We start from the raw sequence: 144179 nt of genomic DNA, 5'->3' as shown, positions 1-144179 counted from the left end.
AGAAGTACTACAAGGTTTTGTACAAGCTATCAAACGATCGCATGGGGAAGTGAAAAAGCCATAAATATAATTTTTAAAGTCGTGTTCCTTTTAACATATAAAAAATAGTACAATGTACAGTGCTCTGCAATTTCTGGCAGCCCCATAGAGAATGACTTGAGTGGCAGGATGCATGCCTGACCTGTCGTTTCATCAGATTGGCTGAACGGGACCCATGTTCTCAGGATTGATGGGGTCCCAGTGGTCGCCCCCCACCCCCCAGCAATCAGTTAGTTATCACCTATCCTGTGGATGGGGATAACTTCTAAACTTGACACAACCCCTTTACCATGATTGAGCATAACGTAGCAGACTGATCAGCCATGATCAACTGTGGCATTACTTGATATACAGATGTATATAGCGTTATTTCGGCACCAGCTGCACCAGGATGGTCACTTTAACACAATTTGTTATAAAACTGTAATGAGTATTTCTTGTGTTAACACGTTAAGCTAATTAATAAACTCATCAGGTTCTAATGTTTTGCCTGTCTAACTAATACTGACGCTATAAAGCTATGTACTGGGGTAAGAGGTAAGACTTAAAAACATTGCCCTGATTAGGAAGAACTGTACTTCATCACTGTCTATAAGTGACGGTGCCACAAGATGACTCTAACATGGACACATAGAAGTATGTACATGAGAAGCTACATTTCATGGTGTGCCCTATGGTAAGCTGCAGTATATCATTATTTACCTAAGCCCCTGGAGTTCCCCTCTTCTTTCTTGATTGAAGACTTTTCTCTTCTCCTCTTGGCTCCATTTCTTCTGTCAAGGACCTCCTTTTCCTCTTCCTGTTCTTCTCTCTGGCCTTGGTGATCTGTCTTTTGGGAGACGATCCCCTCCTCAGAGCCAGTTCTCTTCTCTCCCTGGCTCTTCTTGCTGGACGATTCCTCATCCTCCAAAAATGCGATTCTCCTCTTCTTTCCTCTCCTCCTGAAGACCTCCTCTTCGCTATCCATTTTCTTGCTTTGCTGAAGGCAGCTCCGCTCCATCCACATCCAACGCCAACTGTCACTCTCTAACTGCCAAGTGCCAAGGTTCTATTTACCCACATACCACTGGTCATGTGACTGGTACCTGACTGATGGCATTCAGATATATGTCTATATAGATACATGTAGGATTTCTTTTTTTTTTTTAGCCAGTGATTATTTTATTTTTATAAAATGCCACTAGGTCAAGGTTACATTTGGAGTTTCACTAAAGTGGTTTTGCATTGGGGCAATTGAAGCATCCAGATGTCTCATGAGGTTAAAAATAGATGTAATATAAATCATATCTGCACTTTGCAATTAAAAATGATGCATTTTAGCATTTTTCAAAGTCCCATCTTTATCTATTGTAGTTTTGCTGTGTTTATCCCCATTTTGAAATGCACATGTACCACCTGATAGCGGTATTTACAGGGACTATTGAAGGCAATTCTTGGGCAATTTCCATAACTAGTCCTTTAATAAAAATCCAGCAGCATCTAAAACCCCATGTTTAGTGATTGGCAGCTCTTTATTTTCCACCATTTTCACTCTGCATTGTGACGTCGCTTTTTGCACTGAAACATTGTCTGAAGCTGTTTTTTTTTTTTTTTTGGTGTACAATGATGACATTTCAGTTTAACAGGCTATACATTTTGGCTTGACATTTATCAATCATTGCAGAGGATCTATTGTAATACAAATACAAAGAAAAAGGGAAAAAAGCAGACACCCATAGATATAAATATTCGAGTACTTTAGTGTCTAGAAGACAGAGCGACAGAAAGAGATTGCACTGGATATTGCATGTGTGGAGAGGAAAACCATGATCCCCAGATCTTGTTGAATTTGGAATCGCATCCCCTATGTTTATATACAACGTCCTCATGGGAAATGATGGCGTTTACCAGCGCCTTCCACTGAGTGATACATGGGCATCTATCCCCCATCCATCGTAAAGCAATTGTCTTAAGTGCCAAAAATAACGACTCACGCAAAAATATTCTGATGTAGTGAGAATATATGGATTCATCTAGTATACCAAAAAGGCATACATTTGGGTGGGCAGTGAGTGGGAGATTTACCAAGTTAGCGAGAAATTGAGTAATCTCTTCCCAAAATTATCGAATATGATGACAAGCCAATATCAAGTGTCAAAAGTCCGCACCATCCCTGGCACAACGGTGACATCTGCTATGGGGAAGTCAACCTATCTTGTGTAATCGGGATGGCGATAGGTAATTCTGATGTATAATACATAATTAAATAAACCTATTGTTAATTGCGGGAGACACACTTAAAGGTGATTCCAGCAAATCAGATATATCATCATCTGAAAGATCAGGGACCATGGCCTTCCATTTATCCAGAACCGTCAACTGTGTAAGTTGTATTGAACAAATAAGTATACAGGGAGTGCAGAATTATTAGGCAAGTTGTATTTTTGAGGATTAATTTTATTATTGAACAACAACCATGTTCTCAATGAACCCAAAAAACTCATTAATATCAAAGCTGAATATTTTTGGAAGTAGTTTTTAGTTTGTTTTTAGTTTTAGCTATTTTAGGGGGATATCTGTGTGTGCAGGTGACTATTACTGTGCATAATTATTAGGCAACTTAACAAAAAACAAATATATACCCATTTCAATTATTTATTTTTACCAGTGAAACCAATATAACATCTCAACATTCACAGATATACATTTCTGACATTCAAAAACAAAACAAAAACAAATCAGTGACCAATATAGCCACCTTTCTTTGCAAGGACACTCAAAAGCCTGCCATCCATGGATTCTGTCAGTGTTTTGATCTGTTCACCATCAACATTTCGTGCAGCAGCAACCACAGCCTCCCAGACACTGTTCAGAGAGGTGTACTGTTTTCCCTCCTTGTAAATCTCACATTTGATGATGGACCACAGGTTCTCAATGGGGTTCAGATCAGGTGAACAAGGAGGCCATGTCATTAGATTTTCTTCTTTTATACCCTTTCTTGCCAGCCACGCTGTGGAGTACTTGGACGCGTGTGATGGAGCATTGTCCTGCATGAAAATCATGTTTTTCTTGAAGGATGCAGACTTCTTCCTGTACCACTGCTTGAAGAAGATGTCTTCCAGAAACTGGCAGTAGGACTGGGAGTTGAGCTTGACTCCATCCTCAACCCGAAAAGGCCCCACAAGCTCATCTTTGATGATACCAGCCCAAACCAGAACTCCACCTCCACCTTGCTGGCGTCTGAGTCGGACTGGAGCTCTCTGCCCTTTACCAATCCAGCCACGGGCCCATCCATCTGGCCCATGAAGACTCACTCTCATTTCATCAGTCCATAAAACCTTAGAAAAATCAGTCTTGAGATATTTCTTGGCCCAGTCTTGACGTTTTAGCTTGTGTGTCTTGTTCAGTGGTGGTCGTCTTTCAGCCTTTCTTACCTTGGCCATGTCTCTGAGTATTGCACACCATGTGCTTTTGGGCACTCCAGTGATGTTGCAGCTCTGAAATATGGCCAAACTGGTGGCAAGTGGCATCTTGGCAGCTGCACGCTTGACTTTTCTCAGTTCATGGGCAGTTATTTTGCGCCTTGGTTTTTCCACACGCTTCTTGCGACCCTGTTGACTATTTTGAATGAAACGCTTGATTGTTCGATGATCACGCTTCAGAAGCTTTGCAATTTTAAGAGTGCTGCATCCCTCTGCAAGATATCTCACTATTTTTGACTTTTCTGAGCCTGTCAAGTCCTTCTTTTGACCCATTTTGCCAAAGGAAAGGAAGTTGCCTAATAAATATGCACACCTGATATAGGGTGTTGATGTCATTAGACCACACCCCTTCTCATTACAGAGATGCACATCACCTAATATGCTTAATTGGTAGTAGGCTTTCGAGCCTATACAGCTTGGAGTAAGACAACATGCATAAAGAGGATGATGTGGTCAAAATACTCATTTGCCTAATAATTCTGCACGTAGTGTATATGGTAGATATAACACCTCGGGGTCCCTGAGATCAAAGAACTCCAATAAGAGGATAATTGGAGATAGGTACTAATGTCCCAGGGAATTGTACGTTAAGTGCATGTGTAACCTGTAAGTATCGATAAAACGCAGTACGGGGCAGCTGGCACTGCTTCTGAAAGTAACTAAATGGCCGAACCACATTATATTGATATTCATCCTTAAGGTAGCATACATTATGTGATTTCTAATATTGGGAACCAGGGCTGGGAACATGGGATTATCCCACAGAGGTAGATCTATAATCACATCATTGAAGTCATGTAATTCCTTTGTGGCTGTCCATACCTGTATGGCAGTCCTGTGGATAGGAAGTAATACCCTGGGAAATAGTTGTGGCTTTTCCAAGACTGGCCAGAGGGACTTCAGATTTAGATAAAATGCCAGATGAGCCTCTGAATTTGGCAGCTGCGCATATGGTGTGCACCAAGCTTTCAAATAGCAAAGCTGAACCCCCAAATAATAAAAGTAAAAATCAAGTAAAGACTTACCACCGCTTGATCTTGGGCGACACAGGATTGAAATAGAGAGCTTAGGTCTAGTAGACCCCCATATAAAAGGTGATAGGAGGGAGTTGAGCTGTCGGAAAAAGCTTTTAGGGATGATGTAGGGTGAGTCCTCCAGTATATATAAACATTTGGGGAGTACATAATTTTGATCAGTTTTATGCGACCTACAACCGATAATGGGAGCAAGCCCCAAATCCGGAACTTATCTTTAAAGTAAGTCAGGATGGGATGCACATTCAGAGAGTGAAAGGTGTTGGAGTCTTTGGTTATGACAATACCTAAATACTTAAAGTGAGAAACTATTGGCAACTCTTGAATACAGTCAGACCAGTCTGCAGCAAATAATGGTAGAAAAGAGCACTTGGTCCAATAAATACATAACCCAGAGAATCAGCCAAAATCATTAATGATTTCCATGGCTCGGGGGAGTGTATCTTCAACACAGGACATGAACAGGATCAAGTCGCCAGCATATAATCCAAGCCTATCCTCTCTATCTCCCAGAGCTATGCCCTGGTACGTATATGTGATCTTGTCGCAGGCGAATTGTGAGAGGTTCTATGACCAAGGCAAACAGTAGGGGGAACAAAGGGCACCCCTGCCCAGGTTAAAGTAAGTGAAATTAATGCCATTAATTGACACGTTGGATCTAGGGCTCCTATAAAGAATACATACCCACTTAATGAAGGCTGGCCCAAAACCGAAACGACTGAATCAAAGGCCTTAGCCACGTCAAAAGATGCCAAGGCCCATCGTTGTTGCTGTCCAATCCCTATCTGAGTGACCACCTGTACCCTACTGATATTTTCTGTTGTGGACTTACCTGGCATAAATCTGTATTGGTCTGGATGGATAATACTGAGGATGCATTTATTTAAGCTAATCGACAATATCTTAGCAAGATTCTTATAATCTAGATTCAGCAAAGAAATCGGGCGATATGACCCACAATTAATTGGATTCTTGTCAGGTTTGAGAATGACCACAATTATGGCATCCCATAAAGATGGCGGTAATGCACCAATTGAAAAGGCCGCTGCATACATTTTCCCTAAGGAATCTAAGAGCATTTCTGAGTATTTAGTATATATGTACTTCCAATGGGATGCCATCGGGGCCTGGGGACTTCCCATTAGCTAAGGAAGCAATAACGGTAGCTATCTCCTCATTAGAGATAGGGGAATCCAGTAGGGTTGAGTCATCTGGGGATAGTTTGGGAATCTTCAGGCCATGAAGATAAAGGTTTATATCCTCGGGAGTAGTAGTCACCTGGGATTGATATAGTTCCTGATAGAAATTCCTCTCTTGGAAGCGGTGGGCAATTGCTGTCGCCTTGTCCTTAGACAATATACACAAGACTACTGGGCACTTTTAATTCAGGTGGGCCAGCAATTTACTAGATCTATTGCCCAGCTCAAAATATGTCTGTTTGGTAAAGAATAGTTTACGCTGTGCTTTCTCATTCAAGAAGGCAAGCTATTGATGACCCTTAAGGAGCCACGCCAGCCTCAGAGAATCTATTGCCCAACATCGAGAAATTATATCCAAACTTTTGTTTCAAGCAAGGAAATGCATTGTTCGGCATTGGGGAGGTAGTGTTGTGCCCACGGTCAGGGAATGGGAGAGGTCCATTAGAATCTCACTTGCCATAGAGGAGTTCCTGACCCCTGGTTTAAATAATGTCGTGACGCCAGCACCTTCATGGTGCAAGAGATTGAGAGTAATAGTGGTGTGGAGTTGGAAGAATGAGGCAGCTTTGAATCCAACGGTAAACTTTACTTAACCAGGTTCTTGATAACAGTTTACATCCAGCAATAAAACAGTCTATGATACACATGCAAGTAGGATGTGATAAATCCTAGTAACAGGCTGTGCTGATGACACTGTGTCAGGCTAGGGTGATAAGTTATGTACTCACTGGAAAAACAGCTCTTGACCTTGCTTCAGTCTTAGTTGAGGTAGTCCCAATCTTGAGCTTCTACACAAGTGATCTGACAGAATCCTTATCTGTCTTTAGAATAACGGTGAGGCTGCCTGAAGCTATTAAGTCCTTCACCAAATTACAAAGGTGCCTAGAGCCTATAACAATGTCTTTGTCCTTCCTTTGTCTTGATCCACTAAATATCAGAAATCCACTTGTTGCTCCTGAAGAATAAAGATAGACTTCCCTCCGCCTGTCTTCCTGGCTTAGATCCTAAGGTGTAGGATGGCTTATATGGGCCGTGAAGCTCCAGAGAGCTGGGAGGAGAGGGAACCTCTCCTTGCCCCTGTAGCTCCTCACTCCATCTCCTTAGAGAGAACCCACAATCTCCCCTAACTAGGCCTGAACTGCACTATTTATATTGTGGTGCTACTCCCATCTAGTGGTGGATGTATGTAGTGCACCTGACAGCCTGGTAAATAGGAATATCACAGGATAACACAATACAGCATGATATACAGATGATAACAAAAAGCTTTTGCAGTTACCACACAAGCTAGTGGGACGCTGCACCTTTATGTTCAGCTGCTTTCCTCTGGTGGAGTAGAGAAGTCAGGGGCAATCCATGCCTTGTTCATTTTGATAAGAGTCAACCTGTCAGCATTTTCAGTTGACAGTCGGATGCGCTTATCAGTTATTATGCCCCCAGCAGCACTAAATACCCACTCTGAGAAAACGCTGGCGGCAGGGCAGGCCAGCACCTCCAAGGTGTAGAGTGCCAGTTCGTGCCACGTGTCCACCTTGGACACTCAATAGTTGTAAGGCACAGAGGGATCATTGAGGACACTGACACGGTCTGCTACATACTCCTTCACCATCTTCCAAAACTTTTCTCTCCTTGTGACACTAGGCCGCGCACCAGGGTGAGGTTGCTGGCTGGGTGTCATGAAACTGTCCCAGGCCTTGGAGAGTGTTGACTTGCCTCTGTTGGAACTGCTGTGTGTTCCCCTTGTCTTCCCTCCTCGGTTGCCCAAGGAACTACGTGTTCTGCTGCCAGAGTTGTCAGCTGGAAATTTTTGTAGCAATTTTTCCACAAGGACCTTCTGGTATTGCACCATTTTGCTAGTCCTCTCTACCACAGGAATGAGAGATAAGAAGTTCTCTTTGTAGCGGGGGTTCGAGAAGGGTGAACAACCAGTAATCGGTGTTGGCCAAAATGCGTATAACACAAGGGTCACAGGAAAGGCAGCCTAACATAAAGTCAGCCATGTGTGCCAGAGTCCCAACAGACAAGACTTCGCTGTCCTCATCAGGAGGATGACTCTCAATCTCCTCATCCTCTTCCTCCTCTTTGGCCTATCCACGCTGAACAGATGGAATAAACCTGCTGTGGGTACTACCCTCTGTAGAGGGGGCAACCGTCTACTGCTCCTCCTCCTTCTCATCATCCAATTCACGCTGAGAAGACGAACGGAGGGTGGTCTGGCTATCACCCTGTGTACTGTCTTCCCCCATTTCCACCTCTTCCACATGCAAAGCGTCCTCCTTCATTGTGAGCAGAGAGCGTTTCAGTAGACACAGAAGTAGGATGGTTACGCTGATAATAGCGGCATCGCCGCTCACCATCTGTGTTGATTCCTCAAAGTTGCGTAAAACCTCACAGAGGTCAGAAATCCTTGTCCACTCGTCACTTGTGAAGAGTGGAACCTGACTGGAAAGGTGACGACCATGTTGCAGCTGGTATTCCACTACTGCCCTCTGATGCTCACAAAGCCTGGCCAACATGTTGAACGTGGAGTTCCAGTGTGTGCTCATGTCGCACAACAGTTGGTGACCTGGCAATTGCAAGCGCTGCTGCAGCGCTGCCAGACTGGCGGCAGCTGTAGATGACTTTCAGAAATGGGCACACACGCGGCGCACCTTCAACAGTAGCTCAGGCAAATTAGGGTAGGTTTTGAGAAACCGCTGAACCACTAAGTTGAAAACGTGGGCTAGGCATGGTATGTGTGTGAGATTGCTGAGCTCCAAAGCCGCCACCAAGTTACAGCCATTATCAGACACAACCATGCCTGGTTCTAGGTTGAGTGGCGAGTGCCACAGCTCAGTCTGGTCTCTTATACCCTGCCACAGTTCTGCGGCAGTGTGCTGTTTGTCACCTAAACATATTCGTTTCAGCACGGCCTGTTGCCGCTTCCCCACTGCAGTGCTACACTGCTTCCAGCTACTGACTGATGGCTGACTAGTGCTACAAGATGATAATTCAGTGGTGGAAGTTGAGGAGGAGGAGAAGGTGGGGTTGCAGCCACTAATGTAGGTGGTGGCAGAAATCCTGATGGAAGTAGGGCCCACAATCCTTGGCGTTGGTAGCACGTGTGCCATCCCAGGGTATGACTCGCTCCTGGCCTCCACAACGTTCACCCAGTGTGCCGTCAGGGAAATGTAGCATCCCTGGCCACAAGCACTTGTCCATGCATCTGTCGTTAAGTGGACCTTCCCAATAACTGCTTTGGTCAGGGCACGGGTGATGTCACAAGACACATGCTGGTGTAAGGCGGGGACGGCGCACCAGGAAAAATAGTGGCAGCTGGGGACTGAGTAACCAGGGACTGCTGCCTCCATCAGGTTGCGAAAAGCCTCAATGTCCACAAGCCTAATTGGCAACATTTCCAGGGCCAGCAATTTGGAAAGATGTGGGTGGGTGGGTGGCTGGGTATTTGCGCTTTAGTTCTAAGGCCTGGGGTATAGACATCTGTACGCTGCGCTGGGAGACAGAAGTGGATGTGCTAGCTGATGGTGCTCGCGAAGGTCCAGGTGCAGGGTGGGAGGCATCCGGGCCTGCGTCTTGGACAGGGGATTGGTCAGCACGTAACACAGGGGAATAGGAGGCAATGGTGTGACCCGCAGACACTGATTGTGGACCCAGGCGTTCGGCCAACCTATTAGGGTGCTTTGATGCCATGTGGCGGATCATGCTGGTGGTGGTGATGTTGCTAGTGTTCACGCCCCTGCTCATTTTATTACGGCACAGGTTGCAAATGACAATTATTTTATCGTCCGCACTTTCCTCAAAAAAGAGCCAGACTGTGGAATACCTACCCCTTCGCAAGGGATATTGCCGCAAAGGGGTGCTCTGGGGAACAGTTATGGGCCTGTTTGGTGTGGCCTGCCTTCTCCTATTTGCCACCCCACTGCCTCTTCCAGCCTGTTGTGGTGCTGCGGATCCCACCCCCGCTGTACTGCTGTCCTCGCTCGGCTTGCTACCTTCCCAGGTGCAAAGTTTAATAAAAGTAAAAAATGATAAAGATAAAATGAAATAATAATCAAGATCCAAATAAAAGAAAGTACATATAAAAGTATGTAAAAACACACTCTGGGCTCATGCCCACGACTGTAAGGGTGCTGTGCCTGTGCTGCGGACAGCAAATAGCGGTCCGCAATGCACGGACACAGACCGTGGGGCAGCTGCATGAGGATCCCGGACCCATTCACTTAAATGGGGTTCGCGATCCGCATCCGACTGCCCGCACCGCACCGCAAAAAAGTAGCGCATGCACTACTTTTTTACGGTACGGAGGCACAGCCAGAAGCACCACGGAAGCACTCTGTAGCACTCATATCCCGTATCCTGGACCCATTTAAGTGAATGGGTCCATGATGCGGGCTGCACACGGCCAGTGCCCGTGTATTGCGGACCTGCCCTATGCGGTCCGCAATACGGCAACGGCGGGCACACGGTCGTGTGCATGAGCCCTAATAGTCCTCACTGGTATGAGTGCTACAGAGTGCTTCCGTGGTGCTTCTGGCTGTGCCACCGCACCACAAAAAAGTAGTGCATGCGCTACTTTTTTGCAGTCGGATGCGGATCGCGAACCCTATTCAAGTGAATGGGTCCGCGATTCTCATGCAGCTGCCCGGCGGTCTGTGTCTGTGCATTGCGGACCGCTATTTGCGGTCCGCAGCACAGGCACGGCGCCCTTACATTCGTGGGCATGAGCCCAGAGTGTGTTTTTACATACTTTTATATGTACTTTCTTTTATTTGGATCTTGATTATTATTTTGTTTTATCTTTATAATTTTTTACTTTTATTAAACTTGTCTGCATACATTACTTTTGCTGTTTAAACACATGCCAAGTAAATGCTGACACCAGATAATTGAGTCACCTGTAGAGGGAGGTACACTGACTCTGACTTGTAGTCGCGTTCAAAGAAAGCGCCTGCACTGCAGCGGTGTTCTGGCTCTGGCAGATTTCACTGCCCGGGAACTTTTCACTACCCCTCGTCACTTCCTCCTGTGAAGCAGCACGTTCCGACGTCTGGAAGGAGGTGCGTACAGCGTACCGTACTACAAGTGAAGGCACTTATTGTCATGTTGCGCGTGCGCTAATACTAGTTAGCGAACACGCCCTCTCTTGCTTTGTGGAACGCAAATGCGTCCCACAGGCAAGAACTCTGTAGTTTCGCCGTGGGAGCCCGCACCAAAGAGCCGCATTGAAGGGTTTAAAGAGCCGCTTGTGGCTCGTGAGCCGCGCTTTGCCGACCACTGGCCTAGAGCATAGTGGCAAAGTGACTGATGGTTGATGGAGTGGCAAGAGTAGATGGCAGCAGTGATGGTCAGTTCGTAGTGTTCGCCAGCGAACACATGCGGGCTGCCATCTTTAGCAAGGTAATCCCTTTAATACTTCTCACATCCCCACTCCACTTGCTAACCTGCTGCAGGTGGTTGGGTGGGTGGATATATCACGAGATAGACACCCTAGTGCTGCCGTCCAGTGATGGTCAGTTCGCATTGTTCGCCATCTTTAGTAAGGTAGACTCACTAGATGCACAGGTAAGCCCGTACCTGAGCCGGTCTGAAATCAAATGCAGTCACTGGGAGCAGGCAGTTCCGAGAAGAGCCCGATGAAGGGCCCCGGCAGCTGATCTCTGAACTGCCTGCTCCTGGTGACTGCATTTGATTTCAGACCGGCTCCCGACACAGGCACAGGTAAGGGTTTACCTGTGCATCGCCGGACGGGTGAGTCTACCTTACTAAAGATGGCGAACACTGCGAACTGACCATCACTGGACGGCAGCACTAGGGTGTCTATGTCGTGATATATCCACCCACCCAACCACCTGCAGCAGGTTAGCAAGTGGAGTGGGGATGTGATAAGTATCAAAGGGATTACCCATTGGGCAGAATTTAACTGCTAAAGGGTCTAATAGCATATTACAGTCACCCATACATAAAATCATAGCCTGGAGAAAGGCATCGGCAAAAGCCACAGCTTGATGCAATACAGTCCATGGAAGCGGGAAAGGGAGGGGGAGACATAGACACTAGTGTTGATCGAGCATGCTTGGCCAAACACCAGTTCAGCTCGAGCATTGTGATGCTCGGCACATAGCGGTGTTCGGCTGAATACCGCGTGTGCTCGAGTGTGATGCTTGGGTCTACGCAGCCAATAAATGTGCAGATAAGTAGTGCCACTCACTGTAATGCCGTAGCCATTTTTTTGTTAGGCAGGGTTGGTGTTAGAAACCCAAAAGTCCTTTTAAGGAGAAATGTTGTGTGTGGCAGCGATATATATTATTAGCGCAACCTGCGCTAAATAGCGTGCAATTGTTAGAGACCCAAAAGTACTTTTAAGGACTATTGTTGTATCTGGCAGCAATATACTGTATATTTTTAGCGCAACCTGCGCTAAATAGCTTGCAATTGTTTAGTGACATTATCTGCGCTACATCTCCTGTGTAACGTGTGCGCAGCCTAAAAACATCTGTGACAGCCAGTGTACTTTTTCCGTAGATGGTGTCTGCTGCGGACAGTGACATTACCTGCGCTACATCTCCTGTATAACGTTTGCGCATCCTATAAATATCTGTGACATCCAGTGTACTTTTTACATAGACGCTGTGGACAGTGACATTACCTGCGCTACATCTCCTGTATAACGTTTGCGCATCCTCAAAATATCTGTGATATCCAGTGTACTTTTTCCGTAGACGCTGCGGACAGCGACATTATCTGCGCAACATCTTCTGTATAACGTTTGCGCATCATAAATATCAGTGATATTCCCTGTAATTTTTTATTAGCCGCTGGTGACAGCAGCGACATTACCTGCGCTACATCTCCTGTATAATGTTTGCGCATCATAAATATCAGTGATATTCCCTTTAATTTTTTATTAGCTGCTGGTGACAGCAGCGACATTACCTGCACTACATCTTCTCTATAACGTTTGCAGATCCCAAATAGCTGTGACATTCCCTGTAATTTTTTATTAGCCGCTGGTCACAATGACATTACCTGCGCTACATCTACAGTATAACGTTTGCGCATCCTAAATATCAGGGACATTCAGTCTAATTTTTTCGCTGCTGGTGGCAGCGACATTACCTGCGCTACATCTCCTATATAACGTTTGCACATCCTAAATATCAGGGACATTCAGTTTAATTTATTTGCTCATACACTTACAAAACCTGCGCTAGTGTACGTGTGACATACTTGCAAGCATATATACCATTTAATATGCAGAAGGCGAGCAGTAAGGGACAGGAAAGTGGCCGTGCTGCTGACGGTGCACACAGAGGCCGTGGCCCTGGGCGCGGTAAATCTGCGCCTGCTGCAAAAGCACAAGAAACACACTTATCCACGATACCTAGCTTTATGTCCCAGTTAGCAGGGTGGCGCAGGACACCACTATCGAAGTCACACCAGTGTGACCAGGTGGTCGGTTGGATTGCAGCCGATAAGGCGTCCAGTCGGTTAAGCACCACCCTGTCATCCACAAAGTCCAGTCTCAGTAGCCAAGAGTCTGGTCAACAGAATCCTCACCCTGATCCTCCTTCCTCCCACCATAGAGAGTCTTGCCAAACAAGTGATTCCACACTTGGATATTCCGAAGAGCTCTTTTCATCGCCATTCCTTGATTTGGGCCTCTCGCCAAGCGCGCTTGAAGAGGGACATGAAGAGATTGTGTGCACCGATGCCCAAACTCTTGAGCATCCACAGTCACAAGAAGATGACGGTGGGGAACGGCAATTAGTGTTTCAAGAGGTGGAAGATGATGAGGAGACACAGTTGCCATTAAGTCAACGGCAATTAGTCTCTCAAGAGGTTGATGATGAGGATGAGACACTGTTGTCAATAAGTGAGGTTGCTGTTAGGCCAACAAGTCAGGAGGATGACCAGAGTGAGGACGTGGAAGAGGAGGTGGTGGACGATGAAATCACTCACCCAACCTGGGAAGGTGCAAAGCAAGGACAGCAGTACAGTGGGGGATTGATCCGCAGCACCACAACAGGCTGGAAGAGGCAGGCCACACCAAACAGGCCCAAAACTGTTCCCCGGAGCACCCCCTTGCGGCAATCTCCCTTGCCAAGGAGTAGGTGTTCCGCAGTCTGGCGCTTTTTTGAGGAAAGTGCGGACGATAAAATAACTGTCATTTGCAACCTGTGCCGTACCAAAATGAGCAGGGGCGTGAACACTAGCAAAATCACCACCACCAGCATGATCCGCCACATGGCATCAAAGAAACCTAATAGGTTGGCCGAACGCCTGGGTCCACAATCAGTGTCTGCGGGTCACACCATTGCCTCCTCTTCCCCTGTGTTATGTGCTGGCCAATTCCCTGTCCAAGACGCAGGCACGTATGCCTCCCACCCTGCACCTGGACCTTCGCGAGCACCATCAGCTAGCACATCCACTTCTGTGTCCCAGCGCAGCGTACAGATGTCTATGCCCCAGGCCTTAGAACGAAAGCGCAAATACCCAGCCACCCACCCACACTGATGACCAGCAATTATGGGTGAAATTTCTTCCATTGGCTGAATTTGCTTTGAATAACCGTCAATTCTTCTGCTGGGGTTTCACCTTTGTAACCATGGTTTCCATCCCCGTTTTCATTCTGGGTCATCCGTCTCCTCCTCTAACCCTGAGGCGGATAGGTTCTCCTCTGAACTGTGCACAGTTTGGGCCTGGGTTCAATCGAACTTAGAAAAGGCTCAAAGTTCTCAGAAACTCAAGGCCGATAAGAGACGTTCAAGGGGGGTGAATTTTCAGGTTGGGGATAAGGTATGGTTGTCCTCCAAGAATCTCTCTCTTAAGGTAGATTCTAAAAAGTTTGCTCCTCGTTTTGTTGGACCATATAAGATCACGGAGGTGATTAACCCGGTATCATTTAGGTTGGAGCTGCCCGAATCATTCCACATTCATAATGTGTTCCATAAATCTCTACTTAAAAAATATTTTGAACCGGTAGTACCATCACAAAAGCCTCGCCTCCGCCGGTTCTTGTTAATGATGCTGCCGAGTATGTGGTGCCTAAAATAGTGGATGTCAGGAAGGTGGTAATTCCTTGCAGTACCTGATTCACTGGAAGGGGTATGGACCTGAAGAGAGATCTTGGGTACCTGCCAGGGAGGTTCATGCTCCTAGACTTGTTCGAAAATTTCTTTTAGAACACCCTGAAAGGCCATCACCTGAAGTCTTGGGTCCGATGGCCCCTCATAAAAGGGGGGGTACTGTACAGGGGTTCCGAAGGTGCACTCGGTCCCCCATTAGCCGCAGACCTGCTGCTTAGCTTCGGGAACGAGGATCTGTGTTTTACCTCGTTCCCAGGGCGGCTTTACTAGCTTGGTGGCTCCCTGCTCCTAAGTCTGCCTTGAGCGCTGAGCTGATCACTCGGTGCTCGACTAGTTGGTCTGTCGGTCATGTGACGCTGGCCACGTCACATGACCCTCACTCGCCACTATAAATACAGGCAGCCTGCTGGCCACAGGTTGCCTGTTAATTTAGGTTCCACCTGTGATTTGGTCTTTCCTGGCGTACTTACCTCCTGCTGAATTCCTGACGATCCTCTGCCTGCTCCTTGTGTACTTTGCTGCTCTCCTGGTATTCTGACCCGGCCTCCTCCTGACAATCCTCTGCTGACTCCTTTGATACTTCATGTCTCTCCTGGTATTTATGACCCCGGCTTCTCCTGACAATTCTCTGCTTGCTCCATTTGTACTTTGTAGCTTTCCTGGTATTGACTCGGTCCGTTCACGTCCTGTTGTTTGTCTGTCTGTCATCCCTGCACTTATTCCAAATTAGGGATTGCCGTCCAGTTGTCCCCTGTCATTAGGACTCGCGAGTCAAGTAGGCAGGGCCAGGGGTAAGGGTGGAGCGCAGTGGTCACTTCCCTCCCCCCTGTGTGTGTGTGTACGCGACCGTTATACTGGGTTCCGGGGCCTAAAAATATCTCAACAGTGGCCTGTTCCAGTGGTGGGTGACATGAAGCCTGATTCTCTGCTATGACATGAAGCCTGATTCTCTACTATGGGACCTCTCTCCTCTGTCTGGGTGCCGGGGCCTAAAAATATCTGACAATGGCCTGTTCCAGTGGTGGGTGACATGAAGCCTGAATCTCTGCTATGGGACCTCTCTCCTCTGTCTGGGTGCCGGGGCCTAAATATCTCACAGTGGCCTGTTCCAGTGGTGGGTGACATGAAGCCTGATTCTCTGCTTTGACATGAAGCCTGAATCTCTGCTATGGGGCCTCTCTCCTCTGTCTGGGTGCCGGGGCTTAAAAATATCTGACAATGGCCTGTTCCAGTGGTGGGTGACATGAAGCCTGATTCTCTGCTATAACATGAAGCCTGAATCTCTGCTATGGGGCCTTTCTCCTCTGTCTGGGTGCCGGGGCCTAAAAATATCTGACAGTGGCCTGTTCCAGTGGTGGGTGACATGAAGCCTGATTCTCTGCTATGACATGAAGCCTGATTCTCTGCTATGGGACCTGTCTCCAATTGATATTGGTTAATTATATATTTTTTTTTTTAAATTCATTTCCCTATCCACATTTGTTTGCAGGGAATTTACCTACATTTTGCTGCCTTTTGCAGCCCTCTAGCCATTTCCTGGTCTATTTTACAGCCTTTTTAGTGGTGAAAAGTTCGGGTCCCTATTGACTTCAATGAGGTTCAGGTTCGGGTCGAGTTCGGATCCCGAACCCGAACATTTTCGGGAAGTTCGGCCGAACTTCTCGAACCCGAACATCCAGGTGTTCGCTCAACTCTAGTCACTAGCACTGGAAGTTGGAGACCAGAGCTCCTGGAGTTCCGATATAGCAATCAAGTCATTAAACACAAAGGAGGCCGACAGGTTAATCCGGTTCAAAGGGTGAACCTGCATCAGCATCAAACTTCCTGTTGGTGACTGTTCAGACGGCGAAACAACCTCCTGTGCGTTATCGATATTTTGAAAATGTATTTTTAAGGTCAAATTACTTGCTATATTATTGACATCAATGATGGTCTCATAGGGATTCAAGTGACAAGTTGAAGAAAAAGACAGGCCTTTAGCAAGAACATGGAGTTGCCTTTAGGACAAGATATTCGAAGAAATGTCAATGACTTGTAAATTATTTATAGTTTCTTGTTTCTCAAAGGGTCTTGCGGTGCTTAGTATGGATGGTGTTATCGCGAGAATCAGCAGCTGCAAGGTCAGATGATTCCGGCTCAGTAGAGCTGAAGTTAACCTTTGCATTGCGGTTTTTCATCCCCTGATAAAAAGCCTGCCATTCTCGTAGGCAAATATATAGAGAGACCAAATCATGGTAAATACCTAAATCCAGGACAGACATAGGGGGGCCAATACGCATTATCTCCACATTTGATGCTGCCCATCAGGAGGTTCGTAACATTTTAACACAGTATTGGGGCATTCTTCAAGCGGATCCCGACGTCGGACACTTGGTGAGCAAGTCCCCCTCGATTACTTTTAGACGTGGACGCAATCTGCAGGACCGCTTGGTGCATAGTCACTTTGAGACCCCTGTACCTCGCACCTGGCTTTCACACAATCTGGTGGGTACTTTCAGGTGTGGGAACTGCGTTGCATGAGAGTTCATATGTATTGACAAAACCTTCTCCGGCATGGTGGAAGGTAAATATTATGATATGCGATTCTTTATCAATTGCAAAACCACCTGTGTGATCTATCTTATCGCCTGTTCTTGTGGCACCAAATACAGTACAGACCAAAAGTTTGGACACACCTTCTCATTCAAAGAGTTTTCTTTATTTTTATGAATCTGAAGGCATCAAAACTATGAATTAACACATGTGAAATTATATACATAACAAACAAGTGTGAAGCAACTGAAAATATGTCATATTCTAGGTTCTTCAAAATAGACACCTTTTGCTTTGATTACTGCTTTGCACACTCTTGGCATTATCTTGATGAGCTTCAAGAGGTAGTCCCCTGAAATGGTCTTCCAATAGTCTTGAAGGAGTTCCCAGAGATGCTTAGCACTTGTTGGCCCTTTTGCCTTCACTCTGCGGTCCAGCTCACCCCAAACCATCTCGATTGGGTTCAGGTCCGGTGACTGTGGAGGCAAGGTCATCGGGCGCAGCACCCCATCACTCTCCTTCATGGTCAAATAGCCCTTACTTTCAAAGTTTTCCCAATTTTTCGGCTGACTGACTGACCTTCATTTCTTAAAGTAATGATGGACACTCGTTTTTCTTTACTTAGCTGCTTTTTTCTTGCCATAATACAAATTCTAACAGTCTATTCAGTAGGACTATCAGCTGTGTATCCACCTGACTTCTCCTCAACGCAACTGATGGTCCCAACCCCATTTATAAGGCAAGGAATCCCACTTATTAAACCTGACAGGGCACACCTGTGAAGTGAAAACCATTTAAGGGGACTACCTCTTGAAGCTCATCAAGCGAATGCCAAGAGTGTGCAAAGCAGTAATCAAAGCAAAAGGTGGCTACATTGAAGAACCTACAATATGACATATTTTCAGTTGTTTCACACTTGTTTGTTATGTATATAATTCCACATGTGTTAATTCATAGTTTTGATGCCTTCAGTGTGAATCTACAATTTTCATAGTCATGAAAATAAAGAAAGCTCTTTGAATGAGAAGGTGTGTCCAAACTTTTGGTCTGTACTGTACATTAGCAAAACTGTCTGCGAATTTAGGTGGTGTATTGACGAACACCTTGGGGATGTCCGCAATGATGGGGACACCCCGATTGCCAGACACACCAGAGTTTGCCACAATGGAGAACCCAATGTCTTACGCTTCCAGAGGATTGAAGAAGTCCACCTATCACCTAGGGGAGTTGATTTTGACAGACTCCTACTCCAAAAGGAAGCCCAGTGGATCTTTCGGCTTCATACCATACAACCTCTGGGGCTCAATGAGCAGATTAGTTTTACTTGCTTTCTATAAACCTATGTGTCCCCCATAGCATCTACAAAAATATAAACGCAACACTTTCGGTTTTGCTCACATTTTCTACATACACAAAAGAATTATTACTCACAAATATTGTTCACAAATCTATCTAAATCTGTGTTAGTGAGCACTTCTCCTTTGCCGAGATAATCCATCCCACCTCACAGGTGTGGCATATCAAGGTGCTGATTAGACAGCATGAATATTGCACAGGTGTGCCTTAGACCCACTTTTTATTGATTAATAAAGATTTATTGTTTTACTTTTAGCGTCTACTAGTGTTGATCGAGCACCGTAGTGTTATCGCAATTCATGCGACTCTCCTTCTTCTTTGTGTGGTGCCAAATCAATTAGAAGAATAAGTATGTGTACAGCATACTGCTTTATAATGAAACCAGACACTAGGTGGTTTCATGAAAGCATCTTCTCATCCTCCTTTAGCCATGGTAGAAGAGGGCAGGCGAGAGAGCCCCTTTTATTCACAGTACATTCACTTAAATAGCAGACATGACATCACAAAAGGGGTGTTCCTTAAGAAGAGGCTATTGGCTCCTTAACCTGATAGGAGTGGTTTCAGAATCCCCTCTTCCCCCTCCCTCATTGACCTTCTCATACATATGGTTTGCAGCCATCTAGTGGACAGAAATGTGTACTACAGAATATTCTCATTATATATTCATAAAATCATAAATCCTTCTCTCACAAATCCCTCCTTTTGCGGGAAATAGACCAGAGGTGAACAGGCAAAGTGAGGTACTCTCCCAACGCCCTAAACAGCGAAGAGCTGGACTTTCCTTATTGCTTCACCAGGTCCCCTCAACTCCCTTTCGGGTTTGCCTTCACCTTGTCCTATTACCCCGCAACCATCAACAAGGTTTTATTTACTTAAGGATGGAATAATCTTTGTCTTTGACAGGGGCACAGCACACACACATAGTGTGGGCATGGATGTATTATACATTTTCAAAACAATTTTCCTAAAATGTAGAACTATATGACAGCCCATTAAAACCAAATTCTAATAACATTGTAGTCGCTGAACCAGTTCCCAAAACATTATTCTGGCCATGATATTAATTTCAGAATTTTTCCCGTCAGTTCATTTGATAAAGTTCATCAGTTTCTTCAGATCCTTGGTGATCCTTCCATCAGTTTCTTCAGATCCTTGGTGATCCTTCCATCAGGGGCAGTGTTGTCCAGGATGTAGATGCAGCCGTTCTTGTAGACCCCTCCTTTTTCTGCTGTCAAGGACCAGTCGGTTCTGTAGAGTCATCACTGGAAAAGAGCTCAGTTGTTCCACCATTCCCTTAACAGCATCACAGATATAATTCACAAATCTCTGTTGATGACAATAGATATGTTAATCCAATCAAAAAAATTATTATTATTATTTTTACTAATCATGGGAGTTAATGACTCAAATCCTGCAACTATCTGACTTTTTGCTTTAAATTAATCAGAAACTCTACTACAGACTCCTATGGCATCCATGTATCCATGTATAAACGTGAGTCAAAAGATGTAGGCAGTGACCTCCTTAGTCGTGACCGGACAATGTTTTCTGATTTGATCCCACTCAGGAGGTGAGAATAGAACAAATGGCATCAGTACCCGATCAGGACTTGATCAGGGTACATTGGCCACTTCATTCTACCTGCATCCTGGGTCGGAGTTTCAAATCTCCACACAATCACCAGATATCTGCGTTTTGATAATTTTGGTTGATAAACCAACTGTCAGAGTAAACGTTAGAGTCACTACTTGTCATCTTCAGCTGAATTATGTAAGAACAATATCCTGGAGGGAAAACACCAAAGGGCTTTCCTGTATAAATCCTGTCTCTAAGGTCAGTTTGTCATTATATTTTAAATTTGGCCAAATATTTAATGTCAATTATAGGTAAGGATGTAGGAGCCACAGAAGCAACTGAACTTTGAGATTTCTCCCTTACCAACATTCTAAATTTGCCTAGGGGATCTTGGTCACTTACACATGCTCCTAACACATATATCCCCAAATCCTGTTGTATAGGATTTCTAATGGACAGGAACAGAGGATTACATTCATCATGTTTACAACTGTTTGGTGGTGTTCCCTTCAGGATAGTCATCCTTTGCAACAAACCTTCGCCTTTACTGACTCTAGAGGTAGTTTCCACTAGATTATATTCCCAACACTTCAGATTAGTACTCCATTCTTGTTAATTTCCAATATCCACAGTTGGTATGGTCATATTTAAATACAATTACCATAGACTGGGTCAGTCCCCGTCACACAGATGTACTTATCAGACCAAAACCAAGTGTCCTATCTGTCATCTGTCTTACAGTCCACTATACTGCAAAAGTCAACTTAGTTGTTCCTGACTCATCTTGATAATATAACACCGTTGGAATTTGATTTGACTGTGATTTCCCCTTTGCACAATATGGAACAAACAATAAGGCATGAAACAACATTATGGCTCTTATAGTCCTGACACTTGATTGCAATACGATCAGTTTCTCCTTGCAATACGACAGCAGTGGCGGCGGTTATCAGGACTTGATGTAGGTCTTCAAACTGTAGCTCTAGGACTTTCCACCCGTCTCTCGTTTCACCACTATCCAATCTCCTGATTGTGAAGAATGAATCGCTTCTATACAGTCTGGATTCTAGGAAACAACTAAAACTTGGAAATACACATTAGACAATAACTTGTGCAACAGACAACATCATTTTGGAAAACTACTATGCTGCATCTGGAACTATTGGGGAAATAGCCACCTAATCCAGGAGCATTCCCAAAGAGTACTTCATAAGGACTTAGGCCTATCTTCCGGTTAGATGTATATCGGATGGAGAAAAACCCCAGGGATAGGTACTCTCACCTCAGTCAGTATCTTTTAGCTGTAGCCTTTGCTACAGGCCAAATCTCCGAATATCCTGGAAAGAGATCAATATAGACACAGACATATTCACACTGTTCCACCTTTGTTCTGAATGTAGTCAATCCGCAGTCTCTGAAATGGGTAAGATGACCTTGGCATATGGCTTCCTGGAACTCCCATAGTTCTCCCATCATTATTACAGCATTCACCTAGCGGCAGCATTGTTGAACCCAGGAGCCATCCACCACAGAACCCAATCACACCTTCTCTCTCTGGATTTGCCCATGTTCTAAATCCATCCTCTTTAGGTAGAGTGCCCTCTGAAGGAAGAGTTTATTACCAACTCTCCAGAGTCCTATTATCACTTCTACCTTTATCCTTTGATGTTTCCTTTCAGCCTCTGTAACCTGTATCTGAAAAAAGGCAAACTTTTTGGAAGTCCACTGGCCTTAAGCCATCCTGTATCACACAGATTTCCACTTAGGGTAGACTTCAGGTAATAGTTTAGCCTCTACCTCCTCAGGCAGTATCAGGGCATCAAACATCTTTCATACACTCAGCATTCATTATTGATGGGCTTAGCCATGGATCCAACAAAATCTCTGCTTCACTAGATTACACCATAATAATGAATGATACCAAAGGCATACCTGGATGTTAGTAGTCTTACCCTCAGCCATCTTACCAACCTCAGCGAGTGTCTTCAGCTCTCTCTCCTGCACTAACATTGCTGGACGGAGTGGTTCTTTCTTGACAACATCAGATTAAGTAGAAACAGCATATCCTGTCCGAGGTGATCCATGTTCCAGGAACCTGAAATGATCTACCAGAAACTCAAAAATGTGGTTATTAATTGGATGGAGACATTAAATTTGAATTTTTATATTTTCTACTCCCAGCCTCCCCCCTTCCAGATGCAGCAGAGTGATCGGATCTAATTTTTCACACCCTTAAGACGGTGATTAATTGGTGAGAGGAGTAGGAATTGCATTACTAGATGCTCCTACACATGTGATACTACCCTTAGCCATGAGAGATCATGGAACATGTTTGCTATGAGGCAATGTAATTAGATCCTAAGGACTGTATAGATAACAGGGATCCAGTATTTGATTCTGGGTTGTTAATTTCCTATGGGTGTTTCATTTGAAGGGCTGAACATTTGTCTTCCTCCCACAGGTGAGGAAGTGGGCAAGTACATACAAAGTCTTCCTCGCCCCCTTGTGGGAAGGACTGATATGCAGCCACGCCCACCTTAGGTCTTTGTTTGATTTAACTTTAACAATATGACAAAATAGGGACAAAATGAACTTCACTCAAGCCTAGCCAACACTAGACCTTTCTAGATGATTCTCAAGATCATACACAAAGGCAGTATTTAGGATTTTCTCATGCATAGCTAAGGTAATCTCAAAAATCCAAATCCACCCAGCTTTCCTGGAGTTTAATGAAAACTTTCTCCACACTCTCTGTCCTGAGGACAATGTGACTGACTGATGATCTAAACACTTCATCACAGACTCACTGATCTTCACTATGCATTAAATCCCCAGCTCTACATTGGACTCAATTTTCCAAATCTCATAAATAATATGAGAAAACTCTCCATATTTTAACTAATTTTCTATAAAGCAGCATAAGTAAGTCCTCTGAATTGGGAATGCTATTCATCATGGCAAAATTGATGATACTACTGGGTATAGTATATGTCATATATCATATAATGATGCAGATATCCTTACACTTTCACTCATACCTGAATAAGGACTTAGAATGGGTGCAATCTAGATTGAGTAGACTGGACACTTCCAACTAGCATCATGGGAATAATTACTGCAGGTACATTTTTAACTGATGGGACATACAATTGGGAAGGGTTATTTTCAGCCTAAGGAAAGAGTTTTTGGGGGGTGGGGAAAAGCTAGAGAGAGCTGAAAACACAGTGGGTGGTGCTGATTAGCACATTCCAGCACCTGGTGTAGAGGAGGAGCTGACAGAAAAAGCAATAGGTAGTCTTTGATGGACCACAAGACCCAGGATTACTTAGTTACAACACATGTGGTGGGGGGGAAGGGAATGCCGCATGGCCAACTCTCTTTGTTCCCTTACCACATCCAAATCCTCCATTTTACTATAGCCATATTGTCCATTCTTCTCAATTACTTTCAACTTTCCCTCTACACTTTTCCACAACTTTAATTTAATCTATCTCCTACTGCATTTGCAACATCTAGTGGGAACTTTTACACAAAACTGCATATTTACGGATAATACCGGAAATCACTGCTACTTAGTATGACAGAATGCTTTCAACTTTTATTTCTAACTGAAACTTTTCCTTTCTTTTCCTCGCATCAACTGAGCCGCCGTTAATATCTCTTTACTCTGTCCTGTAACATTCGAATTTCCCATTATTGTAGTTGCACAAAGCTCTAACAATTGCTATTTATCAAACCCGCAAACTTAAGCGTAGTTGCACAAAGATCAAACGGAATCCGATTACTTAAAGTAATCGCCACCGAACCCACTAACTCAAGCGCAGTTGCACAAAGATCAAATGATATAATAGTATTGAGCCCACAATCTCTCAAAGTGAAGACCCCTCGTCAATTCACCGGGATACAAAATCTTAATAACTTCCAATTGCCTATGAGACAATTAGTATTAACCCTTTTCCCAAGTTCTCGTCAGAATATTGGGCTGGGATCCAATTCTACGTCACAGGATATCCGGCTCAGCTGTCTAACAATTTCCGTTTAGTTTCAGCATGTTCTACCACACAAAGAAGGAATATTTCAACAGGTTCTTTCTAACAGACAGATCAGCTATAACTTGAACCCTTTTATCGCGATAACACCAATTCAACTCTTGAGAAAACACTTGGGCAAAAGACTCAGAGGAGGTTGTAAGAATAAAAGCTTCTTACCTTACTGCAGTTTATGCCTCGTCTGATGGTTTTACGCAAGTCCTCTCCTGGCGTTTGAATCGGAAGTTATGCAAGCTGTCTGCCCCACGTTGGGCGCCATTTGTTATCGCAATTCATGCGACTCTCCTTCTTCTTTGTGTGGTGCCAAATCAATTAGAAGAATAAGTATGTGTACAGCATACTGCTTTATAATGAGACCAGACACTAGGTGGTTTCATGAAAGCATCTTCTCATCCTCCTTTAGCCATGGTAGAAGAGGGCAGGCGAGAGAGCCCCTTTTATTCACAGTACATTCACTTAAATAGCAGACATGACATCACAAAAGGGGTGTTCCTTAAGAAGAGGCTATTGGCTCCTTAACCTGATAGGAGTGGTTTCAGAATCCCCTCTTCCCCCTCCCTCATTGACCTTCTCATACATATGGTTTGCAGCCATCTAGTGGACAGAAATGTGTACTACAGAATATTCTCATTATATATTCATAAAATCATAAATCCTTCTCTCACAGTAGTGCTTGGGTGCTCGGGCCGAACACATCGGGATGTTTGGGTGCTCGACCGAGCACCCTTGTATAATGGAAGTCAATGGGAGAACCTGATTATTAAACCAGCTACCCCTGCTCTGAAGAGGGGAGGGTGCCTGGTTCATAGGAAAATATCAGAAATTGCAGGTCGCTGCAATGTTGTCCGAATAGTACACCACTTTTACAGACTGACAATAATACACACAAAATCAAAAAAAAAAAAATCTATTTTAGAGGAAAAAATTATAGGAAACATTGTACAGTAGACCATGGGTAACGGAGGAATCATGGTTCGATTCCGGAGAGGGAGCCTGAGAAACAGCTACCACATCCAAGCAAGACAGCATGCTCGCAAATTACCTATTAGGTATAATTAGGTGAGGGCCTGCAGGTGAGCTGACCCTGTAAAAGATTTTAGGGGTGGGCCTGCAGGTAAGCTGACCCTGTAAAAGATTTTAGGTGTGGGCCTGCCAGTGAGATGACCCTGTAAAAGATTGTAGGTGAAGACCTGCTGGTGCGCTGACCCTGTAAAAAATTTTTGGTACAGGCCTGCTGGTGAGTTGACCCTGTAAAATATTTTAGGTGCGGGCCTGCTGGTGAGCTGACCCTCTAATACATTATATGCGAGGGCCTTCAGGTGAGCTGACCCTTTAAAACATTATATGCGAGGGCATGCAGATGAGCTGACCCTCTAAAAAATTTTATGCAAGGGCCTTCAAGTGAGCTGACCCTGTAAAAGATTTGAGGTGCGGGCCTGCTGGTGAGCTGACCCTGTAAAAGATTGTAAGTGAAGGCCTGCTGGTGAGCTGACCCTCTAAAAAATGATATGCGAGGGCATGAAGGTGAGCTGACCCTGTAAAAGATTGTAGGTGAGGGCCTGATGGTGAGCAGACCCTCAAAAAAATTATATGCGAAGGCCTTGCAGCTGAGCTGACCCTCTAAAAAATTATATGCGAGGGCCTGCAGCTAAGCTGACCCTCTAAAAAATTATATGCGAGGGCCTGCATGTTAGCTGACCCTGTAAAACATTGTATGCGAAGGGCATTATATGTGACGAATAAGCACGTTGATATGATGGAAGAGGAGGAGAAGGAGGATGAGATTAGGACGTTTCCACCATATACCCTTGTTTGTGGTGAAAGAGGTGCATGGGAATACAGTGTATTCAATACATTATAAACAACACATTTAAAGTGCCTTTATGTTCAGCTGCTTTCCTCCGGTGGAGTCGAGAAGTCATGGTCAATCCAGGCCTTGTTAATTTTTATAAGAGTCAACCTGTCAGCATTTTCAGTTGACAGGCAGATATGCTTATCTGTTATAATGCCACCAGCAGCACTAAATGCCCGCTCAGACAAAACGCTGGCAGCAGGGAAGGCCAGCACCTCCAAGGCGTAGAGCGCCAGTTCGTGCCACGTGTTCAGCTTGGACACCCAGTAGTTGTAAGGCACTGAGGGATCATTGAGGACGCTGACACGGTCTGCTATGTACTCCTTCACCATCTTCCAAAAATTTTCCCTCCTTGTGACAGTAGGCCGCGCATCAGGGTGAGGGTGCTGGCGGGGTGTAATGACACTCTCCCAGGCTTTGCAGAGTGCTGCCCTGCCTCTGTTGGAACTGCTGTCTGTTCCCCTTAATTCCTCTCCTTGGTTGGCCAAGGAACTACAGACTCTGCCGTCAGCGTTGTCAGATGGAAATTTTTGGAGCAATTTTTCAACAAGGATCTTCTGGTATTGCACCTTTTGCACATCCTCTCCACCAGAGGAATGAGAGATGAGAAGTTCTCTTTGTAGCGGGGGTCGAGAAGGGTGAACAACCAGTAAGGGCCCTTTCACACTTGCGTTCTTTTCTTCCGGCATAGAGTTCCGTCGTCGGGGCTCTATGCCGGAAGAATCCTGATCAGTTTTATCCTAATGCATTCTGAATGGAGAGAAATCCGTTCAGGATGCATCAGGATGTCTTCAGTTCCGGAACGGAACGTTTTTTGGCCGGAGAAAATACCTGTCACGGCCATGGCTATGACCGTGACTCCTGAACCGCATGCGGTTGTCAGCGGTTTTCATTGGTGTTCAATCACAGGTGAGGGCTGTGGTATTGGCCTCACCTGTGGTTGCCGCTGGCAACAGTATGTATGTGGCAGCGTAGCAGGCTGAGCTGTGCCATGCAGCTCGCTACCCTGCGCATGCGGTTTTGTGTGTGATGTGTGGATGTGTGCACTGTGTTTTATGTTATTGTGTGCACGTTCCCTTTAAGTGGTGTTTTCCCTTCCCTGGTGTTGGAAGGGTTAATCCCCTTCCTAGTGTGTGTGATCACTGGGTGTGTCCGACTGTGGGGTGTGGTTTCTTGGCCTATAAAGCCTCACTGCTTTTGCAGGCCTTCAGGTTGCTTCAGCCATGCTTAGCTGAGAGCAGCCTCATGTATTTATTACCTGCCAGTAAGAGCCACCCCTGTGGTCATAAACCTTAATGTCATAACCATATTGTGCTTTAGTTATTTCCAGTTATGTGTGATGTCCGTGTGATGTTTTATATGTGATTTTGTGCAGCTATGGATCTGGGTCCCTGTGTAGGGATGCGCTTGTGATCTGCACCCTGCTAACACAGGGATCCAGTCAGCAAGGCTGTGGCAGGTAGGTGGAACTCCTTGTTCACCTGCCATATCCATAGAGCTGTTTATGTCTCCCCTTTTCCTGCAGCTTGGCCGTTGAGACTCCTGCTCCTTCGTGTCTAGGAGGAGTGGGCTTGTCTTACTCAGCTCCTAGGTGAGGGTCATCTTGAGGGCTAGCAGGGACTTTTAGGTTCCGGAGCATGAGCCCTCCTACCATCAAGGTTGGCTCATGTAGCTAGGAGCCAGGGTCAGGTTAGGGATGCGTTTAGGAGGTGACCTGCTCCCTAATCCTGTCTTCATGGCCAAGCAGCCGAAACATCATCGGGCTCCACACGGCTGAGGATTTCCCCCATCCTCAGCCGTGACAGTATGACCACAGTCGCTTCTTACGTGGCGATCCCTCGAAAGAGGGTAAAGCATGCACCGCTATCTGCGGATGGGGTGCATGCGCGTTCTCCGGAGGGAGAGCGTTATGGGGCTCACCATTTACGGCGCGGTGAGTGGCATTCCCCGCCATTCCCAGCTCACCGTTGTCCGTGTTGGTGTCCCCTTTTTGTTTGTCTTTCCCCTCCCCCCCTCCCATTGTTTCTTATGCCTCACCAACTTTCCCCTTTTGTTGTTGGGAGGGGCTTTGAGGGGTGGGAGTATGCATCCCTCGAAAGAGGGTGAAGCATGTACCGCCCTCTGCGGAAGGGTTACATGCGCGCTCTTCGGAGGGAGAGCGTTCTGGGGGTTTCGCCTCTGACGGCGCGGTGAGTGGCGTTTCCCCGCCTTCCCTTCACCGTTGCCTCGTTTGGCGTCCCCCTGATTTTATAGCACTAGGGTGTTTGTTTGGTGTGCGAGTTGCACACCTTCGAAAGAGGGTGCAGCATGCAGTGCCATATCCTTGTGGCCTGCATGCGCGTTCTCCGGAGGGAGAGCGTTCCTGGGGGTTCTCCGTTAACGGCACGGTTGGTGGCTTATTCCCCGCCACCTTACCTTCCGTGTCCGTGTTGGGGATCCCTCGTCCCTCTCCATGTTCCCATCTCTGGTCGTTTGCTGGCAGCACTCCGTAGGTGGTCCGGCTGCTTGCTGGTTAGGAGTGTCTGCTGGCAGCGACTGGAGTGGGGACGTGAGTGGAGAGTCCCCTCGTCCATCTCTCAGTGGTTCTTTTCTCTTTGTTGCTGGTGCGGGCTGCAGTCCTCGTCGGACTGGCTAGTGTGAGCCGGGAGAGAATGCAGCTGACAGCAACCCCTTTTTAGAACCGGCACTGAGAGTGGACGTCCCCTTCTCCTATCCCCTTGTCTGAGTCCCTCACGTGTCTTTTTTTGGTGGGGGGGGCTTTGAGGGGTGGGAGTGTCACGGCCATGGCTATGACCGTGACTCCTGAACCGCATGCGGTTGTCAGCGGTTTTCATTGGTGTTCAATCACAGGTGAGGGCTGTGGTATTGGCCTCACCTGTGGTTGCCGCTGGCAACAGTATGTATGTGGCAGCGTAGCAGGCTGAGCTGTGCCATGCAGCTCGCTACCCTGCGCATGCGGTTTTGTGTGTGATGTGTGGATGTGTGCACTGTGTTTTATGTTATTGTGTGCACGTTCCCTTTAAGTGGTGTTTTCCCTTCCCTGGTGTTGGAAGGGTTAATCCCCTTCCTAGTGTGTGTGATCACTGGGTGTGTCCGACTGTGGGGTGTGGTTTCTTGGCCTATAAAGCCTCACTGCTTTTGCAGGCCTTCAGGTTGCTTCAGCCATGCTTAGCTGAGAGCAGCCTCATGTATTTATTACCTGCCAGTAAGAGCCACCCCTGTGGTCATAAACCTTAATGTCATAACCATATTGTGCTTTAGTTATTTCCAGTTATGTGTGATGTCCGTGTGATGTTTTATATGTGATTTTGTGCAGCTATGGATCTGGGTCCCTGTGTAGGGATGCGCTTGTGATCTGCACCCTGCTAACACAGGGATCCAGTCAGCAAGGCTGTGGCAGGTAGGTGGAACTCCTTGTTCACCTGCCATATCCATAGAGCTGTTTATGTCTCCCCTTTTCCTGCAGCTTGGCCGTTGAGACTCCTGCTCCTTCGTGTCTAGGAGGAGTGGGCTTGTCTTACTCAGCTCCTAGGTGAGGGTCATCTTGAGGGCTAGCAGGGACTTTTAGGTTCCGGAGCATGAGCCCTCCTACCATCAAGGTTGGCTCATGTAGCTAGGAGCCAGGGTCAGGTTAGGGATGCGTTTAGGAGGTGACCTGCTCCCTAATCCTGTCTTCATGGCCAAGCAGCCGAAACATCATCGGGCTCCACACGGCTGAGGATTTCCCCCATCCTCAGCCGTGACAATACCACAGCATGCTGCGCTTTTTGCTCCGGCCAAAAATCCGGAACACTTGCCGCAAGGCCGGATCCGGAATTAATGCCCATTGGAAGGCATTGATCCGGATCCGGCCTTAAGCTAAACGTCGTTTCGGCGCATTGCCGGAGTCGACATTTAGCTTTTTCTGAATGGTTACCATGGCTGCAAGGATGCTAAAGTCCTGGCAGCCATGGTAAAGTGTAGTGGGGAGCGGGGGAGCAGTATACTTACCGTCCGTGCGGCTCCCCGGGCGCTCCAGAGTGACGTCAGGGCGCCCCAAGCGCATGGATCACGTGATCACATGGATCACGTCATCCATGCGCATGGGGCGCTCTGACGTCATTCTGGAGCGCCCCGGGAGCCGCACGGACTGTAAGTATACCGCTCCCCCGCTCCCCGCTCCTACTATGGCAACCAGGACTTTAATAGCGTCCTGGGTGCCATAGTAACACTGAAAGCATTTGGAAGACGGTTCCGTCTTCAAATGCTTTCAGTACACTTGCGTTTTTCCAGATCCGGCGGGCACCTCCGGCAAGTGGAGTACACGCCGGATCCGGACAACGCAAGTGTGAAAGAGGCCTAATCCGTGTTGTCTAAAATGCGTATAAAGCACGGGTCGCGAGAAAGGCAGCCTAACATAAAGTCAGCCATGTGTTCCAGAGTACCAACAGGCAAGACTTCGCTGTCATCATCAGGAGGATCACTCTCAATCTCCTCATCCTCTTCCTCCTCTTCTGCCCATCCACGCAGAACAGATGAAATTAAACTTCCATGGGTACTACCCTCTGTAGTGGAGGCAACCGTCTCCTCCTCCTATTCATCATCCAATTCGCGCTGAGAAGACGAAGTCTTCCCCTATTTCCACCTCTAAGCGTCGTCCTTAAAGGGGTTATCCGAGTTAATAAAAAAAAAAAAAAAACACTTAAAATCCATCAGGATATACATATAATTTGGTTAAGCTTGATTTCATCAAGTTAAAACCCATATTTGCACCTTTTCATGGTCCTGCCATTGCAAGTACATGCTGAGGGGGCGTGTAACAACAAAGCCTGAGCTCTGCCTCATGAATATTTCTGGGCGTGAAAAACCTGACCTTCCCCTCACCCTGCTCTGCACTTTGCATAAAAATGAATAAATACACACACAGGGCAGAAGACCTCCCTGTCACATTGCAGCTGCACAGTGTAAGTTATGTTATTTTACATACATTTCTTTCATGTTTGGTTTTGTTTCTAGTCTAAAAATTTTCTTTCTGTTATTACAGTATATCAAGGAGGACGTATTTGCACTAATTCCAAATTCCGTCACCATAGAAAATGAATGGGTCCGCACCCGTTCCGCAAAATTGCAGAACAAATGTGGACCAATTTGCGGATGTGTGAATGGAGCCTAAAGCTACTTTCACACTAGAGGCAGGATCGATCCAACTGGCTGTTCACCCTGTCGGATCCGGCCAGCCGCTATTTTGCCGTGCCGCTGGACTGCCGCTCTGTCCCCATTGACTATAAAGGGGACGGTGGTGGAGTTATGGCGCAGCACGGCAGTGCACAGCGAGCGGCCACTTGACTAAAAGTCCTGGATTTTCGACTTTTTATGGTACTTTCACACTAGCGTTAGTGTGATCCGGCAGGCAGTTCCATCGTCGGAGCTGCCCGCCGGATCCGCCGATCAGTGTGACAACTGACAGCATTTGTAGACAGATCCAGGTGCAGATCCGTCTAGAAATGCATTGCAATAACGGATCCGTCTATCCGCTTGCCATGTCAATGGACGGATCCCTCTTGCAGTCTTTTTCACAGTTTTCATGTTCTGCGCATGCGCAGACCGGAAGGGCGGATCAGTCCTTCAGTTGTTTTGCAACGCCGGATCCGCAAGGAAGCTCCGTCGTCGGAGCTGCGTGCCTGCTGGATGCGCCGATCAGTGTGACAAGTGACAGCATTTGTAGACGGATCCAGGTGCGGATCCATCTAGAAATGCATTGCAATAACGGATCCGTCTATCCGCTTGTCATGCGGATGGACGGATCCCTCTTTCAGTCTTTTTCACAGTTTTCATGTTCTGTGCATGCGTAGACCGGAAGGACGGATCCGTCTATCCGCTTGTCATGTGGATGGACGGATCCCTCTGTCAGTCTTTTTCACATTTTTCATGTTCTGCGCATGCGCAGACCGGAAGGGCGGATCCGTCCTTCAGTTGTTTTGCAACGCCGGATGCGCACGGCAGCTCCGTCGTCGGAGCTGCGTGCCTGCTGGATCCGCCGATCAGTGTGACAAGTGACAGCATTTGTAGACGGATCCAGGTGCGAATCCGTCTAGAAATGAATTGCAATAACGGATCCGTCCAGCGGCACTGTCAAATAGCGGCAGGGCGGATCCGACAGGGTGAACAGCCTGTCGGATACGTCCTGCCGCTAGTGTGAAAATATCATTAGCATTATCTGTATCTAAGCAATATCTATATTATTCAAATATATATTCAATATGGATATTGCTTAGATAAATCCATATATTGGTGGCAGATAAGGATTTTATATAGCTGAATAATGATGATGATGATCATAATAATGATGGCCAATAATTTATTTATATTTCCCAGGGGGTGTTGAATGTGTACTAGTGTGGGGGGGGACCAGGGCTGTAATAACGATCCCCAGATGCAGAGGGGAACGTTTACAAACTGCCACCTCTAGCCCCAGTGAATGCAGGAGGGACAAACATACCCTGTGCTGCTGGAGAAGAGATCACCTCGGCTCTGGTTTGTACTGCACATGAGCGATCGCATAGCAGAGCCGAGGCAGTGACAAGAGCTGGAGGGGGAGGGCACCAGAGGCTCTGACGTCTCGTTTACACAGCCTGGCCACTCCCTCAAGCAGGGAGACGGCTGTAAACGAGACCTCATCAGCAGAGCAGAGCCGGCAGTGTGAGGAGAGCTGGAGGGGGGAGGGGGGAGGGGGGAGGGCACCAGAGGCTCTGACGTCTCGTTTACACAGCCTGGCCACTCCCTCAAGCAGGGAAAAGCTTGTAAACAAAACGTCACCAGCAGAGCCGGGTTACTGACGTCAGGTGTAACATGACCCTGAACTGAACTGGCCAAACAGTGATAGATAGGTAATGAAAGTGATTTTAAGAATCTTTCACTGGTCTACAATAAATGCAATTAGAATAGATTTATTTAAGTCGGATAACCCCTTTAACTGTGAGCCGCGAGTGTTTGAGTAGACACAGAAGTAGGATGGTTACGCTGATAATATTATCGCCGCTCACCATCTGTGTTGATTCCTCAAAGTTTCTTAAAACCTCACAGAGGTCAGACATCCATGCCCACTCCTCGCTTATGAATAGCAGAAGCTGACTGGAAAGGAGACGACCATGTTGCAGCTGGTATTCCACTAGTGCCCTCTGCTGCTCACAAAGCCTGGCCAACATGTGGAACGTGGAGTTCCAGCGTGTGCTCATGTCTCACAACAGCCGGTGATCTGGCAATTTCAAGCGCTGCTCCAGCATTGACAGACCGGCTAAAGCTGTTGGTGACTTGCGGAAATGTGCACACGGACAGCGGACCTTCACCAGTAACTCAGGCAAATTGGGGTAGGTCTTGAGAAACCGTTGAACACGTGGGCTAGGCATTGGATGTGTCTGAGCTTGCCGAGCTCCAAAACAGTCACCAAGTTATGGCCATTATCAGACACAACCATGTCTGGCTCTAGGTTGAGTGGCGAGAGCCACAACTCAGTCTGGTCTCTCATCCTCTGCCACAACTCTGCGGCTGTGTGCTGTTTGTCCCATAAGCATATCAGCTTCAGCACGGCCTGTTTCCGCTTTCCCACTGCAGTGCTACACTGCTTCCAGTTACTAACTGATGACTGACTAGTGCTGCACGCAGATAATTCGGAGGTGGAAGTGGAGGAGGAGGTGGAGAAGTGGGGGTTGGAGCCACTAACGGTGCTGGCGGAAACCCTGATCGACGTAGGGACCGCAATCCTTGGCGTCGGTAGCACCTGTGCCATCCCAGGGTACGACTCGCCCCCGACCTCCACAACGTTCACCCAGTGTGCCGTCAGGGAAATGTAGCATCCCTTGCCAAATGCACTTGTCCATGTGTCTGTGGTTAAGTGGACCTTCCCAGTAACTGCGTTGGTCAGGGCACGTGTGATGTTACGGGACATATGTTCGTGTAAGGCGGGCAAGGCACACCGTGAAAAATAGTGGTGGCTGGGGACTGCGTAACGAGGGACGGCCGCCGACATCAGGCTGTGGAAGGGCTCAGTGTCCACAAGCCTAAATGGCAACATTTCCAGGGCCAGTAATTTGGAAAGTTGTGCATTTCGTGCTATTGCCTGTGGGTTGGTGGCTGGCGTTCGTCTCACTTATTACAGTGCTTGGGTGACATGTGGCGGATCATGCTGGTGGTGGTGAGGTTGCTAGTGTTCACGCCCGGCTCATTTTCATATGGCACAGGTTGCAAACTACTATTCTTTTGTCGTCCACACTTTCCTCAAAAAAGCGCCATACTGCGTAACATCTACCCCTTGGCAAGGGAGATTTCCGCAAGGGGTTGCTCCGTGGAACAGGCCTGTGTGGTCTGGCCCACCTTCTCCCTTTTGCCACCCCACTGCCTCTTCCAGCCTGTTGCAGTGCTGCATATCCCTCCCCCTCTGTACTGCTGTCCTCACTCGGCTTTCCACCTTCCCAGGTTGTGTCAGGGACCTCATCGTCCACCACCTCCTCTTCCACTTCCTCTCTCTGCTCATCCTCCTGATTTGTTGACCTAACCACAACCTCAGTGATTGACAACTGTGTCTCATCCTCTTCATCAACCTCTTGAGACAGTAATTGCAGTTGACTCATTGGCAACTGTGTCTCATCATCATCCACCTCATTAAACACTAATTGCCGTTCCCCACCGTCATGTTCTTTTGACTGTGGATGTTCAAGATGTTGGGAATCAGGGCACAAGATCTCATGTCCCTCTTCAAGCATGCTTGGCGAGAGGGACAAATCAAGTAATGGCGATGAAAAGAGGTCCTCGGAATATCCAAGTGTGGGATCACTTGTTTGGCCAGACTGTAGATGGTGGGAGGAAGGAGGATCAGGGTGAGGCTTGTGATGACCAGACTCCTGGCTACTGAGACTGGACTTGGTGGAAGACAGGGTGGTGTTTAACCGACTGGAAGCATTATCTGCTGCAATCCAACAGACCACCTGGTCGCACTGGTCTGACTTCAAGAGTGGTGTCCTGCGCCGCCCTGCAAACCTGCAAACTGGGACTAGGTATCTTGGATGATTGTTTTTCTTGTGCTCTGGCAGTAGGCACTGTTTCTCCGCACCCAGGGCCATGGCCTCTGCGTGCAACATCAGCATCACAGCCACTTCACCGTCCCTTACTGCTCGTCTTCTTCATTTTAAATGTGATATATGCTTCAAAGTATGTGACACGTACAGTAGCATAGGATTTGGAAGTGTATGTGCAAAAATATTTACAAAGGTATTTGTGATGAGGAAACGTTATACAGAACACGTACCGCAGGTAATGTCACAGTTCGCAGTGTCTACGGAAAAAGTGTACTGGATGTCACAGATATTTTAGGTATGCGCACACTTTAAACAGGAGATGTGGCGCGGATAATAACTGTCCGCAGCGTACACCATCTACGGAAAAAGTGTACTGGATGTCACTGATATTTTAGGGAAGCGTACACTTTAAACAGGAAATTTGGCACGGATAATTTAACTGTCTGCAGTGGACACCATCTACGGAAAAACTGCACTGGATGTCACTGATATTTTAGGGATGCGCACACTTTAAACAGGAGATGTGGCGCGGATAATACTGTCCGCAGCAGACACCTTCTACGGAAAAAGTGCACTGGATGTCACTGATATCTCAGGGATGCTCACAATTCACATAGGAGATGTGGAGCGAATAATTTAACTGTCCGCAGCGGACTATTACACAGTATTTTGTGCAGGATGCGCTAAAAATATATATTGCTGCTGTCACACACAATAGTCCTTAAAAGGACTTTTGGGTCTCTGAAAAGTTTTTTGTATAAAAATCTTCCTATTACACTCCCTACACTGTCTGTCCTTTCCTATTCACAGCTCTCCCTAACACTGAGCAATTTAGCGCAGGTTGCGCTGCAATTATATATTGCTGCTGTCACACACAATAGTCCTTACAAGGACTTTTGGGTCTATGTAACGTTTTTGTAGAAAAATTACATTAAATTACACTCCCTACACTGTGTCCCTTCCTATGCTCAGCTCTCCCTGACTTAGAATGAGCCGAACACGTGTCATCGGGTGCTATGTAACACCCGATGAGGCTTTCTGGCCAGCCAATCACTGTAATGCCAGTAGCCAACATGGCTACTGGCATTACAGTGAGGGCAGTACTTAGCAGCTGCAAAACGTGCGGGTAGGAGACTCGAGCATTGCCCTTGAGCACATGCGGTACTCGGCCGAGTACCGCCATATGCCGAGCATAGCGATGCTCAAGCCAAACTGGTATTCGCCCGAGCATGCTCGCTCAACACTAGCGTCTACACAGGCAGTGAGTCACTCACTTAAATACAAACTGTAATAAAAAAGTTGCCTTTGCCCTTTTTATTCGCATTTTATGTTTGAAAAAAGTGGAACAGTTGCTTCATAAATATAGCACTCATTGTAAACACCATATTTCTCAGTGTATTTACACCAGAAAATTGGCTTAAATACATTGATAAATCTGCTTCCCTTCCATTACAAAGCTAGCTTGCTGTCTGTCGTCACCACTAGGGGGACGTCAGTGCAGAATAATTCATACAATTACCATGGAAGCTTTAATAATCTCTTTGTATTGATCTCTCCCTAGTGATGGCTGCATGAAAATGCAGTGTTTTCAAGCAGGGAAAGAGAACACGATCAGTGCTGGGTCCCCCGACTCCCGTGTCCCATAGCAGTTGTGTGGTCTGTGTCTAGAGAAGGGATCAGAAACCTCCTGCACTCCAGATGTTGTGAAACTACAACTCCCAGCATGCTCCACTCACTTCTATGGGATTTCTGGGAACAGCTAAGCAAGTGTGCATGCTGGGAGTTGTAGTTTCACCAGTCCTGGAGTGCCGAAGTTTGCTGACCCCTAGTCTAGAGTGAACAGACGTCTGGTTTTAGGCCGGACAGTCCTGTTTTCTGGATCCCTATCCTCCGTCTGGCACAGGGCCTGGACGGACGCAGAGATGTCCTCCCTTTTAGCAGCTCACGCTTAGGGCTCTTTCACACTTGCGTTGTCCGGATCCGTCGTGTACTCCATTTGCCGGAGGTGCCCGCCGGATCCGGAAAAACGCAAGTGAACTGAAAGCATTTGAAGACGGATCCGTCTTCAAAATGCGTTCAGTGTTACTATGCCAGCCAGGACGCTATTAAAGTCCTGGCTGCCATAGTAGTAGTGGGGAGCGGGGGAGCAGTATACTTACAGTCCGTGCGGCTCCCGGGGCGCTCCAGAATGACGTCAGAGCGCCCCATGCGCATGGATGACGTGTCCATGCGATCACGTCATCCATGCGCGTGGGGGCGCCCTGACGTCACTCTGGAGCGCCCCGGGAGCCGCACGGACGGTAAGTATACTGCTCCCCCGCTCCCCACTACACTTTACCATGGCAAACAGGACTTTAGCATCTTGGCAGCCATGGTAACCATTCAGAAAAAGCGAAACTTCGGATCCGGTAATGCGCCGAAACGACGTTTAGCTTAAGGCCGGATCCGGATTAATGCCTTTCAATGGGCATTAATTCCGGATCCGGCCTTGCGGCAAGTGTTCAGGATTTTTGGCCTGAGCAAAAAGCGCATCATGCTGTGGTATTTTCTCCGGCCAAAAAACGTTCCGGTCCAGAACTGAAGACATCCTGATGCATCCTGAACGGATTTCTCTCCATTCAGAATGCATGGGGATAATCCTGATCAGGATTCTTCCGGCATAGAGCCCCGACGACGGAACTCTATGCCGGAAGAAAAGAACGCAAGTGTGAAAGAGCCCTTAGACAGCAGCATTATGCTATTTGAGCGTGAGCTGCAGTAACATATTACCTGACTAAGGCTTCTATCACCCTGAGTCAGTCACTAGAGCCAACAGACATGACTCTCTTTAGCTGACTGAGGGAGAGAGAAGCACTCCTGGCACCAGTGCAGCTCACCTCACCATCTTCCAGCTCTATTTCGCCACCCCTTTTCCCCTGCATCTGGGGACGTGACTTTCAGACTTGGGGTGTGATGTGTGAACTTGGGGTGTGGCATAGCAGTCTCGAGGATGTGGCTACAGTGTCCCGCTTATGAGGGTGAAGCAAACAGCCACCATATCTGCTTCTATTGCCGTTATGCCACTGACTCTGATCTGTAGCTAATCTCTCCCTATTGCTCATCAGCATTACCACCGCCAGATGACTACTATTCTGGAAACAGCGACTGATGAAGTGTCCTGAAACACACTGTTTAATACTGTCATTGTGTTTCATGTAAATTGTGCTTGTATATGAGTTCCAATAAAGTTGCATAGGGAGGGGGAGGTTCTAACAAGCCTCCCAGGGCTGACTCCGCCCTGCACACAGTACAGAGGAGAAGGAGGTCAGTGTGTGTGATGTCTGAGGACAAAGCTGCACCTCAGCAGCCATCTTGGAGAGTTACAAAAACTCCAAAGTTCCATGTACCAGCCAATAGAAGAGAAAGATTACAGAAGAACCAGGCAACTCAGAGAGGGAGTGAGAATGTTGGCAAAGGAAGGTAACTGTCGTTTATCAGGCTCTAGTTTCCTTTGCATTAGGTGGAGAGATTCTAAGCTACAAGCTGCCCACCATAACCAAGGACAGAAAGGCCATCTGTCAGAATATAGTATTCCTAGAGAGGATACAGAAGTATATGATTATACAGTAAAGCAGAGATAGTCCATCCCTAGAGCCTGGAGAAGCAAGGGAGAAATGTAGTGGCCTCACGGACTAAGCGTGAGCACTACACGAGGGTCAATTGGGGTGTGCGTGACTTCTCTTCACTAGGGACAGGAGTGTCATTTCCAATTGTGCAGATATTATGTAAATTGTAAAGTATTGTTTTATATGTAATGTTTTCCCTGTATTATGTGGTATCAGGCCTAGTCTCTGTAGTTAGTCATCCTAGACGCTAGAGAGAGCTAGAGTTGCCTTAGTATAAGTATTCAGGCCCAGACAGGAGAGAGTTAGTTCGAGTGCAGAGAGTTCAAGGTCAGGGGTCTGCTGAGACCAGTGAGGAGGACAAGCTAGAGCCTCCCCCTGACATGCAGCTGGACAGCCCAGGCTGTTAGTTGTAACCAGGGGGCTAGTAGAGGGATCCTAGCCTACCTGAGGATAAAGAGAGCCTAGGTTAGCTCTGAAGACTCCCCAGTAGCAGGATGGCACCTCCTGGGGAGAACCAGCAGTTATCCTCCCGTCTATTCCAGTCAACACCAGGTCAGATAAGTACCATGATGGACAGAGTTATATAGAATACAGCAAGTACCTATATTGGAGAAAGGAACGATATACCAAGGATAAAAGCCAGCATTTGGGCATCCGGGCCTTGGCATCCAGCCAGCTAGAATAGCTGAAGGGGATAAAGCAGGGTTGCACTGTAAGCAATCACCATTGTGTTCCTCCAAGTATCTTGCCTGTTTATTTCCTGCCGTCATCTGAAGTCTACCTGCTTGTGAAAGAATTGTCTGAGGATCTGCATTATAACCATCTATAAATTGAACTGTATGTATAAAACTTGCACCGTGAATTTCCAGTAAAAAGACGTTTGGTTTACTTACTGATTCCTCAATTATTCCACCTATCATTATACGGTGTGCCACCGTCCAATTGGCACTGGTGTCACGAACTTTAAAGGGACCTTGCCCCAGGCACATAAAACACCTGCAACATCCAGGGCACCTCATCCAACACCAGGCCTGGTCCCTAAACACAGAGTGTGCCCCAGAGGACTTTTGTGCCAGCCTCTCTTTCACTGCTGTATGCCTGCCCAGGGGTTTCCATATATAGCTGTGAGTGACCCTCGCTTGCCATTGACCGTGACCTCACAATCGCATTACCCTGCAGGTCTGGCGTACCGCAGAAAGATTCATTGTTATAGAAAACTGCCGCTTAGGCAACTTCTGGGAACTAATCTGAATCACTGTAAAAGCTGCCTTGCTGTAAATGACTTTTGCATACATTGATGACCTTTGGATCAGCTTCAGTAAAGTACTGGGAGTTTGTTAAGAAACCGGGTCTTCTTATTCCACATCATCTCCTAATTGCACCTCACGGTGCTGGCGTCACAAACACAGGGGCCCAGACACCAAAGCACCCTAAGCATACCCATTACCATCAAGGGCACCTCAACTTCCATCTGGCTGGTGTTCCCTGCAAAAGAGAGCCCCGGAGCATTTAGTGCTGTCCTAATCATCACTGCACGCCGACCCAGGGAGCTGCAAAACCGTGAGTACAACTACTGCCCCCATCAGCCCACCGTGCACTCACATACTGCCCCTGCAGTCCGGACCGCTCCACTACAATTCTGGAAATAGATTCCTCTGCAGCCAAGTACAACCATCCTTACACGGGGTAAGGGTGAAGACCAGGGTGTCCCTTAGAGTCCAAACTCCAGTCTGGCCAGTGTTATTTGCTAAGTCATCTGCAGAATCTAGCATCCACCATTCCAACTGTAGACCCAATGCCTGTCTCTATAGTAGTTTTCAGGTTTGACCAGATGTGTGTTTTGAGCACTCAGGTTTGCAAAACTACTGATATGTTGTATCCAGCCTTTATCAGTCTGATCTCTAAATAAAACTGGGGCTACCGGCGATCCGAACATTTCTGGATTATTTGCGATTATGGGGTTGTCGCGGCAACTTGTGAGTCATGCTGCAATCCCATTCAAATTAAATGGCTGCAGTACAACACATCTAGTACCCCAGAATAGAGTACTTGCAAATGATACTTAATTTGATGTTATTTAATCTGTTCAAGCTTTGTATTATGCTTTGTATGTATTCCCAAAAGTTGTCTGTAGGTGGCACTGTTTAGTTAAATATACCCTAACTCAGCAGGGGGAATTAGCTTTCCCCTCTGAGGGAGGTGTTTTCCAATGAATATTGCATCAGCCACTTCAGAGTTTTATCCCTGCCTGCGTTCAGAGCAAATGCCAATTCAGTTTAGCTCTAGGAGAAACTCCATTCCTGTTGAGACATCAATCCCTGAGGAAAAGCTGGAGAAGACATTTATAGACTGTGCAGGATCACAAGACCATGCGTGTTAGGCTACTTTCACACTAGCGTTTCTATTTTCCGGTATTGAGATCAGTCATAGGATCTCAATACCGGAGAAAATCGCTTCCGTTTTGTCCCCATTCATTGTCAATGGGAACAAAACGTAACTGAACAGAACAGAATGCTCCAAAATGCATTCCGTTATGATTGGTTGCGTTCCCGTACCGGAGAGCAAACCATAGCTTTCTTTCTTTCCGTCATGGGATGCGGAGTAAAACGGATCCGGCATGACCCACAATGTAAGTCAAAGGGGACGGATCCGTTTTCTCTGACACAAACTGACACAATAGATCCGTCCTTGCTATGTTAAAGATAATACTACCAGATCTGTTCATAACGGATGCAGATGGCTGTATTATCAGTAACGGATGTCTTTTTGCTGAGCCCTGCCAGATCCAGCCAAAACGCTAGTGTGAAAGTAGCCTTAGCAAGGTATTCACTGTTTATAGCTGATATCAGGGTCGTAGCTATAGGGGGTGCGGAGGTAGCATTCACTATCGGGCCCAGGAACTTGAGGGGGCACAAAGACCCTTGTGCCGCATAAGAGGATACCAGTACTATAGAAAGTGCATGTTGGTGAAGTCACCCCTCTGACTGGAGGGAAGGGGTTAGGTCAATGTCAGACTGGGGTGCCTTGGGCCCACCAGTTAAAAGTTCTTCTGGGGGCCCACTGTACAGCTACATGTCAAATATAACCTGCTAACACAGTGGCAGCAAGCAGCAAGACGCTTCATGATGACCAATTGTTGGGGGTCCCTGTAGAGACTTTGAGAAGACGGATTCCTGGGGAAAGAGCATGCTGGCTGGTCTGCCTCTGAACATACAAATCATCTCAGCCATCTGATGTATCTAGAATAATAAACTTGGTAGTTTGTTAAATAAATCTACCCAGTTTTTATATGGACGCATAAGCTGGTTGGGATGTTGCCTATCTATATCTAGTGCAGTCTACTGTCACTTGTGCCACTTGTGCAGAGGGTGGGGAACTAGGCGCCCACCAGGGGATTCACCTCTTCTCCTGTCAGCCATTTCGAGCCTGGTTAGGTCAGGAATTTGGCATGCGGTGATGCCATTTCAATTTTTGCCTCAGGCAGCATAAAGGCTATGTGCTTCCCTGCCCCTGGCCACAAAGCACTGAGGGAAGGGGGGCCCAAGCTGAACTCTTGCACCAGGGCCCATGAGCCTTTAGCTACGCCCCTGCCTGATATAGACTTTGCAGCTTGTGGAAGGATTAACAGTTAATGGCACCTTCCTTTCACACATATAACAGTTTGGGTCACCATTTCACACTCCTAGAGCCTCTGCTCTCTCTGCAACTGCCATGACCTCACCACTTTGATTGACAGGGCCAGGCAGTGAAAACTTCATCATGCCTGCTTGGCTCGTAAGTTATGAGCCTCTAGGTGTAACGGCAACGCCCCCGTTGCTCCTAGAGGCTCATTTGCATATAATAAAACTACATTTTCTCAGCAATGTAGGCACATATGAACATGGGACCAACACAGAGGTCTTCAGCTGCCAAGTGCACATGTAACAGGTCAGCCAGTTACTTATTACACAGGTACAGGCACAAATCTGCTAACGGGGGCAACAGCGGGCGAACGGAGCCGCGCCCATAAGAAATAGTAAGCGCTATTAGATCCCCGCTGTATGTTCCACATACCCAGGTACTTAGTTTATAAAGTCTGGACCCCTGAAAGGTCCTCTTTAAGACCCTAAATTCACTTTTACTGTAGGCAGATTTGCCCTTTTATCAGGCACCTTTTATCAGTGCTTGTTTCACCTCTCCCAGAACAACCTGTGGAAATCCATGATTTACCCTATTAATTCTACTTCTGATAACTTCCTTTATTAGAAGACTGTTATCCTTTTTCTTTTATCTTCAATTTTTTAAATTTTTTTTATTTTCGTCCTTCTTCATAGAGCCCCTTTCTTCCACACTCGTTATATCCATGGTATCCGTGGTGTCTTTTTCTTTTTTCACCAGGAATACAATTACTTTTTTTTTTGTGAGAGATAGTGAAATTTTCAAAAGATGCCACAAACCCCATTAAATTGACTCGCAATACTCTAGGAAATGTGTTACTTTGTTATCTTTTATTGAAATACACAGAATAACGGTTGTACTTTGAACATAGAAAACTCACAGAATTTGCCATGGAGTCGTCATGGATTCCCTCTGAATTTGTGCCAAGATCAGCGGTGGAAATATTTAGCATCATCTGAGCTCTGCCTTAGAATATCTTACTGTAAGTAAGAATATCACCATGTTCCTGGTCATTTCAAATCCAAACCATATTCTGTGTGACACTACAGCAGTTGGAATCTGATTGATTGTGTATTCCCTGAAGGTATCTGCCATACTTGGGAACTAAGACATCAAGCTTTATAGGATGGATGCGGAGTGATTGCTCAGTGTTCTTAATACTCATCGTTATAGGGATACTTAGGGTGTTCTTTCCAGCTGAAATACAAAAAAAAGACAAACTAAATGAATGTATAAAAATAAAGAAAATACTAAATAATTATAATAATTATTTTAAAAATACATATTTTTATAATTTCTTTCTAAAATCGTGGAAAATTAACACAGTGCACAGTGGCTCAGTGGTTAGCACTGGTGCCTTGCAGAGCTGGGGTCCTAGGTTCAAATAGGACCAAGGACAACGTCTGCATGGAGTTGTATGTTCTCCCCGTGTTTGCGTGGTTTTCCTCTGTGTACTCCGGTTTCCTCCCACACTCCAAAGACATACTGATAGGGAACTTAGACTGTGATCCCCATTGGGGACAGCCCGATGCTAATGTCTGTAAAGTGCTGCGGAATACGTCAGCGCTATATATATGTGAATATAATAAAGCAATAAAATGAACTGTGCATCTACAGTACAATGGGCAGGTAATTTGCACAACCCACTGTACATGTAAAGCACAGTGATGGTGCCAACTCAGGAGATTAGGTGGCACCATCAGCAGTGGGTATAAGCTGTTGCATACAGCTGACACCTTTTTACAATGGCTGAGATCTGGGGTGTTTAGCACCTTAGATGTCACAGTCAATAGCAACTAAGGTGCGAATGGGTCACCATGTTAACTGGGGGTCTGCTGAAGGCTACCAGGTATTCCATATTTGTAGACCTAATATGTTGGCTGCCAGTTTGATGCTAACAGCCATTGTACACTGCATTGTAGAAGTATTGCAGTGTATTACAGGTATATCAGTAATCCTCCCAACTGGGACAAAGTTAAAAATTCTATAAAATGTTTTTAAATAAAAATTAATACTGTATTTTTCGCCCCCTAAGACCCACTCCCCTGCGTCTTATGGGGTGAATACTAATGAGCGCTTCCATTATGCAAGCTCTTATTAGTACCAGAGGACCAGGAAGCAGTGAAGGCTCTGTACTCACCGCTTCCTGGTCCTCTGCTGTTGGCTGTGCTGTGGTTGCGCACAGCCTGAGGGCGCTCTATGACCTCACGCTGTGTGCATCGAGTCTCGGCAGAGCCGACTGAGGAGGAGGCAGAAGTGCGCTAGAGCAGAGTAGCGGAGGTGTCCGGAGCAGGAGAGGTAAGTGGATTTTTTTTTTCTGATCTGAGACTGGGGTCTGCTGCAGTGAGGCTGGGGTCTGCTGCAGTGAGGCTGTGGGCTGCTGCAATGAGGCTAGGGGCTGCTGCAATAAGGGTAGGGGCTGCTGCAATGAAACTAGGGGCTGCTGCAATGAAACTAGGGGCTGCTGCAATGAGGCTATGGGCTGCTGCAATGAGGCTGGGGGCTGCTGCAATGAGGCTAGGGGCTGCTGCAATGAGGCTAGGGGCTGCTGCAATGAGGCTGGGGGCTTCTGCAATGAGGCTGAGAGCTGATTGATTTATGGCTAGGGGCTGATATGAGGCTGGGGTCTGATATATGGTTGGGGGCTGGTATGAGGCATGGGGGGGCTGATATGAGGTATGGGGGTCTCATCTGAGGTCTCAATGGGGGTCATTTAAATTGGGGTCTGAGTTAAGGTCTGACTGTGGGTCTGATTGGAGGTCTTATTAACATTGGGAGTCTGATTGGGGTTGTAAGCTGAGGTCTGATTAACTTTGGGGGTCTGATTGCTGGTCTGATCTGAGATCTAATGAAAAATATTTTTTTCTTATTGTTCTAGGTGTGTCTTATAGGCTGGTGCTTCTTAACGTACTCCTTTGTCTTCAGTGGCGCACCTACAGGGGGGGTCCAGCGGGTCTGGACCCCCCCCTAGAACAAGCAACCGAAAAAAATTTTTTTTTTCATCCTTCAGGGCCGCACCGCCGATCACCACAGGTGGCGCGGCCCTGGATGTAATTGCGGCCGCGGCGGTGGTGGGGGGGCAGTGGGAGTACTAGGAGATGAGCGCTTCCATTGTGGAAGCGCTCATCTCCATATCTAATCCATCTGTATCGCCGTCCTTAGGACAGTGATACAGATGCCTGTGCTGTGCTGCGGCAGGGGAGGGAGAGGCGTGTCCCTCCCCTGTTCTTCTGATAGGCCGCAGGCACTAATGCCTGCAGCCTATCAGACGCCGGCTCAGGCGAGATGACGTCATCATCACGCGCCTGAGCCGGGCAGCACACAGCAGGGACACAGGCCGGAAGAGCCTGCATCGCATCGCTGCTGATGGAGGTAAGTATCAGTGTATTTTTTATTTTATTTTTGTTGTTTTGTTTTTTTTGGAGGGGGGGGGGGAGCTGGCACTATGGGGGCACTAAAGGGGAGAACGGCACTATGGGGCATCTGGTGGTACTCTTTTTTTTTTTTTAGGTGGCACTTCTTACTGGCACATTATGGGGGGGGGACTATGGGGGCTCTAAAGGGGCTTTTTTTTACACATTAATGGGAGAACGGCACAAGGGGGCATCTGGTGGCACTATAGGGGCATTATTTGGGGGGCACCATGGGGGAGAGGAGCACTATGGGGGCTCTAAAGGGGCTTTTTTTTTTTTTTTACACATTATGGGGGGCACTATAGGGGAGAACGGCACTATGGGGCATCTGGTGGCACTATAGGGGCATTATTTGGGGGGCACCATGGGGGAGAGGAGCACTATGGGGGCTCTAAAGGGGCTTTTTTTTTTACACATTATGGGGGGCACTACAGGGGAGAACGGCACTATGGGGCATCTGGTGGCACTATAGGGGCATTATTTGGGGGCACTATGGGGAAGTGGGGGTACTAAAGGGGCCTTTTTTTCTTATTGGCACATGGGGGCATTATGGCATCTGGTGGCACTAAGGGGGCATTTTTCACTGGCACATTATAGGAGGCACTATAGGGGAGGGCGGCACTATGGAGGAGTGGAGCACTATTGGGGCATATGGTGGAACTTTATGGGGCGGCACCATGGGGGAGAGGAGCACTATGGGGGCATCTGGGGGGTCTAAAGGGGCTTTTTTTTTATTGACATATTATGGGGGCACTATAGGGGAGAATGGCACTATGGGGCATCTGGTTGCACTATAGGGGCATTATTTGGGGGCACTAAGGGGAAGTGGGGGCTCTAAAGGGGCCTTTATTCTTATTGGCACATTATGGGGGCATTATGGCATCTGGTGTCACTAAGGGGGCATTTTTTTACTGGCACATTATGGTAGGCACTATAGGGGAGAGCGGCACTATGGGGGAGTGGAGATCTATTGGGGCATATGGTGGCACTTAGAAGGGGCATTTTTTACTGGCATATTATGGGGGACACTATGGGGAAGGGGGAGAGGAGCACTATGAGGGCATTTACTGGGGCACTATATAGGGGTATTTTATACTGGCATACATTATGGGGACATTAGCTCAACAGCGGGCACTAAGCGGGGGTATTTCATGTACTGTCATATTGTAGGGAGAATTATTAGTACTAGGAGGTATTATGCGGAGCTTTGCTAATACTGGGGGGCTATGAGGAACATGATTACTAGTATGGGCACTATAGGGGCATTATTACTACTAAGTGTGCTCTGGCAGAGAATTATTTCTATTTTGGGGAGCCCTGTTACTTTGGGGGGCACCCTGCCACAGTATCAGCTTAGCACAATAATTTTTGGGGGACATTATCTTTATACTATTAGTGTCTGGGCGCAGTTATTTTTTTAGAGCACTGTGTGCCAATAATTGTTGAGGGGGGCACTATCTGTGTGGTAGTAGTATTCCCAGGGGTACTGTTTTTGTAGTATAGTATTGGGGGCACAGCGGGCACAGTATTGGGGGTGGCAGGAAAGGGTGTTCAGAAGATGTGAAGATGATGGAAATGTGGGAAACTAATGTCTGTTTGTCAATCTCTGCAGAGATGGGAGATGGCTGAAAAATCATCATGGCGGTCTGGTCTGAATGGAGAAGATGAGGAAAGAGAACGTCTACAACAAAGGTGACATCACTGGATGTAAGAGGTATGTGGTGCTATGTAGGAGAGGAGATGCTCCGGCTCCTCCCCCTGCCATTTGCAGAAGGAGGATTCAGAGCTGGGTGAGGACGGTCAAGGGGGGCAGCAGGCCACGGGCGGGTGGCAGATGGTGGGGGGAACCACAGGCCTTGAGCAGGATCAGGGGAGGGAGGAGAGCGGAGGAGCTTCCTGGCTGTAGCTTGTTATATAAGCAGGCAGTGCAGCCAGGACAGACCCTCCCCTCTCCGTATGATGTGTAGAGACAGGCCGCAACTATAGAATGTCAGCTGTACAGTGTTTGTTGGGAGTGGCCTATTATATGTAGGAGGGGCTTTTAATAATGGGCGGGGCCAAAAAATTTGCGGCGCGCTTTGCGCACCGCATTGTTATTTTCCTGCAGGCCTTTTACAATCGCCAAGTAAAAGAATCAGCACAACACACTACACCCTTTCCCTGCATTTTTAAATATGAAGGGGGCTTTGAAAAATTCAATTAGCACAGCGCACTACACATGCCGCATTTTTTTGCCTTTCAGACCCCCCCTAAAGAGAATTCCTGGGTGCTCCCCTGTTTGTCTTTACTTTCAGCACAGCAGACAGTCTTACCTGACTTTCTCGGTCAGACCGTTCACTTTGACCAGAGATGGAAGGGGATGAGTGACATTACACTAATCAATGCACTGCTTTTCTGTGGGCATCTTTATCTAGGCTTATTAAGAGAGCAATAGAGCTGTCATACTGTTATCCCAATTCTACATCTACTGTTATCATAAGGATTAATCTTTACATAACATCTTTCTCTCACAGCAGAAGTAAACGGACAATGGATTGCCTATCTATATAGGAAGTCTTATCATTTGTGTTGACTGCCACAGAAAGAAAGCATTTTGTATTTCATCCGTAATGGTGTAGTACTGCAATGAATGAAATGAAATAGGAAAAATAGATTTCTCTGAATATTCAGTTTAAAAAAGTAACTCTTTCTGATGGAAATGTCCCTTTAAGGGGTTAAAAAACACTTACATATCGATAGACAGGTAGCGAAAATTTTTATTGACTCCATCAAGAGCTTTCATGTCTTCATCACTTAATTCAAAGTCAAAAACCTTTGTAGAAAAAGGGGAAAAAAATCTGATATTCTTTTGAGCTGAAAGAAGTTTTTAATGTTATTTGCAGATATCACGGTGGCCCCCTAAACATGCCGAATCATTTAGAAAGTAACATCTTTGTAATAAAGGAAAAAAAGTCACAAATTGACAAAAAAAAAAATCACCACATGCACATTAGATATCGGACAGCTGAACACGCACACACATGCAGTTCAGCATACCTGAATGGAGCAAGTACACTGCACTTCTGAGATGACCGGCTGAGGACCCCCGGAGATCAGACATTGATGACCTATTCTGAGGATAGGTCATCAGTATATACCGCTTGCACAACCCCTTTAAGCTGCTGCCAGATGAAAATAAAAGGTTTTTGCACATTGATATCCAACAGTCCGATTATTCTTTCACCCAACATTTGCATCAGGAGGCCCTCATAGACATTAGATGATCATCTGGCCACTGTAAGGAGGAGGTGAGGACCCACCTTGAAGGAAAGTGCTGGTCCCTGAAAAAAAGAGTGGTGCTACTACCCAAATCTCAGAAAAGTCACACAACCAAAAAATGTATGTGACTTGTCTGTGGTGTGCTGTCACACAACTGTTGTGGAGCTCTGATTTAGCTGTAAAAACACCACCAAATGCAGAAAAGTCACAGGAAAGACACATCTTGCATTGAGGTCTATGATGTGGCATTGCGAACCCACAGACACTCATTAGAGGCAATTTAGCACGACACATGTCGCTGCATAGCCACATCCTAAAGAAGTCGTACCTCCTAGCAAAAGAGCAGCCAATTCGCCGGTGTGCCCGCTCCTAGGACACTGGAGCAGTGGGAGGTGTAATGCCCTGGGCAACTTTTATAGTCTGTATGTAGAGAGGAGACCCCATGTTTCATGAGGCCCAAAGGCCTGGATATCGCTCCGGGATCAGGAAGGTCCTATTTGGCACTAGCACAAGTGTATATATGGACTGTATTAGTGACAAGGACTGTGACACTGAGTAAAACCGCCAAGCTTGATATGCCTTTTAAGAGACTGTAACTGCTATGATTTTATACCCTCAAGTTCAGCGATGCTACTGGCAAGTTGTATGCCATGTGAATATGTTAGTGTTGCAACATTTTGAAAAGTATCATGGCACTCCTGTAAAGTTTTTTTGCTGCAAAAATGTACATAAGGATAGATTAGACTGCCGAACCCGCACTTTACATCCTGGCAAATTTAATGTTTGGCTGTGATTAATCTATTGTGTATGCCCGTCCTAAGGGTACGACCACACAGCACAGTGATGGCGCAGTCGTTTAGTCTGTCTGCATTGTTAATGGCGGCGCAGAATCTGCAATACCACACAGCCATTAGCAATGCAGGCCTACAGTGTGGTCTGAGTTTAATTAGGGTCCGCTGCAACCCATACAGCCACACGTTCCCCAAATACCCTGGCTGATAACGTCATTAGATTAGGTTAGCATTTACTTCTTTTTTAGGAGAAGCTGCAGTGGACATTCTCTTCTCGGTGAGATGCTATGTACAATGAATCGAGGGCAAATGGACTTTTGACCAGTGATGGCCAGTTCGCGGTGTTCGCCCGTGAACACATGCGATCTGCCATCTTAACTGACAAGTCCGGCGAGGCACAGGTAAGTCCTTACCTGTGCCTGTGTGCGAGCCGGTCTGAAATGAAATGCGGTCTCCAGGAGCAGGCTGTTGCAAGAACGGCCCCCGGAGGCTGTTCTCGGAACTGCATTTCGTTTCAGACCGGCTCGCGCACAGTTAAGGACTTACCTGTGCCTCGCAGGACTTGTCAGTTAAGATGGCAGATCGCATGTGTTCGCTGGCGAACACTGCAAACTGGCCATCTCTACTTTTGACTGTTCGCAGGAGGTGTCTAAGTTGTGGTTTCTCGGTGAGGATACAGTAATGTAGCCATGTGCATGAAGCATTAGGCCTCATGCACACGACCGTTGTTTTGGTCCTTATCTGAGCCGCAGTTTTGGTGGCTCGGATGCGGACCCATTCACTACAATGGGGCCGCAAAAGATGCGGACAGCACTCCGTGTGCTGTCAGCATCTGTTGCTCCATTCCGTGGCCCCGCAAAAAAAATATAACATGTCCTTTTCTTGTCCACGCTTAGCGGACAAGAGTAGGCAGTTATATTAAAGGCTGTCCATGCCGTTCCGCAAATTGTGGAACTCACACGGACACCATCCGTGTTTTGCGGATCCGTGATTTGCGGACCGCAAAACACACCACGGTCGTGTGCATGTAGCCTTAAAGAGAAAGGGCCCTGTCCCTAAGAGCTTCCAGTGTAAAGCATAGTGGAAAGCAGCTTAAAATGTCCCCATTATTGGAAGTTCTTATTTACCTGGAAGTTCTGTTTGATCCTCTCAGGGCTGAAGCTTTTGGCAAGGACCACCACTCCCTTCTGTAGCAGATATCGCATGGCCACCTGCGCCGGGCTGTGGTTAAGTTTCTCAGCAACTTTGTTTAAAACAGGGTCTTCAAGCACTTTGGGAGAATTCTGATCAATCCTTTCAAAGGAAAACATAAACTATTATAATGTATCACTTTTTACTACAATTCTGAATGTTTGAAACACATTTTCAGTTTTTCTTTTTGTATTCATACATTGTTATTTTTTACCAGTGTATACAGGTATGACATATATTATATGACATTACATGAGCCCTATAAATGACGCTGTCATATGCATGTGTAGCACCCCAAACCTGTATAAAGGAAGGAATGGATGGCATAGGTTGGCAAGGAACAGGGCTAATCCCACTATCCCCCCCCCCCCCCGCTTGGTAGGAGTGGGCTGGTTCTGCTTCCTGCCAAGAGTGTAGGTTCCTGTCAGAACAGAAGGAAGAGGAAGCACATGGCAGAGCTCCTGTCCTGTTACAGATTCTCCAGGGAGAACTACTCAAACCCTACTAAGGTAAAGTCATCAGACTGAACTGCTGTAACCAGCACTGAACACACTGCTGCAAGGGGACCGCAAATTGAGGATTTTACTAAGTCATGACGTAAAGTCATGATTTTATGAAAGACACGGAGGCGAGTATTTGCTTAACTCTTTCTTTACTGAACATTTAGCAGCAAAGATAACTGAAGAAAAAAACATCATCAGGGTAACCATGACAATAACTCCACCCCCACAGCCCCTATATAAGGCGCATCACCACATGAACACTTCCTCTTTCTTTGTGGACTTCAACTGACGAGAACCTTGAACTTGGAACGGTCAACAAACAGCCCGAACTTCGACTGTGAACAACAGCGGATTGCAGCCAGGTGAACACCTGGGAGTAGCTGGCAGGAGGCGATCAACCTGAAGAAAAAGATAAGACATCATGGTAATATGGATACTTACTATCCGAGTGTGGTAACACCATACTCGGACTCATTCCCTGTGAAAACCAATAAGGCATACAATAAATAAATAAATACAAATAAATAACATTCCAAAAGGTCATGAGACCCCACAGACCAGATGGGTGGGCATAAAACCAAGGGTGGGAAATACTCGCCTCCGTGTCTTTCATAAAATCATGACTTTACGTCATGACTTAGTAAAATCCTCAATTTTATTTCAAGACACGGAGGCTCATATTTGCTAGTTTAAAGCTGAGCGATCACTGAGGAAAAAACGTGAGGAACAGGCCTAAAATAGAATTCCCGAAAGGTAGCTACTCGGGACCAATCTGCCAAACGCAATACATCCTCCAAACGAGCACCAGCCACAGACATAGAGGTAGCCGCTGCTCCGCGCACCGAATGTGCGGTAAAGATGGACGTATCGATACCAGATAGGGATAGGACCCATTTAACCCAACGGGACAGCGTGACGCTCGACACCGGCGCAAACGGACGGCGGAAGGAAATGAAAAGCTGAGGATCATTCCCAGTGCGAGAAGCCAAAGTGCGAGACTCGTACTCCCGGAGACAAGCCACCGGACATAACTGAAGAGAAGAAGGAAAGGACGGATAAGCAACAGACTTAATACCCGTCTTAGTGCGCCGAGAGATATTAAACAAAACTCCTTCCGGCGTAAAATATCGAGCATCAATATCCAGAGCCCGGACGTCAGAGACCCGTTTACAAGAAATTAAACACAAAAGGGTCACCAACTTGGCCGAGAGCTGGCGGAGAGACAACATAGAGTTGGAAGGCCAACCCTCCAAAAACCTGAGAACTGTCGCCACGTCCCAGGTGGAAGAGAAGCGAGGCCGAGGAGGTCGTGCTAAACGACAACCACGCAACAACCTGCACACCAAAGAATGTTGGCCGGCGGGAACACCGTCAAAACCCGCATGCCTGGAAGAAATAGCAGACCGGTACACATTAAGAGTGCGGTAAGCCTTCCCCGCCTCAAACAGAGATGTGAGGAAATTAAGAATATCCGTTACAGAGGCAAGTACGGGATCCACGTCCCGAGAATTGCACCAACGACTCCAGACGTCCCATGCGGCGTGATAGGCTCGTCTAGTGCCTGGGGCCCATGCAGACTCCAATAGGCGTCTAGTTGCCGCCGAAAAGCTGGAGGAGTCCCAGGAACCCCTGAAATTCGACAAGCGAGAAGATGGAGTGTACCGTCCAGAAGTAGAGGGTGCGGACGACCGTAAGGGTCGAGCAGGAGGAGTGGGCAAGATGGCAAGAGCCGAGGTTCCTCCGAAAGAAGGCAAAGAAGCTGGGGAAACCAAGACTGTGTTCTCCAGTAAGGAACTATCAAAACCAGCTGGGCCTGCTGGTGACACACCTGGGCGAGCACTCGAGGTATGAGTGCGAACGGAGGGAAGGCGTAAAGTAGAGACCCGCCCCAGGGCTGGAGGAAAGCATCTACCGCTTCGGCGTCTGGGTCCGGACGCCAACTGAAGAACCTGGGGAGTTGAGCGTTCAAACGCGACGCGAATAAATCGATGGACAACGGGCCCCAGAGAGATACAATATCTCGGAAAACCCCCGAATCCAACTTCCAGTCGCTGGAATCTGGAAGACACCGAGAACTCCAGTCGGCCAGTGTGTTGTGTAACCCCGGAAGGTATTCGGCCACAACTGACAGTCCTCTGGACAGGCAAAATTCCCAAAAATCCTTGGCAAGAGAAGACAGGACCCTGGAACGCGTCCCTCCAAGGCAGTTTACATACCGGACAGCTGAGACATTGTCCATCCGTAAACGAACACACGCCCGAGCCGAACCGTGCGCAAAGCTGCGGATCGCAAAAGATCCCGCTAGAAGCTCGAGAGCGTTGATATGTAGATGTGATTCGTCCGGAGACCATGCTCCTCCTGTGGATACCCCCTGACAATGGGCCCCCCATCCCATGAGGCTGGCATCCGACTCGATGACCAGGTCGGGACTGGGACCGAAAATGGCACGGCCATTCCACACAGATAAATTGTGTATCCACCACACCAGTTCGTGTCTGGTCTCCAAGTCTAAGGTCAGAGTGTCCGAGAACGAAGCTCCCGCCCTGAGGTGGGCAATTTTGAGCCTCTGAAGGGCTCGATAGTGGAGGGGGGCAGGAAAAATCGCCTGTATGGAAGAAGTTAGAAGCCCTATCAGGCGAGCTAGCTGACGGAGAGACACCTGCGGGAGAGAAAGAGAATGGCGGATCTCTTTGCGGATCGCTTTGACTTTGGACGCAGGTAAACTGAGCGTCTGACTCCCAGAATCTATGGTGAAACCTAGGAACTCTATCGAAGTGGCCGGCAAGAGGCAAGACTTCTCCAGGTTGAGAATGAATCCTAAGCCCTGAAGAAGGTCTTGGGTCAACTTCAGATGACCAAGCAAAAGGGGCGGATCCCGAGCCATAATCAGGATGTCGTCCAAATAAATGATCAGACGAATTCCCCTTCCTCTGAGCCAAGCCACCGCCGGTTTCATGAGTTTCGTAAAACACCATGGGGCGGACGATAGACCAAATGGAAGGCAGGTAAAACGCCAGATGTGGTCCCTCCAAAGGAACTGAAGAAGACCCCGGGATGTGGGTGCCACTGGGACTGTGAGGTATGCGTCTTTTAGATCTAATTTGACGAACCAGTCTCCTGGTTGAAGCATATCCCTTAACAGATGGATGCCCTCCATCTTGAAATGTCTGTAACGAACGAAGACATTCAGGTTTTTGAGGTTTATGACCGGACGGAATTGGCCTCCTTTCTTCTGCACCAGGAATATGCTGCTCAGTATTCCCGAATGAGGATCGGGGGATAACTCTATTGCCTCCTTCTGAAAGAGGGATGCAAGTTCTGTATCTAAGAGTGTCTGCATCTGGATTGAACAAGAAACCCTCGGAATGGGAGGAAGGTTTCTCGGTGTAGATACCAGCTCGATGGTAAATCCCTGGACTGTGGAGAGGACCCACTGGTCTGAGGTGATCTTTGACCACGCATGGGAAAAGAAGCGGAGTCTTCCCCCAACCTGCAGTGAAATCGGATAAGACACACAGAGATGGCTTACCATATGGGCGTCTGGATCCTGGAGCGCCTCGGAATCCTCTGGAACGGAAGGAACCTCCACGAGACGGGAAGAAGGTTGGCTGGTACTTGGGGTCCTGAAGGGACTGACGATAGTGAAAGGAGCCTCTGCCCGTACCTCTGGGCTGAAAATTGGGGCGGCCGGACAGTCGGCCCCTGAGACTGCCGGCCCTGGAAGAAAAACGATGCTGGAACACGCGGCGCATAGAGCTCTGCGCCTTATCAAGGGCCGTAAAAGCCCCAACATATTTCCCCAATTCCTTTATAAAGGGATCTCCAAAAAGGAGGCCCTGCGCCTCCTTGCCAGACTCGGATAAAGATAAATTAGCTAACTTGGGCTCTATCTTCATCAAGATGGCCTTTCTTCTCTCGATGGCAATGGAGGTGTTAACATTGCCCACTAAACATATAGCCCTTTGGGCCCAGCCGCTGAGATCCTCTGGGTCGACCTGCGTGCCAGCTACCCTAGCGGCCTCGGCTAAATCGAAGATTTTTGCCAGTGGGCCGGTAACATCAAGAAGTTTATCTTGACACGCCTTAAGCGCAGAATCAAGCCCCTTACGTGGATTAAAACCGGTTTTAGCCAAGAATTGGACCACTTTAGGATCCACGGTGGGAGTTTCACATATCCTGTTAGGGATTAGTGGACGGGGGCATTCCGCGCGCAGCTTGCTGCGAGCCTCCTTGGAAAGAGGCGTGCGGATCCTAGCCTCAAGATATTGAGTCACATGGGTGGCCGGAAGCCACTCCGAGGACCGTGGATGGTGTAATTGGTCGGGATTAAATAGAGGATCCCCCATGGGGTCTATGATTGCGTCCTTGACGTCTTCAAGCGGCTCAGTAATGACACCCGTTGTCAGAGACGGGTCATCTAAGGCAGTGTCAACTGCAATATCAGCTAGTTCATCCCCAGAGTGAGCGGACCAATTCTCACCTGCCTCCTCAACAGACTCTGCGTCTGATTCAGATACCGGATCCGGTAATGCCCGGGCGGTTTTCCATGATCGCACCCTTTCTGCCGGGCGCGGGTTAGCTCTCTTACGCGACTTATTCGCGCAGTCAGTGGATGGGCCAGAGCCATCATTCAGGAGTGTTCTGGAGGCAGGAGGGGGTATATCAGACATGGGTTGTGCCTTAAGGGCCTGAGAAATCGTCTGTGTCAGGGAAGCTGACATGGTCCCCATTGCAGCGACAATTGCATCAGATATAGACTGCTGCAATTGAGAGGTTTGCACTAAAGGAGTAGGGGCCTCATTAGCCCTGTGAGTAGTAGAGAGGGCTACCTGGGTAGTGTGCCTGTCCTGGGTGGAAAGGGCCGGAGAAGCTGGTACAGAGGACATGATGAGGTTAAGTCTGAAGGAGTGAGTCACCCCAACAGACAGCAAGGAATCGGAAGGGCGAACAGTAATAAACGGTTAATAGATATGCGGCGCAGGAGGGTACAGTAGATACCGATGTGCAGTAAAAGTGCAGAGCTGAAAAGATGCGGTCAGTAGCAGAAGCAGGAACGCACTGAAGAAGCCCGGGAAGCGGAGGGGGAGTGGAAACAGCAAGTCTCCACCTCCCAGGAGTGAGGTCCAATGAACGGACGCCAAAACGATGACGTCCGTAATCTCGTGAGATTTCGGCGCCAAGGAATCACCAAGGTAAAGGCGGCGACCGGGAATCTCGCACCTCGCGAGACTACGACCGTGTGCAGCCCGGGAAAAAGCAACAAGAAGGTAAGAACCAGAGATGTGGGGGGGGAGAAATATGGCCGAACGCCATACAGTATGGTACAAGAGACCAAAGCGTCGGGAACACTACAGGAGCTAAAGCGGCACGATAAGGGCCAATACGAATAAAATAACAAAAAAGTAGCGATAGCCACCACACAGGGGAATATATAGAGAGAAGAGGAAGAATCCTACAGAAAAGTGAAAAACGGGCAGACAAATAAGCCCAACTAATAAACGGAGAACCCTACATTATAAGGGGTTAAAACTACAATATTTTAAGTAATAATATTTTAAGTAATAAAACTATACCGACTAACATACAGCCACAAGCTACAAAAATCGTGTACTTATCTTTGTGAAGCAGCAAAGAAAGAGGAAGTGTTCATGTGGTGATGCGCCTTATATAGGGGCTGTGGGGGTGGAGTTATTGTCATGGTTACCCTGATGATGTTTTTTTCTTCAGTTATCTTTGCTGCTAAATGTTCAGTAAAGAAAGAGTTAAGCAAATATGAGCCTCCGTGTCTTGAAATAAAATTGCACTGAACAGCCGGGCAATGGCCGTGTGCATGAGGCCTTATTAGGGGCAATTACCTCTCCCACTGGCTGCTCCAGGGCTCGCTGCAAAAGGTATACATGGATACTGTTCATGGTACCATAACATGAGCACTATGGCTGGTACTCTTATATGAACCATGATGCCAGGGGAGTTATATGGGCACTGATAGTTGGTACTCAGTGCTACCAATATGGTTATTATGGACAATAAAGCTGCTAATACACATGTTGTATGTGGACTGAAGCCACTGATTTAGGCAGGAGGGGAATGCATGTTTATGGGGGGATTGAGAGAGATAATTGTTGACTGAAGGAGCTTTTGACTGACGGCTATCTCATATGTATTGCTTAATGCAGCAGGTGCTATTATATACTGTAGTGTTAGATTGAGAATGTGAGTTAATGGCAGCTTTGTTGTACTGCTAGAGGCCTAGGTAAGGCAGGATAGTAACTCCATACACTATATACACACACAGATAAGCTATAAATCACCGACCCACCTTCTGCGTATGTTTAATCTATACAGAGGCAGGGCGTACAGAACCAGTGTAAACTGACGACATGTTTGTAGTCGCTATAGAATTATACGTCTAAAATTAGTTATATGGGAGCTCAGTAGTGGTAACACGGACCTGTCACCTCTCCAGACATGTCCGTTTTATTAACTTCTTGAATCCCCCTTGTAATAACAATTCTAGAGCATCTATTCTTATGTCTGTATGTTGTGCTATTCCTTTATTATTTCTACTAGAAATTATGAATGAATTGCTTGCAGTTTGCGATGAAGGTCCAGCTGGGTGTTACCAGTTGGGGAAGGGGGGGGGGGTCACTGCACAGTCTGATACCATCCAATCAGGGTTGCCAGTGTCAGACTGCGCTGGGACACACACCTAACTGGTAATACTCAGCAGGGCCTTCACTGTAAATTGTTAGTAATTCAGAACTTCTAGCAGGAATAATAAAGGAATGACACAACATATTCAAATGAATAGATGCTCCAGAATTGTTATTACATGGGGAATGCAAGTAGTTACTAAAACTTCAGGAGTGGCGATAGTATTATAGTAGTTATATTGTTATAGATAGGAGACAATATTATAGTAGTTATATTGTTATAGATAGGAGACAATATTATAGTAGTTATATTCTTCTACATAGGAGGCAGTATTGTAGTAGTTATATTCTTCTACATAGGAGGCAGTATTATAGTAGTTATATTCTTGTACATAGGAGGCAGTATTATAGTAGTTATATTCTTCTACATAGGAGACAGTATTATAGTAGTTATATTCTTGGACATAGGGGGCAGTATTATAGTAGTTATATTCTTGTACATAGGAGACAATATTATAGTAGTTATATTCTTGGACATAGGGGGCAGTATTATAGTAGTTATTTTCTTCTACATAGGAGACAGTATTATAGTAGTTATATTCTTGGACATAGGGGGCAGTATTATAGTAGTTATTTTCTTCTACATAGGAGACAGTATTATAGTAGTTATATTCTTGGACATAGGGGGCAGTATTATAGTAGTTATATTCTTGTACATAGGAGACAATATTATAGTAGTTATATTCTTGTACATAGGAGCAGTATTATAGTAGTTATATTCTTGTACATAGGAGCAGTATTATAGTAGTTATATTCTTATACATAGGAGACAATATTATAGTAGTTATATTCTTGTACATAGGAGACAATATTATAGTAGTTATATTCTTGTACATAGGAGCAGTATTATAGTAGTTATATTCTTGTACATAGGAGACAGTATTATAGTAGTTATATTCTTGGACATAGGGGGCAGTATTATAGTAGTTATATTCTTGTACATAGGAGACAATATTATAGTAGTTATATTCTTGGACATAGGGGGCAGTATTATAGTAGTTATTTTCTTCTACATAGGAGACAGTATTATAGTAGTTATATTCTTGGACATAGGGGGCAGTATTATAGTAGTTATTTTCTTCTACATTGAAGACAGTATTATAGTAGTTATATTCTTGGACATAGGGGGCAGTATTATAGTAGTTATATTCTTGTACATAGGAGACAATATTATAGTAGTTATATTCTTGTACATAGGAGCAGTATTATAGTAGTTATATTCTTGTACATAGGAGCAGTATTATAGTAGTTATATTCTTATACATAGGAGACAATATTATAGTAGTTATATTCTTGTACATAGGAGACAATATTATAGTAGTTATATTCTTGTACATAGGAGCAGTATTATAGTAGTTATATTCTTGTACATAGGAGCAGTATTATAGTAGTTATATTCTTGTACATAGGAGCAGTATTATAGTAGTTATATTCTTGTACATAGGAGCAGTATTATAGTAGTTATATTCTTATACATAGGAGACAATATTATAGTAGTTATATTGTTATAGATAGGAGACAATATTATAGTAGTTATATTCTTATAGATAGGAGACAATATTATAGTAGTTATATTCTTATAGATAGGAGACAATATTATAGTAGTTATATTCTTGTACATAGGCGACAGTATTATAGTAGTTATATACTTGTACATAGGAGACAATATTATAGTAGTTATATTCTTCTACATAGGAGGCAGTATTGTAGTAGTTATATTCTTGTACATAGGAGGCAGTATTGTAGTAGTTACAGTATATTCTTCTACATTGGAGGCAGTATTGTAGTAGTTATATTCTTCTACATAGGAGACAGTATTATAGTAGTTATATTCTTGTACATAGGAGACAGTATTATAGTAGTTATATTCTTGGACATAGGGGGCAGTATTATAGTAGTTATATTCTTGTACATAGGAGACAATATTATAGTAGTTATATTCTTGTACATAGGAGCAGTATTATAGTAGTTATATTCTTGTACATAGGAGCAGTATTATAGTAGTTATATTCTTATACATAGGAGACAATATTATAGTAGTTATATTCTTGTACATAGGAGACAATATTATAGTAGTTATATTCTTGGACATAGGGGGCAGTATTATAGTAGTTATATTCTTGTACATAGGAGAAGTATTATAGTAGTTATATTCTTGTACATAGGAGAAATACGGATCCGGCATTTCAAGGAATTTGTAAAACGGATCAGGATCCTGATCAGTCGTACAAATGCCATCATTTGGCATACATTTTGACGGAACTGGCAGGCAGTTCCGGCAACGGAACCGCTTGCCGGATCACTCTGCCGCAAGTGTGAAAGTAGCCTCATTAGTGTATTTCTGGAGTGTTATAGTGATTATATTCAACAAGAAATCCATTATTATCACACCTCCTACTGCGCTTAGCCAAGTGTCTTATTTCATTTACAGGGCCCCAGGTTCCATTATATCCACTATTATCATCTATCAAACTCACACTTACAGTAAATCAATATCCCTGTTCTTACCAGTTCTCTACTCTGCTGGACCCCAGTACACTGTATCCAACCAGCACAATGTCGCGAGATTTGCAGAACTCCAGTAATTTACTTTGATTGAGGAATATGTGACATTCCACCTATAGACATATAATGGGTCATTACTGTATATAACACTTATATAGACATAATGTATCGTTACTGGATAGAACGTGTGGATGATGTGCAATTATTTAAAGAGAAATTACTCCTAAACATATGTTGTTTTGTATATAGACTGTTAAGTGAAGATTAGCTAATCATGGCTGCTCCGCACCTCTCCATGGGTTCAGCTCCACTGAAGTAAATGGGGTTGAGCTGCAATACCACACACAACCTGTGAACAGGTGGGTCACTGTTTCTGGAGGAAAACAGCTATGCTTTTCTAATCCTGGAACCACCTTTTAGAACTAAGATATTTATCTTTAATGATAACATATTTACCTGGTTGCAGACAGGTTTGTACTTGAGTTCTGGCATGTTGAGAATCAGTTCCAATTGGCTGCGATTAAAATTAGAAACACCGATGGATCGGGCGAGCCCAGCATCTTTGCACGCTTCCATAGCCTAGAAATTGTTTAACCAATTAGAGACATGCCCCAGCCAAAAGTGAGAATTTTATTCCGCATGGTGGGCGAGGAATAAGAGTCCCCCACCAAACCTCAGACAATCCTGTCCTTAGAATTTACCTTCCATGTATCCCGGATATCTGTGTTATTAAAAATCAGTTTTCCATTTTCATCCTTGGGAAAGGGGTCATCTCCAGGCTGGAGGAGAAAAAGATTTTACAAAGTATTTGCAAAGTTACTAAACTACAATACACCAAGTCTTCTACTCTATTCACATCCAGATCTGCATTCAAAAGTAGTAAGCGATCTGCAGATCAAGCATTATTGTAAAAGTCTAGCTATCAACATGACGGGTGAGTGGAACCGAAATAAATTTGATTCACTCATTACTTCTAGTAACAGACAATCCATTTCACACTTATACGGCAGTTTGCGGTACCTTTGGGAGGACTCTATCTCTCAGGGATTGTTTGGGAGATGGGGGAACAAATTAGATCTAGTTGAGGTTTATCCAATTGCGAGAACTGGTATTAGCAGCCTTACACAAGGCAGTGGTAAACGAGACGATGAGAGAAACCCACTTTAAAATTATACATCATGCCCTATATGGATTTGATATGCCAGTGACTAGTACAAAGCCTAATAGGATAGTGACCTGTCCTAGGTGCTCTACACCTTAAACCAACCTTTTGCATGGGTTGTGGAGTTGCACAAAATTAGTGGAGTATTGGAAGATGGTGGGTTTGATTCTACGTGACGGGAGTAATTTTAAGGAGGAACTGGATATCCAAATGGCAATACTACATGCAGGACAGCAGGAGGAGTCAAATGAGGGGGGAAGTGGGCAGAGCAGGGGTCTCACAGCAATGGGGCATAGGATAGTCCTTGAGGCCAAAAGATGTTTGTTGTCCAACTGGTTAGAACCAAGGGTGAACTTCTAAGACGTCTGCGTCGCATGCTTCATTTAGAGTGGCTGGAAGCAACGGGTAAAAAAGAAATAGCCGGAAAGAAGCTGTATAAAACCTGGAAAAAGTTCATGATAAATTTCATGGAGATAGCTGAAACATCAACGATCATGAAGCCGTTTACCCTAACTGCTTGGTATTTACAGGAGGATATTAACCACCTCCGGACCGCCTAACGCAGGATTGCGTTCCGGAGGTGGCAGCGCTGCGCAGAGTCACGCATATACGCGTCATCTCGCGAGACGCGAGATTTCGCTCAAAGCCGGCCCGCGCATGCGCATCGCGGGCCGGCAAAATTAAAAGAAGTATTTCGTCACCAGCCTGCCAGCAACGATCATTGGCTGGCAGGCTGGCGATTTTCAAAAAATCCAATCCAAAGTCATATAACAGATCATATTAGTAAATATGATCTGTTATATGGCTTGTCTGCTCCTGTGCTGGTCCTTTTCGTCGGTTGGATCCAGCACAGGAGCAGACTGAACTGTGAGTAGCACCAACACTACACCTTAGCCCCAGATCACCCACCTGCACCCCAATTAACCCTTTGATCGCCCCTGTCAATCACTAGTGAAAGGAAAAAAAGTGATCAGTGTAAACTGTCACTTTTTTTTTTTCACTGGTATTGGCTGTTAGGTTTTAGGGATAGTTTAGGCCCCTTGGTTAGGTAGTTAGCGTCAGTTAGCGCCCACCCCACCGCACCGCAGTCACTTTTATTCGCTGTTTAGCGTATCGCTAATCAGCATTTGTACTTTTATAGTATCTGTAAGTGATCAAAACTGATCACGGTCAGATCTATAATAGTATTAGTGTCACCTTAGCTCGCCCTCCACCCAAAACGCAGTGTTTGCCCGATCAGGCCTGATCGGTCGCCCACACGTGCGTTCACCCACGCCCGCCCCACCGCAGTGACAAAAAATATATATTTTTTGATCACTGCACATTCATTTTACACGCACTGCGGCGATAAAAAAATCAGTTTTGATATTTTTTATCAACCGCAGCAGCCTCCGGTACTTCGCTAGCCTCCCCTTTGTAAGACAGGTTTGCTTTTTTTCTTGGGTAGTCTCAGGGAATACCCCTAAATTTAGTAGTCCAAAATGTCAAACAGGGGGTATTCTTCTGAAGAGGCCTACAGGATTCTGACCCAGTCGGATGAGGAGTGGGAACCCTCATCTGACGAATCTAGCGGGTCAGAATATGAACCTGTGGAAAGCAGTGGCTCTCTGACCCAAAGTTCGGACGAGGAGGTGGAGGTCCCTGGCAGCACCAGGCGTACCCGGCCCCATGTCGCTAGACCACAGGTTACGCAGGATCCGCTTCAAGAGCAGCAGAGTGGGGCTGTCGCTGCCGGATCACGTGGTGAGGCATACACCAGCAGCGCAGCCCTTCCTGGACCTAGTACCAGCACTGCCGTACAACATGGTGAAGTAGCGAGCACCAGAAGGGCAGTTGAAGCTGGTACGGTGGCACGTGCAATAGTTACCCCGTCGCAGCCACCGCAAAGACGGGCCCGTAGAGCCCCTAGAGTCCCTGAGGTGCTGGCAAATCCTGATTGGCAGTCACCAACTTCAGCCGCACCAGTAGTTCCCCCTTTCACCGCCCAGTCTGGAGTTCGGGTTGAGACGGCTCAAATCGGTTCGGCCCTGGGATTTTTTGAGCTGTTCTTGACTGCGGAGCTCTTGGACTTAGTCGTGGCAGAGACCAACCAGTATGCCACACAATTTATAACCGCTAACCCGGGAAGCTATTATGCCCAGCCTTTCCGGTGGAAACCAGTCCAAGTTTCCGAACTTAAAATTTTTTTGGGCCTTCTCCTCAACATGGGCCTGACAAAAAAGCATGAATTGCGGTCATATTGGTCAACGCACCCAATTCATCACATGCCCATGTTCTCTGCTGCTATGTCCAGGACACGATTTGAGACCATCCTACGTTTTCTGCATTTTAGCGACAATACCACCTCCCGTCCCAGAGGCCACCCTGCTTTTGACCGGCTCCACAAAATTCGGCCCCTCATAGACCATTTCAACCTGAAATTTGCAGATTTGTATACCCCTGAGCAAAACATCTGCGTAGACGAGTCCCTAATACATTTTACCGGGCGCCTTGGCTTCAAACAATACATCCCAAGCAAGCGTGCCCGGTATGGGGACAAATTGTATAAGCTCTGTGAAAGGGCCACAGGCTATACCCACAAATTTCGGATCTATGAGGGAAAAGATCAGACCCTGGAGCCGGTCGGTTGCCCTGACTACCTGGGGAGCAGTGGGAAGACAGTCTGGGACTTGGTGTCACCCTTATTCGGCAAGGGGTACCATCTTTATGTGGACAATTTCTACACAAGTGTGGCCCTCTTTAGGCATTTGTTTCTAGAACGGATTTGCGCCTGTGGCACCGCGCGAACTAGTCGCGTGGGCTTCCCCCAACGGCTTGTAACCACCCGTCTTGCAAGGGGGCAGAGGGCTGCCTTGTGTAACGAAGAACTGCTCGCGGTGAAATGGAGAGACAAGCGTGACGTTTACATGCTCTCCTCCATTCACGCAGACACGACAATCCAAATTGAGCGAGCAACCCGTGTCATTGAAAAGCCCCTCTGTGTCCACGACTATAATGCGCTCATGGGAGGGGTGGACTTCAATGACCAGATGTTGTCTCCGTATTTAGTTTCCCGCAGAACCAGACGCTGGTATAAGAAGGTGTCTGTATATTTAATTCAATTGGCGCTCTACAATAGTTTTGTTCTCTACAGTAAGGCTGGGAGAACAGGATCCTTCCTCAAATTCCAGGAAGAGATCATCGAGAACCTCCTTTACCCAGGAGGTTCCGTGGCCCCATCCACCAGTGTAGTTAGCCGTCTACACGAGCGACATTTCCCCAGTGTCGTTCCTGGTACCTCAACCCAACCGTCACCCCGAAAAAGATGTTGTGTCTGTAGCAGGAGTGGAATAAGGCGTGACACCCGCTATTTCTGTCCTGACTGTGCTGACCACCCTGCCCTATGCTATGGAGAGTGTTTCCGGAAGTACCACACACAGGTACACCTAGCATAGGGATCACATCTCACCAGGACAGGCACACAGGGCTATTAGGGCCCATTCACTCACAGCTGCTGCAAACCTCTCCTTTTACCTGGGATAAAGTGCATAACGTACTTCGCCACATCTTTGGGCGATTTGCGCTTTGCACATTGTCCCATGGGGAAGGAGAGGTTTGTTCTATAAAGGTAAAAAAAACTAAACAAAAAAAAAAATACCGGGCAGTAAAAAAGTTAAATGTTCAGTTAAAAAAGTTTAAAAAAAAGTTTCTATGTTCTGTTCAACAGTTAATAAAGTTATTGCTTTGCGGCCTGGTTTTTTCTTTTTTGTTTTGTTTTTTTTACCTTTCAGGTGGACCAACCGATCGACTAGCTGCAGCACTGATGTGCATTCGGACAGAAGCATTGCGCTGCTGTCAGATTACACGCAAGTCGGTGTATGCGGCGCTGCAAGACGAGATTTCTCCTCTGCAGTAAAAGATACGTTTGCCGAGGCATATGAGCTGAGGAGGTGGCGGTGTTCATATACTTTGGCAAACACTTTGTATATATAAAAAAAAAAATCCCGGCAATGATTTATTCATCCACATCGATTGATGTGAATGGAGAAATCTGGTTTGCCAGGGCATACGAGCTGAAGTGGGTATGGATGTTGGGCGGAGCTCCTATGTCCTGGCAGACGCCTTTCCCCTCCTTTTTCTTTTTTTGGCAGAGATTTTTTCATCCACATTGATCGATGCGAATGAAGAAATCTGTGCCGTTCATTTTTTTCTTTCAGCCCAGAGGCTGAACGGAAAAAAAAAATCTCATTACCCGTATGCTCAATATAAGGAGAATAGCAGAAACTCCTAATGCTGGGCATACATGTAATGATTGCGGAGACCCTCAAATGCCAGGGCAGTACAAACACCCCACAAATAACACCATTTTGGAAAGAAGACACCCCAAGGTATTCGCTGAGGGGCATATTGAGTCCATGAAAGATTGAAATTTTTGTCCCAAGTTAGCGGAAAGGGAGACTTTGTGAGAACAAAATCAAAAAAATCTATTTCCGCTAACTTGTGCCAAAATTTTTTTTTTCAATGAACTCGCCATGCCCCTCATTGAAAACCTTGGGGTGTCTTCTTTCCAAAATGGGGTCACATGTGGGGTATTTATACTGCCCTGGCATTTTAGGGGCCCCAAAGCGTGAGAAGAAGTCTGGTATCCAAATGTCTAAAAATGCCCTCCTAAAAGGAATTTGGGCACCTTTGCCCACCTAGGCTACAAAAAAGTGTCACACATGTGGTATCTCCGTATTCAGCAGAAGTTGGGGAATATGTTTTGGGGTGTCATTTTACATATACCCATGCTGGGTGAGATAAATATCTTGGTCAAATGCCAACTTTGTATAAAAAAAATGGGAAAAGTTGTCTTTTGCCAAGATATTTCTCTCACCCAGCATGGGTATATGTAAAATGACACCCCAAAACACATTCCCCACCTTCTCCTGAGTACGGAGATACCAGATGTGTGACACTTTTTTGCAGCCTAGGTGGGCAAAGGGGCCCACATTCCAAAGAGCACCTTTCGGATTTCACAGGTCATTTACCTACTTAACAGACATTAGGGCCCCTGGAAAATGCCAGGGCAGTATAACTACCCCACAAGTGACCCCATTTTGGAAAGAAGACACCCCAAGGTATTCCGTGAGGGGCATGGCAAGTTCCTAGAATTTTTTATTTTTTGTCACAAGTTAGTGGAAAATGATGATTTTTTTTTTTTTTTTTTTTTTCATACAAAGTCTCATATTCCACTAACTTGTGACAAAAAATAAAAATTTCCATGAACTCACTATGCCCATCAGCGAATACCTTGGGGTCTCTTCTTTCCAAAATGGGGTCACTTGTGGGGTAGTTATACTGCCCTGGCATTCTAGGGGCCCAAATGTGTGGTAAGGAGTTTGAAATCAAATTCTGAAAAAAATGACCTGTCAAATCCGAAAGGTGCTCTTTGGAATATGGGCCCCTTTGCCCACCTAGGCTGCAAAAAAGTGTCACACATCTGCAGCGTACTCAAGTTGTGTGTAGTAGGTGTTTCTGGGTGATGTAGTGCAATATACACTAACCTGGTACAGCTGACTCTCTGCAAGGGCAGGTATAGGTAGAAATAGTTCGTGACGCCAGTGCCAAGTAAACGGTGGCACGCCGTTTGCGGATGCAGGAATAAATTGAGGAAACGTAGGATTAAAACAGAATTCCAACTTTAGTAGTTTTTCCAAGCAGAGACAATAATGGAAATGCAGTTCCTTAGCATACAGTCGATTTTGCAATTCGGTCGATGCAGGCAATTCAGTTACAGCAAGGTGATTACAGAGTGTTGAACACAGGACTTGCAGCACAGGAGCTAGCACTCTAATTCTGTCTGATCCTGGAATACAGCATATCTTCACCAAGGCCCATTAACCTAAGTCTGGCTTTATATCCTTGGCTATAGCTTTTATAAGTACCTCCTCTGTCTTTCTCAGTACCTCTGGCTTTCCTGATCTTTGCCTCTGTCTCTCTCAGCTTCCTCAGGCTCTAGAAACTTCTGAGCTGTGGTCTAGACTGACTTCTGCACTCCACACTAGATCAGGTTACACTGACTTTCCTTTCCTTGTCTGGGCCTTATATAAACTAGGGCTCCCTAGCTCCCTCTAATGCCTAAGAGCTGGAATGACACCCCTAGCCGGCCTGTACTTGCAAGTTTCATAGCAACAGAGAAATACATGCATTACATTACATGACATTTTATAAAACTGACATATACCAACTTCCCCATAATTAAGGAGGGACGACAGCACACCAAGTGACCTTTGGTAGTGACGGGTATTACAGTCCCCGTACACTACATACCCCACTGCTTTAAGCTGAGTACGACCTCGTACTCCATCATGGGTCGCCCAACTGGAATCTCTACCTGAAATAGAAAAGAGACATGCAGGCATACATACATGTAATTCATCTGCATTTACATTTACATCAGGTCCAATTGGCAAAAGTGAAGTGTGGTGACAAGGGGCGTCGTTCTCTTCTCTCAGGATAGTGAATGGAACGGGGGCGCTGACCTGGCACAGCGTAACATTAGAACCAGGATAGTCCATGACAATGAATAAGTCCATGATAAAACAGTAGAAAACGGTATAAAAGTTCTTGGAGGCTCAAATAACAAACATGAGTCCGTACCCAGGTTATTTTCATATTAAATCACAGAGGCTCTCATGCGGTGGAGTCCATCCCTGGGCACATTACTTTTAAAAGAGTAAGAATCTCAGAGGCTCAGGTACTTTTGAGTCTGTCTCCGGGCACGGTTCCTTAGTATCAAATTGCACTATAAAAGGACAGCAAGAAAAGTGCTGTAAAACCCCTGATCAACCTGAAGAGGGGGTGAAGGGTAAAAGGTGCAACAAAGGAACAGGCACAACTTGGCGTGGGGTAGCAAAAGCAGGCAGGAGATCCTGGAAACAAGCCTGGCCTTGCTGACTTTGTGATTTCAGTGGTCAACACCTACCACTGAGCCGTGGACAAACTGGCAGCCGCAACAAAGGACCAGCAACATAGGACTCCTGTCCTGGAAGGGTTAACATGAAACTTCAGAAGAAATAAATCAAAGGCCTAGCAGGCTGATCACAGTGGCATATTGTAATCACTTGACTCCGCTGGCAAGTACCGTCTGTAGTAGTCCTCTACAGGAGGATGGGCCCACATGACTGTATCAGGGGGCAGCTGTAAGGTAAAGGGGCCCCTAATAGGTATTGGCCCCATAGGCCTAGGGGTGAACCCTCTGATGGACCGTGCCGGCCCTGGCATGACCACTGCAGGGTGTGACGTGCTTGGCACCGCCGCAGCAAGCGGTCCGGTGCTCTGGGTGCAGCAGTTTACGGCAATCGCGGGTCCGGTCTGGGGCACTGACGGAGCGGTGGCTACAGAAGGCGGTCGGCGGGTGGTGACAGGCACCCTTACCTCATCCTTCCTCGGCGGTGTCTGGATCCTGGCGGTGTATGTCTTGCGCAACTTCCGCAACTTCTCCTCCAGCCGGACGATCTGCTCACCGATGCTGTCTGTGTCGGAGTCGCTGTCCTCTGCTGGCGCCGCCGGCGCAGGTACAGTCACCGATGACGCGGACTCGGCCTCTGCAGGTTCTGGCGATGTGTCTGGTCTCCGTCCCATCCGGATGTTCTGGAAGGTAGCACTAAGTCCTTTCAACTGCTCCAGCTCAGATATTGTCTTCTCCCGACGAGGCAGCTCGGGGGAAGGGTAAGGGCTCACCCATTTTTCCAACACGGTTGGCTGCCAGAAGACATTAGGCCCAATGAAGGAGCTCCGCTCCTGAAAGGCGTGATGGGCCGGCTCTGGAGAGCGTTCCGGTTCTCGCTCGCAGCCAGAGTAGTCTTCTCTTTCTTCTGCCTCCCAGTCCTCAGGGTTTCGCTTGGGACGGGTCACAGCAGTCGCATAAGGGCCTCGCAGGCTCTCGGCAGGGGTGTACTCCACTTCCTCTCCCTCACGGAGGCTGTGCTGGTACGAAGGGAGGTAGTCTCTTTTGACAGACCTTCGATTAACATAGAGGTCTCTGCCAGTTAGATAGTCCTGAATAAACCCGTAGCCACGGGGTTTGTCAAACGATAGCACCACTCCCTTTCTCCTTTCCAGGCGGGGTTGGGTGTGCGTATGCTTCTCATGTATGGTCTTGGTTAGTTCCTCATAGACGATTTTAGTCTTTGTGTTCCGCTTGATAGCGGCCTCTCGGATCTCCGCCATCAGGGAGGACCATTTAAAAGATGGTTGGAAAAAGTCCCTCCACGAGCCATAGTAGGACTCGGGTTCTTTCTCCCTTGGGCAGCAGGCGGGTTGCTCCGGTCCCGGAGCGTAGGCCGGTGGAGCCTCCTCTGGCTCTACACCAACATTAGACATCTGTGTAATTTCAGGTGCGGACATTGCAGCAACGCTCTGTTTACAATCCAACATGCTCGATCCTTCTGAGGAGAGCGATAGGGTCGCGTCAATTAGAGTAGCCAGCTCCTCCCATTGCATTGGGGAGCCGCCCCCCAGGTATTCCAGTATATGGAAGGCGGTGTCCATGCTGGCAGACATGCAAATGTCCAGATAAGCCGTGGCGCCTGCCCTTGACCTTCTTCCCGCTTTTTCCTCAGAAAGGCGCCAATTTGTCCCGCTTTTTCGGGATGAAGGTGACGCAGCAGTAAATTCAGCAAGCTCAGCGGCCTTTTTAGGGGTTTTTGGTACACTTTGGGTACGATTTTCAGTCCACAAAGTCCACTTGAATAAAACAGGAAAATGTCACTTTGGTCACAGGGCAACTGTATAAGGCACAAAGTTCACGCTTCTTGCACTATAAAGCGTGCGTATCCTGTTCGTGACGCCAAAAGAGAGGTGCAGCGTACTCAAGTTGTGTGTAGTAGGTGTTTCTGGGTGATGTAGTGCAATATACACTAACCTGGTACAGCTGACTCTCTGCAAGGGCAGGTATAGGTAGAAATAGTTCGTGACGCCAGTGCCAAGTAAACGGTGGCACGCCGTTTGCGGATGCAGGAATAAATTGAGGAAACGTAGGATTAAAACAGAACTCCAACTTTAGTAGTTTTTCCAAGCAGAGACAATAATGGAAATGCAGTTCCTTAGCATACAGTCGATTTTGCAATTCGGTCGATGCAGGCAATTCAGTTACAGCAGGGTAATTACAGAGTGTTGAACACAGGACTTGCAGCACAGGAGCTAGCACTCTAATTCTGTCTGATCCTGGAATACAGCATATCTTCACCAAGGCCCATTAACCTAAGTCTGGCTTTATATCCTTGGCTATAGCTTTTATAAGTACCTCCTCTGTCTTTCTCAGTACCTCTGGCTTTCCTGATCTTTGCCTCTGTCTCTCTCAGCTTCCTCAGGCTCTAGAAACTTCTGAGCTGTGGTCTAGACTGACTTCTGCACTCCACACTAGATCAGGTTACACTGACTTTCCTTTCCTTGTCTGGGCCTTATATAAACTAGGGCTCCCTAGCTCCCTCTAATGCCTAAGAGCTGGAATGACACCCCTAGCCGGCCTGTACTTGCAAGTTTCATAGCAACAGGGAAATACATGCATTACATTACATGACATTTTATAAAACTGACATATACCAACTTCCCCATAATTAAGGACGGACGACAGCACACCAAGTGACCTTTGGTAGTGACGGGTATTACAGTCCCCGTACACTACACATCTGGTATCTCCGTACTCAGGAGAAGGTGGGGAATGTGTTTTGGGGTGTCATTTTACATATACCCATGCTGGGTGAGAGAAATATCTTGGCAAAAGACAACTTTTCCCATTTTTTTATACAAAGTTGGCATTTGACCAAGATATTTATCTCACCCAGCATGGGTATATGTAAAAAGACACCCCAAAACACATTCCTCAACTTCTCCTGAGTACGGAGATACCAGATGTGTGACACTTTTTTGCAGCCTAGGTGGGCAAAGGGGCCCATATTCCAAAGAGCACCTTTCGGATTTGACAGGTCATTTTTTACTGAATTTGATTTCAAACTCCTTACCACACATTTGGGCCCCTAGAATGCCAGGGCAGTATAACTACCCCACAAGTGACCCCATTTTGGAAAGAAGAGACCCCAAGGTATTTCGTGATGGGCATAGTGAGTTCATAGAAGTTTTTATTTTTTGTCACAAGTTAGTGGAATATGAGACTTTGTAAGAAAAAAAAAAAAAAAAAAAAATCATCATTTTCCGCTAACTTGTGACAAAAAATAAAAAGTTCTATGAACTCACTATGCCCATCAGCGAATACCTTAGGGTGTGTACTTTCCGAAATGGGGTCATTTGTGTGGTGTTTGTACTGTCTGGCTATTGTAGAACCTCAGGAAACATGACAGGTGCTCAGAAAGTCAGAGCTGCTTCAAAAAGCGGAAATTCACATTTTTGTACCATAGTTTGTAAACGCTATAACTTTTACCCAAACCTTTTTTTTTTTATCCAAACATTTTTTTTTTATCAAAGACATGTAGAACTATAAATTTAGAGCAAAATTTCTATATGGATCTCGTTTTTTTTGCAAAATTTTACAACTGAAAGTGAAAAATGTCATTTTTTTGCAAAAAAATCGTTAAATTTCGATTAATAACAAAAAAAGTAAAAATGTCAGCAGCAATGAAATACCACCAAATGAAAGCTCTATTAGTGAGAAGAAAAGGAGGTAAAATTCATTTGGGTGGTAAGTTGCATGACCGAGCAATAAACGGTGAAAGTAGTGTAGGTCAGAAGTGTAAAAAGTGGCCTTTCTTTCAGGGTGTTTAAGCACTGGGGGCTGAGGTGGTTAAGGGACGGCTGGGGAGGCTTAAGGTTTTGTAGTCGTTAGCGATTCAGGACAAGATAAGTAGGAGGAGATTAAGAAGAGTCAGGATATTAGGTTAGCGTTGGTGGCGAATAAGAGGGGGCTCAGAGAGATATGTATACCCTTGACAGATACATTTGAATTATTATTATTTTCCATGTGCGTGGGGGGAGGGGGGCAGGGGATTAAAATGGGAAAAATGGTATTGTATTATGTTAGTAGATCTTGACAAAGATGTGTCAACTAATATGTATGACATGGAAGTTTATGGAAATGTGAACTTTATTGTATTATGGATGATATTGTATTGTTTTTTCAAGACCATGATGCAGTACTAATAAACATCTTTGTTAAAAAAAAAAAAAAAAGTAGTAAGCGCTCTATATATGAGTTGTCAACCCTTATGCCTCATTCACATGCCAGTGTTTGGTCAGTGATTTCCATCAGTGATTTTGAGCCAAAACCAGGTGCGGCTCTAAACACAGAACAGGTGATCTCTGTGGAGGCTCCAATCCTGGTTTTGGCTCACAATCACTGATCAAAATCACTGACCGAACACTGATTGTGTGAATGAGGCCTTAGGCTGGGTTCACACGGGCGTGTCCGGATTAGGTCCGGATGCGTCCCGGTGTATTGCGGCAAACCCGCGCGAGTAGGAATGCAATTGCAGTCAGTTTTGACTGCGATTGCGTTCCGATGTTCAGTTTTTATCGCGCGGGTGCAATCTTTTTTGCACGCGCGTGATAAAAAAACGACTGTGGTACCCAGACCCGAACTTCTTCACAGAAGTTCAGGTTTGGGTTAGTTGTAGTGTAGATTGTATTATTTCCCCTTATAACATGGTTATAAGGGAAAATAATAGCATTCTGAATACAGAATGCATAGTAGGTGATCAATTGAGGGTTAAAAAAAAATAAAATAATTAACTCACCTCCTCCGCATAGTTCCCGGTCTCTTCTTTACTTCTTTAATGAGGAACTACAGGCTAGGACCTGTGGTGACGTCAGTTCACATGCTCCAATCACATGGTACATCACCACGGTGATGGACCATGTGATTGGAGCATGTGATCTGACATCACCAAAGGTCCTTTAGCCGACAGCTCATCAGAAGAGACTGGGAACTACGCGATCAAGAGGAGAAGGTGAGTTAATTTGTTTATTTTTTTTTAACCCCTCCAGCGCTATTTTACTAAGCATTCTGTATTCAGAATGCTATTATTTTCCCTTATAACCATGTTATAAGGGAAAATAATACAGTGAATAGAATGTCACCTAGCAACCATGCGTGAAAATCACCACGCAACCCCATTCACTTCTATGGGGCCAGCGTTGCGTGAAAAGCGCAGAATATAGAGCATGCTGCGATTTTCACGCAACGCACAAGTGATGCGTGAAAATAATCGCTCATCTGAACAGCCCCATTGAAATGAATGGGTCCGGATTCAGTGCGGGTGCAATGCGTTCACCTACCGCATTGCACCCGCGCGGAAATCTCGCCCGTGTGAACGCAGCCTTAAAGGGGATGGCCACAATTTATTTATTTTTTAATAAGCAGGTAAAAGAAATCCATTAACCATCCCAAATCCAGTCTGTACCAGCGTCACTTCTCTGCATCTCTTCACCACTGCAGTAATGTTTTGCCTGCAGCCAATCGTTCGCCTCAGCTCAGCTGTTTATGCCACAAGACCACTGTGACCAGTGATGGTAGCGTTCATGTGCAGTATCTGGGTACATCACCACCGCAGTCAGAAAAACACCCCAAGGGGAAGACCGAGCGGGGCTGCTAGAACACAGGGGGTTCAGGATATTGAGTATAATATTGAGTATAACATGTACTCTACCATTTAAAAATAAAATGGAAGGGTACATGTTAAGTTGGACAGCCCCTTTAAGTGGTACATTATACTGGAAACTACCTACATCTACATATACAAATAGTTTTTTATGGGGATGGACTTCTAAAAAAAAGTATATAGAATAATGTTTAACGTGTCTAATGAGGAAGGAGTCGTGCTAACTCCGAAACGCGTATGGCGTAGACAAGTCTCAACCGAAAGAAAGAAACCGCAACATCATTTGCGCATCTTAACCGAATTTGCAACCAATCTGTAAAGAAACGAAAGTCCTGCCGTGCAAAAAAGATACAAAGCAATGGCGAACTCCAAGTAGGGCCGAATCTATACTGACCCTAGCTCATCAAACGGACTGTTTCTTCCTTTTTTGTGTAAGTTCCTTCAGTGCAAGCTTATAACTCACGACAAAGTAGATTGGAGGTACAATCATCCGCGCTGACAACACGTGGGACGCCACGCTAAGCGCAACGACCCGAACTCTTTACCACCTCTACAAACAGTGAGTACTTGCTATATTGTATCACAGTGTACTAGCGGAGCTATAACTGTGAACCGAAGTTACTATTACAAAAAGGAATGTATGTAATCATACGCAAAGGACAATACATTTTTCCTATATTGAAAGATTAACGTATCTATATTTTTTCTCTCTTGGAAGAATCGCATATCGCGGACCAATATAGTGACTGCATTTTTATATACTATATCGAATTTTAGCAATCCCACTAGAGACATTCACTACAAAAAATTTAGTGCATGACGTTATTAACCCTTAGTACAATCGCATTTTATCTGTATTGATATTAATTTATAGCATAGATTTATGTATTTTAGATGTATTATAGATTTATCAGGTACCGTATGTATATTTAATAAATTCTTTTACAAATATATTACTGTCTAGTGGTCGATGTGAATTAGATGTAGGTGTGCCCCTCTTATCCTATTATACATTTTATCTTCTTTTAAGGTTTGGGGTAACCTTTTTAGGGGGAGCACCCTTTTTCATTGCAACTTGGAGGGTGAGCCATTCCGATATATCTTACATGTACTAACCACCACCACCCCCCAAAAAAAAATAATGATCAATCACTGAAAAATCATGTTGTTTATTTTTGGCATCACCATATCAAACAGAAGCATGCCTAGAAAAAGACTAATGAACAGTTGTGGTACTGGACACAGGTCACTCCAGCCAAATGTAACCATAGGTGCCCTCCTTTCTTTCTCAGTCCGCATGGTGACTCATCCCTACACCCAGTTCAAGATGGCTCGATCATTCTTGGTCCCCCGCATGGCACTCTTGTAATTCTTGACCCCCCTCTTATTCCTATTCCCCAACATGGTTCCCCTCTAATTCCTAGTCCTCAGCATGGTCCCACCTTTCATTCCTGGTCCACAACATAGCTTCCCTCTCATTCTTGATCTCCAGAATGGCCCCATCTCTCACTCCTGATCCTCAGTATGGCCCCCTTCTCTCATTCCTGGACCCCAGCATGGCTCTTCCTCTCATTCCTAGTTCCCAGCATGACACCCCCTCTTATGTCTAGTCCTTAACGTGGCTTTCCTCTCATTCCTGATACTCACCACAGCAACCCTTTTATTCCTGGTTCCTATCATGACTACTATCTTATTTCTGGTCCCCACCATGGCTCAACCTATCATTCCTAGTATCCAGCATGGCCTCCTCTTATTCCTAGTCCTTGCCATGGCTTCCCCTCTCGTTCCTTGCACCCACCACGGCTCCCCTTTCATCCCTGGTCCCTATCATCATGGTCCCCACCATTGCTCCACCTCTCATTCCTAGTATACAGCAAGGCTCCCCTCTTCATTTTATTACTCAGTGCTAATCTTAATACATCAGCAGAAGTCTGTAGGCTGCTTTGTTCAGCAATCATGTGTGCTGTTCAATCCAGGACTCTAAGGCCTCTTTCACACGGGCGTTGCGGGAAAATGTGCGGGTGCGTTACGGGAACACCCGCGATTTTTCCGCGCGAGTGCAAAACATTGTAATGCGTTTTGCACTCGCGTGAGAATCGCGCATGTTTGGTACCCAAACCCGAACTTCTTCACAGAAGTTCGGGCTTGGGTTAGGTGTTCTGTAGATTGTATTATTTCCCCTTATAACATAGTTATAAGGGAAAATAATAGCATTCTGAATAAGGAATGCTTAGTAAAACATCGCTGGAGGGGTTAAAAAAAAATAATAATAATAATTTAACTCACCTTAGTCCACTTGATCGCGACGCCCGGCATCTCCTTCTGTCTCCTTTACTGAACAGGACCTGTGGTGAGCATTCATTACAGGTCAAGGACCTGTGGTGACGTCACTCCGGTCATCACATGATCCATCACCATGGTAAAAGATCATGTGATGACCGGAGTGACGTCACCACAGGTCCTTGACCTATAATGAATGCTCACCACAGGTCCTGTTCAGTAAAGGAGACAGAAGGAGATGCCGGGCGTCGCGATCAAGTGGACTAAGGTGAGTTAAATTATTATTATTATTTTTTTAACCCCTCCAGCGATGTTTTACTAAGCATTCAAGTGGACTAAGGTGAGTTAAATAATTTTTTATTTTTTTTAACCCCTCCAGTGCTATTTTACTATGCATTCTGTATTCAGAATGCTATTATATTTCCCTTATAACCATGTTATAAGGGAAAATAATATAGTGAATAGACTGTCACCTAGCAACCGTGCGTGAAAATCGCACCGCATCCGCACTTGCTTGCGGATGCTTGCGATTTTCACACAACCCCATTCACTTCTATGGGGCCTGTGTTGCGTGAAAAATGCAGAATATAGAGCATGCTGCGATTTTCACGCAACGCACAAGTGATGCGTGAAAATCACCGCTCATGTGCACAGCCCCATAGAAATGAATCGGTCGGTATTCAGTGCGGGTGCAATGCGTTCAACTCACACATCGCATCCGCGCGGAATACTCGCCCGTGTGAAAGATGCCTAAGGCTGGGTTCACACGGGCGTCACGTTTTGGCTCAGGATGCGTCCGGGGTGCATTGCGGCAAAACCCGCGCGAGTATGTACCCAATTGCAGTCAGTTTTAACTGCGATTGCGTTCCGTTGTTCAGTTTTTATCGCGCGGGTGCAATGCGTTTTGCACGCGTGTGATAAAAAACTTAATGTGGTACCCAGACCCGAATTTCTTCACTGAAGTTCAGGTTTGGGTTCAGTGTTGTGTAGATGTAATTATTTTCCCTTATAATATAGTTATAAAGGAAAATAATAGCATTCTTTAATACAGAATGCTTAGTACAAGGTCAATTGAGGGTTAAAAAAATAAATAAAAATTAACTCACCTCCTCCAATTGATCGCGTAGCTGCCGGTCTCCTGTTCTTTCTTCAGGACCTGTCAAAGGAACTGTGGTGACGTCATTGAGCTCATCACATGGTCCATCATAACTGTGATGGACCATGTGATTGGACCATGTGATGTGATGTCACCACAGGTCCTTTAGCCGGCAGCTCATGATTAAATAAGTAATCAAGATCAAGAGGAGGTGAGTTACATTTTTTTCTATTTTTTAACCCTCAATTGACCTTCTACTAAGCATTCTGTATTAAAGAATGCTATTATTTTCCCTTATAACCATGTTATAAGGGAAAATAATACAGTGAATAGACTGTCATCTTAGCAACCACGCATTGCACCCACACGGAAATCTCGCCCGTGTGAACCCAGCCTTAGGCCTCTTTCACACGGGCGAGATTTCCGCGCGGGTGCAATGCGTGAGGTGAACGCATTGCACCTGCACTGAATCCGGACCCATTCATTTCTATGGGGCTGTGCACATGAGCGGTGATTTTCACGCATCACTTGTGCGTTGCGTGAAAATCGCAGCATGCTCTATTTTGTGCGTTTTTCACGCAACGCAGGCCTCAGAGAAGTGAATGGAGCTGTGTGAAGATCGCAAGCAAGTGCGGATGCAGTGCGATTTTCACACATGGTTGCTAGGAGACGATTGGGACCCGATCTTTATTATTTTCCCTTATAATATGGTTATAAGGGAAAATAATAGCATTCTCAATACAGAATGCTAAGTAAATTAGGGATGGAGGGGTTAAAAAATAATAAACAAATTAACTCACCTCCTCCTCTTGATCGCGTAGTTGCCGATCTCTTCTAACTTATTTAATCCTGAGCTGCCGGCTAAAGGACCTGTGGTGACGTCACATCACATGGTCCAATCACATGGTCCATCACTGTGGTGATGGGCCATGTGATTGGACCATGTGATGAGCTCAGTGACGTCACCACAGGTCCTTTGACAGGTCCTGAAGAAAGAACAGGAGACCGGCAGCTACGCGATCAATTGGAGGAGGTGAGTTAATTAGTTTTTTATTTTTTAACCCTTAATTGACCTTCTACTAAGCATTCTGTATTAAAGAATGCTATTATTTACCCTTATAACCACGTTATAAGGGAAAATAATAAAATTTACAGAATACTGAACCCAAACCCGAACTTCTGTGAAGAAGTCCGGGTTCGGGTCTGGGTACCAAACATGACGATTTTTCTCATGCGCGTCCAAAACGCATTAAAACGCTTTGCACTCGCGGGGGGAAATCGTGCATGTTCCCGCAACGCACCCGCATCTTTTCCTGCAACGCCCGTGTAAAACCAGCCTTAGGCTACACTCTCACCAGCTCTCTGACAGCCTCCCATGATGGCCTGCTTATAAAAAAGCAGCTTTTATATATGGGTAGTAAAATCAATCAAGCACACATAAAAAAAAATTAGTCTAGAAGGAGGGGGTCTTCTCAAAGTGGTGGTCTACTGGGGAAGTACACAACTACGCATACTTAAACAAGTACTTAGATCCTGTGCAGCCCGGCTAGTGAAATCCACTGATTGATAGCTATGGCTGATCCTACATAGACATATGTACCATATTTCAACAAACCTTAAACTCCACGGGGTTGTGGATAAGGAAGAGATCCATGTAATCCAGGCCCAAATCCTTCAGAGAATGTTCCAGGGCGGGTTGGACTCTCTCAGGAACGTGGTTATTACTCCAAAGCTGCAGAATGAATTAAGAACCTGTTTACAACTGAGTATTGCCCCCTAGTGGCCATGTTAATGAGAAAATAGGCAAACCAAGACTTTTTTTATTGGTCAGAATGTTAACTTTTAAATTTTGTGGTTACCTTCCCAGTGTAAAAAATGTCTTCTCTCTTCACCGTCCCATCAGCAATCTTTGATCTGATGGCTTGGCCAACCTCAACCTCATTCCCATATATAAAAGCGCAGTCAATGTGGCGATATCCAGCCTCAATGGCCACCTTGGTGCTCTCCCCAGCTTGTTCTTTGGTGTACTGTGTGGAATAAGATGTCATCTTGATCAGTCGTGCAATTATTTATTGCCTAAATAGCAATTCCTCATAATCTAAATTACTCCAACTATCTATGACAGGGGTGACAAACTCATTTTTGCCAAGGGCCACATCAGCCTTATGGTTATCTTTAAAGGGGTCCTGTCACCGCGATTTTGTGTATAGAGCTGAGGACATGGGCTGTTAGATGGCCGCTAGCACATCTGCAATACCCAGTCTCCATAGCTCTGTGTGCTTTTATTGTGTGAAGAAAAAACGATTTGATACATATGCAAATTAACCTGAGATGAGTCCTGTCCCTGAGATGAGTCAGGGACAGGACTCATCTCAGGTTAATTTGCATATGTCTCAAATGTTTTTTTTTCCACTCAATAAAAGCACACAGAGCTATGGGTACTGAATATTGCGGATGTGCTAGCGACGATCTAGCCCATGTCCTCAGCTCTATACAGAAAATCCCGGTGACAGGTTCCCTTTAAAGGGGTTGTCTCATCATGGACAATAAGGGCATATTGCTAGGATATGCCCCCATTGTCTTATAGGTGCAGGTCCCATTGTCTCCGTTCTCGATATAGGTGCGGGTCCCAGCAGTGGGACTCACACCTATAAGACAATGGGGGCATATCCTAGCGATATGCCCCCATTGTCCATGATGATACAATCCCTTTAAGGAGCCGTTAGTAATTCTGTATAAATGTTACTATGCCAGTTGGGCGTGGCTACATTTATCGCCTGTTGAAGGCAACCATAGCGCTGATGTTAACATATTGTTATAGACCACAAAACATAATATAATTATATATGTATAGAATTATATATGTACAGCTGGTATAAGTTATACATCTTCTTGTATATAGTGATATGGACCATGCTGGTGTAACCTGGGTATCTTCTGTATATAATTATATATGTACAGCTGGTATAAGTTATATATCTTCCTATATATAGTGATATGGAGCATGCTGGTATAACCTGAGCATGTTCTGGTATATAATTATATATGTACAGCTGGTATGTTATACATCTTCTTGTATGTAGTGATATAGACCATGCTGGTGTAACCTGGGTATATTCTGTATATAATTATATATGTACATCTAGTATAAGTTATATATCTTCCTGTATATAGTGATATGGAGCATGCGGGTATAACCTGGGTATCTTCTGTATATAATTATACACTGCCTGTCCAAAAAAAAAGTAGCCCAAAAAAAAAGCCTTTAGCTTTGATTACGGCACGCATTTGCTGTGGCATTGTTTTAAAAAGCTTCTGCAATGTCGCAAGATTTATTTCTATCCAGTGTTGCATACATTTTTCACCAAGATCTTGCATTGATGATGGTAGATTCTGACTAATGCGCAAAGCCTTCTCCAGCACATCCCAAAGATTCTCAATGGGGTTAAGGTCTGGACTCTGTGGTGGCCAATCCATGTGTGAAAATTATGTCTCATGTTCCCTGAACCATTCTTTCAGAATTTGAGCCCGATGAATCCTGGCATTGTCATCTTGGAATTGTCACGGATGGTGTTGCAGAAAGCTGGAACTAAGGAGCATATGGGTGAGCCCTATAAAACCCCTAGAGCTCTCCCTGACTGCTATGCCCATGCAAAGATCTTTATGGTAGACAATTGCATGTCCACGTACCTTATACTATCTGATACCTGAAAACCCTATAATAGTGAGGGGACACGACCACCGGCTCCCGCAACTTAATACGGACGGAGTCAGGGTCGCCTACAATCAAGCGAGCAAGTAAACACAAATAAAGGAAAGAGACTTATCTGAGGAATCAGGAGAAGGAGCATCCAGCAGTGAACAACTCATCCAGGAAGAGGTATAAACCGCAAAGTGAGGCAGTATGGGAGACAATCAGTGCAAATAGATGACAGCTGGGAGAAGGAAAGGAGATGACAAAGTGAAACCAAAACAAAGAACTTCATGCAAGAAGTAGCGAAGAACGTCTAACAGACCTTCTCACAGAGCTGGCGGTGACAGTACCCCTCCCTCTACGGGTGGACTCCGGACACTCAGAGCCCACCTTCTCAGGATGAGACCTATGGAAAGCCCTGATGAGATGAGTGGTCTTAATGTCCGCCACTGGGACCCACATCCTCTCCTCAGGACCATAACCCTCCCAATGAACGAGGTACTGGAGAGAACCGCGGATAATGCGAGAATCCACAATCCTAGAGACCTGAAATTCAAGATTACCATCAACAACAATCGGAGGAGGAGGCAAAGAGGAGGGTACTGTGGGTTGGACATAAGGTTTTAATAGGGACCTGTGAAAAACATTATGGATCTTCCAAGTCTGAGGAAGATCAAAACGGAAGGCAACGGGATTGATGACAGACAAGATCTTGTAAGGCCCAATAAACCTAGGACCCAACTTCCAGGAGGGAACCTTCAGTTTGATATTCTTTGTAGACAACCACACCAGATCCCCCACATTCAGGTCCGGACCAGGCACACGTCTCTTATCCGCCACACGCTTATATTTCTCACTCATCCTCTTCAGATTACCCTGAATCTTTTGTTAAATAAATGACAAAGACGAGGAAAATCTCTCCTCATCAGGTAAACCAGAAGACCCCTCTCCAGAGAATGTCCCAAACTGCGGATGAAACCCATATGCAGCAAAAAATGGTGACTTATCAGAGGACTCCTGGCGACGGTTATTTAAAGCAAACTCAGCAAGAGACAAAAAAGAACACCAATCCTCCTGATTCTCCGCCACAAAACAGCGCAGATATGTCTCCAGATTCTGATTGACGCGTTCGGTCTGACCATTCGACTGCGGGTGAAAAGCAGAAGAGAACGACAACCGAACCCGCAAGCGAGAACAGAAGGCCTTCCAGAATCTGGAAACAAATTGCGTGCCCCTATCAGAAACGATGTCTGAAGGAATGCCATGCAATTTAACAATGTGATCAACAAACGCTTGCACCAGCGTCTTAGCATTGGGTAACCCAGGAAAGGGAATGAAATGCGCCATTTTGCTAAAACGGTCCACTACTACCAGAATCACAGTCTTCCCCGAGGAACGAGGCATGTCCGTAATTAAGTCCATGGACAGATGCGTCCAAGGACGGGAAGGAATAGGTAACTGGAGGAGAGAACCCGATGGCCATGAATGAGGGACCTTGGCACGAGCGCAGGTCTCGCAGGCTGCCACAAAACCCTCAACCGTCTTACGAAGAGCCAGCCACCAGAATCTCCGAGCAATGAGATCCACTGTGGTTCTGCTCCTGGGGTGCCCAGCAAGGACAGTATCGTGGTGCTCCTTAAAAACCTTGTGTTGTAAAGCGAGAGGCACAAACAACCTCCCAGGGGGACAAAGATCAGGAGCCTATGCCTGGGCTGCCTGAACCTCTGCCTCCAAATCAGGATAAAGAGCAGAGACGACCACCCCTTCAGCCAAAATGGGACCCGGGTCTTCAAAGTTCCTCCCTCCCGGAAAACAACGTGGCAGGGCATCCGCCTTCACATTTCTAACCCCAGGGCGGAACGTAACAACAAAATTTAATCTAGAAAAGAACAAAGACCATCTGGCCTGTCTCGGGTTCAGACGCTTGGCCGCTTCCAAGTAGGCCAAATTCTTATGGTCTGTAAACACGGTAATAGGGTGTCTGGCTCCCTCTAACCAATGGCGCCATTCCTCAAAAGCTAATTTGATGGACAACAACTCCCTATCTCCCACATCGTAATTTCTCTCTGCAGAGGAGAGTTTCCTTGAGAAAAAGGCACACGGTCTCCATTTGGCAGGAGAGGGACCACCCTGAGATAAGACCGCACCCACACCCACCTCAAAAGCATCCACCTCAACAATAAAAGGTAGAGAGACATCAGGTTGTACCTGGGAGCGGAAGCAAAACTCTCTTTGATACTAGAAAAGGCTTTAAGCGCATCTACCGACCACGAAGAAAAATCTACCCCCTTTTTAGTCATATCAGTGAGTGGCTTAACAACAGAGGAATAATTCAAAATGAACTTTCTGTAATAATTGGCAAAACCCAAAAACCGCATCAGCGCCTTCTGATTCTCGGGAAGCTCCCAATCAAGCACAGCGCTGACCTTCTCAGGGTCCATGCGAAAACCAGAAGCGGAGAGAAGAAAACCAAGAAATTGAATCTCCGGAGCCGCAAACACACATTTTTCCAGTTTAACGTACAATTTATTATCCCGCAGAATCAGCAAGACCTGACGTAGGTGGTCTCGATGAGTCTTGAAATCAGGAGAAAAAATCAAAATGTCATCCAGATACACCAGTACAAATTTCCCCATTAAATGATGAAAAATTTCTGTTCATAAAATGTTGGAAGACGGCTGGAGCATTCATCAAACCAAAGGGCATAACCAAATTCTCGAAATGACCCTCAGGGGTATTAAAGGCAGTCTTCCATTCGTCCCCTTCCCTGACCCTGACTAGGTTGTATGCCCCTCTTAAATCCAACTTAGAAAAAACCTTAGCCCCAACAATCTGGTTAAACAGGTTCGGGATCAGAGGAAGCGGATATGGGTCACGAATCGTGATACGGTTCAGCTCCCTGAAATCCAGACAAGGTCTTAAAGAACCATCTTTTTTCTTAACAAAAAAAAAACCCAGCGGCAACAGGTGACTTCGAGGGTCGGATGTGTCCGTTTCTCAGGCTCTCAGAGATATAAGTATGCATAGCGACTCTTACAGGTTGGGAGAGATTGTATAAACGTGATTTTGGCAGTTTGGCGCCTGGGATGACATTAATAGGGCAGTCGTACTCCCACTGCGGGGGCAACTTCTGGACACCACTCTCGGAAAACACATCCGAAAATTCAGAGAGAAAAGATGGCACAGTCTTGGTAGAAACCTCTGAAAGAGACGCCGTGAGGCAATTCTCTCTGCAAAACTCACTCCAACCATTTATTTGCCTTGCTTGCCAATCAATAGTGGGGTTATGTTTAGTGAGCCAGGGTAGCCCCAACACTAGAGGAGTAGGTAATCCGCTTAAGACGAAACATGACATATCCTCAACATGAGCGTCACCCACAGTCAAACGGATATTCTGAACTATGCCCTTTAACGATCTTTGAGAAAGGGGAGCGGAATTGATAGCAAAAACAGGTATATCCTTTTCCAAAGTGCATACCTGGAAACCATGCGTTATTGCAAATTGATTATCAATGAGATTGACAGCTGCTCCACTATCTACAAAAATCTCACAATGTTCTTGCTGTCTAGCGCCACCCTGGCAGGTAGGAGAAAACAGGAACTACAAGTAAATGGCAAACCTTCAATTTCCACATCAACCTTGCCAATAGTAGCAAATGGAAAGTTTTTAGAGGTTTTTTTTTCTTTTTCTTTTTTTTTTTACCCTCAAAAAACTCCATGAATCTCCTAGAGGGGCAAACATTAGCCAAATGATTTATACCCCCACAACAGAAACAAACCCTCTTCTGAGAGCTAAATCCTCTACTATCAGAGGCAAGCAAACCCAGCTGCATGGCCTCCTCCTCAGAGGGGATTGAGAGAGACTGAGACCCCTGCGCTCTGAATGAGACAGCCCCACTGTCCTTGGACTGAATATGACAGGAAGGAGTAGTCTCCTCTCTCTCTCTAAGACGCTTGTCAATACGAACAGCTAGAGACATGGCAGATTCTAACGAGGCTGGTCTCTCATGAAAAAAAAATGCATCTTTCAATCTTTCCGAAAGACCATGGCAAAATTGACTTCGGAGTGCAGCGTCGTTCCAACCAGTATCAGCTGCCCATCTCCGAAATTCTGAACAATATATCTCTGCAGACTGTTTACCCTGGCATAAAAGACGCAGTTTAGATTCAGCCAGAGCAATACGATCCGGGTCATCATATATCTGCCCCAGGGCTACAAAAAAATGTATCCACCGATCGGAGGGGCCGTGCCCCGACCAGCAGCGAAAAGGCCCAAGACTGAGCGTTATCCCTGAGCAGCGAGATGATGATCCCCACCCTCTGCTCCTCATCACCAGAGGAATGGGGAAGTAGGCGAAAATGGAGTTTGCAAGCCTCTCTAAAGCGAACAAAATTCTCACTACCCCCAGAGAACGTATCCGGAAGCGAGATCTTAGGCTCGGAACAAACTCCATGAACGCAAGCAGAACCGGTCACCTGAAACTGAGACACAGTTTTACGGAGATCTGCTACCTCCAGTGAAAGACCTTGCATGCGGTCAATCAAGGCTGAAACCGGATCCATGCTTAAGACGGTTATGGCGGTTTATAATGTCACGGATGGTGTTGCAGAAAGCTGGAACTTATAAATAAACATCTGACTGGTTTGATCCCAAACTAAGGAGCATATAGGTGAGCCCTATAAAACCCCTAGAGCTCTCCCTGACTGCTATGCCCATGCAAAGATCTTTATGGTAGACGATTGCATGTCCACGTACCTTATACTATCTGACACCTGAAAACCCTATAATAGTGAGGGGACACGACCACCGGCTCCCTGCACTTAATACGGACGTAGTCAGGGTCACCTACAATCAAGCCAGCAAGTAAACACAAATAAAGGAAACAGACTTATCTGAGGAATCAGGAGAAGGAGCATCCAACAGTGAATCACTCATCCAGGAAGAAGTATAAACCGCAAAGTGAGGCAGTATGGGAGGGAATATAAAGGGAGACAATTAGTGCAAATAGATGACAGCTGGGAGAAGGAAAGGAGATGACAAAGTGAAACCAAAACAAAGAACTTCATGCAAGAGGTAGCGAAGAACATCTAACAGACCTTCTCACAGAGCTGGCGGTGACAGGAATATGCCCTTTGATTTGATTGAAGAGATAAACAACAGCACTCAGAAAAGAACTTATGTTCTGGTTAATTATTTTATGGCAACTTCACCAAATTGTGACGTTTCGGTCGTAGGACCTTTATCAAACACTGTGACAATAAGAAAATATTCCATAAGTACAAATAAAAATAAAAGTGACAACATTAATTAATTATATATGCATTACCCCTATCACCGTCAGATAATACTAAACCTTACATACATAGTATTAATCAAATAAAGTTACAGAAAATTTCAGAAAAAATTGTAGTACAAAAAGTTAATGTACAAAGCTCCTGCTCTATATATACTTTGTTGACTTATTATCAAAAAGAAAGAAAAAATTACAGCAGTCAGGTAAAACTCCATATCTGTTAAATAGACATTCAGGATAAATATTTTGAATTCATGAAATAGATATTAGATGCTAATGTATATAGGAGTATATGAGAGTATATAATTTACAATCTGCGATCCCTTGATACACGCAACAGTCATTACAGCCTGGTGCGACATCAATCCCAGAGCAACATTGAAAAATAGAACATTCAAATGCATGTATGGCTATAGGGTAGAACCGGGTGCCCCCATGAGGACAAGAAACACTTACCAAGTTGCCGTTGAGAAAATGTGTGAAAAGTAGATTGAGCTGATGGTGTATCCACACCCATATAAACGCTGAGGATAAGAGGTGCATGTGGCTAGATATATCAGGCCCGGAAGGAAATGGCCGTGCCATCAGGGAAGAAAAAATCCATTGATGGAATAACCTGGTCATTCAGTATGTTCAGGTAGTCAGCTGACCTCATTCTTGGAGCACATACTGTTGCTTAACCTAGACCTGACCAACTGCAGCAACCCCAGATCATAGCACTGCCCCCACAGACTTGTACAGTAGGCGCTAGGCATGATGGGTGCATCACTTCATCTGCCTCTCTTCTTACCTTGATGCGCCCATCACTCTGGAACAGGGTAAATATAGACTCTATGGACCACATGACCTTCTTCCATTGCTCCAGAGTCCAATCTTTATGCTCCCTAGCAAATTAAAGTGAGGCCGGACGGAAAGAACAGTTCAGGGGAGGCCGGCATGAGGGGTTTTGGGTGGCGAGGGCTAGAGTAGCTTAGGAGTTAACTATGAGACGTGCAGGGGGGAGGAGTCGAGAAGGGGCGGGGAGCTGAGGGGATAAGAGGTGGTGAGCCGGGATAACGGGTGCCATTTTGTGGAGCAGGAGCCAGGATCTCCCTCCCTCCCACCCCTAGTTGTTTCGGTTGAAGGAGAGTCTGGGTGTTCCATTATAAAAAAAAAGACAAAGGGAAATTTAAAATGAAATATAATAAAGGTTTTTTTTCTAGTTGGGCATGGCATTGGGCCTTATGGTCGTTGTCACGAGGATCGAGAGTCACGGGGCACACGGGTGGTGTCAGTTTTTGCGGACGTGGGTGTTTCGAAGAGTTTTTTCTTTGGGGAATTGTGTTTGTCACGGCAGTCGTGGCGGGGGGAGGTCATAGAAGCTGGGGCTACTGGATGGTACAGGTGAATGAGAGGGCCTCAATGGTGGGGCTGGACTCTCAGAGTTGGGGCACCTGGTTGGCTTGGTGTGGCGTCCATCAGTTGGTGTCCCCGAGCTTGTGGTATGCGGCTGGGGGCAAGATTTTTGGTCGGTTAAGGTGCATATAGGCGGCTTGTAAGACCTCCCTCGTCAGTTATATATGTATAAATAAAAGGGTATGTCATTGTTATATCAATTATTTATGTTCATGTTATTTATATTATTTAATAAAAAACGGCTGCTGTGGCCGATTTAATCCGAACAGTGGCTGTGTGTGGTTTTTCGGGATGGTGAGTGGGGAGGTTGGGTTAGTTTAATGGGTTGGTAGTGGACCCGAGCGTAGCCAATAACCCTACTGAAGCTTTTTTTCTGGTTTGCCTCACTGATTAGTGGTTTTCTTACGGCTACACAGCTGTTTAGTCCCAATCCCTTGAGTTCCCTTCGCATTGTGCATGTGGAAATGCTCTTACTTTCACTATTAAACATAGCCCTGAGTTCTACTGTTGTTTTTCTTCGATTTGATTTCACCAAATGTTTAAGTGATCGCCGATCACAATCATTCAGGATTTTTTTTCCCGCCACATTTCTTTCTCAAATACGATGGGTCCCCACTATCCTTCCAGTTTTTAATAATGCATTGGACAGTTCTTAACCCAATTTTAGTCGTTTCTGCAATCTCCTTAGATGTTTTCTCCCTGCTTGATGGCAATGATTTGACCCTTTTCAAACAGACTAACATCTTTTTCACGACCACGAGATGTATCTTTCGACATGGTTGTTTAAGAAATTAGAAGCAACTCATTGCACCAGTTGGGGTTAAATAACTTATTGCCAGCTGAAAGATAATCGCCAATGCACTAATTATCCAATAGGAGGCTCATAACTATTTGCTTAGTTAAATCCAGGTGGCAACTTTTTTTTTGGACAGGCAGTGTATATATACATTTGGTACAAGTTATACATCTACTTCTATACAGAGATACGGACCATGCTGGTATAACCTGGGCATCTTCTGTATATAATTATATATGTACAACTGGTATATGTTATACATCTTTTTGTATATATAATATGGAAGACCATAACCTTGGCATCACCTGTATAATATAGGAGATGTGTAACTTATGGTGCCGCCCCCTCACTGCCGTTACCGCGCTGCTGAGTCCTCTTCCAGCCAGAAAAACAACGAGGAGGCAGCAGCATGACAATGGGGTAGGCAGCGCCATCTTTGACCTCCTCTTGAGCATCAGGACATTCTGAAGCATTGTTTCACTGTGGCTGTGGTATAGACACTGCCATTGTGGTAAACGCCACTAACTACTCACACATATTATGGGCCTCACCGGCGGGCCTTGTGTTTTGATACATGTGATCCATGACATGGAAGAACAAAAGGATGGAATACAAGCACCCCTTAGGCTTATATCAGACGCAGAGATGTTCAAGGCAATTGTTCCTTCCTGCCAATTGCCTGTTCATTAGTGGAGGAGACCGTTGCTATTACATGCAGCAATCTCTTTCTCAGTATGGGGAGGAGCGTTTGCCAATGCCATTGCTCGCCCCCATACTGAATCACTGTTTGCCGTCAGCAGACCGTGATTAAACAGTACAATCTGCTGCCGGCAAACAATAATTTTTCAACCTGCTGAAAGATTGCAATTGCCAAACGCTCGCTCATCGGGTAATTGTTGGCAGTATTAGGCCCCTTTTACAGGAGTGACTTTTCCGCGCGGGTGCAATGCGTGACATGAACGCATTGCACCCGCACTGAATCCTGACCCATTCATTTCAATGGGTCTTTATACATGAGCGTTGTTTTTACGCATCACTTTTCCGTTGCTTGAAAATCGCAACGCAGGCCCCATAGAAGTGAATGGGGCTGCGTGAAAAACGCATTGCATCCGGATTCATTGCATTGCTTTGCGTTGTAAATGCAAGTAACTTAGCAGCAGTGAAGGGATTTAAGACAGGAAGTTCAGTTCTCTGCGTCTGGCTGCAGGCACTGCATGGGAAAGGAGATTATTAATAGGCTGTCTTGCCCTTGCGGACCGATTTTCAGAATGAGAAAGGCCCCCAAAGCCATTGATGTAGAGAAGATGATAGTCCTGGTGCAGGAGAGGCAGTGTCTTTGGGACAGCAGTTCGGGGGAGTACCACGACCGATACAAGAAGGATGACACATGGCAAGAAATAGCCAAGGAACTTTTTTCTACAGTATTGGAAAATAGTCAAGGCGTACGCGAATTTCCGCAAATGTTCACGACTGGGCGAACCGCCATAGACTTTAATAGGCAGGCGAATTTTAAAACTCACAGGGACTCTTTCTGGCCACAATAGTGATGGAAAAGTTGTTTCAAGGGGATTAACACCTGGACTGTGGCATGCCGGAAGGGGATCCATGGCAAAACTGCCATGGAAAATTACGTAGTTGACTGTCAGGGCTGAGGATGGGGGAAACCCTCAGCCGTGTGCCGGAAAGAAGATGGTCGCTGCTTGACCAGGACAAACAGGATTAGGGAGCAGGTCACCTCCTACAGCATCCCTAACCTGACCCTAACTCCTACCTGCATGGGCCGACCTTGAAGGTAGGAGGACCCATGCGCAGGAACCTCGGATCCCTACTCGCCCTCCGCCGGTCCCTAGGCTAGGAGTCAGAGTAAGGCATCCTGTTCCTTCTGGATAGGGAGGAACAGGAGTCTCACTGGCCAAGCTGCAAGCAAGGGGAAACAAATGCAACCTGTGGCAATGGCAGGTACTTGCCACAAACATAGCAGAGACCTACCACAGACAACCAAGCCTGGAACCCATGTGGATGTACTGCCCACAGACAGCAGGACTCAGCACACAAACACACAACACACGGGAACCCAGGACCACAGGTGCAATAAAACAACATAAAACCAAACACATCTCCCAGACACCAAAGGACATATATATTTGCTTATGACCAGAAGGTTGGCCCCCACTGGCAGTTGGTAAGTAACCAGGAGGATGTCTACAGCCAGCATGGCTGAAACACCCTCTCTGGCTACTGCCTACAACTGAGGCTATATAGGGCCAAGAGGCCACACCCAACAATCAGACACACCCTGTGACTCACACACACTGAAAGGGAGTTAACCCTTCCAAAACCACAGAAGGGAAAACATAACTTAAAGGGGAAGTGTCCAAACAATAAACACACTGTGGCTGTTGCCGCAGGCAACAACATGGGTGGCAAGCTTGTCCTGGGAGTCAGCCCGAAGGCCGGGACACTGCCACCACATGTACATCATACAACCAAACGTTGCCACGGACAGCCACAGTGCAGGGAAAATGTCAGTGCACACCAAACATAAACAAAGTGCACACAGACATACAAAAGTGCTACAAACGTGCACATAACTCCAAGGGAACCGCACACATAGCTGTTGTCCGCGGCAACCGCACCTGAGGCCAACTACATTATGCCTCAAGCTGCGGTTGACACTACAACCCAAAACCGTGGGCAACAGTATGCGGCTCCCAAGGAGTCACGGCCATAACCGTGGCCGTGACATTGACGCTTTAAAACATCAGGTATGATGTTGTATCGATCAGGTAGTGTAAGGGTTACGCCTGCTTCACAGTGACAGACCAAACTATGACAGACCAAACTCCCCATTTAACGCACCGCAAACAGTCCATTTGCACAACCGCAAACTCCCCATTTTCACAAGGTTGGATACCAAGCTAGCCATGTCCCGTTCCTTGTCCTCACTGACGTCATTGAAGGTCTCTTCCTCCACCCAGCCACGTACAACACCAAGGGTCAACGAAAGGTGACAACAAGCCCCCTGGGACGCCTGCTGTGGTTGGTCTTCCACCTCCTCAAAGCCACCTTCCTCCTCTGACTCCTCTTCTTCAGACTCCTTGCTCTGCGTTGCTGCAGGTCCAGCAATCGACGACGACAAGGCTGCTTCTGGTGGTGATGGTGACCACAACTCTTCCTCTTCATGCTCATCTACGGCCTTATCCAGCACTCTTCACAGGGCACGCTCCAGAAAAAACGCATATGGGATGAGGTCGATGATGTTGCCTTGGGTTTGACTGACCAGGTTTGTCACCTTCGCAATAGGACGCATGAGCCTACAGCCATTGTGCATGAGCGTTCAGTAACGCGGCCAAAAAATACCCAGCTCCGCAGAGGCTGTCCTCTTTTTTTTTTTTATTAAAAAAAATCTGTTCTTACCAGTTTAATCTCTGTTTTGTCCCCTATCAGGGGCCGGTGTGGTGTATGGAATAGATTTTAGGAACCGGGAGATGGAAAAGATGCTTGGTCGGTCCTCTTACTTCCAATTCGGGGCACTGCGCGTGCGCCGTGCACTGTACTGTGATACCCGATATGAGTGGTATGTTAAGTAGTACTATTCCTATCAGTTTAATCCCTTTTACGTCCCCTATTATGGGACTTGTATGGAATAGATTTTTGGAACCGGGAGATGGAAAAGGATGCTTGGTTGGTCCTCTTACTTCCATTTTGGAGCACTGCGCGTGCGCCGTGCAATGTACTGTGTTACCCGATATGAGTGGTATGTTAAGTAGTACTATTCCTATCAGTTTAATCCCTGTTACGTCCCCTATCAGGGGACGTGTATCGAATAGAGTTTAGACAACCGCAAAGAGTTGTCAATAGTTGACACACTCATGGCAAAAATTTGATTCCTCTATGCGTCAATCTTGGCGTAGTGATGAATGTGCTCGTGCGCACGTTTGGGAGATTGCAGGCGATGGCGGTTTTTCAAAGCCTATGGTCGTGCTGAGGTAGTTCAGTGACAGTTAAGTGACCCAGAAAACAACGATTCTGCAGTGTGGGCCCATTGTTGGCCTAGTTGGCTTTAATGATCACCTTAGATGATCACAAAGAAAATTAATGTTTTTTCTATGCAAAATTATCCAGCCGATCGCTTTTGGTCTGTTCATAATGAAGCAACGACCTTATCATTTGGGGATTGCCAACACACTCATAGAGGTGATCGCTTCATTGTCATATGCAAGCCCCTTCACCACAACAAGGTAACGATCACGAAGGGGAATTGACACATGTATGTGCCTTTTTTTTTGTTTTGTTTTTGCAGCCACAGTGCAGCACCAGAGGACAGAAAAATGAGGCATGTACACGTGCCTGAAAAATTTGGTATTGTTGCAAAAATTATGTTTTCTAGGCAGAAAGTGCACTAAAACATTGCGGCTTGAACCCTAGATGGTGGCGGAGAAGTCACACAAGTCATCCGGCATGCAGAGATTAAATACAGCAGCGTGTGGACCATTTTTTGCCCAAGGCATCTCATCAGGCCTTTTTTAGTCAAATGCATCCCCCACTGTCAGTCCCTTCGGGATCCATGCCTCATTCATCTTAATAAAGGTGAGGTAATCTAGACTTTTTTGACCTAGGCGACTTCTCTTCTCAGTGACAATACCTCCTGCTGCACTGAAGGTCCTTTCTGACAGGACACTTGAAGCGGGGCAGGCCAGAAGTTCTATCGCAAATTGGGATAGCTCAGGCCACAGGTCAAGCCTGCACACCCAGTAGTCAAGGGGTTCATCGCTCCTCAGAGTGTCGATATCTGCAGTTAAGGCAAGGTAGTCTGATTCCTGCCGGTTGAGTCGTTCTCTGAGGGTGGACCCCGAAGGGCTGTGGCGATGTGTAGGACTTAAAAAGCTCTGCATGTCCTCCATCAACAACATGTCTGTAAAGCGTCCTGTCCTTGCCGGCGTGGTTGTAGTAGTAGGAGGATTACTTTCACCTCTTCCCCTGTTAGATTCTCGTTGTGCTGTGACATCACCCTTATACGCTGTGTAAAGCATACTTTTTAACTTGTTTTGGAACTGCTGCATCCTTTCCGACTTCCGGTAATTCGGTAACATTTCGGCCACTTTCTGCTTATACCGGGGTCTAGTAGCGTGGCCACCCAGTACAGGTCGTTCTCCTTCAGCCTTTTTATACGAGGGTCCCTCAACAGGCATGACAGCATGAAAGACCCCATTTGCACAAGGTTGGATGCCGAGCTACTCATGTCCCGTTCCTCGTCCTCACTGATCTCATTGAAGGTCTGTTCTTCCCCCCAGCCACGTACAACACTACGGGTACCTGATAGGTGACAACGAGCACCCTGGGATGCCTGCTGTGGTTGGTCTTCCTCCTTCTCAAAGCCACATTCCTCCTCTGACTCCTCTTCCTCAGACTCCTCTTCCAGCGTTGCCGCAGGTCCAGCAAGTGATGCTGATAAGGCTGTTTCTGGTGGTAATGGTGACCACAACTCTTCCTCTTCACGCTCATCTACGGCCTGATCCAGCACTCTTCGCAGGGCACGCTCCAGGAAGAAAACAAATGGGATGAGGTCGCTGATGGTGCCTTCGGTGCGACTGACTAGGTTTGTCACCTCCTCAAAAGAACGCATGAGACTACAGGCATTGCGCATGAGCGTCCAGTAACGTGGCAAAAAAATACCCAGCTCTGCAGAGGCTGTCCTAGCACCCCGGTCATACAAATACTCATTGACGGCTTTTTCTTATTGGAGCAGGCGGTCGAACATTAGGAGTGTTGAATTCCAACGTGTCGGGTTGTCGCAAATCAAGCGCCTCACTGGCATGTTGTTTCGCCGCTGAATGTCGGAAAAGTGCGCCATGGCCGTGTAGGAACGCCTGAAATGGCCACACACCTTTCTGGCCTGCTTGAGGACGTCCTGTAAGCCTGGGTACTTATGCACAAAGCGCTGTACAATCAGATTCAACACATGTGCCATGCACGTCACATGTGTCAACTTCAATGCCCAAATTCAATGCTGCCAACAAATTGCTTCCATTGTCACACACCACTTTGCCGATGTGCAGTTGGTGCGGAGTCAGCCACTGATCCACCTGTGCGTTCAGGGCGGACAGGAGTGCTGGTCCGGTGTGACTCTCTGCTTTCAGGCAAGTCAACCCCAAGACGGCGTGACACTGTCGTATCCGGGATGTGGAATAGCCCCTGGGGAGCTGGGGAGCTGCAGTTGATGTGGAGCAAGATGCAGCAGCAGAAGAGGACTCAGCTGAGGAGGTTAGCGATGAGGATGGATTAGGAGGAGTAGAGGAGGTGGCAGCAGGCTTGCCTGCAAGTCGTGGCGGTGTCACCAACTCTTCTGCAGTGCCACGCATTCCATGCTTGGCAGCCGTCAGCAGGTTTACCAAATGCACAGTGTATGTGATATACCTGCCCTGACCGTGCTTTGCAGACCAGGTATCAGTGGTCAGATGTGCAGTAAGCCGGATTGGGGTTATGCACACTGACACTATAATATGCATTGACTGGGTCAGGTGTAAGTGATAGTTAAGAGTTTTTGTTCGTGCCACCAATTGCAGCGTGCGCAGGGTACAATCTTAGGGCCCTTTAAGGTGTTGCAACTCACGTACCAGGTTAGGAATGCCAGAGTGGTGTAATGTCTCTGTGTAGTAGTAGGTATAGTGTCAATGGTGTCTCCTACCTTGGTACGGCTGGACTCCTGGATCCTGGCTCACTTGCAATAAATGAGTGTTGCTAGTAGGAGTAATTGAGGAACTTGGTAGCAATGAATGAGATCCAGACTTGAAAAATAATTCAACTTGTCTTTACTGGAGGCAGCATCAATCTACATGAGATAATGAGATACAGCAATAGTCTTGGGTCCCAGCAGGTATTGGCAATATGTGGCAGGGATCAATATCTCTTCTGCTTCTATCATGTGCCTGGAGAATATGGCAGGAATCTTTCTTCTGCTCTGTCTATCTTCTGCTGTGTATGGGACTGACTAGCTGAGGAGGAATTTGGCTTCTCCTGGTTGGTACTCATAGTTGTGTTCACAGGGAATGGTCCGTCCTGGAGTTCTGGAGATGGCTGCTTGCTTGTCACCAGTTGAGGCTGTAGGCTCAGACTGGGGATGAAGATCTTTGATCTCAGCCGAGACTCGATCCTGGGTTGGGATCCCTAGAACTGGGAGCTCCTACCAGCACAGCCTTCCCCTAGCCGGGGTGGCTGGCACACTAACTATAACTTCCTTTCCTCCCCATGAGGCAGGATGTGGGAACATTCCACATCTCCTCAAAGAGGGGGGAGCTAGACTGGAATGTACTATTCCAGTCTAGATGTGCTAAACTGAACTAAGTCTCTGCTAAACACATTGCTGCCACCTGCTGGTGTACATGTAAATTACAGCAAATACATTTAACAAGAATTCCAATGCACATTAGTGAGGATGTGATGTTAAATTACACAGGATGACAATGCACATGTTACCAACAAAATAGTAGCTGGGAAAAAGAGTTTAGTAACATAACTCTGTGATGTTACAGATGGACCCTTGACCCAACACTGTGTGCCAGACATGCCATGACTTCCTTTTCCACAATAGAGTACAGGTTGGGTATTGCCTTTTGTGAAAAAAAAATTTGGCCGGGTACCTTCCACTGCGGTGTCCCAATAGCTAAATTTTTGTTTGAAGGCCTCAGACTCCACCAGCTTGTATGGTAAAAGCTGGGGGGCTAAGAGTTCCAAAAAGACTGCTGTCAGACGCCGGGCAAGGGGGTGACTCTGTGACATTGGCTTCTTACGCTCAAACATTTCCTTGACAGACATCTGACTGTGGACAGATGAGCAGGAACTGCTGAAGGTGAGTGGCGGATGGTTGAGAGGGGGCAAGGAGGACAGCAGTGGTTGACGTGGCTGAAGATGCTGGACCAGGAGGAGGATGGTGGCTTTGAGTTTGTGTGCTGCTTGTACTCATCATTTGTTGATCCCATAGGCGTTTGTTATGTGAGATCATGTGCCTTCGCAAAGCAGTTGTACCTAGGTGGGTGTTGGACTTCCCACGACTCAGTTTCTTTTGGCACAGGTTGCAAATGGCATCACTGTTATCAGAAGCAGACACACAAAAAAAATGCCACACTGCTGAGCTTTGCAATGACGGCATTCTGGTGGTGGCAACAGCATGCGTTGATTGGCGTGCTGCCTGGCTGACCCCGGGTGCCAATACATGCTGTCTGACTGTGCCACTAGCTCCTTGCGACGACCTCCCCCTGCTTCCAACTCGTCTCCTCCTCCTCTCTGTCTCCCCATCTGAACTTTCCCCCTGTTCTCCTCTTCGAGCGGGCACCCACGTGACATCCACGGACACATCGTCATCATCAACCGCTTCACTTGTATCTGACAACTCAGCAAAGGAAGCAGCAGCGGGTACAACATCATCATCATCACACCGTACGTCCATGTGTGTAATGCTGCCTGACTGAGACATATCCCTGTTATCTACATCCTCTGGCAATAATGGTTGCGCATCACTCATTTCTTCCAACTGATGTGTAAATAACTCCTCTGACAGATCAAGTGAAGCAGCTGTGGTGCTAGTGTTGGTGGTGGCGGCAGGCGGTAACTTGAGAGGTGCCCGAAGCTGAGCTGGAGGAGGATGGTGCGTTAAGGTTCCGAGCGAAAGCTGTAGAAGATTGGGTGTCCTGTGTTAGCCAGTCAACTACAGTACAGACCAAAAGTTTGGACACACCTTCTCATTCAAAGAGTTTTCTTTATTTTCATGACTATGAAGGCATCAAAACTATGAATTAACACATGTGGAATTATATACATAACAAACAAGTGTGAAACAACTGAAAATATGTCATATTCTAGGTTCTTCAAAGTAGCCACCTTTTGCTTTGATTACTGCTTTGCACACTCTTGGCATTCTCTTGAGTTCCCAAAGATGCTTAGCACTTGTTGGCCCTTTTGCCTTCACTCTGCGGTCCAGCTCACCCCAAACCATCTCGATTGGGTTCAGGTCCGGTGACTGTGGAGGCCAGGTCATCTGGCGCAGCACCCCATCACTCTCCTTCATGGTCAAATAGCCCTTACTTTCAAAGTTTTCCCAATTTTTCGGCTGACTGACTGACCTTCATTTCTTAAAGTAATGATGGCCACTCGTTTTTCTTTACTTAGCTGCTTTTTTCTTGCCATAATACAAATTCTAACAGTCTATTCAGTAGGACTATCAGCTGTGTATCCACCTGACTTCTCCTCAACGCAACTGATGGTCCCAACCCCATTTATAAGGCAAGAAATCCCACTTATTAAACCTGACAGGGCACACCTGTGAAGTGAAAACCATTTCAGGGGACTACCTCTTGAAGCTCATCAAGAGAATGCCAAGAGTGTGCAAAGCAGTAATCAAAGCAAAAGGTGGCTACTTTGAAGAACCTAGAATATGACATATTTTCTGTTGTTTCACACTTGTTTGTTATGTATATAATGCCACATGTGTTAATTCATAGTTTTGATGCCTTCAGTGTGAATCTACAATTTTTATAGTCATGAAAATAAAGAAAACTCTTTGAATGAGAAGGTGTGTCCAAACTTTTGGTCTGTACTGTATGTCCTCAGAACTTTTCGAGTTCAGGGTACATGGCCTCTGAACACTGGGCCTTATTCTAGGGCCAAAGGAAATCACAGCACCACGACCACGATGGCCCCTGCGGGGTGGCCTGCCTCTGCCTGTCATTATTTTTTTTATTAGTGGTACTATGCGTGCAAGCTACTGTGACACCAGATATGAGTGGTGGGCACTGGCAGTAGTGGGCACAGCCTGACACACACACTGGCAGGCAACTGCAATTATATTACAGTGAAAAAATTGTTTTACTGTTTTAAATGCAAGCTACTGTGACACCAGATATGAGTAGTGAGCACAGTACATGCTGTGGGCCTGACACACACGCTGGCAGGCAACTGCCATTATATTACAGTGAAAAAATTGTTTTACTGTCTTAAATGCAAGCTACTGTGACACCAGATATGAGTCGTGGCACTGGGCACTGGCAGTAGTGGGCACAGTACATGCTGTGGGCCTGACACACACGCTGGCAGGCAACTGCAATTATACTACAGTGAAAAAATTGTTTTACTGTTTTAAATGCAAGCTACTGTGACACCAGATATGAGTAGTGGGCACAGTACACGCTGTGGGCCTGACACACACGCTGGCAGGCAACTGCAATTATATTACAGTGAAAAAATTGTTTTACTGTTTTAAATGCAAGCTACTGTGACACCAGATATGAGTGGTGGGCACTGGCAGTAGGCACAGTACACGCTGTGGGCCTGACACACGCTGGCAGGCAACTGCAATTTTATCTCAAGACACGGAGGCTCCTATTGCTTAACCCTTTCTTTACTACACACAACAGCAGCAAAGAATTCAACAACAAAATCAACCAATGGGCACACAGCCCTCCCCCTTAGTCACAGTATAAAGGGAACACCCCTCAAGTCCTTACTCCTCTTTCTTTGCTGCTGCACACAAAGTTAAATATTCCACCCTCCTGCTTGCAGGTGCTGGTGGTATCGTGTTTATATATATATATATTGTTCCCCTTTTTCACCCTTGTATTGAGGATTATATTGTATCCCTGGTTATTATAGGCCGTTTTTGCGGTCCGGACTACTGTTTATACAACTATCTTGTTTTTTCCCCTTACAGCTTCGGTTCTGTCCTTTTCCTTATCCTTTCTCCGTTCATATCGAACGGGGGTTTTTTGGGTATTGATTTCTCTGCTTATCTGTGCGGCGCTCTTACCTCTCTTCGCCGCTGCATCGTGCGTCCAAGATCTCGCGGGTATTCGCGGGATCTCGGGCGTCTTCTCTTCCTGCTTCTGCCGCTGCTTCCCGCCGCCTCTGCTGTTGCGCCCGAGATCTCGCGCGACTTCGCGGGATTTCGGACGCCACCTTAGGAGACACACACCGCTGTGTTCCTTTGTGTGCGGTCTCTCCAGCGGCAGCATCGGAACGGCGGCTCCTTCTTCTGCAGGGTGACTAACTCTGCACAGATCATTAGTCAGCTCTAGTTTTAGGGACAGTTCTCATTAGTTGTCCTTTATTTGCTTAGGTCATATATTTTCTCCTTGTATATTCTCGGCCTAACTAGTTCTGAATATTACTATGTCTGCCCAGAAGGCTCCACCTTCAGCCCAGGGGACCCCTTCTCATGGGGACTCCCTCCTTCCCTCTCAGAATATGGGGATTATACCTTCTACAGGGGGCACTGCTCCTATACCATCTGATACTCAGGCCCTGTCCTGCAGAGATCTATTTCTGAGGCCATTATTTCGACCATGGGGTCTATGTCCTCAGTTTTGACGCACTCTATCTCCCAAGTGCTCATCGCCAATACTTCAGCTACGGTGACCCCTAACCCCATTCCTATACCAGCCCCTAATGCCTCCAGAAATAATATGACCGATTGCCTTGTCCCATCCAATGACAGCGCGCTTCGGCCGCGCAAAAGAGCCTGTCCGCGCCAGGCAGAAAGAGCACGGCATTGGAAGTCTGCCCGGTCCCAACCCGAGCTAGATTCTTATTCTAATGGAGAATCTGAGGAGGAGGCTTTGATGGAATCCTATAATGATTCCGAGGATTTAGACATTGATGGGTCACCTGTCCAAGGGACATCTGTCTCTTTTTCATCATTGCCCCGGCGACCGGTAGAGGTTGACCCGGCGGAACTTGGTCAATCAATCTCCCTTATGGATCCGGCGGGGGACCTGCTATTTGACCCGGACTCCCTACATCACCCCAGGTCCACAGAGTGGCTTCCGGCACCTCACGTGGCCAATTATCTGGAATCCATGGTCCGTAATCCCCTTAGCAAAGAGGCACGGAACAAACTCCGGGCTGAATGCCCTCGTCCGACGATACCTAATAAGGTGGACCCAAAGATGGTCCAGTTCCTATCCAAAACGGGATTTAGTCCCAAGAGAGGCCTAGACTCGGCTCTCAAAGGTTGTCAAGACAAGTTATTGGATATTATGGGGCCCCTTACAAAAATCTTTGATTTGGCGGAATCTGCCAAGGCGGAAGGTCAACTGGTCGACCCGAAGGAACTCTGTGGTTGGGCCCAAAGAGCCATTTGCATGGCAGGTAATGCAAACACCTCTCTAAGTATTGAAAGGCGCAAAGCCATTTTGTTGAAAATCGAGCCGAAACTGACTAATATGGCTCTGTCAGAATCGGGTAAAGATGCCAAGGGTTTCCTCTTTGGGGATCCTTTCGTTAAGGAACTGGGGAAGTTCGTAGGGACCTTTTACCGCCCTGGATAAAGCCCAAACGTCGATGCATAGGGTATTTAGTGGTAGGGTTTCCACTAGGGCCGGCAGTACCAGGGGCCGTCTGTCCGGCCGTTCCTCTTTTCAGACCCGAGGTTCGGGTCGAGGCTCCTTCACCTCCTACCGCCCGCCTACCCATGACCAAAGACATCAACCGTCCTTCTTTCCTTCCCGTGGTGCTTCCAGACGGAGAAGACCATACAGAGGAAACCCAAACCTCAGACGCCCATTTGGTAAGTCTACCTCATCTTCTCCCTTTTTCAGAAAGTTATGTAGGGGGCAGACTCCAACATTTTATTCATGCTTGGGCGTTCATTACCAACGACCCCTGGGTGTTATCCACGGTTCGGGGCTTCCACATAGAGCTAGTCGCCCCCCCTGTGGTTCCATCCCCGCTCCCCCCCACGTTTCGGTCCCAGGTATCTCAGAACCTCGTAGACGTAGAATTACGGGCCTTGTATCTCAAGGGAGCTATAGAACCGGCCCCTTTCGATCACGACGGGGTGATCAGCAGTATTTTCCTGGTGGAGAAGAAGGGAGGCCAATTCCGTCCCGTCATCAATCTCAGGGCTCTCAATGCATTCGTCAAGTACAGGCATTTCAAGATGGAGGGCATTCACCTTTTAACCCCTTAAGGACCCAGGACGTACCGGTACGCCCTATTTCCCGAGTCCTTAAGGACCCAGGACGTACCGGTACGTCCTGACTTAAAATCTGTATTCCGGCGCCCCAGGGGTTAATCGGAACGGGATTTCGGCTGAAATCATTCAGCCGGCATCCCGTAACAATGCAGGGGGGGGGTCATTTGACCCCCCCGTATCGGCGATCGCAGCAAACCGCAGGTCAATTCAGACCTGCGGTTTGCTGCGCTTTTTGCAGTTTCTGATCTCCGCGGTCCCTGACCGCGGGGATCAGAAACTTTAGAGTGGCTAAAATCAATATTTTTCACCCCCCCCTGCACGATTTTATGCCGGCGGGTGGTGCGGGGGGGAAGTGTCGGAGGCGGTGGGGGCGTTGCGGGAGGCGGGCGGTGCGGCAGGCGGGATCGCGATCCCCCGCCCGCCTACCCATGAACGATCGTTGGCTTCTAGTGGGTATACCAGGGTGCCAGCACATTGCTGGCACCCTGGTATAAACGGCTGACATCTGTGCAGATGTCAGCCGTTTAACCCTTTCCATACCGCGGTCCGTACGGACCGCTGTATGGAAAAAGTTAACTGTCATCGGTCAGGGAGCTCCCTCCCTCTCCATCGGGGGGCTGCTGTGCCTTTGCAGCCCCCCGATGGAGAGGGAGAGAGCCCCCAGAGAGCCCCCCTCAGCCCTGTGCTTACCCTTCCCCGTCTGCGAAGTTCTGAGCAGACGGGGAAGGTTCCCATGGCAACAGGACGCCTGCTCAGGCGTCCTGCTGTCCATGGTGCTGAACAGATCTGTGCTAAAAGCATAGATCTGTTCAGTGTAAGTAAAATACAGTACAGAACAATATATATATTGTACTGTACTGTATTATATAGACATCAGACCCACTGGATCTTCAAGAACCAAGTGGGTCTGGGTCACAAAAATGTAAAAAAAAGTGAAAAAAGTTAAGATAAAAAAAAAAAAACATTTATCACTGAATAAAAATTAAAAAAATAAAATACACTACACATATTAGGTATCGCCGCGTCCATAACGACCTGATCTATAAAACGGTCATGTTACTTTCCCCGCACGGTGAACGCCATAAAAATAAAAAAATAAAAACTATGAGAAAATTGAAATTTTGCCCACCTTACTTCCCAAAAAAGGTAATAAAAGTGATCAAAAAAGTTGCATGTACGCCAAAATAGTACCAATCAAACCGTCATCTCATCCGGCAAAAAATGATACCCTACTCAAGATAATCGCCCAAAAACTGAAAAAACTATGGCTCTTAGACTATGGAAACACTAAAACATGATTTTTTTTGTTTCAAAAATGAAATCATTGTGTAAAACTTACATAAATAAAAAAAAAGTATACATATTAGGTATCGCCGCGTCCGTATCGACCGGCTCTATAAAAATATCACATGACCTAACCCCTCAGGTGACCACCGTAAAAAAATAAAAACAAAAACGGTGTAAAAAAAGCAATTTTTTGCCATCTTACGTCACAAAAAGTGTAATAGCGAGCGATCAAAAAGTCATATGCACCCCAAAATAGTGCCAATCAAACAGTCATCTCATCCCGCAAAAAATGAGACCCTACTCAAGATAATCGCCCAAAAACTGAAAAAACTATGGCTCTTAGACTATGGAGACACTAAAACATTTTTTTGGTTTTAAAAATGAAGTTATTGTATAAAACTTACATAAATAAAAAAAATTGTATTCATATTAGGTATCGCCGCGTCCGTGACAACCTGCTCTATAAAATTACCACATGATAAAACCTGTCAGATGAATGTTGTAAATAACAAAAAAAAAAAAACATGCCAAAAAAGCTATTTCTTGTTACCTTGCTGCACAAAAAGTGTAATATAGAGCAACCAAAAATCATATGTACCCTAAACTAGTACCAACAAAACTGCCACCCTATCCCGTAGTTTCTAAAATGGAGTCACTTTTTTGGAGTTTCTACTCTAGGGGTGCATCAGGGGGCTTCAAATGGGACATGGTGTCTAAAAACCAGTCCAGCAACATCTGCCTTCCAAAAACCGTATGGGATTCCTTTCCTTCTGCGCCCTGCCGTGTGCCCGTACAGCGGTTTACGACCACATATGGGGTGTTTCTGTAAACTACAGAATAAGGGCCATAAATAATGAGTTTTGTTTGGCTGTTAACCCTTGCTTTGTAACTGGAAAAAAAATATTAAAATGGAAAATCTGCCAAAAATGTGAAATTTTGAAATTGTGTCTCTATTTTCCATTAAATCTTGTGCAATACCTAAAGGGTTAACAAAGTTTGTAAAATCAGTTTTGAATAGCTTGAGGGGTGTAGTTTCTTAGATGGGGTCACTTTTATGGAATTTCTAATCTAAGGGTGCATCAGGGGGGCTTCAAATGGGACATGGTGTCAAAAAACCAGTCCAGCAAAACCTGCCTTCCAAAAACCAAACCGCGCACCTTTCACTCTACGCCCTACTGTGTGGTCGTATAGTAGTTTACGGCCACATATGGGGTGTTTCTGTAAACAGCAGAGTCAGGGCAATAAAGATACAGTCTTGTTTGGCTGTTAACCCTTGCTTTGTTAGTGGAAAAAATGGGTTAAAATTTAAAATTAGGCAAAAAAATGAAATTCTAAAATTTCATCCCCATTTGCCAATAACTCTTGTGCAACACCTAAAGGGTTAACGACGTATGTAAAATCAGTTTTGAATACCTTGAGGGGTGTAGTTTCTTAGATGGGGTCACTTTTAGGGAGTTTCTCCTCTAGGGGTGCATCAGGGGGCTTCAAATGGGACATGGTGTCAAAAAACCAGTCCATAAAAATCAGCCTTCCAAAAACCATACGGCGCACCTTTCACTCTACGCCCCGCTGTGTGGCCGTACAGTAGTTTACGGCCACATATTGGGTGTTTCTGTAAACGGCAGAGTCAGGGCAATAAAGATACAATCTTGTTTGACTGTTAACCCTTGCTTTGTTAGTGGAAAAAATGGGTTAAAATGAAAAATTTGACAAAAAAATGAAATTCTCAAATTTCCTCTCCATTTGCCAATAACTCTTGTGCAACACCTAAAGGGTTAACAATGTATGCAAAATCAGTTTTGAATACCTTGAGGGGTGTAGTTTCTTAGATGGGGTCATTTTTGGGTGGTTTCTATTATGTAAGCCTCGCAAAGTGACTTCAGACCTGAACTGGTCCCTAAAAATTTAGTTTTTGTAAATTTCTGAAAAATTTCAAGATTTGCTTCTAAACTTCTAAGCCTTGTAACATCCCCAAAAAATAAAATATCATTCCCAAAACAATTCAAACATGAAGTAGACATATGGGGAATGTAAAGTCATCACAATTTTTTGGGGTATTACTATGTATTACAGAAGTAGAGAAACTGAAACTTTGAAATTTGCTAATTTTTCCAAATTTTTGGTAAATTAGGTATTTTTTGTGCAAAAAAAAATAATTTTTTTGACTTCATTTTACCAGTGTCATGAAGTACAATATGTGACGAAAAAACAATCTCATAACGGCCTGGATAAGTCAAAGCGTTTTAAAGTTATGAGCACTTAAAGTGACACTGGTCAGATTTGCAAAAAATGGCCTGGTCCTTAAGATGAAAATGAGCCCGGTCCTTAAGGGGTTAAGGGACATGCTGCTGCCTGGGGACTGGATGGCCAAGTTGGACCTCAAGGATGGATACTTGACGGTTCCAATAGCACCTCCCTCCAGGGATCTTCTACGTTTCCACTGGCAGGGGACGGTATGGCGCTTCACGTGCCTCCCTTTGGGCTCTCGTCCGCCCCCTGGTGCTTTACCAAACTGATGCGTCCGGTAGTGGCGTGGCTCCGCTATCGGGGGGTGAGACTCATAATCTATCTGAACGATATTCTGATTATGGCTGCGGACCGTGCCTCTCTCCTGTCCCACCTTCAGATGTCAGTTCATCTTCTCTCCGCTCTGGGCTTCATAGTCAACCGCGAGAAGTCTTGTCTAGATCCTTCTCAGTCCATGGAGTTTCTCAGATTCCAGGTGGACTCTCTGTCCTTGACTCTCAGTCTTCCCCCTACGAAGGTGAAGTCGATCCGCAAGGAGTTACGTCGCACTCTATCCCTTTCACAAATTTCCCTGCGTCATTTGGCCAGAGTGATAGGTCTCTTGTCATCTTCCATTCAGGCTATCTTTCCGGCTCCCCTACATTATCGGACTCTTTAGCGTCTCAAAATCGCACACCTGCATGCCGGTGCTTCTTATGCAGATCTGATCTCTTTGGATCTAGAAACGAGGGACGAGTTGGAATGGTGGATTGCCAACCTCTCTGCCTGGAATGGCAGGGCTCTGTTTGGTCCACGCCCGGATGTAGTGATAGAGTCGGACGCCAGCCTTCACGGCCCTTGGTCCACAGTAGAGTCCCACTTACACATCAATGCTCTGGAGCTTCTGGCGGGTTCCTTTGCAATTCGCAGCTTCACCAGTGGAAGGGCCAAGGCATGTATTCGCCTTTGGATGGACAATGTCTCGGCCGTCCGTTACATCAATTCCATGGGGGGTACCCGTTCGACGATGTTGACACACCTGGCCAAGGATTTCTGGGATTATTGCCTGTCCAACGACGTATCGGTAGTGGCGGAATACCTACCGGGATTACACAACACGTTGGCCGATTGAAACTCACACTACATCTCAGACGCCAGCGACTGGAGGTTAGATGTGGAGATCTTTTCTACCATCGAATCTCGTTGGGGCCCGTTTTCGATCGACCTTTTTGCATCACGCTGGAACGCCCAACTTCCCAGGTACTTCAGTTGGAGACCGGACCCGGCCGCGGAGGCAGTGGATGCTTTTCTTCAGCAATGGTGGGAGGACGTGATGTATGCATTCCCAACGTTTTCGCTGATTCCTCGGATTTTGGCCAAGATACGCCTACAAGCTTCGAAGCTGGTGCTGATATATCCTTTTTGGAGCACTCAGTCGTAGTTCCCTCAACTTTTGGAACTTCTGGTGGAGACCCCCCTATTACTTCCTCTCCGGACATCGCTACTCCTGGACCCACTGAATCAACCTCATCCGCTGGTGCTGGAAGGGTCCCTACGTCTACTGGCCTGCAGAGTGTCGGGTTGTCCTGGCAGACCGAGGGACTTTCGGAGACAGCTATATTCCTATTGGAGAGTGCGTGGGCCCCGGGAACCAGAAGAGCCTATAGGACAGCTTGGCTGGTTGGTGCCTCCTTCGGGACCTGGATCCCACTACGGCCGCTGTAGGCCATGTGGTTCAGTTTCTCAGTTCTCTTTACGAAGAAGATGTGCCGGTTACTTAAAGGCTCACGTTTTGCGCGGCCCCCCAGACCTCGTTTTTCTAGCTCTTGGGACGTTTCATCCGTGTTATCTTTCCTTTCAGCCTGGCACGCCAATGAAGAATTATCCCTTCGCCAGTTATCGGCCAAATTGGTTACTCTATTTTGCCTGATTTCTTGTAAGAGGGTTTCCGATATCCGGGCATTAGATCATGACGCCCGGTCTTTCACTCCGGAGGGGGTGACATTTAACATTTCCCGGCGTACCAAGACTAATATCACGTCGGTGTCTTACCCCAATTTTCCTTCATCAGTGGCGCTCTGTCCGGTTGCATGTCTGAGGGAGTACGAGTCTAGAACTCGGTCCTTAAGGTCCTCTTCTGCTTCTCAATTGTTTATTTCTTTCCGTAGGCCCTTTGCCCCGGTTGCCGCTGTAACTCTGTCGCGTTGGGTGAAGGGGATTTTGTCTCTCTCTGGTATTGACACTTTCATTTTCACGGCGCATTCTGTTCGTGGTGCTTCTGCGACTTCCTTGACTCTGTCCGGTGCACGCCTGGAGGACGTCATGAAGTTGGCTGACTGGTCGCGTGTCTCCACGTTTAGAGAATTTTACTTTAGGCCGGATCCACATGTTTTCGCTTCTATTGTAGATCGACTTTAAACTAGCAATAGGAGCCTCCGTGTCTTGAGATAAAATTGAATGATTTTCCTAAAATATGACGTAAAGTCATGATTTTATGAAAGACACGGAGGCGAGTATTGCCCCGCCCATTATTTATCCCTCCCTTGGGTTATGTGATATGTTTATTGCATTATTTATGTTTTTTCATGATTATTATTTATGTTTATGTTGACTATTGTTAAACTATTGATGCTTTTTTGCCATGTCTGGTACTACCTGACGTAAGTAGGATATACGCGTCTTTGGCGTTTCTTGCTATTATTCGTTTTGTTTCTTTTTAAGGTTGACCCCATCGAGTTCGGTTGAAGAGTTGAGAGGGTCTTCTGCGGTTTCTGTTTGACACCATTCCTCCAAGTCGGTTGTTCAAGGCGTATTGGACCTTTCGTTGGAGTTCTCCTGGTTCCGGTTGTTCCAGTTTATTCCGTTGGTGGAGTTGTAAAGACAAAGAAAGAGGAGGAAGGACTTGAGGGGTGTTCCCTTTATACTGTGACTAAGGGGGAGGGCTGTGTGCCCATTGGTTGATTTTGTTGTTGAATTCTTTGCTGTTGTGTGTAGTAGGAAAATCATTCAATTATATTACAGAGAAAAGAAAATAAAAGAAGCATACTGATGTACTAGCCCTAAAAAGGGCTTTTTGGGGTGCTGTCAGGACGCTGTCTTTACAGCAGATCAGATGAGTCTTTGAGGACTGGAGTGGACACAGAACACTGGCCTAGCTAACGATTTCCCTATTAAATCAGCAGCAGCTGCACTGTCCCTGCTCTCACTAACACTGCAGCTTCAGAATGAATCTAAGATGGATGCTGTCCTTGCTTTTTGATTGGAAGTGGGAGGGTCTGGGAGGGAGGGTATGCTGCTGATTGGCTGGAATGTGTCTGCTGACTGTGAGGTACAGGGTCAAAGTTTGCTCAATGATTACGTATAGGGGGCGGACCGAACATCACATATGTTCGCCCGCCGCGGTGAACGCGAACAAGTGATGTTAGCCGGGAACTGTTCGCCGGCGAATAGTTCGGGACATCTCTACATAGCACATGGCTTGAGATGTCCTCCCTAGCATAGCACCTGGCATGAGATGTCCTCCCTAGCATAGCACATGGCATGAGATGTCCTCCCTAGCATAGCACATGGCATTAGATGTCCTCCCTAGCATAGCACATGGCATGAGATGTCCTCCCTAGCATAGCACATGGCATGAAATGTCCTCCCTAGCATAGCACATGGCATGAAATGTCCTCCCTAGCATAGCACATGGCATGAGATGTCCTCCCTAGCATAGCACATGGCATGAGATGTCCTCCCTAGCATAGCACATGGCATGAGATATCCTCCCTAGCATAGCACATGGCATGAGATGTCCTCCCTAGCATAGCACATGGCATGAGATGTCCTCCCTAGCATAGCACATGGCATGAGATGTCCTCCCTAGCATAGCACATGGCATGAGATGTCCTCTGTAAGATTGTATTGTTTGATAAAAGTTTGTTGTATTTTTATTACAAGTCGATGAAGTCAAGAATCGCTGGAGGAGCTGCCGGGACCAGTTCCGGAAGGAAATCCAGCAGCAAGGCCGCAGTGGGTCCGGGACATCCATATCTTTTCAAGAACCAACTGATGTTCCTGCGCTCATTAATAGAGCTGCCTCCATAAGTTAATTTTAAACAATGACGACTACAGGTTTATCAATACACACTGTATGTTACTATGTGGGTAATGTAATTTGTACCAATGTGTAAATTAGAAATGTCATAGTTGACGATAGCAACCAATCCAATTCCTCCTTGTATTTGCATAAGTAGGTGAAAAACATTACAAGTGGGATAGGATTATTTGCAAAGGCCAGCTAGGGCACTTCTAATTTCCATAATGTAGCTACATGACAATCCGCATATAATAACAATTCAGGAGCATCTATTCTTATGCCTCTTATGTAGTGGTGTTCCTTTATTATTCCTGCTAGAAGTTATAATTGAATTGCAATTAGACTTCAGTAAGGGTACAGAGGGGTGGTAACAAGTTGGGGGGTGTACCTGCACACTCTCATTCTATCCAATCAGTTCTGCCATGTTTAGGTGTGCAGGTACACCCCCCCCCCCCTAACTTGTTAACTACCCCTGTGTACCCTTTAAAACTGAAGGATAATAGGAATTCATTCATAACTTAGAAATAATAAAGTAAGGGCACAACATTGAGCCATAACGATAGAGGTTCCAGAAATGTTAGTACATGGGGAATACATGAAGTAATTAAAGAACACGTCAGGAGTGCTGATCGGTCATATTTAAACTAGTATTATGTTAAAAATTTATTTTGCTGACGATAGTAATATTATTATAATTATTATTGAACATATGGTCTGTTCATATATCAATGTACATGTTCTGTTTGTTTTAATTTTGTAGAACGGATGACAACCTTGAGGAGGAAGCTGAAGAGAGTGCTCCTCAGCACTCCAGAACGTGTGATGAGTAGCCTCCTGCCTCCGCTGTGCCCCCCCTTTGTCATTACCCACCCACCACCACAAACTAATGCCTCCTGCCGAGGCTATGATAAATACTCAAGTACTTGATTATTTGTCTAGAGCCCGGCAGGAGCATAATTTTGATCTGTTTGCGCGAAGTCTGGCACCTTACTTGCGGAGTCTGCCTCCAGAACGAGTACCGAGAACCAAATCGGTATCGTTCTGGAGGCTGACACTCTGCCTAATGACCCCTCAGAAATTTTTTATGGGTCTGGAGAATTGGCGCAGCCATGGGCACAAGTCTGGCCTCCGGCCAGCGCCAATTCCCCAGATGCCACACGGGCCCCCACAGTTGTCTCCCACAAGGGAAGTTTATGGGCAACAAAGTCGCCCATATGCCCACCAGTACCATGGCGACACATCATATGGGCAGCCTGCCCCTCCACATCCCAACCTGCCCCATCTCACCACTCTGGCCCCCCTTCACAACCCTCCTACCCTGGGTCTCATTTTCATGCTCCTAATGTGTCACCTAGCCGTTTTGTTTTATTTGTCAATTTTCATTTCACATTGTTTATATAATTAATTTTTTTTTTTTTTTAAGTCAGTACTCTGTGCAAACAGAGTTTTATTTTCTCACGAATTTCGTTGTTTCATGTCTTTATTATATACATTGAATTATTATATTTATGTAGCACAAACACATATAACACATTCATAATTGTAAACGTCTATTATACATTTATATAACCTACATACACGTAACTATATAAACATGATTTTTAAATCATTTACACACATACATATTCATTTAGTTATAAACCATATCAACCAATTTAAAAACTTTATTCTACATTTTGGTATTTATAATACATATATCCGTAAAAATATTACTAACTATCTAGGAAATTTCTAGTTGTGAATCCTTAAAGGGAACCTTTCACCTGGATTTTGGGTATAGAGCTGAGGACATGGGCTGCTAGATCGCCGCTAGCACATCTGCAATATCCACTCCCCATAGCTCTCTAATGTTTCCGGAGCCGAGCCACGCCCACTGTGAAGGAGCCCAGCACCGCCCCCGCATACTCCAAATCTCCTCCTTGCTCCCCGACGTCACAAAGCTAGAGCACCTTAATCTCGCGATGCGATAGTGTTCCTTCGCTGTGCTGGCATCAGCCTCAGGGAACGAACTGCGCATGCGCTAGCTCGCGCATCACGAGATTATGGCGCTCTAGCTTTGTGACGTCAGGGAGCAAGGAGAAGATTCGGAGGATGCGGGGCGGTGCTGGGCTCCTTCACAGTGGGCGTGGCTCGGCTCAGTCAGAGAACGCTGGACTCATCTCTCAAGCATGGAGGAGACAGGACTCATCTAAGGTTCATTTACATCTATAAAATCGTTTTTTTTACACCATAAAAGCACACAGAGCTATGGGGACTGGGTATTGCGGATGTGCTATCGGCCATCTAGCAACCCATGTCCTCAGCTCTATACACAAAATCCAGGTGACCGATTCCCTTTAATCTGTTCTCCTTCCTAGTGGTGTGATGGTGCTCACATCGCAACGAAAATGAATAGTAAAAATTAATCACTGTATAATCAAAACCTCTGCTACTTTCTAATGTACAGTACTCAGTTTAGACCTAATACAGCAAGCAGAGATCTTGGAAACGGCGAGGTATAAGGGAGCCTTCACATGCTACAGATATTGTTCCAGGATTTTTCGTGACTTAAAATCAGTTCCATTCACCTGAATGGAGTTTGCAGAAATTCTTGAGCTCACTGCTCCATTGAAATGACTGGAACAGATTTTCAGTTGCGGAAAATTCTGCAACAAATTCCGCAGCGTGTGCAGGCAGCCTAATACACTAAGTATAAAGTGAAGCTGCAAAACTTTCCATTATACCATAATGAAATCTTAGGCTATGACTCGACATTTGATCATTTACAAGTCCCAGTTCAGGCGCAGCATTACAGCAAATTGCACACAATCTCAAAGTGGGGAAAATCTCTGAACTGTTGCATATGGATCTCAATTTTTTGCTTTAAATTAGTCAGGTGCAGTTTTACACTCACCGTTTCTGGAGCATAGGTGCCAAATCCAATCACTGGCATTTTATGCCCATCATTCAGTGTAACATAGGAGTCCGGCTTGAGTGCCATAGTTCAATGTGCTCTGCGTCCTGTGCTGCAAGTCTCCATGCAAAGCGTGCTGACTGTATTTATCCTTTCCTTGCCCTACCCCATAGACCATCCCATAAAGGAGTGAATAGGGTCTGCCTCTTCAGCATCATTGGAAGAACCTGCAGAGAAGGTGGCTGGAACGTCAGGACTTGTAAATCTACTCTACTATTCCTACAAAGACTCCATTGTTTCCCCCTGAGATCAATAATGTGTCAAATATATCAAACAATGTGCAACATTTGATAAATTTGGTACTTGGAGAAACAGGCCAGCTAACAGGATATTCCGATTCCCCTCTGGTGGACGGACCTCGTTCCCGTATGTACATGCAATCCAGAAAGAGGGCAATCCGGCACCAGGACTGTTAAAATCATGTTCTTTATTGTAGAAAATCCATTACAGATGATAGCAAATTGGCCCAAAAGTGGATAGCAAAAGAAAGGTGGAACACTCAGATGGGAGCACTTGAATTGCCAAGGTATACAATTTAATAAAACATATAAAACAAATACAAACCGCTAAAAAAATGGGCATATAACCATACATAAAAATGGCCCTATACAATAGTAGCACCTATACAACCTGTGCTAGCTACACACCGCTTGAGGAGCAAATGATGAGTCTCATGCACCAGTGTACTGCTTTTGCCCTTGGCTGTTCAAGATATAAGCAATGGTGTAAATGAGACCTGTATGAGCTCCGCACCGTGATGAGGGCACCAGATGGTCAGTGCCGTATACAAATGCGCTGCAATGTGAATAGCCGTTTCAATGTGAATAGCCGTTTAGCGATTCGTCCACTCAGACATGTGGCTATCACAGCAGCATTAAAACATACTCCAAATGCAGTCCAGTTCATAAACGCGACTTCATCACAGTCAGTCACTTATTGCAGCTCAGAAATATGCCTCCGTGACAGTGCCCAGTGAATGCACAGCTACAAAACAAGGTCTTACCCTTCTTCACTGCCACTCTGCAGCGCTGGTCCCAGGCGGCGGCCCACGTGGTGTGCTAGACCTCAGCGTGGCGTCCCACGTGACCTGGTTCATTGGGAGACCGGATGAAGCTGAAGTGTCGTCACTAGTAAGGGACGGCTTTCACCGGATCCAAACGTTACAGACTTTCTTTCTCTCTTTGTTTGTAGATGTTATCTCTGCTGGACTAATGAGTGGAACGCTCACTCCTTACGCCAGACGCGTTTCGAGGTGCTGTACCTCTTCCTCAGTGGCCAACTGAGTGAGCGTATCCTCACTCTTATATAGGGGACAAATATTCCCATAGTGCTTCACTTTATCCTGCATTACTAAACTCTGAAATGGAGTAGGGTCTCCACAATATCATGCATTCTCAAATCCTGGTGTGGAATCGGCCCATATACTCTAAAAATTCCCAATCAGATCCTAAATGACATATATTATACATAATAAAATTATAAAACACATATAGACCCTAGCATATTTGGGATTGGAGAAAATCGCATAAGTCACAAGGTAGCGCAACAGAAAACGCACCAAAAACGCATCAGAATTTACCTAGCGTCTTTCGTGCGGTTCTGCTAACTTTGGGTTACAATTCCCCATCATAAGTAGGGTATTTGTAAATTTGTCAACAATAACACTTAATGGTCTGAAAGGAACGCATCAATATAAAGATAACGTTTACCCTGCGGTTTTGCTATATGTTTTTTTTTTTATGGAATCTTCACTATACGTAGAATTCCCTCGAGAAACAAAACTCATACATATTCATTCCTCAAGATCCTTATAAGAGATGGAACATCCTGGATAGCTCTCCCTGTACACGTACCTCTCTGGGATCCAGGATGTTCCATCTCTTATAAGGATCTTGAGAAATGAATATGTATGAGTTTTGTTTCTCGAGGGCGTCTAGCACACCACGTGGGACCAGGGCCGGACTGGGGATAAAAACCAGCACTGGAAAAATTTGCATACCAGCCCCACAGCATTGCGTCATTATTTACTTGTTTATAATAGGAGAAAGCATTCATTTTAAAACACGTGTGTAAACACGAATATGAACTTTGCCCCACGATAGCTCTTTTGTAGAACCCCCATAAAAACTTACAGTTACTTGGCTTGGCCCTTGGGGATCTCGGACGCCACTTCAACACTTGGCCGGGGGCTCGGCGGAGCTGATGTTGTGTTTTATCCTAATGAGAAAGATTTCATAATAAGGATTTGGAGAAGGGGCAGAGGGATAGCAGAGCAGGGAGAGGCTGGTGCTGCTACTAGGGGGTCATACAATAGGGGAGTAATAAAGCCCACCATAATGCCCCCCCCCCCCCAGTAGTAATAATTCTCCTTATAATATGCAAAACATACCCCTTTGTAATGCCCCCAGTTGAGCTAATGTTCCCATAATGTGCCAATATAAAATACCCCTTCTCAGTGCCCCCGTAGATGACCCCCATAGTGCTCCCCCCCTTCCCCATAGTACCCACCATAATGTGTCCCAGTATAAAATGCCCCTATACAGAGCCCCCATATAAAATATCTTCTTTTTAGCCTCAGTAGATGCCCCTATAGTGCCCCCCAATAATCTGCAGTAAGATGTGCCTCCATAGATGCCCCCAATCATGTGCCAGTAATAAGAGCCCCCCCACCATCATGTGCCAGTAGCCAGAGCCCCCCATATCATGTGTCAGTAGCCAGAGCCCCCCATATCATGTGCCAGTAGCCAGAGTGCCCCCAATCATGTGCCAGAAATAAGAGCCCCCCACCATCATGTGCCAGTAGCCAGAGCCCCCCATATCATGTGCCAGTAGCCAGAGCCCCCCCATATCATGTGCCATTAGCCAGAGCCCCCCCATATCATGTGCCAGTAGCCAGAGCCCCCCCCATATCATGTGCCAGTAGCCAGAGCCCCCCATTATCATGTGCCAGTAGCCAGAGTGCCCCCATATCATGTGCCAGTAGCCAGAGTGCCCCCATATCATGTGCCAGTAGCCCCCCCATATCATGTGCCAGTAGCCCCCCTTATGTGCCAATAGCCCCCTTATGTGCCAGTAGCCCCCCTTATGTGCCAGTAGCCCCCCTTATGGGCCAGTAGCCCCCTTACCATGTGCCAGTAGCCCCCCTTATGTGCCAATAGCCCCCTTATGTGCCAGTAGTCCCCCTTATGTGCCAGTAGCCCCCCTTATGGGCCAGTAGCCCCCCTTATGGGCCAGTAGCCCCCATTAGCTTGTGCCAGTAGCCCCCCTTATCTGCCAGTAGTCCCCCTTATCATGTGCCAGTAGCGCCCCTTATCATGTGCCAGAGCCCCCCCACCATCATGTGCCAGTAGCCAGAGCCCCCCATATCATGTGCCAGTAGCCAGCGCCCCCCCATATCATGTGCCAGTAGCCAGAGCCCCTCCATATCATGTGCCAGTAGCCAGAGCCCCCCATATCATGTGCCAGTAGCCAGAGCCCCCCCCCATATCATGTGCCAGTAGCCAGAGTGCCCCCATATCATGTGCCAGTAGCCCCCCCATATCATGTGCCAGTAGCCCCCCTTATGTGCCAGTAGCCCCCCTTATCATGTGCCAGCCCAGTAGTCCCCCCTTATCATGTGCCAGCCCAGTAGTCCCCCCTTATCATGTGCCAGCCCAGTAGTCCCCCCTTATCATGTGCCAGCCCAGTAGCCCCCCTTATGTGCCAGCCCAGCCCAGTAGTCCCCCTTATCATGTGCCAGCCCAGTAGCCCCCCTTATCATGTGCCAGCCCAGCCCAGTAGTCCCCCCTTATGTGCCAGCCCAGTAGCCCCCCTTATCATGTGCCAGCCCAGCCCAGTAGTCCCCCCATTATCATGTGCCAGCCCAGTATTGTACCTATATAAAAAAAAATAAAAAAAAACACTTATACTTACCTCCAGCGATGTGATGCGATGCAGGCCGCCTCTTCCGTCTGTGTCCCTCGATATACGGCTCAGGCGACACGATGATGTCATCGCGCCGCCTGCACCGGCCTCTGATAGGCTTCCAGCACTAGGCCGGCAGCCTATCAGAGGAACAGGAGGGGACACACCTCTCCCTCCTCTGCCGCAGCACAGGCATCTGTATTGCCGTCCTGAGGACGGCAATACAGATGACTATGGAGATGAGCGCTTCCACAATGGAGGCGCTCATCTCCTGCTCCGCCGGCCGCGGCCGCCCCCGCTTGTCACCAGGGCCGCGGCCTTGCGGCACTCAGGCTTGCCGGCCTACCGGGAAATTTCCCGGTATCCCGGCAGGCCAGTCCGGCCCTGCGTGGGACGCCGCCTGGGACCAGCGCTGCAGAGTGGCAGTGAAGAAGGGTAAGACCCTGCTCCTGTGGGGAGCTTGTTTTGTAGCTGTGCATTTACTGGGCACTGTCACAGAGGCATATTTCTGAGCTGTAGATATAAAATCCTATAGACCTCTAACTTCTTGCTTACAGGTTCATTAGTATATTATGTTCGGAGTATTCAATTGGACGGACTTATGTGATATAATAAATAATACAACCAATAAAAGAAACTTATACATAAATAATTGCTATATGTTCCTTAGGAATTGTATATCCTCTTGGCTACCTCCTGTCTAAACAAGATTTTCAAGTTTTTCACAGTTCCTGGTACAGACAATATCTTTCCAAAGTCCTGAGGTTAGAAAGATTGCAGAAAAATCTTGCATCTCCCACCACTCTTAGGCCTAGTTCACACAAACGTGTGTGATCCGTGGCCGTATTGCGGCCCGCAATACACGGCCACAGTTCCATGTGCATTCCGCCTCACGGATGCGGACCCATTCACTTCAATGGGTCCGCAAATCCGGAATTGTGGAACGGCCGCACGGAACGGAACACTACGGAGTGCTTCCGTGGGGTTGCGTTCCGTACTTCTGTTCCGCAAAAAGATAGAACATGTCCTATCTTTTTGCGGAACGGGCGGATCGCGGACCCATTAAAGTGAATGGGTCTGCGATCCGATGCGGCTGACCTATGGCCGGCGATCGTGCATTGCGGCCCGCAATTTGCGGGCCGCAGCAGGGGTCACACACGTTCGTGTGAACTCGGCCTTACTGTTCCAAAGACACATCAAGGTTCCTGACTCCAAAAAAATTCCTTGAAGGATCGCCTTACACTTCTTCCAGGAGAGAGATGTAGCTTCTACATGCTTCCATACAGGGAGTCTTGTTTTACTGGTGAAACTGTACTGATAGTCTGAAGGAAACAAAATACGTTCGTGTGCATGAGACCTGATACTGTGTTGATTTTAAACTGACTACATCGCATTGCATGTGTCTGTTGCAGTAATAGCTGTTTTGCTACAATCATCAGTGGACTGGCGGCAACACACTATCCTATCCTGCGATTATAGTGATCATTGATGAGAACAGTTGATACAGTGTTGGTCTCAAATTGACTATATCGTACTGCTTTTTTATGCTAAGGAGACAAGATTTACAACTACGATATACCACAAAAATTCTCTTCTACGAGAACTTTATGTGGATATATATACAATCTATACTACATAAGCTACTGGATTATTGGACTGCTACCTCTTTATCCTACTATATAATTTTTATTGATATTTGATCATTTTTATTGATATTTGATATTCTTTATTTTTTCTTTTATAGTTGACCAACTATTTGCTGGGGAATTTAATTGTGTTTTTATAGGCAAGTAATCAATTAAATATATATTTTCTAATTTATACTGTGTATATTCATACAATTACCAGATATCAATCTGAGTGCCGCCCCGACATTACAATTTTTTTTCCATCTTTGATTTATAACCTACTAAACTTGACATAGGGGTTGGACCACGAGAATAGTTTCCTCTGGTGAACCCGTTTAACATTGACTGCCATGATATCTTGTAGATGTGAAGGTCTCCCCTTGGTCACCTCAGTAGCAGCACATATAATTTGTTCTGCTCACTACAATCTGCCTATTAGGAGTCTCTGCTCCTCCATGTTTCGGCTGTATAAACTGCTGACTGATGAGTGAGGAATTTGAAATATGTGTTTTTGTTGTTTTTGGTTTCTCAGAATTGTTACTGGTAATTTTCCAGATATTTTCCCAGCAATGGTTTTTGTTTCCTTAATTGCTTAAATGATCCCATATTACTAGCTGCAGTTTGTCTAAGCACATGGTAGCTTAACACTGGTGTGTACAGCACCCTGTATAACAGCACACGGAGTCCCGTCGAGTTAATATTACAAAAGTATATATAGAAACTATCAACATCAAATATTACCCCAGAAACAATGCACTGAAACCAATAGTTTGTGGTTGCCAACTCTCTCATGATAGTTTGATAAATGAGCCCCAATGTGTTTGGAGATTTCCAAAGACTGGCATTTGCTATGAGATCTTTATATCCCTTGAGCTGCCCGAGGATGTGCTCTCTCGTGCATGCCTCTTCACAAATCAAGTGCTCTGTCGTTTAGTCCATGTGTCTGTAATGAAATCTATGACAACTCATAGTTGGTGTAGAGTTCATCCATCATTTAGATTTTAGACCAATTATAAGCCATCAATATCAGATTGGCAGGGGCGAACACCTTGAGAAGTTAGCACAGGAGCTACCATACACACTCTGTACCCTGTAGTGGATGGAGCTGGTAAGTACATTCACTTCAGTGGGAACAGGGTGCAGTTACCAGCTCTGTCCGCTACTCAATAGACAGATCTGTGTAGTTCCAGCACTGGAGCTACAAAATAAAAGTTGATCAGCGGGGGTGTGAGGTATCCAACACCAGCCAGTCTGATATTGACGGCCTACCCTGAGCATAGGCTATTAATATAAAATTCTTGGACAACCAGGGGTAATTAAATTCCAAATAGCATAAATGATAACTTACTAAATATATTACATTTTCTATCCTTTTTCAGATATCTGGACTTTGATCTTTGTTGTGTTTACACTTGGTAGCCTATAGTTATGGCCACCACCGCGATACAGCAGTGGTGGCAGCGAATGCGCGGTTTCTTGTAGCTGTGCTGTTTTCCATGGGTGGCCCGCACCTTGGGAGCGCGCACGTCAGAGCTTTCTGCCCTCTACTGAGCTGCATAGATGTCTATGGAAGGCTTCGGGGCATGCGCTGAAGCCCTGAAGCTGTGCCATAGAAAGAGTTATAGATCTGCCTGCCGCACCATCCTCCACTGATCAAAGAGCAGGTAGCTGTAGATAAGATGGGCAGTGAGTCTGTCTCTAAATGACTGTAAATATAGAGATAACAGCGTTTAGTTTAGAGACTGCTCACTCTCGGCAGCTCCCTGCAGGGATGGAACAATTATAACTGAGGGATCATGACAGCCACACTTTTCAACGCTGGTTGTCACGATCCAAAGCCTGCTACACTATTCTTGTTTTTCCACATGCTGCTACACTACCAGCAGCGGCAGCGTGCACGATCTGCCAGCCAAACTGTCAATCAAAAGCAAGCATCCCGCCCACAGCACAAGTGCAGGCAAGAGGAGGGAGCTGGATGAGCAGGTAAAACTGGCAGATGGGAAAACCCCTTTAAAGTGTAGTGCGCTTCTGTAATGCTTTATGCTCAGTGTCAACTTTGTGATTAGGTGGACCTAAATAGGTTCCAAGAAAAGTCCATACTAAATAATCTGTATTTTTTATTAATTTACTACTATGCAGCATATTGTGGCTTCCCATGAAGAATAATCTGATGTAAGGTCCACGGATTCTTGCATAAAAAATGTGCCCGTATTCTTTTAATATTCATCATGGAAGGGGTACTTTGGATGATCCTGCCATCTGCAGAATATAAAAGACTCATTAGAAACCAAATTGCCAAGGGTTGATGTATACATGCAACTTCTTCTGGAAAACAGTAAACTACTTCCCTGACTAACCTATTCAGAGGTTAGTCTAGAAAATGAATGGTGGGTATTAACTTTTAATAAAGATGTAATACATTTGACAGAGCTATCAATTGATTTTTTTTTTTTTTCAGTGAGCTGGGCTGCAGGGGTTATTTAAGAAGCACTCAATCCCTCGGCTCAGTCACTCGCAGGACACCAGTGTTTAAAAACGAATGCAAAACACATAATTAGAATAATGGATGTCAACTAAAGCCGTATTTTATTCCCTGGGAACTCAAAAAGTGTACCAAAGACTGCCAAGCTAATCAAGGGCAGATTTTCACTTGATTTCCATCTTTGGCAAGATAATGTCCCAAATGCATCACATCACTGCCATCTATCACCTCACCAATAGCCATGTATGTAACCCATACATATATTTACAGTATATGTACAGTCTACATATGTTAATAGGGGGTAAGGTGGAAATCTGAACTCCTGGTGAATGGATATAGATATAGGAAGCTCAATGAGGTACTGTAACTAAAGCTGCTCCACCTGCTTCAATTTAATGATTTTCCATTATACTTACTGGACTGTACTTATATAACGCATATTTTTGTTTATTCCATCTAGAGTCTTCATTTCTTCATTGCTTAACAGGAAGTCAAAGACCTGAAATATGTGTAGAATTTATTGTATTGACAGTCTAAACAAGCAGGGATGTAGTTTAAAGCATGGGGCAGAGCTTCTGAAGAAGAAGGTATATATCAATGTAGCTAAGCTGGAGTCACAGATCACAGCTGTGCCTCCTGAAGCAGAGCAACCAGATAGGCTGCTACAGTATGTCTACAGCATTTATAACTTCTTCAAGGCTCATGAATTTCTTCCTTTTTCTGGAGGTCCTTGTTTTTGAGTGTCACAATGAAGGCAGATGTCCACTCACCTGAAAGTTCTGCTTGATCCTGGCTGGGGTGAAGCTCTTTGCTAGGACAACAATGCCCCTCTGCAGCAGGTATCTCATTGCCACTTGGGCAGGGGTCCGGCCAAGCTTTTCCGCTACGGCATTTAGCACTGGATCTTCTAATAGAACTGGAGAATTCTGGTCTATCCTGTGAGACATTATATGATTATGTGGTGGCATAGTTATTCTCCTAACAAAATTTTGGCTTCCTATTATTGGCTTTTTGGAACAGGGAATGGGCACATTTCTATATGGGCAGAAATATAATGTGCAGCATTACCTTATGGTCATTGACCAGTGCAAAGTTGTCTGGTGTCGCTATAAATTAGGACTATTGATGAGCGGAATTTTGCAGCTTTGTCGAACTTTGTCAAGAAATTCGATTCATAACAAATTACTTTGTCATAAATCGCCTTTCATTGTATGGAGAGGGCTCGTTGCCCCCGTCACTTAATGCCTCAAATGCCACATGGAATGCTGATCACGGCATTTGAGACCTACAGTATATTCAGGTGCTCAGGGGGTTAATAAAAAATACATTATACTCCCCTCATCCACTTGATCACAGAGAGGCAGTGGTGACTCTAGGAACAATATATAGGGGGGCGCATAAGATACCACAGTCAAAAATGTGGGGGCACTAATAATTTTCACCACTTAAATATACTACTGAAAAAAAGAAATAATTATATATAAATAAAATGACAAAATACGAGAGTATTGCGGTATGCAGGTGGATGCAGGGATAAACCTCCATCCACCCCTACATACAGGGTAATACAGACCCTCATACCTCTTACATCCAGTGATGTCTCCCAACATGTCCCCACTGTTCCCCAGAAGTAATAATGCTCCCCTAGTGCCCATACTAATAATCATGTTCCCTATAGACCCCCAGTAGTAATAAAGCCCATTATAATGCCCCCCAGTAGTAATAATTCTCCTTATAATGTGCCAGTGCAAAACATACCCCCTTTTAATGCCCCCAGTTGAGCTAATGTCCCCATAATGTGCCAGTATAAAATACCCCTATATAGTGCCCCCAAGAAATGCCCCCATACTGCTCCTCTCCCCCCTTCTTCCTAGTGCCCCCCATAATGTACCAGTATATAATTCCCCATATATAGTGCCCCAGTAGATGCCGTCAGTGTCTTCCATAATTTGCAAGTATAAAATACCCCTTCTTAGCGCCCCCCATAGATGAGCCCATTAGTAATCCTCTCTCCCCTTCCCCATAGTACCCACGATAATGTGCCCCACTATAAAATGCCCCTATACAGAGCCCCCCATATAAAATACCCCTTCTTTGTGGCCTCAGTAGATGCCCCCATAGTGCCCCAATAATGTGCTAGTAAGAAGTGCCCCCATAGATGCCCCCTTAGTGCCACCGAATGAGGCAGTAAAAAGTGCCACCAATAATGTGCCAGTAAGAAGTGCCCCATAGATGCCCCCACAGTGCCACCCAATAATGTGCGAGTAAAAAGTGCCCCAATAATGTGCCAGTAAGAAGTGCCCCATAGATGCCCCCACAGTGCCCCCAATAATGTGCCAGTATTATGTGCCCCCATAGATGCCCCTCAATAATGTGCCAGTAACAAGTGCCCCCATAGATGCCCACCAATCATGTGACAGAAACAAGTACCCCCATACATGCTCCCAAATCATGTGCCAGTAACAAGTGCCCCCATAGATGCCCCCCAATCATGTGCCAGTAGTAGTACCATATAAAAAAAATATACACTTATACTTACCTCCATCAGGCTGGCAGTGATGCGATGCAGGCCTCTTCCGGCCTGTGTGCCGCCCTGTGCGGCTCAGGTGGCGCTATGACATCATCAGAAGAACGGGGAAGGGAGACTCCTCTGCCCTGCCGCAGCACTTCCATCTGTATCGCTGTCCTGAGGACGGCGATACAGATGACTATGGAGATGATAGCTTCCACAATGGAAGCGCTCATCTCCCTGTGCCCTACCACCCCCCACGTCACCAGTGGCCAGTGGGGCTCAAGAGGCAGCTGCCTTGGGCCTCCCAGGAGCAACTGGGCCCTTTTTCCCTCCAGCCAGAGGTGTAACTTGACCAGCATGCACTTTCTATAATACCGGTGTCTTCTTATGCACCGCAAGGGTCTTTGGGCCCCTCAGGCTCCTGGGCCCGGTAGCAACTGCTACCTCTGCACCCCCTATAGCTACGCCCCTGGTCAGCAGTGTAGATGGGTGCAATTCCTCCTGGATTTCAGGCAAAGATCCATAAACAGTATCCAAAAAAGCAAATGATGAGGCAGCACTCCAAATTCAGTAAAGGGTGTTAGACCCCTATATTTCCCCATGCGACAGGGTAAATAAGCGGGTCTAACATCCTTTACTGAATTTGGAGTGCTGCCTCATCATTTGCTTTTTTAGATTGAAGATGACCCGCTAGAGGACCTGCATGGTAACATCTTCACGCAGGTCCTTTGGCAGGTTTTCTTCAATCAAGATGGGAGCAGACGGCCTCTCTGTAATCAAGTGGATGAGGTGAGTATCATTTTCAGCCACCATTGTAGGAAAAATGTATTCACTACCACGAAGCAGGAAGAAATTCGGCTTTGCAGCAATCCATCAGGATGCTCTACATCCTACCATGTCTCATCCCTGCTTGAGCCCAATACGCTGTACGCCACCAGCACAATACCATGTGACCTGAGGAACTCCAGAAGTTTACTTTGATTTAGGTAAATGTGACATTCCACCTTAAAAAAAAATAAAAAATACAGGTTAAGATGATTCAGAAACAACTAAATGTACAATCTTAGCCCCATAAGCTTTTCATCACCCCTAATCCTAAACTTAACCTTGAGTCATGAGAATCATTGTAGTGAAACAGGCTGACCTGTGACATGTGCTAGAAGTCTTGGTCACATCCCCATCTGTGGCGTTCGTTCTGAGAAAACTGAACTTTTAATATATGCAAAAAAGCATGTAGGACCAACATGGACTTTGATATTACTCCTAGAAGTTCCATTTTCTGCGCTGCTGCAGGCTCCCTGGACTTTGGCGGGTACATGGCAAAGGAGCAAGCCTAGAAGAAATCAGGGCCAGGCGTGACAGCAGCAGGGAGAACAGAGCCTCTAGGAGTAATAGCAACGCCCCTGTTGCTCCTAGAGGCTGATTTGCATATATTAAAAGTTCAGTTTCTCAGAAATAAAGCCACAGATGGGGATGAGACCAATACTGCTAGCTTCTGCTAACCTTCCCAGGTTTCACTATAATGATTCTGGTGTCAGAAGTTCTTTAAAGGGGATTTTCAGTCCTACAGACATTTTTTCATTTGGCTTACATCTGTTCCCTGCTGTCTCCATCACCAAGGCTCTGCTCATTGATCCTTCCAGTCCCTGACCTGTAAAGTTCTAACTTCTGACCATGCGCCACTGCAGCCATTTACTGGCCTCAGATATATCCCCAAGTGGCAATCACTGGATTTAGCAGTTATTGGCTGTGTGGGCCTTCCATAGCATTTGAAGCTGTATTGAGCTCATACTGGGAGTGCATAGCAGCGGGGCATGGGACAGTGGTGTAACAGCAATGACAGAGGATATAAACTCCTTTAAACTGTATGCAGTAAGATCCTAATCTCTATTCAGTGATGACTCCTGGCATCTACATTTTTTTTCTTATATCTGTGAGTCTATGCAAAATGTTTGGAGCTCTATATCAGAAAAACGTAAATTTGATAAGTCACATCAGTTACCTGGTTGCAGACTGGTTTGTACTTTAGTTCTGGATTGTTCAGGATTAGCTCTAGCTGTCTCTTATTGAAATTGGAAACTCCTATGGATCGAACCAACCCGGCATCTTTACACTCCTCCAGAGCCTACAAAATGTGCAAGAATTAGTGGGCCATGCTACTGGTGTATGATGTAAATGTATGACCATGCTGCTACTCCCCCAATATCCTGGCCACAGAGGAGTGAATAGCAGAAAGTATGTGAACAGTAAATATACTGAATACTGCACCTTCCAAGTGTCCCGAATGTCTGTGTTGTGATAAATTAATTTTCCGTTTTCATCCTTGGGGAAAGGATCATCTCCTGGCTGAAATCACATTTACACAGAAATTATTGTCAACCAGAACTCTGTTTACTTTCCAGTATAATACAAAGTTCAGTGTAGACTGTAAGAAAAATACTGCATACTGTCGAAGCATTAAACTGAATAAAACAGTAAGCTCATCAGCTCCACCTAGTGGTGACTGCAGTCCAGATTATTTTCATTTATATCTATGGCTACACTCAAATTGGAGCTCTATACCAGAAGAATAGCGCTCTAACTGCTATAACATTACTCAGCAATTCTGGACTTAAATATGTCACGATACTGAAAGGTGGACAATCATGGTAAAAAGCCATTGTGCAAAACAGACAACCAGGCTCCTAGCCGTAGGGGCCCATGCCCCACCAATGCTGCAAGAGAAAACAGTAGCTCTAATCTGTTGGTGTGAAGGTGCAGATTTAGAATTAAAAACTTGTTCATTAATATGGAAGATCTAAAAATCCAGCACTTCCGAAAACCCTCAACAATTTTTGATCCCATTAAGGTGCATTAAAGGAATTCATCAGTAGAGATATCCTATAATAACATATATATGTTATATAATCACACTAAGGAAACCAAAGTTGTCACATGTTGTGTGGTGCTAGGCTGTGGGTATTGCCATGTATAGCTAATTATAGTGGTGCAGTTTTCCTCTGTACACTTTTGAACTAGATAACTTTGTACTAGATGAAATATAGTACTTAGTTCTATTTTTCTTTCTGGACTCCTTTCCCTGGTAACTTACCTTGACTTCGATGGGACTATGAATGATAAATAAATCTATGTAATCCAGCTGAAGATCTTTTAGAGATTTCTCAAGAGCGGGACGAACTCTCTCTGGGGCATGGAAAGAGGACCAGAGCTGAAAGAGAACAAAGAAGTCGGACAATACTTACAGCTCTCTCCTTGGGTTGTTTCACTGAAACATTGAGAAGCTGCAGTTCCACATCCCTCCCACCCCCTTCCCTACTTATTGTGTTACTCCATATAATTTTTTGGAGGATGGAGGAGGTTTCTGCAGGTTTCATCTTCCCCAGAATGAGATAAATTGTAAAGTTGAATGCATTTATATCATTTATATGTACTAGTAATATATGCAAAATACAACCATTTATGTTTAACCTAACCATGGAGATTTACAGGCCATTTCAGTTTTAAGGAAAGCCAGCTAACAACCCATATGGGCACTGTATTAAGGAGTTTCAATGGTTGTCGGAATTTTTTTATTTTTTTTTGTATGTTGTTTTTCATTACCTTCCCAGTGTAGAATATGTCTTCTCTCTTCACCGTTCCATCTGAAATCTTCTCATTTATAGCTCTCCCAACCTCAACCTCATTCCCGTAGATGAAAGCACAGTCAATGTGACGATACCCAACTTCCAGGGCCACCTTTACTCCATTTTCTGCCAAGTTCTTGTCAAACTAAGGATAATGATATGGTCCTTTATTTTAATGTGTATAAACATTCCTTTAGTAAACCTTAGGATATATCTACACCACCAAATCATTCAACTGAAAACTGAGAGCGAGTCTGAAACTTATCAACCTTAGACATATGGTGGCCGCAGGGAAATTAAAGGCCCTTCATTGTAGTTACACATTGGAAGGTGGAAGACTTCACACCATCTGAAGGTTTATAGCCCACGGGATCCATTTCATGTGGCCCCCGGCTCCCTGCCAGAGCATATAGTCTGAATGCTAATGACTGCTTCCATTATGGGGGTCCGATCTGAAGATAGTGCAGGTTGGGGGGTCTTTTTGGATGCTGGGAGCTGATTGGAGGCTGGGGGAGGGGTTTGATAGGGGTTGATCTGAGGCTGATGTAGGCTGGGGGTCTAATGGGAGGCTGATATGAGGCTGATGGAGGTGTCAGGGCTGATTTGAGATTGAGAAAGGGACAGAGGCAGGGACAGTTGCGAAGGCAGAGGTAGGGAGAGTGGAAGCTGGGTGAACCCCTCTCTGGGATGAGCTTGGCTGCCATTAATGCCAAATAACAAAAAATAACAACTAAATATATAATATTCTCAACTTAAAAATTAAACTGCTATATTTTGTCAAAATGGCGCCAGCACTATATAATATATATATAGTACAAGTGCCATTTTGTGCTGTAAGAATACAGCTCTCTGAATTTTTTTCAACAGAAGCACAATTTCTGTAACTTACCCCTAAGTCAATTATATGTTTGACCAAATATAGCAGTCAAATTTTTAAGTTGAGAATTTAGTATGGCCCGCCAATGCTGTTATAAATATTCAAAAGGCCCTCGGCAGCAAAAAAGGTTCCCCACCCCTGGTATACGGGCTCAGTGCAATGGATTGGAAAGGTTGGATTTTTATAACCTTCAGACACTGAGATCCAAACAGGCAAACAAATATCCAGCAGCTAGTGAGTCCACTGTAAAATCTTGAAGCTTTACTATGAATGATTAAAACCCATGACACAACTGTTTGCATTAACGCGTAATCCCGCTGTGTGTGATACTTGTGTCATGGATTTTAATCATTCATAATAAAGCTTGGAGATTGTACTGTGGACTCACTGGCTGTTGGGTATCTATTTGCCTATTTGTTTGTACTGACTTGGACCTTCCGTGCATGTGAGGCTGCTGCTGGCGTGGAGTCTGCCGACTACTACTGATTGTGGACACTGAGCTCCCTCCTTCTGTAGAAATAACACATCAATTTCATCAAGTTGATGCAGCATGATAGTGAAGGAGGTACAGTACAGAAAGATGGCTGATGGTTCAGCCAGCAGTTATACATTAATGATATTTAAGATTGACTCTTCAGGTTTTTTAGGTAGAATTTTATATAGAATCCAAACCATGTTCAAGTGCAATAAACGTCCTTATAGAATTGATCAGAAAATACTGGAAGAGATCAAATGTATGGCCTTTTTTTTAAAGAAGAGGCAGTTTTTATAAAAAGCTATTTGCCCTTCTTACCTTGTACATGACTCCACTGGAGAAATACTTTACACTTAGTGTCTCAATCTCCCACTCCGGGAGCCCAGTACATTCTCCTTCCTGCATGTCTACAGGTGATTAGAGATGTCGCGAACATTAAATTTTCCGTTCGCAAACGGCGAACTCGAACTTCTGCGAATGTTCGCGAACGGGCGAACAGCCATAGACTTCAATAGACAGGCAAATTTTAAAACCCACAGGGACTCTTTCTGGCCACAATAGTGATGGAAAAGTTGTTTCAAGGGGACTAACACCTGGACTGTGGCATGCCGGAGGGGGATCCATGGCAAAACTCCCATGGAAAATTACGTAGTTGACGCAGAGTGTGGTAAGTTGAATTCGCAATGCGATTAATATAACCTGCATTAATCGCATTGCGAATTGAAATTAGAGCTAAGTTCCTAATGGTTGTATTGCTAGAATTGACGAATATAATGAATATTGCACTATATTCTCAATCTTCGTTATATTCTAGCAATACAACCATTAGGAACCCAGCTCTAAGTTGAATTCGCAATGCGATTAATATAACCTGTATTAATCGCATTGCGATTACAACTTAGTCAAATTTGTGACACTGCAGCTTCAGAATGAATCTAAGATGGATGCTGTCCAGGAGGTGGGAGGGTCTGGGAGGGAGGGTCTGCTGCTGATTGGCTGGAATGTGTCTGCTGACTGTGAGGTACAGGGTCAAAGTTTGCTCAATGATGATGTATAGGGGGCGGCCCGAACATCGCATATGTTCGCCCGCCGCGGCGAACGCGAACAAGCTACAGTACAGACCAAAAGTTTGGACACACCTTCTCATTCAAAGAGTTTTCTTTATTTTCATGACTATGAAGGCATCAAAACTATGAATTAACACATGTGGAATTATATACATAACAAACAAGTGTGAAACAACTGAAAATATGTCATATTCTAGGTTCTTCAAAGTAGCCACCTTTTGCTTTGATTACTGCTTTGCACACTCTTGGCATTCTCTTGATGAGCTTCAAGAGGTAGTCCCCTGAAATGGTCTTCCAACAGTCTTGAAGGAGTTCCCAGAGATGCTTAGCACTTGTTGACCCTTTTGCCTTCACTCTGCGGTCCAGCTCACCCCAAACCATCTCGATTGGGTTCAGGTCCGGTGACTGTGGAGGCCAGGTCATCTGGCACAGCACCCCATCACTCTCCTTCATGGTCAAATAGCCCTTACTTTCAAAGTTTTCCCAATTTTTTGGCTGACTGACTGACCTTCATTTCTTAAAGTAATGATGGCCACTCGTTTTTCTTTACTTAGCTGCTTTTTTCTTGCCATAATACAAATTCTAACAGTCTATTCAGTAGGACTATCAGCTGTGTATCCACCTGACTTCGCCTCAACGCAACTGATGGTCCCAACCCCATTTATAAGGCAAGAAATCCCACTTATTAAACCTGACAGGGCACACCTGTGAAGTGAAAACCATTTCAGGGGACTACCTCTTGAAGCTCATCAAGAGAATGCCAAGAGTGTGCAAAGCAGTAATCAAAGCAAAAGGTGGCTACTTTGAAGAACCTAGAATATGACATATTTTCAGTTGTTTCACACTTGTTTGTTATGTATATAATTCCCCATGTGTTAATTCATAGTTTTGATGCTTTCAGTGTGAATCTACAATTTTCATATTCATGAAAATAAAGAAAACTCTGAATGTGAAGGTGTGTCCAAACTTTTGTTCTGTACTGTATGTTCGCCAGCGAATAGTTTGGGACATCTCTACAGGTGATATGTCAGCTGGATATCTACAGTATCCTGTAGATTGAGCAGCCGGAAGTGCTCATGTACGGCCTTTGTTATACTTGAAAACTCTGAATAGTACAAGTCTTTGCTAAGATAAGAATGTAAATGGGTGGTCAACTCAACTTTCGTTTCAAACAACCACCGCCCATTCTCTTGATGTTCCTATGGGGTCCTGCTGCTGGAAGCCCTCATAACTGACCGGTACCATCAGTGCTGCCATTAGGACAGTACAGGTAGTACTTGTGTCAGGCAAACTCAACTGGTGGCTGCTACCTACCAGCTACCCGATATTCTCTGCAGTGGAGCTATGATGTTAGCCTATTTACTAGGTCACAATGGGCAATTCTGGTTCCCAACATTTTACAGACGTGTGTAGGTATGAAGCTACTTTCACATCTGCATTTTCCTTTCAGGTTTAGAGATGGCACAGGCTCTGAAAACCGGAGGAAAACGCTTCAGTTTTATCTCCATTCATTGTCAATGGGGACAAAACTGAACAAATCAGAATGGAGTGCACCAGAATGCATTCCGTTCTGGTTTGTTGCACTCTGTGACCGGACACAAAACCGCTGCAAGCATAGTTTGTGTGCGGCATGGGAAGTCGGATCCGGCACCAAAAACATGTTAGTCAATGGTGCCGGATACGGTTTTGTGAACACGAAAAACCTGTACTGAACGGATGCAGCCGATTTTATTATTTGAACAGATGTGTTTTGCTGTGGTTTTGAGATCCCCTGCCAGATCTCAGAATCGGACAGCATAAACGCATATGTGAGAAAGTAGCCTAAGCTGCAACTAGTGCTGTGATCTCGCTCTCCCAAGTTACAGTAATGGCTTGTGAGGCTGTATAAATATTATATTAATCCTCTTTATGTCAAAATGGATCTTTGACCTTTGTATGCGGTATGTTTTTGCTGGAGGTCCTGGGTACCATGGGGAAAGCTATTGTGTAAATGCCAACTTAAAAAAATTACAACCTACTGCACACAGTGCCTATTGACATCATAGCAGACATAGATTTGAAAGGACATTATTGCCCATCATGATCCAGAAGCTGTACTCAGTGAAGCTCTTGGTTCCAGAAGTGGAATTAGTTTTAGAAGCTGCGGTCCTATCAATCAGCTCCCCGCGCTCTGTCTCTCCAGTGCTGAATGGTGAAGCAGGAAGACTTCTCCCTGCTCCACCATTAGGCCTGCAGACACAGATCCCACTGCCGACATGAGAGGGAGGAGCCTGCAGCCAGTGAATCTGCCTAAGCTCCTCCCACACAATGCTGCAGAGCGATCTGTGCCTGCAGCGTAGAGCTGGATGAGAGCTTCAGGAATGGGACAAGGTCAGTAGGTACTGTGTTTTTTTCTTTTTAACATAGAGAAAGCATGTACTACTAAAAGGGAGCACAAAGGGCATTTCTACCATGGAGGGAGCACAGACGACATTACTACCATAAAGGGGGCACAGAGGAATTGTACTACTACAAAGGGGGCATTACTACCATAAAGGGGGCACAGAGGGCATTACTACTACAAATGGGGCACAAAGGGCATTACTACTACAAAGGGGGCACAGAGGGAATTATTACCACAAAGGGGGCACATAGGGCATTACTGCCATAAAGGGGGCACAGAGGGCTTTACTACTATAAAGGGGCACAGAGGGCTTTACTACTATAAAGGGGGCACAATGGGCATTACTGCTATAAAGGGGGCACAGAGGGATTTTCTACTATGAAGGGGCACAGTGGGCATTACTACTAAGAAGGGAGCACATTAGGCATTACTATTATGAATGGGACACAGAGGGCATTACTACTCTGAAGGGGGTACAATGGTCATTACTACTGTGAAGGGGGCACAGTGGTCATTTCCTGTGGCGTAGCGTAGGGGGGGGTCAGGAGGGCCGTTGCCCCGGGCGTCAAATTGCAGGGGTAACCAGACAGCAGGCAATAAAATAAGGGCGATGGAAGCCTATGGCTCCCGTGACCCCTGTTATGCCTCATAGGCTTCAGGCTACTGTGCCTGAAGCCTATGAGGCAGTTGAACGGCGAAGAAGAACGCAATTACAGTACCTCACTGTGACCTTCTGCATCGGGTCTTGTGAGATGACGTGATGACGCAGCGCAGGAGAGCACGATGATGTGTTTGTGACCGACTGCGCTGGGATGCCCGATCACAGGCCACAAGCGGTGACTGAATGAAGAAGAGAGGTGAGTATTTATTTAGGTGGGGAGGAGGATTACTATAGAGAGAGAGAATGGGCCATAATGATAAAGAGGGGGCCAATACTTCATATACAGAGGGGGGTAATACTCCTAATACAGAGGGGACCAATACTCTTAATACAGAGGGGGCCAATATACTACTAATACAGAGGGGGCCAATATACTACTAATACAGAGGGGGCCAATACACTACTAATACAGAGGGGGCCAATATACTACTAATACAGAGGGGGCCAATATACTACTAATACAGAGGGGGGCAATATACTACTAATACAGAGGGGGCCAATATACTACTAATACAGAGGGGGCCAATATACTACTAATACAGAGGGGGCCAATACACTACTAATACAGAGGGGGCCAATATACTACTAATACAGAGGGGGCCAATACACTACTAATACAGAGGGGGCCAATATACTACTAATACAGAGGGGGCCAATACACTACTAATACAGAGGGGGCCAATACACTACTAATACAGAGGGGGCCAATATACTACTAATACAGAGGGGGGCAATATACTACTAATACAGAGGGGGCCAATATACTACTAATACAGAGGGGGGCAATATACTACTAATACAGAGGGGGCCAATATACTACTAATACAGAGGGGGCCAATATACTACTAATACAGAGGGGGCCAATATACTACTAATACAGAGGGGGCCAATACACTACTAATACAGAGGGGGCCAATATAGTACTAATAGAGCGGGGTTCATTATACGGTACTATTAATACAGAGGGGGCCAATATACTACTAATAGAGCGGGGTTCATTTACGGTACTATTAATACAAAGGGAATCATTATACTAATAATACAGAGGGGGCAATTATATACAATAATAGAGAGGGGACACTGCGACGGATCTTTATAAATACTTGGACCACTGTTTGAGGTATTATAACTACTCTAAACACTGTAGGGGACTTTACTACTACTGTGGAGTCTATAGGGGTACCTTAAAGAGGGGCCTTGTCACTGCTGGGGGCACTATAGGGGGCCTTATTTGTACTAGAAGCCCTATGGGGTCTTTATTAATACTGGGGTGCAGAGCGGGTTTTATTATTGAGCGCAATATGGAGGACATTACTACTAATGGGGTTGCTATTGGGGTGATGCCGGGAACATTATTACCATTGAGGACGGTTTGGGAGTGTATTATTATAGGGGACTATCTGTATGGTACTAGCACAGTATTGGGGAAGCAGCAGGATGACCGTGTTGAGGTGCCAGAAGGGGGAGAATGATAGTAAAGTGAGGAATCTAAAAAAATAATTCTGTGACAAACTCTGCAGAGACGAGACTTGGCTGAAAGAAGGTATAATGGCGGTCTTATCTCTGAATGAAGACGTTGAGGAATAAGAGCACCTCAGAACAGACGTGACTGGAAGTAAGAAGTATGTGTTGCTGTATTCCACTGTATTTTTTGTACCAATATATGTAATGTCCATCCACATATTCCTTTCATGGTAGGGTTTTGGGGGGGACTTCAGGCCACACTGTGCGTGATCGGAATTCTAGGGCCTCCCACCCATCTACTACTAGACAATCTGTACTCAGAGAGTTATCACTGTGTTATGTGTGGTGTTACATAGGACTGCAGTTGACATCTACTACATTATTGTAAAAAAGGGGCATGTCAACAGGTTGGGGGGGACGGACGCAATAATTGGCTTGCCCCTGGTGCTGGCAACCCACGCTACGCCACTGGTCATTACTACTATGAAGGGGGCACAATGGGTATTACTACTGTTAAGGGGGGCCTGAGTCCATTACTAATGTGAAGGGGACACAGATAGGGCATAACTACTGTGAGGGGGCATAACTATTATGGGGGCACAGAGTGGGCATTACTACTGTGAAGGGGCAAAACGGGAGTTGCTACTGATAAGGGGGCACAGAGTGCATTACTACTGTGAAGGAGGCACAGAGTGCATTACAACTGTGAAGGAGGCACAAAGAGGACACAACTACTGTGAGGGGGCACAAAGACAGTATTACCACTGTGAAGGGGGCACAGATAGGGCATTATTACTGTGAAAAGGGCACAACGAAGGAATAAGTACTTTAAGGGGGGCACAATATGGGCATAACTACTATGAGGGGGCACAATGTGGATATTATTAGGGGGCACATATCTGGACATAACTACTGTGAAGGTTGTACAATGAGTGCAATGGGGGGGGGGGGGGTGCCAGAGAAAGGACCCACCCCAGGTGCCAAACACCCTAGGCACACCACTGGGTGGAGCTGCTAAATTAACCATTTCTTCGATAACATTTACATGCACAGCTCAGCTCTATGCAATATCTTTGTCCCACCCTCACTCACCTTCTGTGGGGCATAGGTGCCAAAACCAACTACTGGCATTTTATGTCCATCATTGAGTGTGACATAGGAATCCTGTCGGAGCTCCATCTTTGTCTTGGGTGTTGCACGTCTTCCACACTCTCGTTCAGCTCCCTATATATTCTGTATTTAGGGTGTGCCTCAGCCCTTTCTTGCTAGTTATGTCATTGTTTTGCAGGCATTCAAATTCTTAGCAGAAAGAATAACAAATGGTGAGTGAGGGGCTGGATCTTTTCAACTGTAATCTTAGATTTTCACTAGGAAAACCTTTGACCAGCAAAAAAAAAAAAAAAGAGAAAAGTTCTGCAAAGTCATTGTGAGCCTGTGCTTTATTTTATAAACTGCAAAGAAAAATTGGGGGTCAGTCAGCACATCCAGTGCGCAGGTGCGCGTTGCCATGGCTGAAAGCACAAATAAAAAAATATATACAATGCAACAGCACTCTGCAAACCAAATAAAGTACAATAATGCCAAAATAATAGAAAGTATTCTGGTGCCAATGCTACGCTAATAAATTTGAGATGCTTGGCAAATCATTTTGTACAATTTTATTAACGTAGCATTTGCACCAGAATACTTTCTATTATTTTGGCATTATTGTACTTTATTTGGTTTGCAGAGTGCTGTTGCATTGTATATAATTATTTTATAGCATGGTGACTTTTAGCCAGTGTGAAAATATTGCTACAATTTTCATTAATCACAGACCTACCATATAGAATAATAGGGGTTATCCAATACCTAGGCCCCTTATATAGGTTATACTTACCCCGCTTCCAGGCACCTGCGCGATGCCCGCACAGCCGCCGCTGCATCTCCCCATCGCACAGATCAAAACATCCAGGGACTGGGAGGGTGGTGGGGCAGGCCGTAACGGGAGACATGCCTCCCTAGTATAGCAGGTCATGCTAGGGAGGCTCGTCCCCATCGCAACCTGCTATTGGCTGCCCCCCGACAACACCACCCCGCCCCCTCCCCTGACAGGGAGATGCAGCGGCGGCCGGCCGTGTGGGGATCAGAGGTGACATGGGTGCAAGGGAGCGGGGTAAGTATAATCCATATGAGGTGTCCTGGCATTAGGGGGGTCATTAGAGGGGTTGCATAACCCCTTTAACTTTCCATCCTGCGAATGTTTTAGATTGGCAGCTGGGGCAGTGGATCACCTCACTGTTTTAGGTTAAGTGTTGAAGGTTATAATGTAGTGGGAAAAAGAGGCTAAAAGCTCTTTGTATTGTATAAATTGAAGAGAAACTTGGACTATCTTAACATCCCACCAGAACACATCTGCAGCTAAGCCCACCCACCATTATTCCAGTCAAATATCCCCTCCTATGCTACTCTGGTCAAATTTAAGTCGTCGTCCCCCATATGTCAAGAGCATCCTCTCCTTCAACTGTTTTTATTAAACCAAAGTACTTATGAGAGCGTCCTAAGGCTACTTTCACACTAGCGGCAGCCTTCTCCTGCAGGCTGTTGCTTGTCAAGCAACTTAAGCAGGGAGAAATCATGATGGGGGTACGGGTTACCTCCTGCTCAACCCCCCTAATCCTCCTGACCCAAATTTCTTATGCTAAACCTCACTCCCCACCTGGACCCCAGTAACTTACCCCCACCCTTCTCTTCCGGACTTTGACCTTAAGAACCACACAGACACCAGGCTGGAATTGATTGGCTACAGCAGCCTTTTATTAAACAATACAACATGTAAGATAAATATATAACAGTATATCACAATATATATATATAACAATATATATATATATCTATAACCGATGCCTTGCAAAGGGGAGGTCCTTGAAGCCCCAAAATCCCAAATTTACCCCGCTGGGGTGCCACCTTGCTCCCAGCCGTTCCCGCCAGCTCAGAAGCACCACTGAATGGCCCCCAAACACTTCGGCCCAAACTGGGAGTCCAGCCCCACCATGGAGCCCTCCCATCCTAATTACCATAGAACAACACCGACTTCAAGGACCCCCCCGCCGCAGACTTGACCCCTCAAGACTGCGCGTCCCTCCACACACCAAGCGCAATCTCAATGCCGTCTTGCAACGCCAAGCTCCACATGTCGATTCCTACTCCATTCAGATGCACGCCATCTGCCCTACAGAAGGCACCCACTCTGTTCTCCAGCTCTCTATGTCTCACCGCCACTGCCCCATTCTTGGCCATAAACCGACCCATCGCTCGGTTCAACTTCCCCCTTGCTCTATTCACTCCCTCAACCGAGCGGGGCCCCCTCCAAACCTTCCTCGGAACAATATCCGACCACACTGTTTCATATCACCCAAATTTCATATCACCCAAAATCTCCAGCAAAGGCCGTGCCGCCAAGTCGTTGCCGCCCACATGCAGCACCAAAATATCTGGCGCCCTATCCAACCTGACATATCAGTGTACCTCCAGCAGCACCCCACTCCATACTATACCCCTTCGCCCTATCCACCTTACCACCGCCACTGACCGCAGGAAACCTAGTTGCCGAACTGCTGCCCGGGCGGCTCCCTAGAAAACATACGAATGCCCCAGTATCCATACCAGGGCAGGCGCCGCACCTGAAACGAGAAAATCAAACGAAACAATACAACCTCACCTAACTCGTGCTAAACTTACAATGCCCACAACACCTCCCCCACGGCCCTTTTAGTTACAAACGATTGATCCGGACATACGACCTAAAATGGACCGAATCCCAGCGAGCTATCCTTTTTATTACCTCGTCCCTTAAACCCCACCGAGCCGCTCCTATCCGAAATGAGTGGCTGGAATACCCCTCCCCTTTTAAACCCAACCTCACCAGACATCTGTCAAAAACAGCAGTAAATTTAAACAGTGACAAAAAGGAGCCATCCACATGCACTAATAACGGATGACCCCTTAACTCAACTGACCCACAATCCCGCATACAACTAATCGGGCACATTGAACAGCCCGGTACACTGAACAACACCACCCTCTTCCCTCTCCCTTCCACATCTGTTTTCGACCGCCGAATAACAAATTCTACCGGATCCTGACACACATCCGATCTAAGCAAACCTCCCACCCGCCGGGTCGTCGGACAAACAAATTCCCCCAACCGCAAAGCCCCGAAAAAACGCCAACGAGAAGGCCAACATAAACAACCGCCTCTCCCCTTCTGAACTACAAACCCCCCGTAACTGTTCCTCCAGCTTTAACAGCAACTCAAATGAAACCGGACGCCTACCATCCGCCCTCGCCCCCAACTGCCGCCAACCCTTCAAAGTTCTGGTGACTAAAAAGGATTTGGTAACGTCTCCCATCTTCCGCAACTTAAAACCAAATGCCAACCCTGCCATGTACCGGTTTATCTTCACCACCGACCAGCCTTCATCCTTGCAATGCCCCAAAAACAACAGTAACGACACCTCCCCGTCCTCAATCCCGCCTCCCAAACTACTACACCACTCCTCCCAACATTTCCATGCTGCTAAATATGTTGCCCACATACTGGGCACCAAGGAAGCCTGTACTAGCCTTGCTATCGTTCCTCCAGAACCTCCCACAACCCTCTCGGACACTCCTTCCCTACCTCTTCCGCTTGCAGGGTCAGCTGCCGTAATCGATCCCACTGTGAACGAGAGAGCGTCAGCGATTTAGTTATTCACACCTGGTACATGCACCGCCACCACCCAAGCATTCAGTGCCAATCACTCTAACACCAATCGCTGAAGCAACCGTACTACCAACGGCAATGACGCCGATAGCTCATTTATCGCCTGCACCACCCCTAAATTGTCACAGTGGAACCGCACCTTCTTATCCCGAAAAGCCTCCCCCCACAACAAAACAGCCAAGAAAATGGGAAAAAGTTCTAGCAAAGCCAGGTTCCGCAACCATCCTTTCTCGGCCCAACCTGACGGCCAACTCCCTGCACACCACTGGCCTCCCCAATAAGCCCCAAATCCCCCACTCACCACAGCGTCCGTAAACAATTCACAATCAAATGCATTTACCACCTCATCCATAAACAGCGAGCGACTGTTGTACCGCTCCAAAAATGAAATCCAAACCTGCAAGTCCGCTCGCAACTTCCTCCCCATACGAATGTAATGATGTGGTGAAGTCAAGCCCGCCGTTGCCCCAGCTAACTGTCTGCTAAACACCCTCCCATAGTCCAAAAGAGACTGCAACTCCCGCAACTTAATTTTTCGCAACCGAGCTGCCCTCCCCACTTCCTCTATCAAATCTTTTAACTTGTCCCGCAGCAGCCTACATTCCATTCTTTGTGTGTCTATAACAATCCTCAAGAAACTCAGCTCCACCGCCGGACCCACCAACATGACTTCAGATGAAAAAAAAAAAGGAAATATTCTAAAAAAATAATATACACTGCTCAAAAAAATAAAGGGAACACAAAAATAACACATTCTAGATCTGAGTTAATTAAATATTCTTCTGAAATACTTTGTTCTTTACATAGTTGAATGTGCTGACAACAAAATCACACAAAAATTAAAAAATGGAAATCAAATTTTTTTAACGCATGGAGGTCTGGATTTGGAGTCACACTCAAAATTAAAGTGGAAAAACACACTACAGGCTGATCCAACTTTGATGTAATGTCCTTAAAACAAGTCAAAATGAGGCTCAGTAGTGTGTGTGGCCTCCACGTGCCTGTATGACCTCCCTACAACGCCTGTGCATGCTCCTGATGAGGTGGCGGACGGTCTCCTGAGGGATCTCCCCCCAGACCTGGACTAAAGCATCTGCCAATTCCTGAACAGTCTGTGGTGCAACGTGACGTTGGTGGATAGACGAGACATGATGTCCCAGATGTGTTCAATTGGATTCAGGTCTGGGGAACGGGCGGGCCAGTCCATAGCATCAATGCCTTCGTCTTGCAGGAACTGCTAACACACTCCAGCCACATGAGGTCTAGCATTGTCTTGCATTAGGAGGAACCCAGGGCCAACCGCACCAGCATATGGTCTCACAAGGGGTCTGAGGATCTCAGCTCGGTACCTAATGGCAGTCAGGCTACCTCTGGCGAGCACATGGAGGGCTGTGCAGCCCTCCAAAGAAATGCCACCCCACACCATTACTGACCCAATGCCAAACTGGTCATGCTGGAGGATGTTGCAGGCAGCAGAACGTTCTCCACGGCGTCTCCAGACTCTGTCACGTCTGTCACATGTGCACAGTGTGAACCTGCTTTCATCTGTGAAGAGCACAGGGCGCCAGTGGCAAATTTGCCAATCTTGGTGTTCTCTGGCAAATGCCAAACGTCCTGCACGGTGTTGGGCTGTAAGCACAACCCCCACCTGTGGACGTCGGGCCCTCATATCACCCTCATGGAGTCTGTTTCTGACCGTTTGAGCAGACACATGCACATTTGTGGCCTGCTGGAGGTCATTTTGCAGGGCTCTGGCAGTGCTCCTCCTTGCACAAAGGCGGAGGTAGCGGTCCTGCTGCTGGGTTGTTGCCCTCCTACGGCCTCCTCCACGTCTCCTGATGTACTGGCCTGTCTCCTGGTAGCGCCTCCATGCTCTGGACACTACGCTGACAGACACAGCAAACCTTCTTGCCACAGCTCGCATTGATGTGCCATCCTGGATAAGCTGCACTACCTGAGCCACTTGTGTGGGTTGTAGACTCTGTCTCATGCTACCACTAGAGTGAAAGCCCCGCCAGCATTCAAAAGTGACCAAAACATCAGCCAGGAAGCATAGGAACTGAGAAGTGGTCTGTGGTCACCACCTGCAGAACCACTCCTTTATTGGGGGTGTCTTGCTAATTGCCTATAATTTCCACCTGTTGTCTATCCCATTTGCACAACAGCATGTGAAATTGATTGTCACTCAGTGTTGCTTCCTAAGTGGACAGTTTGATTTCACAGAAGTGTGATTGACTTGGAGTTACATTGTGTTGTTTAAGTGTTCTCTTTATTTTTTTGAGCAGTGTATATAACTATATTGAATATAGTGCTACAGTATATATCCGTTTTTTTGAATATTCGTCATTTTTTTCCATCTGAAGTGAACAGTGTTCAGTGTTCACTTCAGATGGAAAAATATGACGAATATTCTAAAATACGAATATACGGTATAGCACTATATTTAATATGGTGCTATACGGTATATTAGTTTTTTTGAATATTATTTTTTTTTTTCATCTGAAGTCATGATTCCTCCCTGCTTAGGTTGCTTGACAAGCAACTTAAGCAGGGAGGAATCATAACTTCAGATGGAAAAAAATTATGAATATTCGAGGCACTATATTCAAAATATTCGCAAATTTGTGATATTCCCTATAAATATTCGTAATTCGAATATTCGCGCTCAACACTATAAAGTACTGGGAGTTTGTTAAGAAACTCGGTCTCCTTATTCTAAATCATCTCCTAATTGCACCCACGGGAGCTGGCGTCACAAACAACCAGGGGCCCAGCCGCAAAAGCACCATAAACACCCACTACCATCAAGGGCACCTCGACCACCATCTGGCTGGTGATCCCTGCAATAGAGAGTGCCCCGTAGGATTTAGTGCTGTCTTCCCCATCACTGCACGCCGACCCAGGGAGCTGCAAAACTGTGAGTACGACTACCATCCCCATCAGCCCACATGCACTCACATACTGCCCCTGCGGTCGGGTCCACTGCATAAATGTTGGTGTCACGAACATGATCCAAAACCTTTGCACCTATGTAAGCTGGATTCAAATCCTCTTTTCCTTACTATAGACTATATATATGTGCTCTCAGATCACTGCTGAAGCTTACAGCATCTGTAAAAACCCCATACAAGTGACTGTATTGCATTTATTTGCTGCTGGTAAAACAGTGGGTGAGTGCAGTTGGGAAAATTTACCCTAATAAGGACTGTTTGGGATCACAATCTGCCTTGCAGAGCACCATACTCCTCTATATTGGGCTGCCCCAGCGACTCTTAAAGGGCCAGACACCTACAAAGTAGCAGTTGCCCATAGCAACGCAAAAAGTGTGTAAAACCATACTTAATCTGCAATATATTGAAAGACTGTCACTGCCATGTCACCAAGGAGATAGTGAGCAGCCTGACCTTAACAGGTCCCCTGCAGCAGTCGCAGCACCAGCTGCTGTAGCACCAAGCTTAATGTCCTTAATGATGCCTTATTTTTTAGGAGCACCCTGGTTCCCACGATACGCTGGTGAAGCTCATGCTTTAAGGGAATTTAAAGAAAAAATGTTGTCGATATTCAGATTGTACCCTGTGTCAGCAGAACAGCAAATGCAAATCCTTATTGCGCAATTGGAAGGAGCCGCCCTCAGAGAAGTGAAATCCTGGCTAAGCTCGGAGAAAAGAACCATGGAGCAGATATTTGAATGACTCTACACCACTTTTGAACCCAGGACTGTGTCAAAGGTCAAGATGAGATTCTTTAGCAAGAGACAGCAGCCCGGTGAGTCACTTAGAGACTTTGCATTACCCTTACAGGAAACCCTGCGAGCTGTTATACAGGTAGACCCTCATGAAGCAGAGGATCAAGATAAAACGCTGAGAGAACAATTCATTAAAGGTGTTAGGACAGAAACCTTAAAATGGCAGTTAAAAATGTTAGCTGCACAGCACCCAAGTTCTACCTTCCTAGACTTCATGACGGGGGTATTGGTTATATATCGTTCGCCCCTTCTCGCACTTACCTTCTCCTTCAATGCATTACCCCCCACCAACACCAATACACCCAACCAACCCACATAAGACTCAGACAACTGATTGGAATGTATTGGCCACAGCAGCCGTTTTATTAATATAAAATGCATAAATAACCATAAAATTCACAACAATACTAATTCTAACGGGGGAGGTCCTTGAAGCCCCAAAACCCCAAGCTGTCGCACCGGGGTGAGCCATTTTGCCTCCAGCCGTAACACCCAGCTCGGAAGCACCACAGAATAGCCCCCCTCAATCCACCACAACAGCTCGCCCAGCAGGGGAGTCCAGCCCCAACTGTGGGGGCCCTCCCAATGTCCTCAAGTTCCACAGTAACCATCTCCAAGGAGCCCCCACTGCCAACGACGCACAGATTTGAGCCCTCAATTCTGTGCGTTCCTCCGCATCCTCAGGGCCACCTCAATTCCCTCCTGCAAAGCCAATTACCACATATCTAGCCCCACTACGTTGAGATGCAGCCCATCTGACCTCCAAAAGGCTGATTAACTTTAATACGGGCCTTGTTCACAGCCTCCACCGACCGTGCCTCCCTCCAAACTCGCCTCGGGACTATATCTGACCACACAGTCACCAAACCAGGGAACAACGACCACAACCATAGCATATCCAACTTGATATCCCTCACCAACTCCCTAATAGACCTTGCTGCCAAATCATTACCACCCGCATGGACCACCAGCAAGTCAGGCGCCCTATCCATCCATACAAAGTGATGTACCTCTGGCAGCAACCCCCTCCAAACGAAGCCTTTACGCCCTATCCATCTTACCAATACCAACTCCCAGTCAAACCTCAACTGCTGTCCGTCCGGTTGAACTGCTGCCCGGGCGGGCCCCCAAAAGACATACGAATGCCCCAATATCCACACCAGGGCGGGTGCTGCACCTGTAATGAGAAAATAATGCAAGAACAACACCGCCATAAACAAACAAAATATCCCCACAAGCCCGCGCCTTCAAACGAAACCACCGACAATCAATTCAGCCGAACATAGGACCTAAAACACACTGACTCCCAATGCCCGATGCGCTTTATGACCTCCTCCCTCAAACCCACCCTTGCCGCTTCAGTTGCCGCCCGTTGTAAAAATTAGTAAAACACAGCCGAAAACTGAAAACGGGACAAGAAGGATCCATCTGCATTCGTTAACAGTGGAGATAGCCCCACCATAACCCTCGCCCCATACTCCCGAAGACAGTGGACAGGACACATAACACACAACGCAATCTAAAACAAAACAACTCTACGTCCCCTACCTTTCACATCAGTCTTTGAACGACGTATCACAAACTCCACCCTGTCGGGAAACAAGTCCACAACATCTCTTATGAGCCCGCCCACCCACACGAAGTGCCCCAAAAAACGCCAGAGAAAAAGCCAAACGAAATAACCGGACCTCCCACTCCGAAATACACCCCCCCCCCCTCAGCTGGCCACCCAATTCCAACAGTAAAGCGAACGAAACCGGCCTTCTGGTATCTTCCCCTGTCCGCGACCTACGTTAACCCTTCAATGCCTGGGAAACCAGAAACGACTTGGTGAGATCGGTAATCCGTCTCAATTTAAAACCAAACGCCAGCCCTGCCATATAACTGTTAATCTTACTCACTGACCAGCCCTCCTCCTTACAGTGCCCAAGAACATTAACAAT

General features: G+C 46.0%; 2 protein-coding genes across 2 annotated transcripts; both read right to left on the bottom strand.

The window, feature by feature from the left end:
* Window positions 1–43583: 43583 nt before the first annotated feature.
* LOC121005327 (aldo-keto reductase family 1 member C1-like) lies at window positions 43584–112723 on the bottom strand. The gene is made up of 9 exons (XM_040437991.1): window positions 112613–112723; window positions 79842–80009; window positions 79598–79714; window positions 61571–61648; window positions 61326–61448; window positions 60873–60982; window positions 51085–51250; window positions 48638–48720; window positions 43584–43692 (listed from the first exon to the last, which is right to left on the bottom strand). The coding sequence occupies exons 1-9, from the start codon at window positions 112697–112699 to the stop codon at window positions 43650–43652; spliced, it is 975 nt and encodes a 324-aa protein (XP_040293925.1). The 5' UTR covers window positions 112700–112723; the 3' UTR covers window positions 43584–43649.
* Window positions 112724–120149: 7426 nt separating this feature from the next.
* Window positions 120150–134926, bottom strand: LOC121005315 (estradiol 17 beta-dehydrogenase 5-like). Its single transcript, XM_040437981.1, has 9 exons — window positions 134840–134926; window positions 126798–126965; window positions 126289–126405; window positions 125466–125543; window positions 125200–125322; window positions 124092–124201; window positions 121456–121621; window positions 121102–121184; window positions 120150–120462 (listed from the first exon to the last, which is right to left on the bottom strand). The coding sequence occupies exons 1-9, from the start codon at window positions 134924–134926 to the stop codon at window positions 120420–120422; spliced, it is 975 nt and encodes a 324-aa protein (XP_040293915.1). The 3' UTR covers window positions 120150–120419.
* Between the last annotated feature and the right edge of the window lie 9253 nt (window positions 134927–144179).

Source organism: Bufo bufo, chromosome 1, assembly GCF_905171765.1.
Source record: "Bufo bufo chromosome 1, aBufBuf1.1, whole genome shotgun sequence".
Classification (NCBI taxonomy): domain Eukaryota; kingdom Metazoa; phylum Chordata; class Amphibia; order Anura; family Bufonidae; genus Bufo; species Bufo bufo.
This window is presented reverse-complemented; position numbering and strand designations above follow the sequence as displayed.

Coding starts and splice junctions, on each gene's coding strand:
- LOC121005327 (XM_040437991.1), bottom strand. CDS start 112,699: ATGGCACTCAAGCCGGACTCCTATGTTACACTGAATGATGGGCATAAA. Junction 60,983..61,325: donor ACAAACCTGTCTGCAACCAG/GTAAATATGTTA, acceptor ATATGTCTATAG/GTGGAATGTCACATATTCCT. Junction 48,721..51,084: donor GGATCAAACAGAACTTCCAG/GTAAATAAGAAC, acceptor TTTTCTACAAAG/GTTTTTGACTTTGAATTAAG.
- LOC121005315 (XM_040437981.1), bottom strand. CDS start 134,926: ATGGAGCTCCGACAGGATTCCTATGTCACACTCAATGATGGACATAAA. Junction 126,966..134,839: donor GCACCTATGCCCCACAGAAG/GTGAGTGAGGGT, acceptor CATTATCCTTAG/TTTGACAAGAACTTGGCAGA. Junction 126,406..126,797: donor ACATATTCTACACTGGGAAG/GTAATGAAAAAC, acceptor GTTCTCTTTCAG/CTCTGGTCCTCTTTCCATGC.